General features: G+C 38.3%; 5 protein-coding genes and 1 pseudogene across 10 annotated transcripts; 4 read left to right on the top strand and 2 right to left on the bottom strand.

Annotated features, from left to right (window-relative positions):
- Positions 1-16,927: 16,927 nt before the first annotated feature.
- LOC116646580 (olfactory receptor 10A4) lies at positions 16,928-17,906 on the top strand. The gene has a single exon (XM_032427427.1). It carries the CDS (start codon positions 16,959-16,961, stop codon positions 17,904-17,906), a length of 948 nt encoding a protein of 315 aa, XP_032283318.1. The 5' UTR covers positions 16,928-16,958.
- A 2,257-nt stretch (positions 17,907-20,163) lies between these two features.
- On the bottom strand, positions 20,164-21,203 carry LOC116646529 (olfactory receptor 2D2). Its single transcript, XM_032427354.1, has one exon. It carries the CDS (start codon positions 21,201-21,203, stop codon positions 20,256-20,258), a length of 948 nt encoding a protein of 315 aa, XP_032283245.1. The 3' UTR covers positions 20,164-20,255.
- A 2,134-nt stretch (positions 21,204-23,337) lies between these two features.
- On the top strand, positions 23,338-24,426 carry LOC116646326 (annotated as a pseudogene).
- A 7,399-nt stretch (positions 24,427-31,825) lies between these two features.
- LOC116646240 (olfactory receptor 2D3-like) lies at positions 31,826-58,372 on the top strand. Its single transcript, XM_032426831.1, is given in 4 exon segments — positions 31,826-31,838; positions 49,579-50,359; positions 50,785-50,945; positions 57,813-58,372. Coding segments are annotated over 4 exon segments (1,515 nt in total).
- ZNF215 (zinc finger protein 215) lies at positions 57,988-85,606 on the top strand. Of its 4 annotated transcripts, XM_032427245.1 has the most exons (6): positions 57,988-58,175; positions 66,926-67,502; positions 72,041-72,126; positions 73,708-73,840; positions 74,157-74,252; positions 83,757-85,606. In XM_032427245.1, exons 2-6 carry the CDS (start codon positions 67,103-67,105, stop codon positions 84,695-84,697), a joined length of 1,656 nt encoding a protein of 551 aa, XP_032283136.1. In that variant the 5' UTR covers positions 57,988-58,175; positions 66,926-67,102; the 3' UTR covers positions 84,698-85,606. The 4 variants fall into 4 exon arrangements, with proteins under 4 accessions (XP_032283136.1, XP_032283137.1, XP_032283138.1 ...); XM_032427246.1 differs by lacking the exons at positions 72,041-72,126; positions 73,708-73,840; XM_032427249.1 differs by lacking the exons at positions 57,988-58,175; positions 72,041-72,126 and having other exon boundaries at positions 67,446-67,502.
- A 10,401-nt stretch (positions 85,607-96,007) lies between these two features.
- ZNF214 (zinc finger protein 214) lies at positions 96,008-110,954 on the bottom strand. 3 transcript variants are annotated; one of them, XM_032427328.1, is made up of 5 exons: positions 110,707-110,954; positions 110,259-110,317; positions 109,574-109,661; positions 99,147-99,308; positions 96,008-98,008 (listed from the first exon to the last, which is right to left on the bottom strand). In XM_032427328.1, the coding sequence occupies exons 4-5, from the start codon at positions 99,271-99,273 to the stop codon at positions 96,324-96,326; spliced, it is 1,812 nt and encodes a 603-aa protein (XP_032283219.1). In that variant the 5' UTR covers positions 99,274-99,308; positions 109,574-109,661; positions 110,259-110,317; positions 110,707-110,954; the 3' UTR covers positions 96,008-96,323. The 3 variants fall into 3 exon arrangements, with proteins under 3 accessions (XP_032283219.1, XP_032283220.1, XP_032283217.1); XM_032427329.1 differs by lacking the exon at positions 110,259-110,317; XM_032427326.1 differs by lacking the exons at positions 109,574-109,661; positions 110,259-110,317; positions 110,707-110,954 and having other exon boundaries at positions 99,147-100,321.
- Positions 110,955-122,547: the final 11,593 nt, after the last annotated feature.

Genomic DNA, 122,547 nt, shown 5'->3' with positions numbered 1-122,547 from the left:
AGAGCAAAAAGCTGCTGTCATTATCCTACACTGTTGTGACTCCCATGCTGAACCCCATCATCTATAGCCTGAGAAATAATGAGGTGAAGAATGCTCTTGGCCGGACCTTCCGCAAGGCTTTAGGCCTTAGAAATTGCATCCCATAGACATTAGGAAGAGTAAGTGTACTGAATGGGGAGCAGTCAGTTTCCTATTTGGGATCATCTGCCTCTCTTCCCATCTCTGTTGGGATGAAACCCAGCTGCTGAAGCTCAGTGCAGGGAAAAGAGCGCAGAAGTAGATAAGACCTATTGCTGCCACCTGGAAAACTCCTCTGCTCTTTGTAGGCTTATTTTATTTTTCTTATTGGTATTTGAACAATTCTGTGCCAAGTAATTCCAGATATTCACATTCCTGTGTCCACATTGTGAACAGTAGAAAACTGCTTATAATCCTGATGTGTGAACACATTTAATAACAGGACAAAATCAGTAAAAATCATCATGTCACTTTCTCTTCCTTTTGGCAGATCTGACTCCATTCATCAGATAGAAAACCCTATGACCCCTCCCAATGCATAACTTTCATCACTGTCTTACTTCAGTTCTCATGTCCTTGAAGCAGTTCTCCTAAGCTCACTGGTATGTGTTATGAATATAGGAAAGTGTATTGATAATCCCCATACTTACACCTTTATAACCCCACAATCATTTTATTCCTTACCCTATTTTTCCCAGGAAGAATGAGCTGAGCTTCCATGGGCTGTCTCTCTATCCCATATTCAGGTTCTTAAACCTTGTTGAAGTAATGTTATAAATTTCTATTGTGATTCTGTTTTTTGAAATTTAAATTCAATTAATTAACATATAATGTATTATTAGTTTCAGAGGTAGAGGTCAGTGATTCATCATTCTTATATAATACCCAGTACTCATTACATTACGTGCCCTCCTTAATGTCTTGTGATTCTGTTTTCATCGAAGTTTAAAATGGATCTAGCTAACTGCAACATAGCTCTTCTTTAACCACAATATTACTCATTCTTTTTATAATTTCATAGTATTCGGTCTTCTAGATATACCATGGTTTACTTAATGAATCTTTTACAATTACAAATCATGCTGTAAAAAATAGTTTTATATAAACATTTTCATATTTTTACCAGTATATCTGACAGATGGAAATCTAGAAATTTCTGTGTATCATGTATCAACAAATGTATCATGTTGTTATATATTGGCAAATCTCCCTGGAAACTGATTGTACCATTTTACACTCCCACCAGCAGTTTACAAGGGTTCTTGTTTCCCCACAGCCACATCAATAACATTTGTCATCAAAAATTTGGAATTTTGCTTATATAATAGGTAAAAAATAACTCAAATTTTAATTGGAAGGAAATAAATTTTGAAGAATATGGAAGAAAATTTGAGTAAATTAGAGAAAATGGTGAATTTAATTCAGACTTCTGAATTAATAGTTTAGGTGATTAGCAGCTAGTGATGTTTGATACTCTATTTTCTCTACTTAAAAGATTCTTTCCATCTTTATTTTAGACAGATCCATCTCATCTTTCAAGGTCCCACTGTGATCCCTCAAGCAGCATAAATTATTCTCTCCTACATGCATCTATTCCAATTTTATCAACAGATAAGTTAAATTTTGGATATACTTTGCTATACTTGTTTTTACATGTTTGTCTTCCCCCAGTGTACCTGTAACTCTTTGAAAATGAAAGCAGCACAAGTATTTCTGTTTTATATGACATGGGCATTCCTGAAAAACTTATGTTCTGAAAAACTCTACACTGAAAATACTATGGAAAAATGGGATTAGGGCAGACCACTCAGAATAATGCAACTCTGAAGCCAGAGTTTTAACAGAAACACAGCTGGTATTTGGAGAGACAACACAGACTGCTCAGACATTCAGTTCAGTGATACTGGAGGTTGCCACAGTAGATATTTAACATGCATAGTAACAATAGGATGAAAATGTCAGTGATGATTTATGTAGTAGAAGGGTATTTGGTGCCGAGATAATGCAGATGATGTGATGCTGTGAACCAGTGGGGCAGCCCTTATATAGTCATGAGAGTCAGTGCCACTTTCCAGGAACCAAAAGCTGCACAAAACAAGAGATGCTCCTCTTTGTGAATGGTGCCTCAAGTACAGGCCTACTTCTAAAATTTTCTTTAGAACAGCTAAGAGATGCCAAGGTCTTATGACATTTACTTCAGTGTTGAAGGTTATCACTTTATCTATTCTGGTTTGCTTTGCCCAATACAAACTTTACATTATAATGAAATTATTCTCCAATTTTTCAATAGTGTATGAAAGATGAATAAATAAATGGGTAATCTGGTTGAGAAGTAGTGGTGACTTGGAATAGAGAATGGAATTTATCAGGTATCAGTAGAAATTAATTCTAAATAATTTTTAGAGGAAGAATTGACAGGATTTGATGGTGGATTGCATGTGAGGAAATACAGTGGTCAAGGGAGAGAATTTGCTTCTAGGCCAAGACCAATTCCTGCAGTAGAGTATAGGTGTTCTGAAAGTCTGGAGGAGATCCATAAAAGAAGTATGAAAGAGATTTTTTCCAGAACAGTCAAGCCTTTTCCTTCATATCCCTGTTATGAATCTCCTTTCAACTTTTGGAAACATCTTCCCCAAACTTGCAGTAACTGATCTTGCCTTGGGACCAGTTGCTTTCATTGGGTTATCCCAGAACCAGATATGGAGCCAAGGACTCAAGTGCAAGTGAGTTACTAAGGAGAAACCATTAAATGAGTGGGGGAAATAGAGTATGAATGGAGAAGAAGCTAAGAAAAATATAATTTTGGGTGCAATCCCAGACCCAGCCTAATCCAGCAGGGAATTCCAGAGCATAAATAAAGCTTAGTTTGTTCTGCTTCATGTCATAAGAAGTAGGCTTTTGTACTTCCATTCCAGTCATCCACTGACTACTGGCAGACTGGGGGGTAGGGAAGAGTGAGAATTAAAGCTCCCAGACCCCACTCTCTCCCAGTGCCCTGGGGCATTCTTAAGGGCTCAGGTACAAGCTACTAGAAGTAAAGCTTACAGAAGCTGACAAAGGATGCTCAGAGCTAGTCAAAATAACCGAGGAGGATTGAAGAGAAACTCCAGCAATGTCTACTACAGTCTGCCCTTCCAAAGTGCTCTTCATCATCTGAGTGTTTTGGTCAAGAAAAAACTCCTAAGTCTCTAATCAGAACATTAAAAAATGGTCATTGAAAAAAATAACTACTGAAATGCTAAATCTAGAGCTCAGTTCAACATACAGCAACCTCTCCAAGTTCAACATCTACCCAGCAGTGTGAATTCTGATACATTTATTTTTTCCAAATGAGTAGTTTGAATCAAACACGCAAATCCAAACTCATCTCCCAAGATATGCATTGGTCATCAGAAACAATGGAGTCAAACACATATGTGTGAAATAAATATTTTCTTATTTAATTCATCATTTTCAATGCATCTTTATTTTTCACAATAGACTCAGACCCCCACATCATTATATAGGGCAATGATAGTTCCTTTTACTTCATCTTCCACTTTTACAGAGGCCCCTTTGGGATTGCTGGCACTGAGAAAATAGTTCGTGATGATTAATTTATATTTGAAAGGCTTTTGCCTTAGGTGAAGACATGGCTGAAACTTTGGGATTGCTGCTCATAACTTTATTAAATTGTAATCCAAGTCCCTACTCGAGTTATGTCCAGGGAAATGGGAAATGTTGGTGCTATTTTTGTAGCTACATCATTTTCTCCTAGTTACATATCCATCACAGTTATAATTTCACATTTTTATATGGTTCTTTAATATTTGTCTTCCCATTTAAACTATATGTTCCATGAGGACAAGAACAATGTTTATAAAATTTCCTACTGAAATTTCACTGCCTGGTTCATGTTAGGCATCCAAGAATTATTTGTTGAATGAATGAACAAACATTCAAAGTAGACCTTGTGCATTTGCTCATTGGCCATTGGAGCCTGTAATACAATTTTTCCTCCTCCAAATGCAAGTACTCAGGATTTGAGAAGAGAGAAAGGATGAGAGGAAGAATGGCAGAGAGAAGTCATGTAGCTATTTCCATTCATTCTCACACTACTTTTGGTTGTAATTCCAAGTAAACATGGGAACTAACATGAATTTATGTTATATACTAGACAAGGAGAAAGGTTATCAGGGGGAAGAATAAATAGCTATTCTTTTTTATCCATTGAGTCATCTTTGTTACCACTTTTGTTGGAAATATGGTATACTTCCCTACAGCAAAGTGCAAGATGAACATGCCAGCCTAATTAATTGAAATGGAAAATCTCAGTTCGTATAGGTGAAGTCCGATGAAGAAGGTCAGTGTTTTAAATATGGCTTGTACAAAAATTCAAGCACATATTTGCAGACACTAAGCTAAATACTAAGCAAATAATAATGAAGAAGTCAGATATGGTTACTGCTTTCAGTAAGAAACACACAATAAAATTTCTGTTTCAGAAGCACTATAAGAAATGTTCAGATATGCATTAAAGTCTTTGGATGAAGCCCTAATCAGCTTGGGGAAACTTTATCTCAAAGCATGGACATCATATTACTAACTCAACTTCAATTCTTATTCCAGAAGGATTAGGATTTTAAGACTGTTAGTCAGACTTTCTTCTTTTCATCTTAACCAGGAGTTAATAGCTCCTCAACAAACAGCACCCCCAACCAACTGCTTATGGTTTTCATTAATATTCTCCACTATGGCTTAGACAATGATTAGAGTTCTCCTCACCATGCCTGGAAACTTCTGAATCCAGGTCAGAAACACTCCCAAAGAACCAGCCCAGTGAGAATCAAAGTGAGGGGAGATATAAAAGAATACTGGCATGATAAAAATGAAATCACTGTTTTAAAGAGATGCCTGCACTCCCATGTTCATTGTAGCATTTTCACAATAGCCAAGACATGGGAACAAACTAAGTGTCCTTTTACAGATGAAAGGATAAAGAAAATGTGGCATTTGTATAGATATATACAATGGGATATTAATCAGCCATAACAAAGAAGGAAATCCTGCCATTTGGACAACATGGATGGACCTCAAGGGCATTATGCTAAGTGAAATAAGTCAGACAAAGAAAGAAAAATACTGTATGATCTCACTTATATGTGGAATCTGAAAAAGCCAAACTCAAAGGAAAAGAAAGTAGAATAGTGGTTATCAGGGGTTGGGGTAGGGTGATGTTGGTCAAAGGGTATAAACTCAGCTATAAGATGAATAAGTTGTGGGGATCAAATGTACAGCATAGTGACTATCATTAACATTACTGTATTATATACTCGAAAGTTGCTAAGAGAGTAGATCTTAAATGTTTTCACCACACACATATACAAAAAGGTAATTATGTGAAGTAATGGACATGTTAACTAACTCTATTGTGTTAATCATTTCAATATAAATACATGTATTAAGTCATCACATTATATACCTTAAACTTACACAATGTTATATGTCAATTTGTCTCAATAAAGCTGAGGGGAAAAAAGAACACTGGCATGCTCTTCTAATCTCTCTCTGGTGCAAACCTTGGAGAATAGACAGACCCTTAAGTTTTTTCCCTTTGCTCTTGTAGCCTCATGAGTGCAGGAAAAGTTGGAGTTGCAGCAAAAATCTTCCTCCATTTATGAGATTTTGCAGAATCTTTATGAATTTTTGCACTCCTGGGAATTCCTCAAAATTCACACCTGTCAAAAAGTGAACCTACGACTTGACCTGAGGAAGAGGAAGCATTGGGGGAATCACTCTATTACAGTAAACAGCAGGGACCAAAATAGTCCTGAGACCCAGCCTGGAATCCTCTAGAGTGATTGACACAGGCCCAGATCAGAGCTTCTTTGGAATGACTAATGCTGCACAACTCAGGGCTTCTTTATAGGGACTGACTCAGCCACAGCCCAGGATTTACCTGGGGTGTCTGACACAGCCCTGGACAAAGCTTCTTGGAGAATGTGACATGGCAGAACCCCAGAGCTCACCAGCAATGAGGACTGAGACAAGTACAACCCAAAGCACCTTTGAAATGATTGGCACAGACACAATCCAGGGCTTTTCTGAAATGATTTGCACAGATGACACAGCCATATTTTAGGACTCCCCGAGAGTTGCTCATTTGGATATAGTCTCAGGGTACTCTAGAGCAGCTGAGAGAGACCAGGGGTTCTCTGGAATGTGATACAAATTTCACTCACAGGAGGTAAGTAAAGAGCGAAGTGGACAGAGCACAGACTTGAACTCTTGTAAAGAGGATGATGGCTTATTATCAAGAAAATGTATCTTCTTTGACATATTCCTAGGAAACAAGAAGGAAGATCAGAGGTCTCAGGTAAAAAAAACGTGGAGTTTTACAAGACTCGACAAATTAAGTAATCTGGGAAAAGATGTAAAACACTGATAATATATGTATTGGGCTTTAGAACGGTTGAAGCATTTGCCCATATATTATCTAATTTCACATGGTTAGGGCATCTATAATAATAGTCATTTTACAGTTGGGAAGACTATAATTCAGAAAATGTCATGTCAATAGCTCTGTGTCTCACAGCTAAAAAACAACAACCAGAACTTTAACTCTGAATTTATGACTCTAAAGTCCTTGCTGTTGTAACTATGTGGCCTCAAACTATCATTTATGTGGGAGTTTCACAAGGCTTTTTATTTATTTATTTATTTGTTTGTTTGTTTATGAGAGAGAGAAGGCAGGGTGAGGAGAGGCAGAGGGAGAAACAGTCTTTTTTTTTTTTTTTTTTTAAGATTTTATTTATTTATTTGACAGAGAGAGACACAGTGAGAGAGGGAACACAAGCAGGGGGAGTGGGAGAGGGAGAAGCAGGCTTCCTGCTGAGCAGGGAGATCCATGCGGGGCTCAATCCCAGGACCCCGGGATCATGACCTGAGCTGAAGGCAGACGCTTAACGACTGAGCCACCCAGGCGCCCCGAGGGAGAAACAGTCTTAAGCAGACTCCCTGCTGAGCAGGGAGCCCGAGGCGGGGCTCAATCCCAGGACCCTGAGATCACCACCTGAGCTGAAACCAAGAGTCAGAAGCTCAACCGACTGTGCCACCCAGGCTCCCCAGTTTCACAAAGTTTTCTCAGGTATGTTATCTAGTTCTCTCTTGTTCAAATAGTGCAGGAATCTCCAAGATGTTACCACAGAAAGGAGACACTCTGGATAGAAGTGTAGCTGGCCAGACCACCTCAGCTAAGTTTCTGTATAACTTCCCCCTTCCATAGGGTTCTCTCTCCCTCTGATGGCTGCAAACACAACTACATTTATCCAAGGGTTTGTGCTTGCAAGACCAGTAGTAAAACAGTAGCTGGATTATACTTCATTGATAACATCCTGACAACCACGATTGCATGCATGCAGCCACAGGAAGATCAGTTCTTCAGAATATTGTCCCAGCAACCTCCCCTCCACCATCTCTTCCCTGCTTAGTAGAGGAAAACAGATCAAAATGTAAAAACTGAAGAGAAAGGTGAGAGAAATGGAAGAGAAAGAAAGGAAAAGCTAGATCAAAAGAAGGCAATATAAAGGGATGGTTAGAGACGGATCAAGACAGATGAAGGAAAATATGGAATTACAACTGTGGGAGGGAGGCAAATGCAAAATTTGGAATCATGCGTTCATATTGTTTTGTGCAGCTGTAGGGCCCTAAGAAGAAACATGAAGGGGTTGTTTCAGGGGACAGGAGAAAAGTGAAAGCCAAGCAAGTGGGGTTCTGAGCCCCTGCCCCTGCCTCTGCCCTTATTCATCCTCATTGGACTTAAGTGTGGAGATTCTCTGTAGGATGTGGTTTGAAAGAAAAGGGAAGGTCATCTCTGCTTCCTTAACTGAGACTTTCTTTGATAATATCTGAACTTTTGGCCTGAGAACCTTTTCTGAGAACCTTTCTAGCCTTTTGTTACATGGTAACCAGTGTCTAAGTAGTATCATCTGGTTGTGTGTCATTAGAAAATTCTCAAACAGTACATATAACTGTTTATTTATACCCAACTCATGTCTGAAATGATTTAAAGTCACTGATAGAAAAAAAATAGATCACTTTGCTAAATAACTCAAAAAGTAGAAACTAAAAAATTGATGCCAACTCATTTTGGGATATGGCTTAAGTGATGTGCCCCAGAGTCGTGGCTCTGTCCTAGGAAACATTTTGATTAAATATTTGAGGGGACTGCACATCTGTGGCACAGTGAGTGAGGCAAAGCTGTTATAATAAAGCTTTTAAAATAACTTCTCAGAACATAGCAAAACATTTAAAATAAATATATATTGGAAGACAAAACTGAATGTACCACCTATAACATACACACACACACACACACACATTCAGAACTGTAAGTTCAACTAGAGACGTTATAGCATCATTAAACTGCTCTAAAAGTAATTAAATCTTAGGCTACATTAATTACCAAGCACTTAGAGTTAAGCACTCTGTTAGGTGCAAAAATATGATGATGACTGAATACATTTTCCTCCTGGCATTAACAATTAGATAATATAAATATATGCACACATATGCAATTGTATAGTGCTCTAATAGAGTTTTACACAAAGCATTATAAAAAGGTAGAAGAATAATCCTTTCTTTTTTGAGAGAGAGAGAGTGAGTGTGAGCGGGGTGGGGGGGCGTCATGGGGGAGGCAGAGGGAGAGGAAGAGAGAGAATCCCAAGCAGGCTCCATGCTCAGCATGGGGCCCAAATCAGGACTAGATCTCACAACCCTGAGATCATGACCTGAGCCGAAATCAAGAGTCAGACACTCAACTGACTGAGCCACCCAGGCGCTCCAAGAGTAATCCCTGGATTACGTCAAGGGAGCACAGGGAAACTTCACAAAGAAAATGATGTTTCAGCTGAGACTTGCAAGATGAGAAGAAATTATACATAATTGCAGGAAGAGGTTTCCAAAAGCAGAGAGCCATATGCACAAGTACAAGGAGGAGTGAGAGAACATGATGTATGCACAGAACAGAAAGTACTTTTGTGCAACCAGAGCATCAGCTGTGTAGGGAAACATACAGCTGAAACTGGAAAAATAAAGCAGATACCAGAGAAAAAGGCCTTGTTAAAGGGTTTGTACTTATCCCAGGGACGGTAGGCAGTGATTGAAAGACAATAAGCAGGTGAGTAACTTAATTGGAGTTGCTATCAGATCACACACAAGTCAAGGATGGTTTGAAGAGAACCAGAATCGGGTTCCTGCAATATTACAGGCCAGAGAAAATAAGAGCCAGAATCTATAGGCAATTGTGGTGGGGATGTAGAAGATGACACTGAATTGGTGTTTAGGAGGAAAAATAATCAAGTTTGGGGGATGAATTAAAGGATTTTTGTCCCAATTCCTGGGTCATGCAGCCAAGTGTGTCATTTCCTGAAATGAGGTAGATAAAAGGAGGTGGGGGTAGGGAAAGATGATGAGTGTAATTTAGAACCCTTATCACTCTTTAAATCTGTGTAAGTTGTATGAGGCTGTATCATTGATGTATGTAGTCTAAGTTCCTTCCGAATGGGGCTCACTGTGCCTACATTCTGTCTATACAAATATTTCCATGATCATTTTCCACATTTTGTTCATTGTTCATTCATGTATTCAATAACAACTTATTGGGCCTCTCTCTACCTTGCTAGGAATTGGGATGAAAAGTTGAATAACACAATTTGCACTGTCAAGTAGTGCGCCATCTACAGTATGAAGATGGAGATATAAATTAACTATTATTCTAGTATTAGAACTATGAAAGTAGTATTCCAGCTCTCCAGTGTTGCTAATACCTTTCTGATGTTCTCTAGAAATTGTCTTCCTTTTTGCTCTATTACTACCATCCTATGCCCAAAACTCCTGCTTTCCCTTACCTGTGAGCTCAGACTCATATCTATTCTGAGAGTGGGTGAGTCACCTGGTGGGTAAAGCCATTACTCAGAGTCGGACTGCCCAGGAGGCATGTTCTGATACCAACACTTGCTGGCTGTCTAACCTTGGAAACATTATTCAACTTTTATGTGTCTCTTCAGCTGTAAAGTGGGCCTAATAAAAATCCCCATATCTTCAGTTTGTTGTGAGACTTAACATAATGCATGCAAAACAGAATAGTGTCTGGCACTTATTTGGTGCTCATTAAATGTTAACTCTTATTTGAAAATTGACAAAGTATCAAAGAATTCATTAAAAAAAGCAATGCCAAGGTTGAGTTTTTTTTTTAAATGAATAGGAATCAGCAAAAATTCTAAAATAGCATTTTCTCATTGTTTTTGCTCTTTACCTCCCTCCTTCTTTTACCACCCTGACTAAATGTCCTGCATCTGCTGAGTACTTTACTCAAACATCTGCTCAGGGAAGCCTTCTCTGACACTCCCCACACCCCAAATGCTTATCTCCTTCTCCACTGTTTTATTCTTCTCCACTGTTCTTACCACCACCTAACATATTATACATCCTATTTACATAATTTGCATATAATCTCTTTTCTCTGCTAGAAGGTGAGGGCAGAGGTGGTTTTTTTTTTTTAATTTTCTTATGTTATTCACCATACAGTACTTCATTAGTTTTTGATGTAGTGATCCATGATTCATTACTTGCATATAACACCCAGTGCTCATTGCAATACCTGCCCTCCTTAATACCCATCACTGGGCTAACCCATCCCCCGAGCCCCCTCCCCTCTGAAACTCTCAGTTTGTTTCTCTGAGTCCATAGTCTGTCATGGTTCTTCTCTCCCTCTGATTCCCCCCCTTCAGTTTCCCTTCCTTCTCCTAATGTCCTCCATGCTATTCCTTATGTTCCACAAATAAGTGAAACCATATGATAATTGACTTTCTCTGCTTGACTTATTTCACTTAGCATAATCTCCTCCAGTCCCGTCCATGTTGATGCAAAAGTTGGGTATTCATCCTTTCTAATGGCTGAATAATATTCCATTGTATATATGGACCACATCATCTTTATCCATTCATCTGTTGAAGGGTGTCTCAGCTCTTTCCACAGTTTGGCTATTGCGGACATTGCTGCTATGAACATTGGGGTGCATGTGGCCCTTCTTTTCACTACATCTGTATCTTTGGGGTAAATACCCAAAAGTGCAATTGGTAGGTCATAGGGTAACTCTACTTTTAATTTTTTGAGGAACCTCTACACTGTTTTCCAAAGTGGCTGTACCAACTTGCATTCCCACCAACAGTGTAAGAGGGTTCCCCTTTCTCCACATCCGCTCCAACATTTGTTGTTTCCTGCCTTGTCAATTTTTGCCATTCTAACTGGTGTAAGGTGGTATCTCGATGTGGTTTTGATTTGAATTTCCCTGATGGCTAGTGATGTTGAACATTTTTTCATGTGTCTGTTAGCCATTTGTATATCTTCTTTGGAGAAGTGTCTGTTCATGTCTTCTGCCCATTTTTTGACTTGGTTATTTGTTTTTTGGGTGTTGAGTTTGAGAAGTTCTTTATAGATCTTGGATACCAGCCCTTTATCTGTAATGTCATTTGCAAATATCTTCTCCCATTCCGTGGGTTGCTCTTTGTTTTGTTGACTGTTTCCTTTGCTGTGCAGAAGCTTTTTATCTTGATGAAGTCCCAGAAGTTCATTTTTGCTTTTGTTTCCCTTGCCTTTGGAGGCGTGTCATGAAAGAAGTTGCTGTGGTTGATGTCGAAGAGGTTACTGCCTATGTTCTCCTCTAGGATTTTGAAGGATTCCTGTCTCACATTGTCTTTCATCCATTTTGAATTTATCTTTGTGTATGGTGTAAGGGAATGGCCTAGTTTCATTCTTTTGTATATAGCTGTCCAATTTTCCCAGTACCATTTATTGAAGAGACTGTCTTTTTTCCATTGCATATTTTTTCCTGATTTGTCGAAGATTATTTGACCATAGAGTTGAGGGTCCAAATCTGGGCTCTCTATTCTGTTCCATTGATCTATGTGTCTGTTTTTGTGCCAGTACCATGCTGTCTTAGTGATCACAGCTTTGTAATATGGCTTGAAATCAGACAACGTGATGCTCCCAGCTTTGTTTTTCTTTTTCAACATTTCCTTGGTGATTCGGGGTCTTTCGTGGTTCCATACAAATTTTAGGATCATTTGTTCCAGCACTTTGAAAAATGCCATTGGAATTTTGATCGGGGTGGCGTTGAAGGTATAGATTGCTCTGGGCAACATAGATATTTTAACAATGTTTATTCTTCCAATCCATGAGCATGGAATATTTTTCCATTTCTTTGTGTCTTCTTCAATTTCTTTTATAAGTGTTTTGTAGTTCCTAGAGTATAGATCCTTTACCTCTTTGGTTAGGTTTATTCCTAGGTATCATGGTTTTTGGTGCTATTGTAAATGGAATAGATTCCCTAATTTCTCTTTCTACAGTTACATTGTTAGTGTATAGAAAAGCAACTGGTTTCTGTGTTTTGATTTTGTATCCTGCCACATTACTGAATTGCTTTATGAGTTCTAGTAATTTGGGGGTGGAGTCTTTTGGGTTTTCCACATAAATTATCATGTCACCTGTGAAGAGAGAGAGTTTGACTTCTTCTTTGTCAATTTGAATACCTTTATTTTTTTTTGTTGTCTGATTGCTGTTGCTAGGACTTCAAGTACTATGTTGAACAGTAATGGCGAGAGTGGACATCTTTGTCATGTTCCTGATCTTAAGAGAAAAGCTCTCAGGTTTTCTCCACTGAAAATGATATTCACTGTGGGCTTTTCATAGATGGTTTTTATGATTGAGGAATGTTCCCTCTATCCCTATACTCTGAAGAGTTTTAATCAGGAAAGGATGCTGTATTTTGAAAAGTGCTTTTTTCTGCATCAATTGAAGGGATCATATGGTTCTTGTCTCTTTTATTAATGTGTTTTATCACACTGATTGATTTGCGAATGTTGAACCACCCTTGCATCCCAGGAATAAATCCCACCTGTTCATGATGGATAATCCTTTTAATATATTGTTGAATCCTATCTGCTATGCTCTTGTTGAGAATTTTGGCATCCATTTATTAGGGATATTGATATGTAATTCTCCTTTTTAATGGGGTCTTTGCCTGGTTTTGGGATCAAGGTAATGCTGGCCTCATAGAACGAGTTTGGAAGTTTTCCTTCTGTTTCTATTATTTGAAAGAGCTTCAGGAAAATAGGTATTATTTCTTCTTTAAATGTTTGATAGAATTCACCTGGGAATCCATCAGGCCCTGGACTCCTGTTTTTTGGGAGGTTTTTGATCACTGCTTCAATTTCGTTACTGGCTATTGGTCTATTCAGATTGTCAATTTCTTCCTGTTTCAGTCTTGGTAGTTTACAGGTTTCCTAGAAGGCATCCATTTCTTCCAGGTTGCTTAATTTATTGGCATATAGTTGCTGGATAATAATTTCTTTTTTTTTCTTTTTTGGATAATAATTTCTAATAATTGTTTCTATTTCCTTGGTGTTAGTCATGATCTCTCCCCTCTCATTCATAATTTTATTAATTTGGGTCCTTTCTCTTTTCTTTTGATAAGTCTGGCCAGAGGTTTATTGATCTTATTAATTCTTTCAAAGAACCAGCTTCTAGTTTCATTGATCTGCTCTACTGTTTTCTGGTTTCTATGTCATTGATCTCTGCTCTAATCTTTATTATTTCTCTTCTCCTGTTTATTTTAGGTTTTATTTGTTTTCTTTCTCCAGTTCCCTTAGGTGTAAGGTTAGCTTGTGCATTTGGGATTTTTCTACTTTAGCAGTAAGGTGTAAGGTTAGCTTGTGCATTTGGGATTTTTCTACTTTTTTGAATGAGGCTTAGATGGCTATGTATTTCCCCCTTTGCAGTATCCTATAGGTTTTGGATCGATGTGTTTTCATTCTCATTGGTTTCCATGAATAATTTAAGTTCTTCTTTAATTTCCTTGTTGACCCAAACATTCTTGAGCAGAGTGGTCTTTAGCTTCCAAGTGTTTGAATTCCTTCCAAATTTTTTCTTGTGATTGAGTTCCAGTTTCAAAGCATTATGGTCTGAGAGTATGCAGGGAATCATCTCAGTCTTTTGGTATTGGGTAAGACCTGATTTGTGACCCTGTATGTGGTCTATTCTGGAGAAAGTTCCATGTGCTTTTGAGAAGAATGAGTATTCTGTTGTTCTGAGATGGAATGTTCTGTATATAACTATGAAGTCCATCTGGCCAAGTGTGTCATTTAAAGCTCTTGTTTCTTTGTTGATCTGCTTAGGTGATCTGTCTATTACTGAGAGTGGAGTATTGAGGTCTCCTACTATTAAAGTATTATTATCAATATGTTTCTTTATTTTGGTTCTTTTCTTTTATTTGGTTAACAGTTGGCTTATGTAGCTGACTGCTCCCATGTTGAGGGCATAGATATTTACAATTGTTAGATCTTCTTTTTGGATAGACCCTTTAAGAATGATATAGTGTCCCTCTGTATCTCTTACTATAGTCTTTAGCTTAAAATCTAATTTGTCTGATATGAGAATTGCTACTCCAGCTTTCTTTTGAGATCCGTTGGCATGAAAAATAGTTCTCCATCCCCTCATTTTCAGTCTGGATGTATCTTTAGGTTCAAAATGAGTCTCTTGTAGACGGCATATGGATGGTTCATGTCTTTTTATCCAATCTGCAACCCTGTGCCATTTCACGGGAGCATTTAGGCCGTTCACATTGGGAGTGATTATTGAAAGATATGATTTTATTGTCATCATGTTGCCTGTGAGGTCCTTGTTTCTATAGATTGTCTCTGTAAATTTCTGTTCTATATTACTCTTGGGGTCTTTCTTCCTTTATAGAAGCCCCCTTAATATTTCTTGCAGGGCCGGCTTGGTGGTCACATATTCCTTCAGTTTCTGATGGTCTTGGAAGCTCCTTTTCTCTCCATACTTTCTGAATGACAGTCTTGCTGGATAAAGTATCCTTGGCTGCATGTTCTTCTCATTTAGTACTCTGAATTTGTCTTGCCAGCCCTTTCTGGCTTGCCAAGTCTCTGTGGACAGGTCTGACATTATCTGATGTTCCTCCCTCTGTATGTAAGAAATCTCTTCCCCTTAGCCGCTTTCAGGATTATATCCTTGAATCTAAGATATGTAAGTTGTACTATTATATGTTGGGGCGTTGGTCTGTTCTCATTGATCTTGGGAGGGGTCCTCTAGGGCAGAGATTTTTGTTCATTTTATTTACAGATATATTATCTTCAGTATCTAGAACAGTGCCTGGAACACAGAAGATAATCAATATTAATAAATTACGCTTTTCTTCTAGCGATTGAAAAGTAGGGACTATAGTGAGTTTGAGTTTGGGAAATAGGTTAGACAAGAAGTAGATTTTGAGGGGCGCCTGGGTGGCTCAGTTGGTTAAGCGACTGCCTTCAGCTCAGGTCATGATCCTGGAGTCTCGGGATCGAGTCCCGCTTCGGGCTCCCTGCTCGGCGGGGAGTCTGCTTCTCCCTCTGACCCTCCCCACTCTCATGCTCTCTCTCTCATTCTCTCTCTCTAATAAATAAATAAATAAAATCTTTAAAAAAAAAGTAGATTTTGAAAGCTAGATCTAGCATTATATCATAATAACTATAATGGTTAGCATTTATGGTTAGCATGTGTTAGGTACCAGTCACCATGCAAGTGCTTTAGATATATTCCTTCATGTAAGTTTATAATCATCAGAGTTTCAGGGTCCCAATTTTCAATTTGTATTGATTAAACCTTCTGCTTCTTTCTCACAGGATTTAATATTATTAGTCTATTTTTTGAGTTGGTCTTTATTAACATGTAACACTTGAGCTCATATTTCTTGAAATTCAAGACACAAGGCAAACAACAAAAGCTGATGAAGGGGTTTATATGTAGTACATCTGGATTCTTTCTATGGTCTGACACTATCTTGAGTCTGTGTTCCCTTTTCTGATCATATACAGCCACATCAAGTATATTTAACCCAGGAATCAAAATAAACCACAGTCTCTATATTCCATGTCTCCTTGTGTAAACTGCCATATTCTGAGTTTGGAAATGAAGAAATACTCTAATATATTGAAGATTCCTCCAGTATACTGAAATCATTGTGAGTGTGGGCTGATTGAGATTAGGACACATTCAGGTCTCCTCCTCATGGATCATTGGTAACTGCTGGTTCACTTTCCTTGACTTTTTCTTTCCTACTCTCATTTTGCAGAAAATATACCCTGGATGACCTCACCACCTTTCATTGTGCATTAAGACCCCTCTCTTCAGAAATTCTTGGCCTGGCTTCTTAGGAACTCCAAAGGGAAGCTGTGATTTTGAACTCTGTAGAGCAAAGAAAAATCAAGGACTGTATAGATATATATGGTGTGCCTCAGTTCAGTCTGAAAACAGGTTAGGATTCTTCCAAAATATCGTGAATCTAAAGAACAGACTTATTTTTTTACATTGTGGAAGGTACAGCTTTTTTAAAAAAATTTTATTTTATTATGTTATGTTAGTCACCATACAATACATCATTAGTTTTTGATGTAGTGATCCATGATTCATTGTTTTCTTAAAACACCCAGTGCTCCATGCAGTATGTGTCCTCCTTAATACCCATCACTGGGCTAACCCATCCCCCCACCCCCCTCCCCTCTAAAACCCTCAGTTTCTTTCTTGGAGTCCATAGTCTCTCATGGTTCATCTCTCCCTCCAATTTCCCCCCTTTCATTTTTCCCTTCCTTCTCCTAATGTCCTCCATGCTATTCCTTATGTTCCACAAATAAGTGAAACCATATGATAATTGACTTTCTCTGCTTGACTTATTTCACTTAGCATAATCTCCTCCAGAAGGTACAGATTTTGATTTGAACCACTATAACAAGAGAGGTGGAGAATGAGGCCACAGGAGATTTTCTTTTTAAGGGTATAATAGAGGTCTAAATAACAGATGGAGACTTCTAACTTCTGAAGCATGAATTCTCAATGAAATCCTAGGCAGAAGAATGACGTGGGAAAACTGGACAATTGTCAGTGAGTTCATTCTTGTGAGCTTTTCAACTTTGTCCTCTGAGCTACAAGCTCTATTGTTTCTCCTTTTTTTGACTATTTACCTGGTTGCCCTAATGGGCAATGTTTTCATCATCCTGGTCACTACAGCTGACTCTTCTCTACAAAATCCTATGTACTTCTTCCTCAGGAATTTGTCTTTCCTGGAGATAGGCTTCAACTTGGTCATTGTGCCCAAGATGCTGGGGACTCTGATCATCCAAGACACAACCATCTCCTTCTTTGGCTGTGCCACTCAGATGTATTTCTTCTTCTTCTTTGGGGCTGTTGAGTGCTGCCTCCTGGCCACAATGGCATATGACCGCTATGTGGCCATCTGTGACCCTTTGCGCTACCCAATCATTATGAGCCGCAGGGCCTGTGCCCAGCTAGCAGCTGCCTGCTGGTTCTCAGGGTTTCCAGTGGCCACCGTGCAAACCACATGGATTTTCAGCTTCCCTTTTTGTGGCCCCAACAGAGTGAACCACTTTTTCTGTGACAGCCCACCTGTCATTGCCCTGGTGTGTGCTGATACCTCTCTGTTTGAACTGGAGGCTCTGACAGCCACTGTCTTATTCATTCTCTTCCCTTTCTTGCTGATCCTGGGGTCTTATGTCCGGATCCTCTCCACTGTCTTCAGGATGCCCTCAGCTGAGGGGAAACACAAGGCCTTCTCCACCTGCTCCTCCCAACTCCTGGTTGTCTCCCTCTTCTATAGCACTGCCATCCTCACATACTTCCGACCCCGATCCAGCACCTCTCCTGAGAGCAAGAAACTGCTATCTCTCTCCTACACAGTGGTGACTCCCATGTTGAACCCTATCATCTACAGCTTAAGGAATAGTGAAGTGAAGGCTGCACTGAGGCGAGTCATCCACAGGACCCTGGGCCCTCAGAAACTATGACTGACTGAGATGCAAACCAAAGGGGTAGAATGCAAGGACAAGGGAAAGAAAAAAGAACTGCTCAAATGGGTTTTGGTCCCTACTCATTCTAAGAGCCATGATATACCCCCCAGGATTTTGGACTTCACAAGTATCTGTTTCTGAATGAAAGAACATGAGTGATGAAGGAGAACTTCTGTAGGCCCAGGATTCTGTAGGACTGTGGGACCAACATATCTGAGGATGCTGCTAGTTTACACAGATTGGGAGCTAATGTGAAGGTTGACAATTGTAGTGACAATACTACAATTTGCCATTCTTTACTTGTTTTAACTTTTCTTGAACTTCTTCATCCATTTTTTTTATAATCTCCTGCTTTACATTTTCTATTTGTCCAAAAATTCTCCTGCAACTTTCAAGGATCTTTTTGCTTACAAGATAAACTTATGACAATGGTGATAATAAATAGTAGAGTTTTGTGTCATTCTTTCACTCATTTTTTGGAACTCACAATTTCAATACATTTTTATTCAGCATTCAGCATGTGTCAGACCCTGTTTAGGCCCGGAAGGCACAGTGCTGAAAAAAATAGACAAATTTCTTACCTTGTGGAATTTTATTCTAGTGAGAAAGAAAATAATAAAACAATACTTAAAAACTTCCACTGGCCTATAAAGTACCCATGTACTACTAGGCTAGCAAATGAGGACTTCTTCCTCTGCTACCATAATTGGTCTGTGCCTCATCTGGAGAAAGACTACTCCACACAGACACTGCCTCAATCTCAAATTAGTCACCTTGGATATGAGAATTGTTTGATGGAAAGGGTGTTAGGCATCCCAATTTAAGTGGACAAAATTCTAGGAAACTGCTGTGAATAACCCAAAGATTCGTTGTTAACTAGATTTTTATGTAATCATATTAGGGTTAGATGAAATCAACTGTCTTTCTTAAAGTTGCCTAGCACTCAACCAGCGTAGCAGCCCATCTTTATGATTTTGTCCAGTGAACATAGGCCAACTGTGGATTCTTGAAAAATAGCAAACTTGGGGTGTGGACACCATAGATATGTGTAAATTATTCATAAGAATTTATTGATAATTAACAATAAAAAAGCATTTACTGCATAGGCATGTCCTCTCCACAAACTATAAATAACTCTAACTCTGTGTCCCATGGAGGTACGAGGACCAGTTCAATCTCCCACACAGTGTAGCCTTCACCTTTCATGTAGCAGGGGCTCTAGAAAGTCAGCACATTCTGAATTATCACTATAAGAATTTGCAAATGAAAATGTAGATCCTGGGGTTCTGTTTGATGATAGCAATCACATACCTAAGTAGATTGGCACCATTATACATTTATAATCTCCAATTTTAGCCAAACTTTAATCATTCCTTCACATGTACTTTACTTGTTCTTTTATGGTAGGCAGAATAATGGTCCCCCAAGATGTCCATGTACTAAACCCCAGAACCTATAAACATGTTACTTAACCAGGAAAAGGACTTTGTAGACAGAATTTTCAGATGGGGAGGTTATCCTAGATTTTATTTGGAATACAGTAACAGGATATCAGAAGGTAAGTAGAGAATGAGCTTGAAATATTTATTCCTGTGGCTTTCCCGCCTCCATACACCTAAGTCCACAACCCCTGTCTCATGGCTTTCTATATACAGCAACCCTCTCCAAGTCCAGGTTGTCCTTCAGGCCCAGGGTTGGTACCAGCTTCTTTCTCATTCTTGCTAGCCTTCCAATGTCACTATTTCTTGTTAGTTTCCAAAATCCTGTCTTTACCTTTATCTGAGATATAAAATATCCATGTCCCTAATAAGAGTGTGAGAAGGACAGCAGAACTCATATATGCTCTTCATTGTACCCAGGCTCTTCACATCCACTTCAAACACACATACAGACACGTGTGCCGGCACACATACATCTAGCACCTAGCTCATAGAAAGTGAATAAGTAATGCTTGTTAATGCATTGATTGTGTGATGATGCAAAGAGATTCAGAAATGCCAAAGAAAAAAGAATTGGAGTAGGATCTGGGATAGATTAATAGTAATATATAACATGGTAAAAAAAAAAAAAAAAAAAAGATGGATTTTAGAGGTACCAGTGTTCATAAAGTGTGAATGTATTTTGCAGGATTTCCTAACTCTTAGATGCCAAAAAAACAACAAGAAAAAACCAGACCCTCCTTCTATTGGTCTGTGAATTACTGTCCTTCTTTTACAAAGAAAGTGCTTGATGAAGGAAGGAGGGTAGGTCCACAAGGCCCAAGGATAAGAATCTTACAATATTCCAATCTTGCTAAGGCAACTACTTCGCAAGTCTTATAAGTAGGGAGCCAAGAGGTTCTCACAGTCAGTGGCAGATTTCAAGCCTGCATGGGAAATTCCTTGTGGCTACTTTCTTCAGAGCTCCCTTCACATCCTTGTTCCTCAGGCTATAGATGAGGGGATTAAGCATGGGTGTCACCACAGCATAGAACACAGACACCAGTTTTTCCTGTTCTTTGGAAGACTTTGGTGTCATGTAGGTGACAATTGCTGATCCATAAAAAAGGATGACCACCATGAGGTGGGAGCCACAGGTGGAGAATGCCTTGAGCCTCCCCACAGCTGACTTCATCTTGATCACAGTTACTATGATGTGGCTATAGGACACCAGAATTAGGGAAACAGGTATGAGGAGAATCATGACACCCATGAGGAAAATGGCCGTCTCTGAAGTGCGGGTGTCTGTGGATGCCAGGATCAACAGTGCAGGGGCCTCACAAAAGAAATGAGCAATACTATTGCTGCCTCGGTAGGGTAACCTTAGTGTAAAAGTGGTATCCACCACAGACACCAGAATGCCGCTGGTCCATGATCCTGCAGCCAGCTGGGCACACACCTTCCAAGTCATGATGCTAGGGTAATGCAAGGGGTTGCAGATGGCCACATACCGATCATAGGACATCACAGCCAGAAAGGCACACTGTGTACATCCAAAAATGAGGAAGAGTATAAGCTGAGCTGCACAACGTGTGAATGAAATGAACTTCTTCTTGGATAGCAGGTGGACTAGGGCCTGAGGAACGATGTTGGTAGAAAAACAGAGGTCAGCCAGAGATAAGTTGCAGAGGAAAAAATACATGGGTGTGTGAAGCCGGGAGTCACCCTGAACAAGGCACATAAGAAGCAGATTTGCAAGCACAGTGACCAGGTAGACGCCCAGGAATAAAATGAATAGCAGCTTCTTGGTGTGGGGGTCATCAGAGAGTCCCAGAAGGAGGAATTCCATCACCTGTGTCTGATTTGTTTGTCTCATAGTTTGTCTCTTTTTTTCAATGAGAAGTCACCTCATGCTAAACATAGGTCCATATCAACTGTAAGATTATATAAATCAGATTTGGAGGGCTTTGGAATTGCCCTCAATCACTACCAACCATTCCAAGAATCCCCTTTATGTAGAAGAGGATCATGATGCTTTAGTTGGAACATTTTCAGTGTTGGAAAACTTAATATTTTAAGGATGGGTGCATTCATTTTTAGTGTCATCTGCAAATGTAGAGTAGATCAAAAGAATCATCTTTATTTGGAATATGAAACATCTAATAATAAAAAATATTCAATTAATCTATAAAATATTGGCATTTAATTTCATTTTATTATCAACCAAAACCCTTGAGTCTTATGCTGCTATTGCCACACTCCCCTGTCTTATGATGGTATAGTTGTTGTTTTTTTAATTCTTTGGGGATATGACTGTTGTCATATCCTTCAAAATACAGTCACTAAGATATAAGAAATTTTAAAAAGCCAAAGTACTTTGAAGAACTGACATTTTGTTTGGAGAAAATAACCTGTTTTTGAAAGAGCTGGGAAGCCAAGGAGTAATTGGGTAGTATGTCATCATCTCTTTGGCAACCCCATCCCCAGCTTCGGCTGGAACTCCCAAATATCAATCTTAACCATCAATAAACTTCCAAAATAGGAGACACACCACCACAATATTTCCATCTGATGCCACCAGGTTGACTAGTTTTCTGTGTTCAGACTAAACAGCACTAATCCACCATCTCTAGTCCATCATCTCTCACTGCCTTGCATCATCAGTCTATATCTCCCAGAGATGAAAAACTCCTATGAAAACTATATCTTTTTCATTTTTGTGCCCTTTTATAGACATGGAATAGGGATTTATTTGATCAATTATCATTAATTAAATAAGGTACATAATAATAATTTGATCATATGGTTTAGTAGGCTGGGCTGGTAGACGGGCTTTGCAGCTTCCAGTGTGCTCTGGTTAGGTTCTTTGGCTGGACAGCTGAAGGCTGTATTCAGTGATGAGTGCAGCTACAAATTAGATTTCTTGCCTGAGCACAGTGGGAGAGCAGCTCTAAAGCTGGCTAAGCTCTTTGTTGTCTTTTTTTTTTTATGTTCAGTTAGCCAACCCAATTACAATAGCATCAAAAACAATAAAATATTTAGGAATAAATGTAACTGAAAAAGTGAAAGTTCTCTACTATGAAAACTATAAGATATTGATGAAAGAGATCAAAGACACAAATAAATGGAAAGCTAACTCATGTTCATGATTGGAAGAATTAACACTGTTAATATGTCAATACTAGCAAAAGCTATCTATAGATTCAATGCAATCCTTATCGAGAATGCAATGACATTTTTACAGAAGTAGATAAAACACTCCTAAAATTTATATGGAGCCACAAAAGACCCCAAATAGCCAAAGAAATGCTGAGAAAGAACAAAGCAGGCAGCGTCACACTTCCTGATTTCAAGCTATATTATAAAGCTATAGTCATCAAAACAGTATGGTACTGGCATAAATACAGACAAATAAACCAATGAAACAGAATTGAGAACCTAGAAATAAACCCAAACATATAGGGACAACTAATATTGGACAAGGGAACAAAGAGTGCTCAAGGAAGGAAAGACAGTCTCTTCAATCAATGGTTTTGGGATAATTGGATATTCACATGTGTTAGAATGAAACTAGACTCACAAAAATTAACTTCAAATGAATTAGACTTAAATGTAAGTCCTGAGACAAGGAAACTCCTAGAAGAAAACATAGGAATAAGGCTCCTTGTGATGAGTCTTGATAAGGAATTTTTGGATATGACACCTACAGCATAAGCAACAAACTAAAGAATTAACAAGTGGGACTACATCAAACTAATAAGCTGCTGCACAGCAAAAGAAACTACCAACAAAGTGAAAACCAACCTATGGAATGGGAATAAATATTTGCAAACCATATATCTGACAAGGAGTTAGTATACAGAATATATGAAGAACTTAAAAACTCATTAGTCATTAGGGAAACCACAAGGACACGTATCACTGCATGCCTGTTAGAATGGCCATCATAGCTTTCAGCCCGTGGATGCCGCCGAGTAAGGAACGTTAAAGTCTCCCCTCCCACCGCCGTCATGTCTAAGTCAGAGTCTCCCAAAGAGCTTGAACAGCTGAGGAAGCTCTTCATCAGAGGTTTGAGCTTTGAAACAACCGATGAGAGTCTGAGGAGCCATTTTGAGCACTGGGGAACACTTACGGACTGTGTGGCAATGAGAGGTCCAAACACCAAGCACTCCAGAGGCTTTGGGTTTGTCACGTATGCCACTGTGGAGGAGGTGGATGCAGCCATGAATGCGAGGCCACACAAAGTAGATGGAAGAGCTGTGGAACCAAAGAGGGCTGTCTCAAGAAAAGATTCTCAAAGACCTGGTGCCCACTTAACTGTGAAAAAGATTTTTGTTGGTGGCATTGAAGAAGACACTAAAGAACATCATCTAAGAGATTATTTTGAACAGTATGGGAAAATTGAAGTGATTGAGATCATGACTGACCGAGGCAGTGGCAAAAAGAGAGGTTTTGCTTTTGTAACATTTGATGTTACCATGACTCTGTAGACAAGAAAATATTGTAGAAAAATACCCTACTGTGAATGGCCACAACTGTGAAGTAAGGAAAGTCCTATCTAAGCAAGAGATGGCTAGTGCTTCATCCAGCCAAAGAGGTCGAGGTGGTTCTGGAAACTTTGGTGGTGGTCGTGGAGGTGGTTTTGGTGGGAATGACAACTGGTCGTGGACGGAACTTCAGTGGTCAAAGTGGCTTTGGTGGCAGTCGAGGTGGTGGTGGATATGGTGGCAGTGGGGATGGCTATAACGGATTTGGTAATGATGGAAGCAACTTTGGGGGTGGTGGAAGCTATAATGATTTTGGCAATTACAACAATCAATCCTCAAATTCTGGACCCATGAAAGGAGGAAATTTTGGAGGCAGAAGCTCTGGCCCCTATGGTGGTGGAGGCCAATACTTTGCCAAACCACGAAACCAAGGTGGCTGTGGTGGTTCCAGCAGCAGCCGTAGCTACGGCAGCGGCAGGAGGTTTTAATTATTGCCAGGAAACAAGGCTTAGCAGGAGAGGAGAGCCAGAGAAGTGACAGGGAAGCTACAGGTTACAACAGATTTGTGAACTCGGCCAAGCACAGTGGTAGCAGGGCCTAGCTGCTACAAAGAAGACGTTTAGACAATACTCACGTGTATGGGCAAAAAACTCGAAGACTGTATTTGTGACTAATGGTGTAACAGGTTATTTTAGTTTTTGTTCTGTGGAAAGTGTAAAGCATTCCAACAAAGGGTTTTAATGTAGATTTTTTTTTTTTTTGCACCCATGCTGTTGATTGCTAAATGTAATAGTCTGATCATGACGCTGAATAAATGTGTCTTTAAAAAAAAAAAAAAAAGAATGGCCATCACAGGCCTGGGTGGCTCAGTTGGTTAAGCGTCTGCCTTAGGCTCAGGTTATGATCCCAGGGTACTGGGATCGAGTCCCGCATCAGGCTCCTTGCTTGGTGGGGAGATTGCTTCTCCCTCTGCCTGCCCCCTCCCTGCTTGTGCGTGTGCGCTCTCTCTCTCTGACAAATAAATAAACAAAAATTTTTTTTAAAGAAAAGAATGTCCATCATAAAAAGAGAAAAAACAAATGCTGGCATGGATGTGGAGAAGGGAACCCTTGCACTGTCGGTAGGATTGCAAATTGGTACAGCCACTATGGAAAAGAGTATGAAGGATCCTAGGAAAAATAAATAGAACTACCACATGAGCCAGCAATTCCATCTCTGGGAATATATCCAAAGGAAATGAAAACACTGACTTGAAAAGATATCTGCATCCCCATGTTCACAGCAGCATTATTTACAATAGCCAGAACATGGAAACAACCTAAGTGTCCCTTGATGGATAAATGAATAAAGATATTGTGGTATATATATAAGGGAATATTATTCATCCATGAAAAACTAGGAAATCATACCGCTTGCAGCAACATGGATGGAACTTGAAGGAATTAGGCTAAGTGACATTAAGTCAGACAAAGACAAATACTGTATGATCTCACTTTTATGTGGAATCTAAAAACAAAAACAAACCAAATGATAGAAAAAGAGATCAGACTTGTTACCAGTGGTGGAGGATGGGAGGAGGACAATATGCAGGAAGGTAACCAAAAGGTACAAATTTCCAGTTATAAGATAAATAAGTCCTAGGGATGGAATGGACAACACGGTAACTATAGTTAATACAGCTTTATAGTATACACAAAAGTTGTTAAGGGAGTTCATTCTAAGACTGTCATCACGAGGAGAAATTTTTATTTTTCCTTTTTTTTCTTTTCTTTATTAATTGTATCTATAGGAAAAGATGGATGTTAGTTGAACCTACTGTGGTAATCATGTCACAATTATGGAAATCAGGTCATCATGCTATATTCCTTAAACTTATACAGTGATATATGTCGATTATTTCCCAATAAAACTGGGAGGGTTGGGGTGTGGAGTGTCATTATTCCTAGAGAGATTTGCAAGACTTTGGGAGCAATAATAAAATTTCATGGAACTGTTCAAAAAGTAAGGAGGGAAATTTAAAGTCTGAAGTTTAAGGCACTATGCAAAGTTTAGGCTTTCAACCCTTTATCTGTTTGGTAAAGGTGCCTCAAAATAATGTTTTAAATGCATCACATAGAATGTATAGGATTACCAAGGAAACCATTCATATCAAAGTACGGTTTTTCAAAAAAGTTTTAGAAAGCAAATATGTAATATAATAATACATGTGTTTCTCCATTAACACATTAAATTTCAAAATGTTGTGGCAGGTCTAATAACCACCTTAATTTCTGAATAATGAGCTTAAAGGAGATATAACTGCAATGTGATATAAAAATACCTGTGATTTCTGTTGGTGATAAAGTCATCGATAACTGCTAATAATACTTTGGCTTAGTTACCAACATTCAAACAAGAAAGAAATTTTGAATTCCAGTTAAAAAAGTAGAAATAAAGAAGTAACATTCACATCTTAATTGAGGAACACTCTGAAATTCAAGTGAAGAAGCCCTAAGCTAAAGAAATGCCCAGTTTTCTCAAAAAGACATGATCACATTCTATGTAATCTGATAATGGAGTCTTAGGCATCTGGATAGGTCTGTGACTCAAAGTGATGAAAGGTTCCAATTCATCATTGAAAGAATACATGAATAAATAAAACATTAATGTGAACAATCACATCTCTGCTGGATGATTGTTTATGGTTCCCTTATCAGACCACAGGCCATGTTTCCAGCCATTTTCCTTGCCACATACCTAGGACACACTGTATTTTTATACCCCACTGATTTTTGCTGGGCATAATCCCTTTATTCAGAGGTATACCCACTACTAGAGTGAGCATCACTTTCCTTGAACATTCATCACACTTTGAATATTCAGTCACCTTATTTGTAGATCAAATGTCATTGGCCAAGCACATGGTTGGTACTAGAGATACAGAAAAAAGACCCAGCTCCTGAGGCCAAAGAATCTCAGATAGGGGGGACCAAACTATAGTCACAGTTCATCCTCAGTGTCAGGGTGGTCCCAGAAACATCATAGATCCACAGCAAATAATAGTTTAATGAATGCATGTACTGGGCCAAGTGAGTCTGTATGACCTAACAATTACTTAAATCTAGCTAATAAAGAATTGCTTCTAAAGAAAAATGTAGTCTACTGCATAAATAGCTGACATAAAGTAAATTTTGAGACCACGTGCTATTTTGTTAGGTACCTTCAGAATTACCATCCATCTAGTGGAAGGTGTTACCTGGTTAGTTCTTAGAGTCTCCCCAGGTCCTTTAGACTTTGCTTCTCTCTCCACCACAGTTCACACCCCTCACAGAATAGAAATTAATGCATGTGTCTAATCTCAGGGAAAATTAAATGGTAAGTAAACATTCTCAGTTTTGATGAAAAGAGAGAAAGAGAGAGAACATACAACTAAACACTTCTCACAAAGTTTTATGTGATGCTTATAATCAGTGGTTAACTTAATGGAAAGGCAGCTACAGGATATTGCTGATATCTATACCTTCATCTTGCTAATAACTACAGGTTTTTAAAGATTCCATTTAGTAAAAGTATTATCCAGGAACACCTTCCATTCTAATCCACACATGTTTCCCATTCCCCACCCCCACTCTCTCCCAACACATGCAGACATACAGAAATAAACACATTCACAAATATCTAGAAACTAGATAGATTAGTGTACCTTCAGCATCATGTACTTACTGCCATCATAGTTAAAAACATTACATTGATATTTGTTTCCCTGTGACAATAAGATGTTGAATGGCAGGGACCTCATCTGATGCCTCTTTATTCACAGCAAATAGAATAAGCTGGTACAGACTAAGTGTACAACACATGGTTTTTGAGGTGATTTTACTTGAGCCAAAACACTGGGAGACAGAGAGGTCAGAGTGAGTCAGAGATGAGTGTGACTTGTGATCTGTCAGATGATAGGAGCTCTCACTGACCCTGGTACAACAGTAGAAGGCTACACCCCTGAACTCTCCTGATTTGTTTTTAAAAGCATATTATTCTCTAATGCAAATTTGGAGGAGAAAATATTCCCCCAGGTGACGGTGAATCTGCCCCCCGGGGTCAGGAAGCTTCTGAATGGAAATCATGTGTACTGTCAAACTTTCTCTCCTATTATTCTGCCTTATCCTTAGACTTAACATCGACTTTTAAGTTCATTTCTCTAAAAATGACATATATTATGAATTAAACAAGATGATAGGGTCAGGGAGGCATGCGTTGTCTAATCTGACATTTCTTGTAGGAAGAAGATAGTGAGGGAATCCATAGGAACCAAGAGAAAATACTAAATTTCAGTTCTGATTCTAAGATCTTTTGTGCTCAAGATCACCCATTCCCTACCCTCCATACCCACTTACTGTCTTCCAAGCCCAGCTCAACAGAGGCATAAAATTCCCACTCAAAAGATCAATACTGATTCCATGGAAGTTCTCCTTATGTCTCCTCTAGGTGAAGACCATGGCTCTTCTTTACAGAGAATTTGACCTTGTAGTTGTGGTTTGATTAGGTAAATCCACTATGGAAAAAACCTTGGCTAGATTTATTACAGAAGATTTAGCCCTAAGAATCTGATTGGACAAAATTAGTTGAATTTTAAAAGCCAAATTGGTGAAGAGATTGAAACCAATTCACTCCCAATATACACCAGGTTATTACCTTTGTTCACCTTGTGCCATCTCTTTCCATCTTTCCATTCCTTTAATAGTCTTACCAACATTTTCTCATCTGGTGAAGGAAAAAAAAAAACAAATTAACATGTCAAAGCCAGTAAAAACATCTCAGTGTTGAGGGTAAATCTGTTGCAGGTGTATTGGTTGCAGGAGTGGGCAGAGTGGAGACTGCAAGACTGAGGGTATCTTGTCATAAGTCATCTGAGTCAAAGAGCTCAGTAAAATCTCTGAGGTCAACATCAAGGACAAGGCAGAGAAGGGAATCCCCAACACTCCCTTGTCCTTTTCTTCTATCTAAAAGTCTTCTTGACATCAGGACATACTATGCCACAATAGTTCCATTTAAATGAAGACAACAGAAGGATAGTAGGAGCAGTTTCTGGAGTGGATTTGTAATTATTGCTCCTGAGCACTGATTTACAGTGCTCAGGAGAATTCTGAATCATTAGGGTGGATCTTGAGCTGCGTTTCCTCTCAGAGGTTCCCAAATGGTTATAAGGAGAACAGAAAATAACATGCAGTTAGCACTCACATCCCCATTTATAGGCCCCATTACCAGTTCTTCTTACCTATCTTCTTTTTTGGGAAGTGATGTATTGTTGCAATTAAGTATTTGGTTTCTAGGTTCTAGGTTGCAGCCCAGTTACGTTACATACTCTATGTAGGATTTTTAAGAACTTCATCAATTGTAGAATGGAAATATGATGTGCCCCAGATAATGATATTCTTCAATTATTAACATTTTAACAATATTTTCTTTGTCTTTATTTATACACATAGTTATTTTAATAACTTGATGCTAAGTTGTAGACTAATGCCCAAAATATATAAGGAACTCCTACAAATAAGAAAAGTCAGAAAAATCCAGTTTTTAAAATAGGCAAAGACTAGAACATGTACTTACAACATAGGAAATACAAATGGCTAATAAGCATGTAAAAAGATACACAACATAATTAGCCACCAGAATACATAAATTAAAACCACAGTGAGGGGCACCTTGGTGGCTCAGTTGGTAGGTGTATGACTTTTGATTTCTGCCCGGGTCATCATCTCAGGTTTGTGGGATCAAGCTCCATGTCAGGCTTCATGTTCAGGGTGGAGTCTGCTTGTTCCTCTCCCTGTCTCCTCCCCATGCTCGTTCTCTCTCTTTCATAAATAAATAAAATCTTTAAAAAAATAAAACCACAGTGAAATACCACTAAGCTTCATAGAAATGGATTAAAATGACTGAAGATGTGGAGCATAATTTGGTACAATCAGTTCAAAATGTCCATTTGGAAGCATCTTTGAAAACTAACCTTAAATATATGCCTTCCCTCCTACAATCCGGTCGTTTCACTTCTCTGTGGTATACACCCATTATGGAGATGGGTGTTTATATCCACCACAAGTATGTACAAGCATTTTTATAATGGCCTTACTCATAATAGACAGAAGTGGAAACAATATAAATTTCCACAGATAGTAGAAAGAATAAATTGTGATACAGTCATGCAGTGGGATATTACTAAGTATTTTTAAAAGAATGAACTACTGGGGCGCCTGGGTGGCTCAGTCGTTAAGCGTCTGCCTTCGGCTTGGGTTTACGATCCCAGTGTCCTGGGATCGAGCCCCGCATCGGGCCCCGCTTAGCGGGAAGCCTGCTTCTCCCTCTCCCACTCCGCCTGCTTGTGTTCCTGCTCTCGCTATCTCTCTGTCAAATAAATAAATAAAATCTTAAAAAAATAAATAAATAAAAGAATGAACTACTGTTACATGCAACCACGTACAGAAAGATGTTTAGTATAAGAAGCTGGACACATAAAAATTATATTCTATAAATTTCCATTTCTATGAAGCTGAAGAAGAGGCAAAACTAATCAATATTTTTAGAATTCCAAATAACAGTTACCTTTGAAAGACTGTTGATTTGGAGTTGACTGGGAGCCTTTTGATGGCTGTGAGGGTTCTACATTCTGATCTATATAATAGTTATACAGACATATGCATACATAGACTTTCTTGAGCTATACAAAAGATTGGTGCACATTCTGTATGTAAGTAATACCTCATTTAAAGAGAGGGAGAGGAAAGAGAAAAAAAATGAAGTTAAGCATTTAATTCAAACTACTGGGGACAGGGGTGTGGATTAGCAGAGCAAATCCAAAAGCAGAAACAGGTAAATAATAAAGATAAAAGAAGAAATCAATGAAATAGAAAACAAAATATAAATATGATAAGATTAACAAAATCCCAAAATTTTCTTTGTAATGATTACTAAGATAGCCAAAACTGTATCAAAAATTATTTATTAGAGGGAAAATAGTAAAGTAGGGAACTCCAAGTGGCCCTCCCAACAACAACAACAGCAAAAATACAAAAAAACGTGATAAATACTGTCAGAGAAAACTTTATCTGGATTCTGGAAAATAGAAGTTTATAGCAACCGAATGAATGTTTAATCAGGAAAAAGACAACTGAAACCATTTTTGTTGCTTAACTTACTCTCACCATGAAAGTGAAATGACATCTCACAAAATGGGAGGAAATATGTGCAAATCAAATATCTGAGGAGGGTCTAGTATGCAGAATATATAAAGAACTCATGCAACTCAAAACCAAAAGAGATGAACAACACAATTTAAAAATGGACAAAGGACTTGAAAAGGTCTATCTCCAAGATATACAAATGGCTGACAAGATTATGAAAGGATGCTGCCCATCATTAGCAGGCATTTAGGAATTGCAAATTAAAACCATAGTTAGAGATAGAACCTCTTCCTTTTCTACTGGCAATATTGCCAAGCCACAAAAATTAAAGCCAGGTGGCGCTGGTGGAAAAAAAAAGGACTAAATGTGGAACAGAATTGAGAGCTCATACACTGGGTGTTATATGCAACTGATGAATTATTGAACACTGGCATCAGAAACTAATGATGTACTATATGTTGGGGGCACCTGGGTGGCTCAGTCGTTAAGCATCTGCCTTCGGCTCAGGTCGTGATCCCAGGGTCCTGGGATCGAGCCCCACATCGGGCTCCCTGCTCGCGGGAAGCCTGCTTCTCCCTCTCCCACTCCCCCTGCTTGTGTTCCCTCTCTCGCTGTGTCTCTCTCTGTCAAATAAATAAATAAAATCTTTTTTAAAAAAATGATGTACTATATGTTGGCTAATTGATTTTAAATAAAAAAAGAATTGAGAACTCTTAGATAGACATATGTGAAATTTAATGTACAACAAAGTTAATTCCAAAAATCATATGGAAGAGGGCAAAGAGTGCAGTAAAAAGTATTGGTAAATACTAGCTTACTAGCTAGAGGAAAATAAAACTGGATTTCTACCTAACATGACGCAAGAAGGTAGACTCTAAATGGGCTAAGTAACTAAGAGTTAAAATAGAACAATGACATTGTAGGAGAGAACATAAGAGAACATCTTTTGACCTACAGCAAGGAACCTTCAAAACACAGACTATAATGAAAAACTTGACGAATCTGATTTCCTCAAAATCTGGGATTTGTCTTCAAAGAACATTATGAAAAAAGTTAAGAAGATAGATGAGAAAATGGATGAGATATTTGAGCTATGTAAAACAAATAAGAAATAACTTACTATCAGGAATTCATAATAAATTCTAAAAATCAAGAAGAAAAAGAAGCAACCCCCAATAGAAAAAAAGCAAAGGATATACAATGGAATTCACAAAAATTAACTTCAAAGGGCTACAAGAATAGAAAAAAATACTGAAATTCATTAGTATTGTACAAATTAAAACAACAAAGAGATATCTATTTACCCCTATTAGGCATGCAGAAATTAGAAAGTCAGATACTGTAGAGCGTTGGCAAAAAGTAGAAGAGAGAGGCACTCATTTTCATTTGGGAAAATGTAGAGAGATACAGCCATTCTGGGAAGGAATCTGGTATTACTGGGTCAACTTATGCCTGTGCATATTCTATGATATAACAATTATTGCTAAATATAGAGCCCCCAAATTTCTCACATAGAGAATGGTACAGTCATATGGTATATTCCTGTAATATTTCTGGTTCTGTTATTTGTGTTGACAAGGTGTTGTGTAATGTGGATATCCTTCACTGGAAGATGCGATAAATGAAAATGCAAGAGATATGCACCAAGGATATTGCACAACAGTAGGGAGAAAGATTAGATGAACATGTGGCATTGTAAATGATCTTAAAGACTCAGTCAAGTAAAAAGGTAAACAAAGAGGCATATAACAGTATCATTTATGTAAAATAAAAATATATGCACAAACACAAAATCATTTTTTGAGGACAAACTAAAAACATCACATACGTTAGAATGGTTATGAGGTCAATGGGAATAAGGTATGGGTGTATATTAAGCAAACAATAAAATAAATGCATAAATAAACAAGAGAGGGGCTTTGAGATCACTAATCATACAATATGTCATATACTGAGGAATATAATTAACTCACTTCTTCACACCTGAAAACAAACAAACAAAAAAAAACAGGAGAAATTAAGATTGCATGGTACTGTACAGAAATACAAAGTCAGTGAAGGAACAGACTACAGAGTGTAAAATAGACCAAATTTAGCAAGAGTTTAGTATCTAGATGTTTAAATTCTAGATGTATCAAGATGTAAATGAAGCCATATATGTAAACAAAACTATGAAAATCTTAGAAGAAAAAAATATGATTTTTAAAAAGCATACCCTTTTAACAACAGAGACCTTTCAAATATTAACACAAAATCAAATCATAAGGGAAAAGACTGATTAAATTATAAATGTGTGATATAAAAATCCATAAAGTCAACTGGCAAAGTAGAAAAAGACTTATTTTTAACACAAAATCAAAGAGCCAATTCCTGATAATACTCAAGGGTTCTACACAGCAGTAAAGGAAAACTAGCAAAGGAAATAGTCATGTCACAGAAAAAGGAAATGAAAATGATCAATAAACATATAAAATTATGCTCATCCTTAAGTATAATTAAGATATCATATAATAAATTAACAGTAAGATACCATTTTTTTAACCTAATGGATTAACAAAATTGAAGTTTCACAATACCAAATGTTAGTAAAGGTGTAACTAAATAGGAACTTTTATGCAATTTTGATGACTGTAAATTAATGCAACTTTTTAATAGGGCAATTGACAATATCTATTGACATTTTAAAGGAATGTAACTTTAGACCCTGCAATTAAACCTCAGGAAGTTATGCTTCCAAGTATATTTGACAAGGACACAAAGATACATGTTCAAAGAAGTTCACTATGGCACTATTTTATTGTCTAAAGATTAGAAAAAATCCATATGTCCACAATATGGATATGGTTAAGTAAATTACAGCATATTTATACCATGGAACATAATCATTTCTTTTCAATGAGTTAGATTTATAGGTGCTGTGAAATCAAAACTAAACTGTAAATAATGTGTAAATCAAACCAAAAAACAATAAAACAATAAAATTCAAATTACTACCATTTCCTTAAGGTGATGAATGATGTTTTGGTGAAACTAAATTGCCACTTGAAATATGATTGGGGGATTGACAACTTTAAGCCATTTCCTTGAATCCCACATGGTTATACTACCATCTGATAACCTGATTCTTCCACCTGTTTTCTCTTACACTTTTTGACCTTCAGATGATATCAATGCATCATTTGGATCTAAAATTTACCTTTTAAAAAATGTTTTCATTAGCTTGAGAGTGCTATAGTAGTTCCATTTTCATGTGCCCAAACCAAAGCCTTTTTTTTTTTTTTAAGATTTTTATTTATTTATCTGACAGACTAAGAGAGAGAGAAAGAGAGAGAGAGCACACAAGCCGGGGGAGAAGCAAGCTCCCTGCTGAACAGGGAGCCCAATGTGGGGCTCGATTCCAGGACCCTGGGATCATGACCTGAGCCGAAGGCAGACGCTTAACAGACTGAGCCACCCAGGTGCCCCTCAAAGCCTTAATTTAATAGTTTAAAAGTCTCATTCTATAAGATTGTTCTTTGTGAATTATTCCCACAAAAAAAAGCTTGGACTTTATGTCCAGTAAATTAACAACTTTAATATAAGAGCCCACCCAGAACCCCTGCTATCATGTTGCTATTAAGACCATGCTAACCAAATTCAACTCCACCACTTAAGGTGATCATATGGCACCAAAACAACCATAAACCAAAATGAAAACACAAGGCCTGCAGTGCAGCTGCAGTACTCAGAAAGTTGGCATCCAGACAACCCAATATCGGCTTATTTTCACTTCTATTTAAGTACCATATAAATGAAAACACAAGTTTGATAACTTGTGAACCTCTGAGAATACATCTGCTGAGCTATTTGGAATGACATGGGTGTAAGGTTTGGAAGAGAGGTGTTTGTATGAGTTGGAGACTTTAGTCTGTGACCTCAAATATAACACCGAGTACCCTAGGATGTCTCTCAGAGGATGGAAAGGTAATAAAGTTAAGGGCTTTTAAATCTCCAGGGAATGCTCTGTTTACATACTCTCAGGACCTCACCTTTAAATATATCCTTGAAGGAAAAATGCTCTGTTCCAGAACTGGGACCTAGGAGAATTGGAGTTTGCACCTTGAATGAAGTTAAGGCAGAAAGGCTGGGGGTGGAGTCAGACTCCTAGGGATGACTCTAGTGCAGGCCCTGGGAGGCATTGCTTAGGCACCAACCCACAATGGGTGCTGTCCTTTGAGACTGGATCTGCAGGCTACAGAAATCATTCCCTCCCACACTTGATCCTTGATTCCTTCACCAGTGACCCTGCAGCCCAGAGTCTGCCTCCTCTCTGTCCTCAGGTGAGAGTGGACAAGCTGTTGATGGGTCTCAGTCTGTAGGCATCTTCAGTACCGTTTGGGGGTTGGGAGGTGGGCATGGCATTGGGAAAGGTAAATTTGGTCATTTACTTTCTTACACATCAATGTTTCTCCTTGCTAGACTCCCAGAGACAACAATTTCATTCCCACTCTTCTCCAGAATGCCAGCCCAAAAATCCTATTCCAGACTTTCTTCATCAGGAATGGGGCTCCTTCCAGAGAGATCACAGAGGCTGTGCTTCTTGCTGTTGAAAAGCAACTGCCTGATTTTCCCTTTCCCTCCTGTGTCAGCCCTTCAGGCTTCATTGTTTCTCTCAGCTTGCCTGTGTTCCACCATCTCCCATTAAACAGGCAAGGGGCTGGAAGGAAAACAGGAATCTTGCTTTGAGGAACCCCATCAAGAGCTCCTTGCTCTTGAGTGTTCTCTGGGTCTAGGAGATGTGAAGGAATCAGGACTGCATGGTACACTGTTCTAGGAAGGCCGGCACTGCTGCCTCCAACCCCCTGGTGACTTAGGGCAGACAGCAGAGCGTGGGTCCCGTTACAATCAGTGCTGTCCTTCTAGTCCCGAAGAGGATCCTAGTCCCCACTGCTGGTGCCCTCACACACACACCCCATACTGTGGTATCCTTCACATCAAGTCAGGCATGGTGGGTTCCCAAAACACCCGGCCTTGGTCAGTATCAGTATCCAGTTGGTCAGTACCTACTCTGTGACATCTTATTGTGAAAGATTTGGTGGCTGTGAGGGTACATGTATGAGAATATGAAATACTTCAGTGAGTATATCCGTGGTGTGTGGATGTCTGCTTGTTTATATAAGATATTGTGAGCTGAGAATGTGTAGGTATATGCAGCATGTGGTGTGTGTATATGACAAGGAATAATGCCATGTATGCAATTATGTGTGTGTGAGACAGTCACTAAGAGGAGAGATCTGGAAAGGCCATAGTTACCATGTTATTAGGGCCTCCGAGGATAAAAGATACATTGTCTGTCCCTTTGGTTTGGGGACACAGCCAGGCTTACGGATCTCTTCCTGTCTTTCTTCCTTCTTCTTTTTCTCCACATCTCTAGATTCCTGTCCTCTAAGTTCAGTTTCCGTTCCCTGATTTTTTTTCTAACTTCTTTTCTCCTTATTGTATTTTCCCATTCCGATTTTTTCTTCCTCATTTTTTATCTGAATTAGATAAAGATACATCATTGCTTCATTAATTAGTAAAGTTGACAAAGTTATATGAAATCTTTAGGACATGAAAAAATCCTTATCCCTGGCCTTCTTTGGAATGTAAATGATACTACATTTCATCATATTTAACCTCCTTTTCCACTGATTTTTATTACTCTCCTGTTTGGAGGTCTTCCCAATCCACATATACACGTACATATGTAGATGTGCAAATCCTACCTTTAAGGGATAGAGTGATAGTCATTTTTTAAATATACTGTGCAGGTCTCCCTGGATGCTAAGTTTTTGTCATGTGTTAAGAGTTTATAAATGAGGTAAGGGTATTTAATGGAATCATCTCTAGAGAAAAAGATACACAACAAGCACACACACACACACACACATATCATCTGTATGAGTCATATCCATTCATGTTTTTTCACAACCCTCTTTTGAAACTCAACAGTGAGAGCAACATCGTTCTATGGAAAATATAGATCTACTTACTTTTAATGGCTTAAGGTTACTGCATCTTGATCACAACAGCCATTTAAATGTAGCTGTCAGACATTGTGTGAACTACTTTCCATTAAGTTCTTAATTTAATCTTTATATCCATACTATGAATTTGTGGTTTATATCTATTTCACACTAGGGAACAGAGGCATAAAGGAGCTAAATCAATTGGCCAAGGCCACAGAGCTAAGAAATAGGGGGAAATGATTTAACCTATGTCTGTATGATTCACACATCTCTACTCTTACACTTTTATCTATATAGTATAGATTATATTATATAGGAAAACAATAATTTATTTAACACATAACCTATTGTTAGACTGTGAGTTGTTTTATTCTGGAAACAATCCTATATGTGAATATCCTTTGAATCAGAATTTTATGCATATGCGTAACTATTTCCAGAATGTAAAGTCCTAAAAATAGCACTGTTCAGGAAAAAAGGCAAGTCCATTTTGTAATTTTTTTTCTTATTTTTTTCTTTTTTTTTATTACTATGTTATGTTAATCACCATACATTATATCATTAGTTTTTGATGTAGTGTTCCATGATTCATTGTTTGCATTTTGTAAATTTTTAATATTCAGATTGCCTTCCAGAGAGATTTTATAAATGTTACATGCCTATATTTTTCATATCTGTTTGCCCCACTCTCAAAAAAACAGTGGGTGATTTCAATCTATTTCACCTTTGCTAATCTAATGTGAGAGAAACAATAGCTATTATTTTATTTTCTATTTCTCTGAGGAGGAACATCTTTACCCAGTCAATTTTGGGGCATTTGCATTTCTTCTCTGAATTGCCTATTTAACATCCTGTTTGCACATTTTCATTGGAATTCTTTTTATTCTTTTTAAATCTCTTTGATGTTGTAGTTTCCTATTTGATGTTTATATTTTAAATGTGTATGTTCTTTATTTAACCACTCAGTTTTACATTGTTTTATAATAAAATATCCCCATCTTAAGTTAACAGTTATGGTTTTCATGGCATCCTTAGAAGGTGCTTTCCCACAGAAAGATCACAGAAAGTATTCACTTACAGTTTCTACTAGTAATATTATAACGTCTTTGTGTTTTGTTTTGTGTTACATGAAGTATTTAATCCATCTGGATTTGGGGGGAGCGTAAGAATTGATGTGAGAGTGTTTTGTTTCCAAACCAATAGCCAGGTATACTAACACCATTTTTAAGTAAAATACCTTTCTCTATTAATTTAGATGACACTTGTATCATCCATTTCCTTATATTCTTGAGTTTGATTCTTTATTGTCTACTTTATTGCATTGAGATGTTGGTTTTGGAGCTAATACAATATATATAAATTAATCAATTTAATAGTATATGTTAATATCAGATAGGTTAAATCTCCCACCCTCACCCCCAAAACAGTTCTTTTCATTTTCCTTTTTTCAGATATTTTCCCTGAATATTTTCACATGTATTCTTCTGGATAAACTACAGAATTTTCTTGTTAAATTTCCCATCAGAAATTGCTTATGGATTTTGATTATTATCGCATTTGATTTTTAGAGTGTTTCTGGGGAGTGTGTCTCAAAATATAGTCCATGGAATAATCATATCAAAATCACCAGAATACTTGTTAGAAAGGCATATTTCTTTGTTCAACCACAAATGTACTGAAAATCTCCAGAGCCCAGAAATATTTATTTTTGACAAACTCTCACAGAGAGAATTATTAGGAACATTAATATATGAGAATCAATGGTTTAGGAAGAATTGATATCTTTATAATTTTTTAATTTCCCATCTGGGAATTAGGCATATTTCTCCATTTATTCATGTTGATGTCTGTGTTCCTCACTAGAGTGTAATTTTCCCCTTGCATTGGTTTTGACCATGTTCTATTAAATTCACAACTGAATATTTGGGAGAGGTTGCTGTTACGAACTGTAGCAACATTTAATTAATTCTCTAATTAGTTCTCATTAATATATAAGAAAAGCATATTATATGAAAATGAATTTGTTTGCAGAGTTCTTATTGTTTCTAATCAGTTTTCAGTAGATTTTATTAAGATTTCCAGACAGAAAATAAAATTCATTTACAAATAATGATAAATTTACCATTTGCTTTCCAATATTCTAGTTTCTATTTTTAATTTCTGTTGCGTAACTAACGCTTTGCAAACAGACACCTTTTCTGAACCCAGAATTTAATGTGAATGTTTCTAATATTTCACTATTGAGCATGATGCTACCTTTGATTTTAAATAATACATAATATTATGTAAAAGGAATATTCAAATTCCTCCTAAACTGAAGTATATCTAAGTTCCTGTTTTACTAAAAATGCTCACTAGAAATGAAAGATGAATTTTATCAAATGGCTTTTGCAGCATCTACTGAGATTAAATTTTTATCCTCATTTTGATCTGTTAATATGAAGAAATGCTTTAATAAATTTCCTAATATTGATCCTTCTGAGCATTCATGGAAAAAATTCACTTGATCATGGTGTTTTATTCTTTTGGGATACTGTTGTACCCTATATGCTTTTATTTTTAATTTTAATTCCAATATACTTATCATACAGTGTTATATTAGTTTCAGATGTACAATATAGTGATTCAACAATTCTGTACATTACTCAGTGTTCATCAATGATAAGTGTCCTCTTGAACCCCTTCACCGACTTCCCCCATCCCCCCAACAACCTCCCTCTGGTAACCATCAGTTTGTTCTCTACAGTTAAAAGTCTATTTTTTGGTTTCTCTTTTCTTTGTTTATTTTTTCTTAAATTCCACATAAGAGTAAAATTATATAGTATTTATCTTTCTTTGACTTATTTCACTTAGCATTATAGTCTAGATCCATCCATGTTGTTGCAAATGGCAAGATTTCATTCTTTTTTATGACTGAGTACTATTCCATTGTCTATATACACCACTTCTTATTTCTCCATTCATCTATTGCTGGGCATTTGGACTGCTTCCATAATTTGGCTATTGTAAATAATGCTGCAATAGACATAGGGGTGCATATATCTTTTCAAATTAGTGTTTTTGTATCTTCGGGTAAATACCTTGTAGTGGAATTACTGGATCACATGGCAATTCCATTTTTAACTTTTTGAAGAACCTCCATACTATTTTCCACAGTGGCTGCCCAAGTTTGCATTCCCACCAACAGTGCACAAGGGTTTCTTTGTCCCCATATCCTCACTAACACTTGTTGTTTCTTGTGTTTTTGTTTTAGCCATTCTGACAGGTGTGAGGTGATACCTTATTGTGGGTTTGATTTGTATTTCCCTGACGATGAGTGATGTTGAGCATCTTTTCATGTGTCCATTGGCCATCTGCATGTCTTTTTTGGAGAAATGTCTGTTCATGTCTTCCACCCATTATTTTAATTGGATTATTTGGGTTTACACTGTTGGGTTGTATAAATTCTTCATATATTTAAGTACTTCCCCTTTATTGGATATGTCATTTGCAAATATCTTCTCCCATTCAGTAGGTTGTCTTTTAGTTTTGTTGATTGTTCCATTGATGTGCAGAAGACTTTTCTTTTGTAGTAGTCTCAATAGTTTATTTTGCTTCTGTTTCCCTTGACTCAGGAGACATATCTAGAGAGATGTTCCTATGGTTAATACAGAGAAATTTCTGCCTATGCTCTCTTCTAGGATTTTTATGGTTTCAGGTCTCACACTTAGGTCCTTAACCCATTTTGAGTTTATTTTTGCATATGGTGTAAGAAAGTGGTCTGGTTTCATTCTTTTGCATGTAGCTGTCCAATTTTCCCAACACCATTTGTGAAAAGACTGTCTGTTTCCCATTGCATATGTTTGCCTCCTTTGTTGAAGATTAATCCACCATATAATGATGGGTTTATTTCTTAACTCTCTGTTCTGATCTACACATCTGTGCACCTGTTGTGCCAGTACTATATTGCTTTGATTACTGCAGCTCTGCAGTATATCTGGAACTCTGGGACTGTGGTACCTACGCTTTTTCTTTTTTCTCAGGATTGCTTTGGCTATTCAGGTTCTTTTGTAGTTGGTTCTATACATATTTTAGGATTATTTTAATTAGTCCTGTGAAAAAATGTTGTTGGTGTTTTGATAAGGATTGTGTTAAATCTGTAGATTGCTTTGGGTAGTATGGATATTTTAACAATATTTGCTTTTTCAATCCATGAGCATGAAATATTTTTCCATTTGTGTCATCTTCAATTTCTTTCATCAGTGTTTTATAGTTTTCAGAGTAGAGGTCTTTCACCTCAGTTAAGTTAATTCCTAGGTATCTTATTCTTTTTGGTGCAATTGTAAAGGGATTGTTTTCTTAATTTCTCTTTCTGCTGTTTCAATTATTAATGTATAGAAATGCAACAGATTTCTGTATATTGATTTTGTATCCTGTGACCTTACTGAATGCATCAGTTCTAGCAGTTTCTTGGTGGCATCTTTAGGGTTTTCTATATGTAGTATCATGTCATCTGCAAATAGTGAAAGCACATCCTTACCAATTCAGATGCCTTTTATTTTTGTCTTGTCTGATTGTTGTGGCTAAGACTTCCAGTACTATGGTGAATAAAAGTGGTGTGAGTGGATGTCCTTCTCTTGTTCCTGATCTTAGGGAGAAAGCTGTCAGTTTTTCATCATTGAGTAGATGCTAGCTGTGAGTTTTTCATGGAGGGCACTTATGTTGAGTATATTTCCTCTACACCTACTTTGTGGAGGGTTTTTATCATGAATGGTTGTCGTATTTTGTCAAATGCTTTTTCTGCATCTATTGCAACAATCATATGGGTTTTTTTTCTTTCTCTTGTTGGTGTGATGTATCCTGTATCATGTTGATTGATCACTGTGAAAGATTTTTTTAATGTATTGTTGGATTCAGTTTGCTAGTATTTCATTGAGGATTTGTGCGTCTATGTTCATCAGAAATACTGGCCTATAGTTCTCTTTTTTTTTTTGTAGTGTCCTTATCTTGTTTTGGTATCAGGGTAATGTTGGTCTCATAGAATAAATTTGAAAGCTTTTCTTCCTTTTCTAATTTTTTGGAATAGTTTGAGGAGAATAGGTATTAACTCTTCTTTAAATGTTTGGTAGAATTCACCTGTGAATCCTTCTGGTCCTGGACTTTTGTTTGCTGGGAGTTTTTTGATTACTGATTCAATTTCATTGCTGGTAATCAGTCTGTTCAAATTTTCTATTTAATCCTGATTCAGTTTTGGGAGCTTATATGTTTCTAGGAATTTTTCCATTTCTTCTAGGTTGTCTAAATTGTTGGCATATAATATTCTTTTATAATTGTTTATATTTCTGTGGTGTTGTTTATTATTGCTCCTCTCTCATTTGTGATTTTTTATATTTGGGTCCTTTCTCTTTTCTTTTGATAAGTCTGGCTAGTGGTTTATCAAGTTTATTAATTTTTTCAAAGAACCAGCTCCTGGTTTCATTGATCTATTGTTTTTTTAGTTTCTATATAATTTATTTCCACTCTAAACTTTATTAGTTCCCTTCTTCAGCTGGCTTTAATCTTTGTTTGATGTTCTTTTTCTAGCTCCTTGAGGTGTCAGGTTCAGTTGTTTATTTGATATTTTTCTTGCTTCTTGAGGTAGGCCTATATTGCTATAAACTTCCCTCTTAGAAAAGCTTTTGCTGCATCCCAAAGATTTTTGACCATTGTGTGTTCATTTTCATTTGTCTCCATGTATTTTTTAATTTCCTCTTTAATTGCTATCATCTTTCCTTCTTTCTTTCTTTCTTTCTTTCTTTCTTTCTTTCTTTCTTTCTTTCTTTCTTTCTTTCTTTCTTTCTTTCTTTCTTTCTTTTTCATTTTTTAGAGAAAGAGGGCATGGGCACACATGAGCTGGAGGGGATGGGCAGAGGGAAAGGAAGAGAATCTTAAGCAGGCTCCATGCTCAGCATGGAACCAAACATGGGCCTCAATCTCAACACCCTGAGATCATGACCCGTGCTGAAATCAAGAGTCAGATGCTCAACCAACTGAGCCACCAGGCACCCCAATTGCCTCTTTGATTTCTTGATTGACCCATTCATTCTTCAGTAGCATGTTGTTTAGCCTCCATGGATTTGGGCTCTTTCCAGATATTTTCTTTTGTTTGATTTCTAGCTTCATAGTATTGTGATTGGAAAGATGCATGGTATGACTTCAGTGTTTTTGATTTTGTTAAGATTTATTTTGTGGCTTAATATGTGATCTATTCTGGAGACTGTTTCATCTGCACTTGAAAAGACTGTTTATTCTTCTATTTTAGGATGGATTGTTCTGAATTTATCAGTTAGATCCATCTGGTCCAATGTGTCAATCAAAGCTACTCTTTCCTGTTGATTTTATGTTTGGATGATCTCTTCAATGATCTATCCTTCTTCGTCTCTTGTTAAAGTTTTTGTTTTTAAGTCTATTTTGTCTGATATAAGTACTGCTACGCCAGCTTTCTTTAAACTTCCATTTGCATGGTAAATGTTTTTCTATCTATTCATTTTCAATCTGCATGTGTTTTTAGGTCTGAAATGAGTCTCTTGTAGGCAGCATATAGATGGGTCTTGTTTTTTATCCATTCTATCACCCTGTGTCTTTTGACTGGAGCATTTAGTCCATTTACATTCAAAGTAGATATTGATAATATACTTATTGCCATTTTGTTACTTGTTTGTGGTTATTTTTGTAGTTTTTCTCTGATTCTTCTCTTGCTCTCTTTCATGGTTTGTTGGCTTTCTTTAGTGATATACTCAGATTCCTTTATCTATTCTTTGCATATCTATTACTAGTTTTTGGTTTGTGGTTACCATTCAGATTGTATATAACATCTTCTGCATATAACAGTCTATATTAAATTGATGGTCGCTTAAAGCCTGAACCCATTCTTTACTCCTATCTGCCACCCCACAAGCACACATATATTTTAGGTATATAGTGTCATATTTGACATCCTTTCATTTTGTGATACTTAAGTCTCACTGAAAGTCTTTCCTTTCCACTCAAAGAGTGTCTTTTCATGTTTCTTGCAGGGGTGGTTCAGTGATCATGATCTCTTTTAGGTTTTGTTTGTCTGAGAAACTCTTATCTCTCCTTCTATTCTGAATGATAAACTTGCTGAGTATTCTTGGCTGCAGATTTTTCCCATTCAGCACTTTGAATATATCAGCCAGTCTCTTCTGGCCTGCAGAGTTTCTGTTTATCTGCTGATAGTCTTATGGGGTTTCCCTTGTATGTAACTATCTTCTTTTCTCTTGCTGCTTAAATTTTTTTTCTTTACTACTACTTTTTGTCATTTTAACTACTATGTGTCTTGTGGTGGACCTCCTTCAGTTGATTTTATTGGGGGAATCTCTGTGCCTCCTGGATATGGATTTCTGTTTCTTTCCCCAGCTATGGGAAGTTTTCAGCTATTACTTCTTCAATAGATACTCTGCCCCGTTTTCTCTCTTTTCTCCTTCTGGAATCCCCATAATGCAAATGTTATTAGGCTCAATGGAGTCAGTGAGTTCCCTATGCCTATTCTCTTTTTGCATAATTCTTTTTTCTCTCATTTGCTCAGCTTGATTACTTTCAATTACTCTGTCTTATGAGTCATTAATTCATTCCTCTCCTCCTCTGGCCTGCTATTTATTCCATCAAGTGTATTTTTATAACATTTATTGTGATCTTCATCTCTTATGGATTCTTTTTTATCTCTTTCCTTAGGGTCTCACTGATGTCCTCCACTCTTTTCTCAAATCCAGTGAGTATTTATATGAACATTACTTTATTTTTTTAATTTAATTTAATTTTATTATGTTATGTTAGTCACCACACAATACATCATTAGTTTTTGATGTAGTGTTCCACAATTCATTGTTTTCATATAAAATCCAGTGCTCCATGCAATACATGCCCTCCTTAATACCCATCACCAGGCTAACCCATCCCCCCACCGCCATCCTCTCTAAAACCCTCAGTTTGTTTCTCAGAGTCCATAGCCTCTCGTGGTTCATCTCCCCCTCTGATTCCCTCCCCCTTCATTTTTCCCTTCCTTCTCCTAATGTCCTCCATGCTATTCCTTATGTTCCACAAATAAGTGAAACCATATGATAATTGACTTTCTCTACTTGACTTATTTCACTTAGCATAATCTCCTCCAGTCCTAACCATGTTGACGTAAAAGTTGGGTATTCATCCTTTCTGATGGCTGAGTAATATTCCATTGTATATATGGACCACATCTTCTTTATCCATTATCTGTTGAAGGGCATCTTGGCTCTTTCCACAGTTTGGCTACTGTGGACATTGCCGCTATGAACATTGGAGTACAGGTGCCCCTTCTTTTCACTACATCAGTGTCTTCAGGGTAAATAACCAGTAGTGCAATTCCTGGGTCATAGGGTAGCTCTATTTTTAATTTTTTGAGCAACCTCCACACTGTTTTCCAAAGTGGCTGTACCAACTTTCATTCCCACCAACAGTATAAGAGGGTTCCCCTTTCTCCACATCCTTTCCAACATTTGTTGTTTCCTGCCTTGTTAATTTTTGCCATTCTAACTGGTGTAAGGTGGTATCTCGATGTAGTGTTGAATTTCCCTGATGGCTAGTGATGTTGAACATTTTTTCATGTGTCTGTTAGCCATTTGTATGTCTTCTTTGGAAAAGTGTCTGTTCATGTCTTCTATCCATTTTTTGACTTGGTTATTTGCTTTTTGGGTGTTGAGTTTGAGAAGTTCTTTATAGATCCTGGATATCAGCCCTTTGTCTAGTGTCATTTGCAAACATCTTCTCCCATTCTGTGGGTTGCCTCTTTGTTTTGTTGACTGTTTCCTTTGCTGTGCAGAAGCTTTTTACCTTGATGAAGTCCCAAAAATTCATTTTTGCTTTTGTTTCACTTGCCTTTGGAGATTTATCTTGAAAGAAGTTGCTGTGGTTGATGTTGAAGAGGTTACTGCCTATGTTCTCCTCTAGGATTTTGATGGATTCCTGTCTCACATTGAGGTCTTTCATCCATTTTGAGTTTATCTTTGTGTATGGTGTTAGAGAATGGTCAAGTTTCACTCTTCTGTATATAGCTGTCCAATTTTCCCAGCACCATTTATTGAAGAGACTGTCTTTTTTCCACTGCATATTTTTTCCTGCTTTGTCGAAGATTATTTGATCATAGAGTTGAAGGTCCATATCTGGGTTCTCTATTCTGTTCCATTGGTCTGTATGTCTGTTTTTGTGCCAGTACCATGCTGTCTTGGTGATCACTGCTTTGTAATATGGCTTGAAATGAGGCAACGTGATGCCCCCAACTTTGTTTTTCTTTTTCAACATTTCCTTGGCGATTTGGGGTCTTTTCTGGTTCCATACAAATTTTAGGATTGTTTGTTCCAGCACTTTGAAAAATGCCATTGGAATTTTGATCAGGATGGCATTGAAGGTATAGATTGCTCTGGGCAGCATAGACATTTTAACAATGTTTATTCTTCCAATCCATGAGCATGGAATGTTTTTCCATCTTTTTGTGTCTTCTTCAATTTATTTCATAAGTGTTCTGTAGTTCCTAAAGTATAGATCCTTTACCTCTTTGGTTAGGTTTATTCCGAGGTATCTTAATGGGTTTTGGTGCTATTGTAAATGGAATCGTTTCTCTAATTTCTCTTTCTACAGTTGCATTGTTAGTATATAAGAAAGCAACTGATTTCTGTGTATTGATTTTGTATCTTGCCACATTACTGAATTGCTTTACGAGTTCTAGTAATTTGGGGGTGGAGTCTTTTGGGTTGTCCACATAAAGTATCATGTCATCTGCAAAGAGAGAGAGTTTGACTTCTTCTTTGCCAATTTGAATACCTTTTATTTCTTTTTGTTGTCTGATTGCTGTTGCTAGGATTTCTAGTACTATGTTGAACAATAGTGGCGAGAGTGGGCATCCTTGTCGTGTTCCTGATCTTAAGGGAAAGGCTCTCAGCTTTTCCCCATTGAGGATGATATTAGCTGTGGGTTTTTCATAGATGGATTTTATGAACTTGAGGAATGTTCCCTCTATCCCTACACTCTGAAGAGTTGTAATCAGGAAAGGATGCTGTATTTTGTCAAATGCTTTTTCAGCATCAATTGAGAGGACCATATGGTTCCTCTCTCTTCTCTCATTAATGTGTTCTATCACACTGATTGATTTGCGAATGTTGAACCACCCTTGCATCCCGGGGATAAATCCCACTTGGTCATGGTGGATGATCCTTTTAATGTATTGTTGGATCCTATTAGCTAGGATTTTGTTGAGGATTTTGGAATCCACATTCATCAGGGATATCAGTCTGAAATTCTCCTTTTTGATGGGGTCTTTGCCTGGTTTGGGGATTAAGGTAATGCTGGCCTCATAGAATGAGTCTGGAAGCTTTCCTTCTGTTTCTATTTTTTGAAACAGCTTCAGGAGAATAGGTATTATTTCTTCTTTGAATGGTCGGTAGAATTCCCCAGGGAATCCATCAGGCCCTGGACTCTTGTTCAGGTCTTATGTTAAGTCTTTAATCCATTTTGGGTTTTTGTATATGATGTGAGATAAGGGTCCAATTTCATTGTTCTGCTTGTGGCTATTCAGTTTTTCCAACACCATTTATTGGAGAGACTGTCATTTCCTCATTGTGTATTCTCAGCACCCTTGTCAAAGATCAGTTGACTGTATATGTGTGGGTTTATTTCTCGGTTCTTTATTATATTCCATTTGTCACTATGTCTGTTTTTAACCATTATTATATAACATGATAAACAAATTTCCCTGTGAATATTTTTCTTCAATTTAGACCATTTATTTAGAATAGATTCCTAGAATTGGATTTAGAAATTGGGATAATATTTGGGGGTATTATATGAAATGAGGCCTAGGGACTCAGGAACTCCCAATACTCTTCTAGTCCTAGTCATTCCTCTTCTTAGATTTCTACAAAAGAAACAAGAAATATGAAAAATAAGACCCTGCTTTTTATCAATTGCACTAGTCCCTAATGTCACTCAAGTTCAGAACTCTGATAAGCCTGGGTTGGAGTACTTGGCCTAGTCTAAAGTCTTTCAAAATCTTCAATCTCCCTTACAGCTCAAGTGGGACTTTGCTAAATTTATCAGTCCAGTTCCATGAAGAAGTGAGGAAATTGAACATGCATGACCTTTTAAAGCACAGTAACGCTAGCCGGTAGTAAATATGGACCAAGCAGCATCCTAGAATGTCACAAATCAGATTCTTCCTCATCGGAAAAAAGGATTAGTAAAAACAGAATTTCTCCCACCCCCATATTATTGAGAACTGGGTCAAAGTATATAAGTATTTAAATTTTTAAATATTTTTGACAAAATTATTTTCCAGAAAGATTGGACTAATTTTCTACCCACTTGCATTGTACAAAAATGTCTTTTTTTCTGCACCCTCATTTTACAGTTAATGAATTTTGCCATTTATTAATTGTGTGATTTGGGGAAGGTAGCTGAACTTTTCTGTGCCTCGGTTTTCTCATCTGCAAAGTAAGATTAATAATGTCTACCTTATAATGTTATTGGGACAATATAATTATATAGAACCCTTCATGCCTGTCATGAGTTAAATTTTCAATAAAATACTAGTTACTATTTTGTGATGTGGGTTTTTTAAAAAATATTAACTAATTTCCCAGTGAAAAGTGTATCTCTCATTGTTGTGTTGTACTTATTTAGTTAGAATACTGAGTATTTTTCTTATATTTAAGTGCTATTTTCATTTCTTCTTTGTAAATAATCCTTGGCCCATTATTTCCTAGCCTCAACAATTTTCATAGTGTTTTATACATAATGTTAATTAAATAAAGACATCAACTTCTGTCTGATATCTCTTTCAAATATTTTCCTCAGTTTGTATTTTATCCTTTAATTTAATTCATAATATTATTATTTCACAGAATTCTTTCAATTTATGTTGTAAATTCTACATGTTTTCCTTCATGGTTTCTTAGACAGATTTTGTATCAGTTGATCCAATCCAGGAATCACAGGAATTTTAACTTATTTTTCCTATTTTCTATTGTTTTACTTTCAGTATTTTACTCTTTAATCCAAATAGAATAATACTTAGTGTATTAAATACTAAGGCTTTATTTTTAAAGCAAGAAGAATTTGTTGTTCTTTAAGAGGTCAAATTAAGTTTGACGCCTGAAAGCTGTTTCACATTTTTTAAGCATATGTTATAATTAAATATGTAGTATTTTGAACAGTTAGTGGTATGCATGTTTTATGCGTGGTAACAGTGCTAACAGTATACACAGTCGTTTTGTAATAATATGTGTACAGCCATTTAGTAAAATCCCCAGGAAGTCTAATATCCTCATATCAGAACTAGCTAAGAAGGCTTTAACAATGTCACACTCTATAAATAAGTGGCACTGGGAAGTGGAGATTTGGGAAAAAATGAAGTGGATTTACATTACAACCAACTAATAAGAATTAAAATATTCTATGTAGTATTAATTAGAATGACATGAATAGCAAAAAGCTAGGAATATCCAATTTGGTTTTAAACTGGGCTTTAAATGATACTCTTCTATAGGACTTGATGTCACAAACCCAAAGTTTGTTCTTTTTATTTGTGCAAACAGGTAAAGAGGCATAAATCTCAATAGGAGAGGAAAACCAAACCTTTGTGGCTGAGTTTATTTTCCTTGGCCTTTCCCAGGACTTGCAGACCCAGATCCTGCTATTTATTCCTTTTCTCATCATTTATCTTTTGACTGTGCTTGGAAACCTGCTCATCATCATTCTCATCTCCATGGATTCTCGACTTCACACTCCCATGTACTGTTTTCTTAGAAACCTCTCTTTCGCAGATCTCTGCTTCTCTACTAGCATTGTCCCTCAAGTGTTGGTCCACTTCCTTGTAAAGAGGAAAACTATTTCTTTTTTTGGGTGTATGACACAGATAATTGTCTTCCTTCTGGTTGGGTGTACGGAGTGTGCACTGCTGGTGGTGATGTCCTATGACCGGTATGTGGCTGTCTGCAAGCCCCTGCACTACTCCACCATCATGACCCAAAAGGTGTGTCTCCAGTTGGCCACAGGCTCCTGGGCCAGTGGCGCACTAGTGTCTCTGGTGGACACCACCTTTACTTTTCAACTACCCTATCAAGGACAGAACATTATTAATCACTACTTTTGTGAACCTCCTGCCCTACTGAAGCTGGCTTCAGCAGACACTTACAGCACAGAAATGGCCATCTTTGCAATGGGTGTGGTCATCCTCTTAGCTCCTGTCTGCCTGATCCTTGTCTCGTACTGGAATATTATCTCCACTGTGATCCAGATGCAGTCTGGAGAGGGGAGGCTCAAAGCTTTCTCTACCTGTGGCTCCCATCTCACTGTTGTTGTCCTCTTCTATGGCTCAGCAATATTTGCCTACATGCAGCCAAACTGCAAGACCACAAAAGAACAGGATAAAATGAGGGCGCCTGGGTGGCTCAGTTGGTTAAGCGACTGCCTTCGGCTCGGGTCATGATCCTGGAGTCCCGGGATCGAGTCCCGCATCAGGCTCCCTGCTCAGCGGGAAGCCTGCTTCTCCCTCTTCCACTCCCCCTGCTTGTGTTCCCCCTCTCGTTGGGTCTCTCTCTGTCAAATAAATAAAATCTTAAAAAAAAAATTAAGAGGGGCGCCTGGGTGGCTCAGTGGTTAAGCGACTGCCTTCGGCTCAGGTCATGATCCTGGAGTCCCGGGATCGAGTCCCGCATCGGGCTCCCTGCTCTGCAGGGAGTCTGCTCCTCCCTCTGACCCTCCCCCCTCTCATGTGCTCTCTCTCTCATTCTCTCTCTCTCAAATAAATAAATAAAATCTTAAAAAAAAAAAAAAAAAGAACAGGATAAAATGATATCTGTGTTCTATACAGTGGTGACTCTGATGTTGAACCCCATAATTTATAGCCTGAGAAACAAGGATGTCAAAGGGGCTCTCTGAAAACTAGCTAGGAGAAAGTCCTTTTCTCAGAGGCAGTCATCTCTGGGTCTAACCTTTATTTTATTTTTTTATTTTTAAAGATTTTATTTATGTATTTGAGAGAGAGCCCAAGAGCTGGAGGGGGTAGGGGGAGAGGGAAAGGGACAAGCAGACTCCCCACTGAGTGGTGAGCCCAAGGTGGGGTTCGTTCCCAGGACCCTGAGATCATGACCTGAGCTGAAGTCAGAGGCTAAACCTACTGAGCCACCCAGGAGCCCCTATTTTATTTTATTTTATTATTTATTTATTTATTTTTAGAGGGAGAGTGTGCACCTGCGCATGCAAGCAAGTGGTGGGAGGGGCAGAGAGAGAGACAGAGAGACTCTTAAGCATGCTCCATGCTCAGCCCAGAGCTGATCAGGGCTCAAGCTCAGGACCCTGAGATCTTGACCTGAGCGAAAATCAAAAGACGGATGTTCAACCAACTGAGCCACCAGGCACCCCTCTGAGTCTGACTTTTAGAAATATGGTAACATTCTTAAAAGAGGTACAGGATTTTGGTAGATAATTATGAATTCGTTCAGGAAGCATAAAAGTGAAGGACATTTCTAAAAATCATGAATACTCCACACTAAGCTAGAACACAGAGGAGAAATAAAAGGATAAAAAGTTAGGTTTTCTTTTCTTCTTTTTTTAGAGATTTTATTTTTTATTTGATACGGGGGGGTTGAGGAGAGCACAGCAGGGGGAGCAGCAGGCAGAGAGAGAGGGAGAAGCAGGCTCCCCGCTGAGCAAGAAGCCCGATGTGGGGCTCAATCCCAGGACCCTGGGATCATGACCGGAGCCGAAAGCAGATGCTTAACTGACTGAACCACCCAGGTGCCCCAGGTTTTCTTGATTATGAAACACATCAAGTGCTATTTTGAAGTTTGTAGTTAATTCAGCTAACATGGATATGTTTAAGCATAATCACAACTGAATCTAAGAGGTTTAAACTGGATTATTTTGAAATAACATCTAATATGAGTTGCGTACATGGTTCTAACATCAAAGATATTTCAGGTTTAGACGTTCCAGTCATACAAACCTAGGAATAGGCTCTGATAGAAGCAATCAATAAATCTGGAAGAGTCTTTAAAACTGGGATCATTCATGGCTTGGAGCATTTCAGCTTGTAAAATGGCACCAAAAGCGAAATACTTACTAGTTCATAATGTTCTCTACTGAAAGCTTCAAAAAATTGAGGTTTTTTTTTTTTATCTTATCCCACATTTCATAGAAACATAGACTATCAGGGTAAAAAGGGAATTTAACAGTCCTTTAACTCAAACATAGGTCCAAGGTTTAAACCACTCCACAATACTTCTATTGAATAATTATCCAGCATTGGCCTAAACAAGAATACATAGCTCCCTATTCTCTTGGATCATTCCCTTTCATTTATAAGTTGATCCTTGAACAACATGTGCCAACCCACGTATTGGAAAATCCTCAAACAACTTTTGACTCCCCCAGTATTTAACTTCTAATTGCCTACTGTTCACTGGAAGCCTTCCCAATAACATAAACAGTCGATTAACACATATTTTCTATGTTATATGTATTGTATACTGTATTCTTACAATAAAGTAAGAATTCCCCCAAGCTAGAATTCTCCCAAGCTAGAGAAAAGAAAATGTTCTTAAGAAGATCATAAGAGCGCACCTGGGTGACTCAGTCGGTTAAGCATCTGCCTTCACCTCAGGTCATGATCCTGGGGTCCTGGGGCCAAGCCCCATATCAGGCTCCCTGCTCAGCAGGGAGTCAGTTCTGCTCCTCCCTCTGCTGCTCCCCTGGCTTGTGCTCTCTCTCTCTCACTCTCTCTCTCAAATAAATAAAATCTTTTTTTTTTTAAAAAGAAGAGCATAAGAGAAAATATATTCACAGTACTGTACTGTATCGAAAAAAATACACATATAAGGGGACCCATGCAGTCCAAACCTGCATTGTTCAACTATAGATGGTTCTTAGCTATTACAAAGACCTTCCTTATGGTAAGTCAAAATCAATTATCCTGTATCTTGAACCCACTTCTCTAGTTTTAGTCCTAGAACAATTTTCAGTATTCTATACCAGAACTCATTGAAGTAAGTTTCTGTATTGGCCCAAATTCAATTCTCACAGCCAACCACCTACTTGTTTCTTTAAAGTTCCTTTATCTGACATGCTTTGGCACCCTGTATTCATTCTGGTCATCCTCCTTCGAATGAGCCCACTTTACCCAATGAATATCTCTTCCAAAACCAAACAGAAATTGGGATTTTAAAATTGGAGTTTCCCAATCTGAGGCTGACCCCTCCATAGGCTTAGATGTCTGTAACCACATCTCACTGTGGCTCATTGTGTCTAGAATGGTCGATTCTGGGGACCACTTCAGGTTTCATAAACCCTTAGTCCAAACAATCTGGCCAACAGCCACTTGCCTATTTTACCCGAACATTTACTCAATCACATGTTTAGAGGGGATTCCATGACAACCATTCTATAGTTGCCATGGATACGAGTCCAGGAACCACAGACCTCAGTAGTCAGGAACTACTGACTCTGCAGTAGAAGACCTCCCCAGTGAAGTAAGATCTAGTAGCTAAATTCTTATTTCTTTCATTCATGCACCCATGCATTCATTTTAAATATTTATTTTATTTATTTGAGAGAGAAAGAAAGAGAGAGAGAACACAAGAAGAGGGAGGAGGCAGAGGGAGAGGGAGAAGCAGGCTCCCCACTGAGCAGGGAGCCCAAAGAGGGACTCGATCCCCGGACCCTGGGTTCATGACGTGAGCCGAAGGCAGACCCTTCACCCACTGAGACACTCAGGCGCCCTCCATGCATTCATTATAAAACCATTTATTGAGCTCTTATTTCATTTTATCTTCTCCGACTCTACTTGTATCCAATATGCCCAGAGCAATGACTGACATGTGTGTTTCACACAATGAAATGTGTGTTTCAGTACACATTTTTGCATTTGTTACTACCCTTTTAAAATTACTGGAGCTGCACTACAATAGACAAACTCTAATCTGGGCTGTGAGGATCAGAGAACAATCTCAGACAAACAGCATGCCCTAGTTAAAGTGATATAGACAAGGATAAAACACTAATAGGTGAAGTTGGTGACTTGGCTGCCCATGATCATCTAAATGAGATCTATTTCAGTAACAGGAGGAAAAGTAAGGAAATGTAAACAGAAAATTTGGACACTAATTTAGAGAAGTCTCGCCAAAGGGGAAAAGAAGAAAGAAGTAAGGGATGAGAAAGTGGGATTGTGAGCTTTTTTTTTTTAAATTAGATTCCTAGGTCACTTCTCCCATTTCCTTGAAGACTTTCACCCCTGGATCACTGTCACTTTCCCCAACACACTACTCCTGTTATAGATCTTAGGTATTCTAATTTTTACATAAAATGAAATATTCCAACTACTCTGCATTCTCAGAATTCCTTGATCTTCATTCCTCCACCAATCTCAGCCATCCACACCATAGTCATTTCTTTAATATTCCCATTACCAATGGTTGCCATCCCCACTCCAAATTCTGAAACCACAGGATCCTAAGCAAAATAAAATGGGTACTGTTTCAAGGCAGTAAGTTTTGAGGTGGTTTGTTATACAGCAATGGATAACTGAAATGCTGAGAGAATTATTCTCCCATTCCTTCCATCAAAATAGATGCCTGTAGGGCTTTTTCACACTACTAATAAAAGCTGCTATCTCTCTCAAAAGAAAAGAAAAGAAAACAAAGCAAAAACCCCAAAACATGCTATCTCTCCTGCTATGGAGGGGAGGGAATAAACGGCCAGAAAGCTTCAAAAGAAAAAATTTTGAGCATACACCCAAAATTAATAATGAAAATAATGTATAGATTAGGGTTCTTAGTTGCAAGTAACAGAGGCCGACTATGTGTGATTTAAGCTAAAAGGAAAAATATTGAATGGTAATTCTGGTCCTGCAGCCAGCACCCCAGGCCAAAATCATATAGAATGGGTGTGATGAGAACATCGCTGCCATTCAGCACTAGATGGCAGAATTTACTCTGCCAACACCATCAGCCCAGGACCAGCTGCTGGAGCTGCTGATTCACTGAGGCTGGAATTTGGGTTGGTGCTTGCTTATTCAGCCACTGACAGAAAAGGAAAGAAACTGTGTGCTGACAAACACTACATCAGTCACGTGAACAAGGTTAACAGCAATAGTGATAAGTCACGTTGATAGTATGTACCCTTGAGGTGATGTGTTGGAAATAGCACTTTATCTTTGTGATCTTCCTCCCCTACACCCATAACCTCAGTCTAATCATTAGAAAAAGATCAGACAAATTCTACTATGTGGGCTTCCTATAAAATACATGACAAGTACTCCTTAAAACTGCAACGGTCATCAAAAACAGGTCTGAGAAAGTTTCACAGCCAAGAGGAGCCTAAAGAGACATGACAACTAAATGTAATGTGGCATCCTGGGTGAGATCCCGGATCAGAAAAGAGATAAAAGGGAAAAGAAAAGAAAAGAAAAGAAAAAAAACAAGAAAGGATATCCAAATCATGTATGAATTTTAGTTAATAATAAGGGATCAATGGGGTGCCTGGGTGGCTCATTTGGCTGGACATCTGACTCCTGGTTTTGGCTCAGGTCATGGTCTTGGGATTGTGGGATCCAGCCCCACGTGGGGATCCACGCTGCATGTGGAGTCTGCTTGGCATTTTCTCTCTCTCTCTCCCCCTCAATCCCCCTGTCCCTCCCCCTGCTCACACTCACTCTCTTAAATAAATAAATAAATAAATAAATAAATAAATAAATAAAATTTAAAAAAATAATAAGCCATCTATGTTGATTTTTCTTAATTGTAACAAATACCAAATTATAATGTAAGATGTCAATAATAGGGGAAAGTGTGTATATGAGGACTCAGGGTACTTCTTATTTTCTCTGTAAGTCTAAAACTGATCTACAAAAATAAAGTCTATTTTTTAAAAAGAAAAGAAACAGTCTGCTGTCCTTGCTTTTTCATAGCACTAGCTCTTAATTCAGAGTCTAGACTGGGAGTATCTAATTGACTGAGTCCAAGATACATGCTATACCCTAGCTGCAGTGAAGACAAAGAAAGTGAATTTCAAGTGGATTCAGCTTGTATGAAGGGAGGCAGGCTCTAACTAGTCCAAGACTCCCAGATGACTATAAATATGCAAAGGATACTCAAATGATCAGAAGCCAAAAACTGACAAATGTCCACTACACATGGCCTATGAAACCAAATCACCCCCACTAACGTCTTGACTACCTACACATTCCAGACTGACCAGTATAACTTATAATCTACATAACACAATATTCTGAGCATGTGTACAACACAAAATGTTGAGTAAAGAGATACAGTGGCTTAGCACAGGGAATGCTTCTGTTGGGCATTAAGATAGTCCTCATCTGATTGTGTTACTAATGTATTCCCTGCAGCTAGTACAATATCTGCCACATATTAGATCATCAATAAAAAATTGCTGAATGAATATGTGGTCTAGGAAATGGATTGGCTTAACTCAAGTTTTCTCTGTATTTTTTCTTAAATAAATACAGACAGGTTCTAATTCAGAACATCTGGATGTCATGATGCTACAAGGAAATGGAGTTTGTAGCAAACAATTGCATGCATCTCAAGGATCAAGTCCCAGATAGCTTCAGAGTCCTTTACCTTCACAGTGAAAGTCATACATTGACAGAAATCTTACAAGATTGTTCCATTAAAAAATATCTGGACCTTTAGTGAAGTGACTGCAACCTGAAAATTACCCCATTCAATTAGACAGCAGTCTTAGTGCTTCAGGGGACCTTTGAAGGCACATGGTCAGAAACCTCATATCCATAAGGTAGGAGAGAAAGCCTGGTCATTCTCCTTCCTACTTTGTGTCTTTTCCACTTCCCTGCTCTTCATTGGGTATGGAACATGTTTGAGCCTATGTACTGGCAATACTTACAAGTTAAATTTCTGATTTTGCCTAGCTACTTTAATATGAATTTTATAAAGGTCAACCTCATCACAAACAATTCATAGCACACAGTGTACCCCCAAACTTGGAAAATATCCATCCATAATTCTGCAATAACTTACTAATGGCCCCCTAAATATTGAAGTATTGAGTGAACAGCAGTGGTACAAGTAAGAAGTGAACTGAGCTTGGGGCTTAGCTTTGTCAGATTTAATTTCCAAAAACTGGGGGATGATAATCTCTACCTCATAGTGTTGTGGTGATGAATGAGACGATATTTCTAATTTGCTTAAGACAGTAGTGAACAGAGAGGAAGTTAGCAAAAAATCTTCTAGCTCCCCTTTTGTTTTAACTTGTTCAACTCATGGTCTAGATTTAAAGCTCTGTCCCAGAGAGGCTTTCCCTGATTTACTAGTTTGAGTTCTTCCTCTGGGGCTCAGTCCTGGACCCTCTCCTTTTAGCGTTTTCGCTTTTTCTCTTTCTTTCTGCAATGTCATCCTCACGCATAGCCTCAACTATCATCTACCCAGAATTGACACAAATTTCATACCTCTGCCCGAGACACCTCGAAGCTCCAGACACTTCTATCCATGTCTATTTGATAATGCTTCTTGGACATCACAAAGTATCTCATACTCAACAAGCCAAAACTGAACTCATGGACTTCCGCGAAACTTTTTACCTGGACGCAAAACAGAAGGAATGAATGAGTGACTCAATCAGTGAAAAACATGTTATACACAAATCGGTATCTTTTCGAAATTCTGCCATGTTTTTTGGTTCCACGCAAATGGGGTGGGGGTAGCACGGAGAAGGTGAGGAAGATTTTGGCCAGTTATCCGGGATGGGATAGGGGAAGCTAAGAATGTTTGACAGGCCATTCTCCCTGCACCTCACCCTCACCTCCTCCCTGACCAAGGCCCCCATCCACCCGTTCCTGGCCCTAGTGTTGGTCGCCAGTCTACGGGGTGGGCGGGGTCTGGGGAAGGGGGCGGGACTTGCAGAAGCCCCCATCAAGTCCGCGGACTGGGGCCGCGAGGGCTGCTGGGGGCTCTTTCCAGAGGTGGTGCGCATGCGTGCGCCGGGGGCGCGCGTCGGCTTTTCCGAGACACAGATCTGGCGGCGGCGTTTAAGGACCTGGTGTGGTCACGGCTTCTTAGCTGTGGCGTGATTACCCACGCCGGCTCCCTCCGCCCGCGAGGCCGGCGGCCCCCTCGGCTCCTGGCGGATCTGGCGTCTGGGTGTGACCGAACGGAGCTCCCGCTGGGAGCGGTGCCCGCAGGTATCACTGGGTCAGCGGGCGGTGAGGACGCGAGTGTGCGGAATTGGGAATCCCGCTTGAGCGCGTCGGCTGTTCGCAGTGAGGCGGCTTCCGGCGCGGCGCTCCGCTCCGCAGTCTCTGCGGGACCACCTGGAGCAGGGCACGGGGAGCGGGGGAGGCGTGGGCTGCGCGGGAGAGCACATATACACTGCGTTTAGCGCCGGCCTCTCTTCCATTCTGTAACGGGGGGCAGTCTCCAGGCGCTCGACCTGATGAAAGTGGCTTCACCAGTCTGTTGGGGAATGACTGGTATTGATTCCTCGTGGAAATACCGAGTGTGGCAGGATCGATCAGCTGGAAAAGAAACTGGAGAAAACTTCATTCCAGCTTGCCTTCCTTCCTAGTCGTTCCTAGCCAGTCCTCCAAACATAAAACTTCAAGGCATCTTCCTTATTTTCAGACGCTTCATTTGCAAACTGCTTCTGCGCCCCTTTATCTGCGCTATTCTCCAAAGTCTGTTTTTACCTCAAGCTGTAGCCCTACCTATCAGCTGTTTGGTTTAAACAACCCTCTTTGCCCACAGATACTACCAGCGCACAATTGGCACCTGTTCAGTTTCCTCAGTGCTCTACAGTCCTTTGAACCTGTGTCACCGGGGTGGTTAACGCTCCAGATTCCTGTCACCTGCGCCTTATTGAGCCCTCCCTTCCCGTGGTACTGGCTCACACTCTTAGCTCTTCATCCGGACTGCCACCATCGTTCTGAAAGGCGTCCGTTCAGTACTTTAACCGTTCTTGACTTTGTTAATTCCAGTGTTCATCGCTTACAGACCCCTTAAGCTTCTCGCAGTCACAGCCATACCTTGCACCTTCTATTATCTAAACTGTTCTTTTTTGAAATCTTAAATGCACGCATGTCCTCCTGAACATGTCTGTCCCTGGTTCTGTAATTACTGATACCGAGTAAGGTATTAATTTATATTTTAAGCTATAAAATCCCAGTATATTTTGTTGCTTTTTCTCACTTTGAGTTGGATATTTAATTCATCTCATTTTTCTTTAATTATAGATGTAAGGCTTTGACATTTCTAACAGTGGAACTTAAGCTGTGCTCTGTCGATTTTGATGTGCAATGTTTTTACTGTTTTAAATTGTATTTTGATGCAAAGTTTAAATTTTAAATTAGCTGAGAATTCTTTTTGTTTGTATTAAATTCTAGGTTTCATTCTGAAAGTGTGGTCTGTCCCACTGGTAGATACTTTTTGTTTGAGGAGGTTGTTTTGTAACATAATATATAGTAGCTTTTGTAAACATTTTTGTAAGTGATTGAATAGAAACTACATTCTACCTGGTTTTATATATCACAGTAAGCACGTTTTCATATCTACTATATTATTACTTAATTTTAGTTTACTTTATGTGTTAAGGATTTAGAAAGTTGCGCTAGTCACTCCCATTTCTGGCGTGTCATTGTTGAATTCATCTTTTGTTTTCTGAGGATTTTACAATAAATATATTCCAATTATGTTATTTGTTACATTTAACAAGTCATATTTCATTATAAGTTGTACCTTCAATCATTTAAAGTTTCCTTTTTGTCTACTTTAATGCATTTGTGCTTTTAAATCATTATATCCCTGCATATTGCTTACACTTGTTTATTATGTTTTTAATCATCCTTTTATTTTCAGCTTTCCAGTTCTTTTGTTTTGGATGTCTTTTGAGTGTTTATATAGTGAAATTTTTTATCTAGTACATTTACTATTATAGTGGATATCCTTTTTATTATTTCTACCTTTAATTTTTTAATTTTTGTGCTTCCTTAGCGTTTCATTTTATTTTTAACATTTGCCTTTGAGCTTTTTTTTCCTTCTTTCTCCCTTTATGGTAATTTAAAAAGTATCTGGCATGTAGTTCATTCTTTGGTGGGACTCCATCATGCTTCTGAAGCACTTTGAAACTTTTTTTCCTTTTTTTCTTTTTTAATGGACCGTGCTTTCCTTAAGCTTAGAGTGTTGGATCTCAAAATCTTCCTTCAGCTGATCCACTTTGCCCTGTGTCTGGTGGACATATAAGAGGGGCACTAATGAGCATATAAATGGTGCCAATACATCTCTACAAGATGGCGAGTGGAGAGAAACACAGTTTTTAAGGAACTGTAGAAAGGGCCACAACTTAGAATGTACTGTGAGGTAACCACAATGGAGGTGGAAGCTTCCTCTGAGTATCAGAAGTTCCAACACAGTGTGGGAGTGAGAATCCAGTAGAATAGAGGACTCGAGTGAAGGATTACATGTGAAACCTCTCTTTCCATCATCTCCCCAACTTCCCCACCCGTTTCCCTTCCCACCTATATAAAGAAGCAGTTTAGCTAAAGTGCCTTCCTCCCACAAAAAGTTTTTTCCTAAATAAATTGAATAAACCATCTGAGGAGAACTAAGGCTTTTAATGTGGGTGTTCCTTTCAAAGTAAAACCTTTTCACTCTGTTATGTGGGGAGGGAGGCACAGCCTGAGAGCCAGCTCCCCCCACTCACCCTAAATCAGAGCATGCCAATCTGTGTGTCTCACCCATATACACATGACTCTCAGGAGGATCTCTCCCATTCAGAGTAGATGCCCATTAGAAAACCAATCTACTAATCTACTGATACAGCCGAAGTAGAAATTGGTACGGCTCTCTGGAATAGTCACCCTAATACTTGATTCTTAAGTATGAATAGAAAACTAAGGAACACCAGATGTCTAAGAACCAAGATAAACAGAAGCCCCACAGAATAAAAGGGAATTTAAGAAACAGAAAACTCATATTAGAATTGCCAAAGAAATTTGAAGTAATTGCAACAACCAGACAAGCACAATGCAGTGGAAGAAGAACCATCAGTGAACAAGAAAAAGCTCTTAAATTTAAAATATGACTGGTAGAAATTTTTTTTTAATGAAATCTACAAGGTCAAGTGACAGAAATCTCCCATAACACAAAAAAAAATTTCCAGAAAAATCACCTCTTGGTAGTAAACCTGGGCATAGAAAAGAGGATAGGATAGAAGACTGTTGATTTTCATCATAAAAGTTCTCATGTGCTTTTGATTATTTTTCCTTTTGCCATATGCATGGATCCTTTGATTTGCAAAAAATTTTCCATAATTTTAATTTGTTTTTCACCATAAGATTTTGTTCTCCCTTACCTCAGCATTTTGGGAGAGACTTTTAGATTTGTCTATCATATCACTGGTTCAATGAAGTGTCCCTTTTGTTCTTTACTCCTAATCAAGATTGTCAGTCTCTTAATCCATTTTGATATTTACCTTAATCTCATCCTGTTTTACTAAATGGCTCCCTAATTCTGTTTCATAAATTTACCACGCATCCTTTTGAATCTGAATACATCAGGCAAGTGTCCTTTAATTTTTTAAATAAAATTTTTATTTTACAACAATTTCAGATTTACAGAAAAATTGAGACTATAGTACAAAGAGCTCCCATATACCCCATATCCGTTTCCCCTATTAGTAACAAATTAGTATGTTAATTAGATCTATTAATTAGATCCATTAACTGAAGTCCATTCTTTGATCTTATTTCTTTAAATTTTGCCTAATGCCCTTTTTCTGATTCAGCATCCCACCCAGGATGCCACATTACATTTAGTTGTCATGTCTCCTTAGCCTCCTCTTGGCTGTGACAGTTTCTGAGACTTGTTTTTAATGACCTTTACAATTTTGAGGAGTACTGGTCAGGTATACTATAGGAAGCCCATCTATTAGAATTTGTTAGAATTTTTCTCATGATTAGACTGGGGTTATGGGTTTGGGGAAGGCAAATCACAGAGATAAAGTGCTGTTTCTACCACATCATCTCAAAGGTACATACTGTCAACATGCCCTGTCATTATTGATGTTAACTTTGATCACGTGACTGAGGTGTATTTTTTCAGGTTTCTCCACTATAAATTTATTCTTTTTCCCTCTTCCCATATTTACTCTTTGGAAGGGATTCACTATGTAGAGCCCAAACTCAAGGGATGGAGAGTTATGTGCCACCTCCTGGAGGACTGAGTATCTACACAAATTATTTGGGATTCTTCTGCATGAGAGATTAGTCTAGTCTTCCCCATTTACTTACTGATTGAGTCAGTCATGTATATTAGTATAGTTTATGAGTATTAATTTTATACTTTGGGTTATTTATTGCTCATATTGTTTCAGCTTTGGCCATTGGGAGCTCTTTCACTTGGCTCCTGGGTGCCTTGGACATGCCCCAGTGAATGTGTTTTTGTTTTTGAGCTCTGATCTAGTTTCTAGTACTTCAGGGTGCTCCAAGCTCATCTTGTATATATATATATATTTTTAATTTTATTTATTTGAGAGAGCACAAGTCGGCTAGAGGGGCAGAGGGAGAGGCAGAGGGAGAAGCAGACTCCCTGCCGAGCAGGGAGCCCGGTGCAGGGCTCTATTCCAGGACCCGGAGATCATGACCTGAGCCGAAGGCAGATGCTTAACTGATTGAGCCACCCAGGCACCCCCATATTGTATATTTCTTGCTCCAGTTCTAGAATAAGTCATTTCTCCATGAAGCCCTGGTTCCTTTATTGAAGAATGGTATTAGAAACTGAGATCTGGGAGACCTTTGACCCCCTTTACCCATTTCTTCCACCTACCACTCTTCTCTGGCAACCACCAATTTGTTCTCTGAGCTTGTATTTTTGTTTGTTTGTTTTTAAGATTACACATATAAGAGAGATCATACAGTATTTTTCTTTCTCTGACTTTATTTCCCTTATCATAATTCCCTCAAAGTACATCCATGTTGTTGCAAATGGTAAGATTTTATTCTTTTTATGGCTAAATAGTATTCCTGTGTGTGTGTGTAGATAAATTTCTTTATTCATTCATCTGTTGATGGACATTTAGGTTGTTTTCATATCTTGGCTATTGTAAACCAAGTAAAGTGCTGCAATGAACATGAGGGTGCATATATCTTTCCCAGTTAGTGTTTTCAATTTCTTTGGATAAATACCCAGAAGTGGAGTTGCTGGGTATAGGGTAGTTCTATTTTAATTTTTTAAGGAACCTCCATACTGTTCCAGAATGGTTGCCCCAATCGACACCGCCGTCAGCAGTGCACAAGGGTTCCCTTTTCTCCACATCCTCGGCAACACTTGTTATGTCTTGTCTTTTTCATAATAATCATTCTCACAGGGCGCCTGGGTGGCTCAGTTGTTGGGCATCTGCCTTCGGCTCAGGTCATGGTCCCAGGGTCCTGGGATCGAGCCCTGCATTGGGCTCCCTGTTCAGCGGGAAGCCTGCTTCTCCCTCTCCCACTCGCCCTGCTTGTGTTCCCTCTCTCGCTGTGTCTCTCTCTGTCAAATAAATAAATAAAATCTTTAAAAGAAATAACCATTCTCACAGCTGTGGGTTGATACATCATTGTATTGTTTTGATTTGCATTTGCCTGATGATCAGTGATGTTGAGCATCTTTTTATGTATCTGTTGGCCACCTGTATGTCTTCTTTGGAAAAATGTTCAAATGTCTTCTCTGGAAAAATATTCAAATCTTCTGCCTATTTTTAAATCAGATTGTTTTTTGTTATTAATTTGTATGAGTTCTTTATGTATTTTGGATATTAATCTCTTACCAGATATGATTTGCAAACATATCTGCAAATCAGTCAGTGTGATACACAACATTAAGAAAATGAAAAATAAAATCACATCATTTCAATAGATGCAGAAAAATCATTTGACAGGATTCAACATCCATTTATGATTAAAAAAAAAACTCTCAACAAAATGCATATTGAGTGTGTATTACCTGTCAAGAAGTGGGTGAGTGTTCTTTTAACCCCTGTAATTCAATCAGATAGGTTACAGTTGAGAAAACTCACGGTTTGGTTAAATAATTTGCTTAAGTTCATACATGTAGTAACTAGTACAGCTGGGATTTAACCTCATGTCAGTGTGACTCCAAAGTATGTACTCTTAGTCACTGTGTATTCTCTATAGCAGGATTTCTTTACTTTGGAATTTCTGACACTTTGGGCTGGACAATTCTCCATTACAGAACACTGTCTTGTGCATTGTAGGATGTTTAGCAGGATCCCTGGGCTTCTCTCACTAGATGCCAGTAAGAGCCCCCAGTTGTGACAGCCAAAACTGTCTCCAGACATTGTCAGATTTCCCCTGGTACGAGATTGCTCCTAACCCCTGGCTTAGAGACGTGTAATAAAATGAACCCTGGAAGTTGAATTGCATCCATACTGGGAGAATTGTCAATTGGGTAGAAAGCTGTTTCCAAACTTCCCTGAATGTAATGACTCTTATATTTGGGCAAGCTCTTTGGGGAACAGTGAGTGCTCTGCTCATAGTTGTTAAAAGAGATACTGGCTCTTGTGGGAAGGCTTTTCAGTCAATATGCTTTCTGTACAACCTATGTGAATCTCTTGACTTGGCTATATTGTATGAAGACTCCCACTGAAGAACAGTGCCAGTTACTCACTCTGCTAGCAAGCTGTGTTTTCTGTTCAGTGGCCTTCTGAGCAAACTGGTGCCAAATACGGCCCATGTAGTCTTGTGAGTCTAAATGTTTAGTTGAGCCTATGACCTCCCTGGTGGACATTGCAGACTGGCCCATAGTGAGTCCTAACAAATGAAAACTTCTAATCATTATAATCTGGGAATGTACTAATTTTAATTAAAATAAAATTGACATACAATATTAGTTTCAGGTATACAACATATTGATTCTGCAGTTCTATACAGTACTCACCACGATAAGTGTTGTTACCATGTGTCACCATGTTATTATATTACTACCTATATTTCCTATGCTGTACTTTTCATCTCTGTGACTTATTTTGTAACTGAAGTTTGTACTTCTTAATTCCCTTTATTTTTCATATCTCCCCCCGCCCCCCACCTCCACTCTGGCAACCACCAGTTCTCTATATTTAAGAGTCTTTTTGGTTGGTTTGTTTGTTCATTTGTTTTGGCTTTTAGATTCCACGTGTAAGTGAAATCATATGGTATTTATTTTTCTCGTCTTATTTCACTTAGCATAATACCCTCTAGATCCATCCATGTTGTTGCAAATAGCAAGGTCTCATCCTTTTTTATGGCTGTGTAATATTCCATTATATATGTATACTACTTCTTTATCCATTCATCTTTGGTTGCTTTCATATCTTAACTGTTGTAAATAATTCAGTAAACATAGGGGTACATATATCTTTTCAAATTAGTGTCTTCATTTTCTTTGGCTAAATACCCAGTGGTGAAATTACTGGATCATATTGTATATCTATTTTTAATTTTTTGACAAACCTCTATACTGTTTTCCACAGTGGTTGCACCAATTGACCTTCCCACCAACGGTGCACAAGGTTCCCTTTTCTCCACATTCTTACCACTTGTTATTTCTTGTCTTTTTGATATTAGCCATTTTCTGACAGGTGTGAAATGATAGCTCATTGTGGTTTTGATTTGCATTTCCTGATGATTATTGATGTTGAGCATCTTTTCATATACCTGTTGGCCATTTGTATATCTTCTTTGGGAAAATGTCTATTCAGGTCCTCTGCCCATTTTTTAATCGAATTTGTGTGTGTGTGTGTCAGTGTGTGTATCGAGATGTACAAATTCTTTATATATTTTGAATATCAACCACTTACCAGATACGTCCTTTTCAAATATATTCCCCCATTCAGTAGGTTGCCTTTTTGTTTTGTTGATGGTTTCCTTTACTGTGCAAAAGTTTTTATTTTGATGTAGTCCCAACAGTTTATTTTTGCTTTTGTTTTTCTTGTCTGAGGAGACATACCCATAAATATGTTGCTAAGGTTGATGTCCAAGAGATTACTGCCTGTATTTCTGTTAGGAGTTTGATGGCTTTGGATCTCATATTTAGATTTTTAAATCCATTTTGAGTTTATTTTTGCATATGGTGTAAGAAAGTGGTCCAGTTTCATTCTTTTGCTTATAGCTGTCCAGTTTTCCAGCACCATTTATTGAAAAGACTGTCCTTTCCCCATTGTGTATTCTTGCCTCCCTTGTCATAGATTAATTAACCACATAGGTATGGGTTTTTTCCTGTGCTCTCTACCCATTGATCTATGTGTCTGTTTTTGTGTCATTGAAATGTACTTTTTGATTTATCCCTGACAATGAAATGACTCACATTATTTTTTAAATAATTGTTTCTTAACTTAATTTCTAGTGGTATTTCCAATTTTACTCATTTTATATAATCTTATTGATATTTGGGTGGCTCAGTTGGTTAAGTGTCTGCTTTTGGCTCAGGTCATGATTCCAGGGTCCTGGGATCGAGCCCCACGTTGGGCTCCCTGCTCAGTGGGGAGTCTGCTTCTCCCTCTCCCTCTGCCTGCCACTCCCCCTGCTTGTGCTCTCTCTCTTTCTCTCTGTTAAATAACTAAATAAAATTAAAAAAAAAAAAATAAAGCAAAAATGTGTTGTCACTTGGTACAGGAGAAATCTAATTGCAATTAAATTATGAGGTTTGTTTTAAAAGGACTATTTCATTTATCACTTTTTGTGTGATGTCTGTGTTTTCTGTCTTTTTGATGGGTGGTGAAGGGAAAGAGACAGTATATTTTCTTGTTATAAAAAAGGGAAACAAAAATGGAAGAATAGTCCATAATATTTATCTTATTAGACAATTTTAAGAATATTATTTGTATTATTTTATCTTTTAACACTATGCTAAAACGTGTTCATTAAATATAGGTCATATTGGTGTCTTTTTTTCATTCTCTCAGGTACCTGAACGTTAGCTTTCTGTCTGAAGCTCCTGGAACTTTTCTCTTATTGAGATAGAACTTGGCTGAAATCACATTGCACATATATTGTACACAAGTGCTTAGCCCAAGCCCAAGAATTACTAGAATCCTCTAGTTAGACAAATTCAAACTACAGTGGGAGTTCTGTCCAGGAAGATGCAGCCTCTGAACAAGTTGATGGCTATCTCAAAACCTCAAAACCTGATTCTACATGAACAAAGTGAGGCCCCGAGAGTAGATGTGTCCTGGCAACAGGAATCCATCCCAGTCATGGAAACCTACGACTCTGAGGCCTCTCGTCAAAGATTCAGAAATTTCCAGTATTTGGCAGTGTCTGGGCCTCATGAAGCCCTGTGCCAACTCTGGGAACTCTGTCTTCAGTGGCTGAGACCAGAGGTTCATACAAAGCAGCAGATCCTAGAGCTGTTGGTGCTAGAACAATTTCTGACAATTCTCCCTGAAGACATCAGGACTTGGGTGAATTTACAACATCCAAGGAACAGCAAAGAAGTGGTGACCCTCATAAAGGATGTGATTGAAATACTTAAAGATGAAGGTGAGAATGTAGAAAATTGGCAGTAGAATAATAGTTGACCCTTATGTGGAATCTAAAAAAAAAAAAGGGAAAAATGAGCTCATAGATACAGAGAACAGATTGGTCATTGCCAGAGGTGGGGGGGGGGGGGAGGATGGGCAAAATGGGTGGAGGGTCACAAGGTATAGAAACTTCCAGGTATAAAATAAGTCATGGGGATGTAATGTACAGGGTAGTGACTATAGTTGATAATACTGTATTGCATATTTGAAAGTTGTTAAGACATTAGATCTTAAGAGCTCTCATTACAAGAAAAAACTTTTTGTAAATATATATGGTGACAGATGTTACCTAGACTTATTGTGGCGGTCATTTTGCAATATACATAAATATTGAATCATTACGTTGTACACCTGAAGCTAATACAGTTGACCCTTGAACAACATGGGTTTAAACTGTGTGGGTCCAATTATATATGGGTGTTTTTCAATAAATACAGCACAGTACTGTAAATGTATTTTCTCTTACGATTTTCTTAACACTTTTCTCTAGCTCACTTTATTGTAAGAATACTGTATGTAATATATATATATATAATATGCATTAGACTGCTTATGTTATTGGTATGGCTTCTGGTCAGTGGTAGGCTATTAGTAGTTAAGTTTTGGGGGAGTCTAAAGTTATATGCAGATTTCCAACTGCTCAGGAGGTTGGTGCCCCGACCCCTGTTGTTCAAGGGTCAACTGTATGATGTTATATGTTAATTATACCTCAATTAAAAAGAAAAAGAACCCTAAAAAAAGTAATTGACTCTTCCCATATGAAAAGAAATTATCTTGGGGTGCCTGGGTGACTCATTCGTTAAGCGTCTGCCTTCAGCTGAGGTCGTGATCCCAGGGTCCTGGGATCGAGCCCCACATCAGGCTCCCTGCTCAGCGGGAGGCCTACTTCTCCCTCTCCCACTCCCCCTGCTTGTGTTCCCTCTCTCGCTATGTCTCTGTCAAATAAATAAAATCTTTAAAAAAAAAAAAAGAAAGAAAAAAGAAATTATCTTTTTCTGAAGCTAAGAGGGTGTCAAGGGCCAAAACATGAAGGACTTTACTATTTAAGGAAGCACGGATTTTATTCTGTAGGAAATAGAAATAGAGAATGAGATCTCACAGCATGGGTAGGGAAGTAAAATGATTTGATTTGCATTTTAAAATGTTTTTGGGGCGCCTGGGTGTCTCGGTCATTAAGCGTCTGCGTTCGGCTCAGGTCATGATCCCAGGGTCCTGGGATCCAGCCCCGCATCGGGCTCCCTGCTCAGCAGGAAGCCCGCTTCTCCCTCTCCCACTCCCCCTGCTTGTGTTCCTTCTCTCACTGTGTCTCTCTCTGTCAAATAAATAAAATCTTTAAAAAAAAATAAACTAAAATATCATTTTGATATCAATATAGAGTAGTGGTTGGCAAACTATGGCCCAAAGGCCAAATGTTTTTGGAGATAGTGTTTTTGGAACACAGCCATGCTCACTGATTTACATTTAGTCTACAGTTGCTTTCATGCCATGACCAGAGTTGATTAGTTGTAGCAGAGACTGTATTGCCTACAAAACCCATAATATTTACTATCTGGATCTTCACAGAAAAAGTTTATCAACATCTTGTTTAAAAGATAGACCTGAGGACTCTGAAAACAGGAAAATCAGTTAAGATAGGTGAGGTGTTAAAGGATGAGGGAGTATTGGGAAAATAGGAGTTTGAACCTAAAGGAATTATGGACTGCATATAAGGTGTGAGTGGGATAAGATTTGATGTAAATGTGCATGTTCTGCCATACATGAATGGGCATAAGTAACAGATTTTATGGGAGGGGATTTATATAGTAATTATGTGGCATGTTGAATTTGAGATCTCTATAGGTTTGGAAAGTTACAGGTATGAACAGAAGTAGGAGAAATACATATCCTTAGGGAGCATCAATACTTAAGGGCTATCATAGCTCTAACTACCCATTACAGGAAATACAAAGGATGGAGGAACATGTTAAATTATATCATGGGAATGCCATTAGTAAAATCTAAACTCTGGGAAACTACAAGATAATCCAGTTTCTAAAACAAAATAATTTTATTTTTTTTAAAGATTGTATTTATTTAGAGAGAGCATGCATGCACAAGCAGGGTGAGAGGGAGAGCGAGAGAGAGAGAGGGACAGAGAATCTCCAGCAGACTCTGCACTGAGCACGGAGCCCAGCGTGGGGCTCCATCTCATGACCCTGAGGTCACCACTGAGCTGAAATCAAGGGTTGGACATTTAACCTGCTGAGCCACCCAGGCACCGCCCTAAAACAAACTAATTTTAAGGGAGAAGTGGGGATATGGACGAGGGATTTAGAAATTAAACGTAAAAGATGTATAGCCAATCACATGAATGTGTGAACCTTGTAAGTCATGAGGCAGTTGAGTGGATATTTTACAAGGAATTGTTGACTGGGGAGAGTGATGATATTGTTGCTATATTTAGTCCTTATTTGAAAAAGAAATAAAGGATTAAACAGAAGAAGAAAAGCCAGGTAAGCAGGCTAGAAAAGAATAGGACATCAGAGAACCAAGAAATGTTAGTATCTTGAGCTAAGAAAAGAGAAATCTTCAAGAAGGGAGTGTTCAGCAATGCTGTGACAAAAAGCTTCTCCTATTAAGATGAATATTGAAAGTAATTTACTGAAATTGTTGATTATGAAGTAATTGTTAAGCTTTAGAACAGTTTCAGAGAAGGAGTTGAGGTGGTGCTTATTTGTAGTTAGTTATATTAGTTTTCTATTTTTGTCATAACAAATGACCACAAAGTCAGTGGCTTAAAACAATGTGAATGTGGAGGGGAGGGGCAGAGGGAGAAGGGGAAGCAAACTACTCGCTGAGCAGGGAGCCTGATATGGGACTCTATCCCAGGACCCTGAGATCATGACCTGAGCTGAAGGTAGACAATCGACTGAGCCACCCAGGTGCACACAAGGTCCTCTTGATACAGAAAAAGCATTTGACAAAATCCATTGCCCTTTCATGATAAAAGCACTCAATATACTAGGAATAGAGGGAATTTCTTCTACCTGATAAAGGGCATCTATGAAAAACTTACAGGAAGCATCATACTTAATGGTTAAAGACTGAAAGCTTTACCCTTAGGATAAGGAACAAGACAAGGATGCCCACTCTGGCTACGTCTGTTCAACATTATACTGGAGGTACTAGCCAGTGCAACAAACAAGAAAAAGAAAGAAAAGGCATCCTAATTGGAAAGGAAGAAGTAAAGTTATCTTTACTGTCATATGATCTGTTCTTATGCAGTTGACCCTTGAACAACATGGGTTTAAAATACATGGGTCACTTTTTTTTTTTTTTTTAAGATTTTATTTCTTTGACAGAGAGAGACACAGCGAGAGAGGGAACACAAGCAGGGGGAGTGGGAGAGGGAGAAGCAGGCTTCCCACGGAGCAGGGAGCCCGATGCGGGGCTCGATCCCAGGACCCTGGGATCATGACCTGAGCCGAAGGCAGACGCTTAACGACTGAGCCACCCAGGTGCCCCCATGGGTCACTTTTATGTGAATTTTTTTTTAAGATTTCCTAGCAAAAGCCACAAGGCATTTACTTACAACTGCCCACCCCAGTCTCCACAGGTCCAATGGAAGACGACTAGTTCAGAGTTCGCACCTACTGCCCTTTGAGTACCCCGAGAGGCCTGCAGAGCCCGTCAGCAGCCCTTGGGATCCCTGGGACTGGGTTACCTGTCAACTTTTTTCTTTAAAAATAATTTTAAAAAGACAGCCTGTGTTCATGTATTGGATGACTTAATGTTTTTAAGATGATAATACTCTCTAAAGCGCTCTGCAGGTTCAAATGCAATTCATAGCAAAATTCCAGCTACCTTTTTTTGCAGAAATAGACAAGCTGATCCTAAAATGCATATGAAGTTACAAAGGAGTCCAAATAACCAAAACAGCCTTGATGAAGAACAAACTTTAAGGATGCATATACTTTCAATTTCAAAACTTACTACAAAGCTACAGACTTTAGTTAGGACAGAATTAAAGTTATTTTTTGGAATCTGCTGTAGACACAGATGAAGCCTCAAAATATTATTTTGGCCTTCTTCTCCCTGATCCGATACTTTTCAACTTCTGGTAGGATATCAGAATCATTTTTAGAGCTCTTATTTTATTTTTATTTATTTATTTGAGAGAGAGCATGAGAAGGGGGAGGGTCAGAGGGAGAAGCAGACTCTCGCCCGAGCAGGGAGCTCAATGTGGGACTCGATCCTGGGACTCCAGGATCATGACCTGAGCCGAAGGCAGTCGCTTAAACTGAACCACCCAGGTGCCCATTTTTAGAGTTTTTAAAAACTTTAACATCTGAGCCCCACCTTTGGAGATTCTGATTGCTGGTAGGGCCTGACATCATTATTTTTCCAAAGCTCTAAAGATGATTCCTATGAATAGCATGTTAAAATGACTACTATAATCATTAAATGTTTCTCCAGGGCAAATCTTGTCTCCCTAATGTTTTCCTTCATCTTCCTCAGAGATACCCTGCAAAGATTGTGTCATCCTCCAGAAGGGGAACATCAAGGAGAAAATGGAAACTGACTCACTAACTAGCAATTCTCAGGTGAATTAGGATTCCTACTCTTCACTGAAATGATCTGCTTTTTCTTTTTCAACTTTTGAACTTTTGCTAAATATAGGTCCGTCTAAGGACGTAAGACTGTTACTTCTCCCATAGGACATTGGATCTATTTTATTTTAGTTGATGATACACTCTTTGGAAAATACTTAATCTTTGTATTTATCTGTGCATCTGTTCCCTCAGGGTTGTAGACAATAATCAAAGCCATAGAGATAGAGCCCACCAGAGAATGTTTAAAATTAAAAGTGAAGGGAGCCAAGGGCAGAATCCTGAGTAACGTCACTAAATAGGCAGGAGCAGAAGAAACCCCAAAGGATACTGAAATGAAAGCATCAAAGTGGTAGAGGAAAACCAAGAAGATACCGTGTCACTGAAAGCCAAGGATGAGAGTATTTCAAGGATAAATCCTTTAAAAATTCAGGAAAATTCAGCCTGAATATACCCATTCCCTTAACCATCACAGAGATACTACCATGCATGGGAATAGAAGCCAGGTTGCAGAGGGTTGAGGGAAAAAGGTGAGGAAGGAGGCAAAACTAACGTAGATGATTTACTCAGAGTCATCCGATGTCTTAGAGTTGTCTGGCTCTGCGGTAGAGGGAGGGGAGAGATGTGTATTTCATTGTGACTGAAGGTGCCCATCACGACAAGGTTGGGAATGCTAGAGAGGGAAGTGCAACACATGATGGTGTGAAGGCCCTCATAAGAAACACTTATGTCGTGGGCACCTGGGTGGTTCACTCATTAAGTGGCTGCCTTCGGCTCAGGTCATGATCCCAGAGTCGTGGGATCGAGCCCCGCATCGGGCTCCCTGCTCCGCGGGAAGCCTGCTCTCCCTCTCCCACTCCCCTTGCTTGTGTTCTTGTGTTCCTGCTCTCACTAGCTCTGTCTCTGTCAAATAAATAAATAAAATCTTAAAAAAAAAAACCTATGTCGTGTCTGACCTGCGCTGCTGAGGGGAACCGAAAGGAAAGCCTCTGTGGAGATGCCAGTAGATGCAGACAGGCCCACAGGCAGACAGGCGCAGGTAGTAATAATTGTTACAAAGAGAGAAAGAAACATAACGCAGTAGAGACTGATGAGGGGGTGGCTACTTCGTTTTGGTAGTCAGGAAAGGACTGCCTGACCCGAATGGGAATGAGTTAGCAGGCTGCCTTTCTTAGTTAGAGAAAATGCCCTACGTCTGCTGCTAGCTGTCTTCATTACAAATTCCCCTCAAATCTATCCGAAACTCTTCCTCTTCTGAACTCCTCTTATGTCAGGTACTTTTACTCTGTAGTAATTTTTTGTTCCACAATTATTCCAACTGTCTTTTTTTTTTTTCCTCAACCAAAATAAAAGTTAATTTAGGGTTAGGACTGCACTTGATTTTCCTTTGGCAGCCCTCACAGAGTGCCAAATTGTTAGGCCTCTAGTACAACTTGATTTTCATCACTTAGAACCCCAAACGTTTGTCAGTTTCTTACATATTCTGACGACCTACCCTATTCTTTCCAGGTTCATTTCTGCTCTAGTAATCTTTTTGGGAGTGACCTTTGATTAAAAAGAAATTTAATGTTTTAGGAACCAATAGCATTCAAAGATGTGATTGTGGAATTCAGCGAGGAAGAGTGGGGACAACTGGACCCTGCTGTGAAGACCCTGTACAGGGATGTGATGCTGGAGAACTACAGGAACCTGAATTCATTGCATCAAGGTGGCTTCTGTGTATTTACCTCCTCTGCCTGTCAGTGGTCTCTTCACCTGCTGCTAAAAACTAGAGGACAGCTTCAGCGGTTAAGGGCACTTGGGTTCGGGTTTCCTAATATCCTTTGGGCACGATTGCAGATTTTCCTGCTGTGTATCTGAGTGGAAGTCCTTCTGTTGGAGAGCTAGATGGACGCAGATCCGTGGTGACCGCTGGCCTTATCTTTCAGCAGCTCTTAGAGAACTACGGAGGGATGGAATCTCTTCCCTATAAAAATGGCTGAGGTGTCTGTCTGTTGTTGTTTTTTCATTTTCCCCATGAACAGAACATCTACTTTACAAGCCAGTTGAGATCTCCAAGCTGGAGAGTAAGGAAAGAAGATGGACAGTGGAGCAAGAAATCCCAAGCACATCTGTTTTGGGTAAGAACCAGGCAGATATAAGGCAGCCATAAGAAGCTTCTGTTTGTTAAACACACAGTGTACTGTTAACAGCCTTCGAGTAAGAGTCGGGGAGGCGACGACAAAACCACCGAAGCTTTGAAGGAAAAAAGTCACATTGCCTTTTGTTCACAGATTCTTTTTCTTCAGTGGATAGGCAAAAGAATGTTGCAGGTGAGGAACACAGGCGCTTTTAAAGCTGTGTGGCCCGGAGCCTCCTACCTGCCAGTCTCCTCATCTGTAACATGGAGTTAATAACAGTCGTTCACAGATTCTTTTTCTTCAGTGGATAGGCAAAAGAATGTTGCAGGTGATGGGTGCCTGGGTGGCTCAGTCAGTTGGGCGGCTGCCTTCGGCTCAGGTCATGATCCTGGAGTCCTGGGATCGAGTCCCACATTGGGCTCCCGGCTCAGCAGGGAGCCTACTTCTCCCTCTGACCCTCTCCCCTCTCATGCTGTTTCTCACTCTCTGTCTCTCTCTCAAATAAATAAATAAAATCTTTAAAAAAAAAAAAAAAGAATGTTGCAGGTGAGGAACACAGACGCTTTTAAAGCTGTGTGGCCCAGAGCAGCCTACCTGCCAGTCTCCTGATCTGTAACATGGAGTTAATAACAATACTTACCTCCACGTTCCTGTGAGGCTTAAGTGAGTCATATGGGGAGCACCCTTAGAACAGTGCCTGGCATGTGGTTAGTGCTACGTAAACAAACATTAGCCAACCCAGCATGAAATCATATTCTTTCTTTTAAAGAAAACTTTATACAGAGTGACTTTAGTAATCTTCGTTTTTCCATTTTTCTTTCGTTTACTATAGAACTTCTTGTGCCCTAACTTTCTATCTTCATGTAATCTCTTTATTCTTATTAACATTTTGTTTGTGGGAGATGATCAATTATTGTGTGCTTAATGTAAATTTTAGTACATATAGAAATGTATGAAGAGGAATAGAGCTCACCCCATTGCCTCACTCCCCAGAGCTATGCAGTATTAACATTTTGATTTCTTTTCTTAGACTTTTTTTCTTTGTGATGATGTGTCTCTGTGGCTTATGAAGATTTGTTTTTTTCCAAAATTGGGATCATCAGGGTTATGTCACTTTATATTCTGCTCTTCTCACCTAATATGATACCATAGGCAATTACCTGTGTCACTAAATAGTGTGTGAAAATGTGGTTTCTAATTCACATGTAACATTCCATCATACACATGTATCATAATATATTTAACCATTCCCCCTCAGCTGTTGGACATTCAGGTTGTTGCCAAGTTTTCAGGCATATCTGATAAGTTCTACATAAGATATACCTTGTTAGAAGAGAAACTTTATCATCAAAGGGCATGAGTATATTTAACAGTCTTGTTACATTGTGCTGTATTGTCTACAGAAAGGTTATACCAATCCATACTGTCACTAATAACGTATTATCTATTTATTATTATCAGTCTAGCACCCTATTGTTTACCTGAAATCTTTATTGGTTTGATAGGCAAATTATTCAGTTTCTTCCTTTCTAAGGTAAATTCCCCCACCCCCACCCTTTTCCTTTGGACCCCATTTCTCCCTGCCTTCTTTCACTTACATTTTTACCATTTCTGCCTCATCTTCCCATTAGTTTTTCGACATTTTCAGGTCATTACTGATTTAAAAAATTTTTCTCTCAACATATTACTCTATTTCTCACCTATTTATAGCCAATCTTCTCAAAATATTTTATACTTTTCTCATTTCCTCACCTTCTATTCCTTACCCCATTCCAGTTTAGTTCTTATTCCAGATCTCCTCTGAAACAGTCCTTACTAAGGTTGTAGAAGACTTTCTTGTAGCTAAGTCCAGTGGATATTTTTTCATTCCTTGTCTTACATTACCTGCTCCTCACTCTTAAAACACTCGTACGTTCTTATAGTGCATCCTATTTTCCTCTTCTTTCTGGCCTTTCTCTCTCAGTCTGGTGGAGACTTCTCTTTCTCTAGCTCTAATTTCAGAGTTTCTCGACATGTCTCATTTTGTCTTCTTTTCTTACTCTCTTTTCTTCTCTAGGTTATCACATCCACAACTGCAGCTTCACTTACCACACACGTGTAGGTGACTTACAAATTTGTGTCCCCAGCCCAGGCTTCTTCTCCGAATTGAAAAATTTATAGACACGTGACATTTCTCTTGGATGTTTTAAAGATGACTCCAGCTCTTTAAAACCGAAGTCATAACTTTTTCCTTTCCAGTCTTCCTCCATTGTTCCCTGAGCGAATGGCACTGCCATCCATCCAGTTACACAAGTATAGTGTATTATCCTTGACACAACTTCTCCTTCACCTAAGACTTGGTTTTATCTTTCACAATATCCCTTGAATGATTCCACTTCTTTCCATCTGTAGTGCCACTACCCTAGTCCATGTTCCATCACCGTCTCTCATCTCAACTATCCCTGCAGTCTCTTAATTCATCGTACTGAAAGATCTTGCCATGCCTCTTTGCTCTTTTCCCCAACTCCAGCGTTTGAGCCACACTGCAATCAAAAAGATCAAATTCTGTCACGTACTTGCTTAAATCACTATGCTGACTGCAGTTTTGCTTGCTTCAGAACACACTAGTCCCTACCTGTTTCTCCAACCTCGCCTCACACTGCATCCTCCCCTCACTCTTTGCACCCAAACCACACCGCTCTGCTTCCCGTCAGCAGCAAATATGTATTAGTATCTCCTGGGTCCTGAGCACTCTGATAGGTGTTGGAGGACTGCAGAGAAAAGAGTTCCACAAGACACACATTCCAGATGTCCCTTGAGTGGGGCTTGCCCTCAATCTCAGGGCCTCTGTACATGTGGTTTCCTTACATAAAATGCTCGTTCTTCTATTCTTTGCCTAGTTGATTCCTCATCTTCCTTCTGATCTCAGTTTCACATTTCCTCAGGGAGGTCTGTCTTGATTCGTTTTTTTCTGTTATATACTCCCATACGATCATAATCTTGTCTTTTTAGCATTTATCACAATTATATTTTGCTTGTATCTGTATAAGTCTTTGTCTTCCACATTAGGCTGTATGTTCCTTGAGGGTAGGGACCATGTCTCTTTTCGCCCTACCTTTATATCTCAAGCTTTTGCACGTTTACAGGAACCAAAGGAAAAAACTGGATAGATAAATATTGGATTATGAGAAAGGTAAAAATTATCTTATTTGTTTTGGTCATTTGTGATTCAGTAAATGGTTTTATGTCCTTTATTAAGATTTTAGAGGTTTTTAAGTAAGATCTCATGGAAATTCCCACTATTGATCAATTACAGCAAATGAAATATCGCTGAAGTTTTTTTTATTATTTTGTTTATGGTGCCTGCCATACATATTTTTAAATTTATGTTATCACGTATCTTCCCCCCAGTGCTTTATATCTGTTAGTTCTAGGCATAAGAATTTTTCCATACCCAAAGTAGAAATATATTTCCTGATTTTTTTTTTTTTTTAAGATTTTATTTATTTATTTGACAGAGAGAGACACAGCGAGAGAGAGAACACAAGCAGGGGGAGTGGGAGAGGGGAGAAGCAGGCTTCCCGCCGAGCAGGGAGCCCGATGTGGGGCTCGATCCCAGGACCCTGGGATCATGACCTGAGCCGAAGGCAGACGCTTAACGACTGAGCCACCCAGACGCCCCATATTTCCTGATTTTATTCTGATTTCATCTATTTCCTCATTTAAGTAATACTTCAATCAATCTGGAATTTACCTAGAATTTACCTCGGTAAATGTAGCTTATTTACCAAAACAGTTAATAGACTACAGTGGATTAAAGGTGGCTACAGAATCTTTGTCACTCTCCATCAAGATGTAGCCTTTGTACACCTGAAGCTAATGTAACACTGTGTGTCAACTATACTTCAGTTAGAAAAAAAAAGAGGCAGACTTTGTTTGCCCGCCCTTTGAATCTCAGCGGGCACTAGACTGATCAAGAAAATGGAGCAGAGGTGACACTGCCGGTTCCAGGTGTAGCCTGTGATAGGACCTGGAGCTGCCACTTCTTTCTCTTGGAAGTTAGCAGCCACTACTTCAACTAGCTTGACATTGCTGTTTGTGAGAAGCCCAGCGTGGCCACATGGAATGTACATACTTACACATATGCTCTTTAAAGGCTCATCAGATGGTCAGAGGCACATCTAGATTTAAGTGCTGATGACCCAAGTTTATTATAAACAGTTTAAGGTAAATTTGGATAGAGAATATAAAACCAAATTTTGGACAGCTTAATTAACTAGTCAAAACCTATGAAAAAAGAATCCTGTGGATTTTTAATCTGTAAACACAGATAAGCCATTGGAATGGTTTGAGAAGTTGGGGGAAACTCACATAGGCCAAGGAAAGGCAGAGATGGTTTGGCATGGCTGGTCTCCAGGGGACTTGTGAGCAGACACCCAGGATTGGGATGATAGGCTAAGGTTCAAAGTGTTCATTTTTGTTTCAGTTTAGAGACAGGAACAAAGTCTTGTAGGTAAAGCATAGTTTCTGAGTTTGGGATTAATAGGAATAAGACATTGACTCAAAATCTGTTTAGCGCAAAAGGCGAACAAATCATGGGTGTAAAGATAAACAGTGGTGTTTCCACTAAAATCAATAGATAAGACTGTTCCTATAATTATTTAATGTTGACCTGAAAGACGTCACTAATAAATGAAAAAAAATGAGAAAGTTAACTAGTAGAAGAGAGGAAAAGCTATTATTTGTAAACGGTAACTTTCTACTTAGAAAATCCAAGAAACTCATTGTCAAAACTATTAATATCTGTTAAGAGTTTTGTAAGGTGGCCAGATATAAAATAAAAATATTGGTAGCTTTCCTATATGTTAGAACTAAGTGATTTGAAAATAACAAAATACATGAAAGTGACTTTAAAAATAGGAGTAAAGAAGTTATATGAAAAATGAGTCCTAGAAATATGAGAACATCAGAGATTTGCTTAGAGAAATACATTTAGGAATTTTGCCACTCAGTAAATACTTCTGGAACAACTTCTGTTTCAGTGACCTATTGTTTCTAACAAATTGCCCCAAAACTTACTGACTTGAAACAGCAGTCATTTTATTAACTCACAATTTTGTGAGTTGACTTAGGAGTTCTCAGGATCCATATGATGTTGACTGAGGATACAGTGTTCTGCTGGGATGGAATGGTCAAGGTGGCTCATCACATGGCCGGAAGTTGGTGCTGGCTGTCACTGGGAACGTTGGCCCTGTGGACCAGAGCACCTTCACGTGGCCTCTCCTTGAGGCATGGACTTCTCATAGCATGCCAGCCAGGTTCTGGGAATATCCTGAGAGGAATTCAAAATTTTCAGTCTCCTAAAGGCCAGGCCCAGAAGTGGCATGGTATCACTTCTACCGTATTCTGTTGGCTAAGCAGTCACAGAAGTAGCCCATTTTCAAGAGGAAGAAAAACCCCACTTCTCTATGGGAGGGTGCCAAAGAATGTACATCTATCTCTTTTTATTACTCAAGTATAATTAATATATGGTATTATGTTAGTTTCAGCTGTATAATATAATGATTCAACAATTCTGTACATTATGCCATGCTCATCATAAGTGTCCTCTTAATCCTCTTCTCCTGTTCTCACCTATTCCCCCACTCACCTTCCCTCTGGCAAACACCAGTTTGTCCATTATATTTAAGATTCTTTTTCTTTGTATACACACACACACCCGTATATATATCATATCTTCTTTATCCATTTCTCTATGAATGGACATTTTGGTTGCTTCTGTACTGTAAATAATTCTGCAGTAAACATAAGGTTGCATATATCTTTTTGAATTAGTGCTTTCATTTTCTTTGGCTAAAACCCACTAGTGGAATTACTAGATCATACAGAATTTCTATTTTTAATTTTTTGAGGAACCTCCATACTGTTTTCTACAGTGGCTATACCAGTGTGCATTCCAACCAACAGTGCAGGAGGGTTCCTTTTTCTCCACATCTTTGCCAACACTCTTATTTTTTGTGTTTCTGATTTTAGCCATTCTGACCAGTGTGAGATGATATCTCATTGTGGTTTTGATTTACATTTCTCTGATGATGAGTGATGTTGAACATTGTTTCATGTGTCTGTTGGCCATCTAATGTCTATTTTGAAAAAATGTCTATTCAGGTCCTCTGCACATTTTTTAAATTGGATTGTTGTTTTTTCATGTTGAGTTTTATAAGTTCTTTATATATTTTGGATTCTAACCCTTTATTGTATATATCATTTGCAAATATCTTCTCCCATTCAGTAGGTTGTTTTTATTTTGTTGATAGTTTCCTTAACTGTGCAAAACATTTTTACTTTGGTGTAGTCTCAATAGTTTACTTTTGCTTTTGTTTTCCTTGCCAAAGGAGACATATCTAGAAAAATATTGCTATGGCCAATGTCAGAGAAATTACTGCCTATGTTTTCTGTTAGGAATTTTATGGTTTCAGGTCTCACATTTAGGTCTTTAATCCATTTTGAGTTTATTTTTGTATATAGTGTAAGAAAAGGGTCCAGTGTCATTCTTTTGCATGTAGCTGTCTAGTTTTCCCAACACCATTTGTTGAAGAGACTTTTTCCCATTGTATATTCTTGCCTCCTTTGTCATAGATTGATTGATCATAAAGCTGTGGGTTTATTTCTGGCTCTCTGTTTTGTTCCATTGATCTGTGTGTTTTTTTTTTTTTATGCCAGTACCATTCTGTTTTGATTACTACAGCTTTGCATAGTATGTCTTGATACCTCCAATTTTGTTCTTCTTTTTCAAGATTGGGTTTGGCTATTCAAGGTCTTTCTTGGTTCCATACAAATTTTAGGATTCTTTGTTCTAGTTCTGTGAAAAGTGCTGTTGGTATTTTGATAGGGATTGCATTAAATATGTAAATTGCTTTGAGTAGTATGGAGATTTTAACAATACTGGTTCTCCCAATCCATGAGTGTGGAATATCTTTCCATTTCTTAGTGTCCTCTTCAATTTCTTTCATCAGCGTTTTATAGTTTTCAGAGTACAGGTCTTTGACTCTTGGCTAAATTTATTCCTATGTTTTTTATATTTTTTTCTATTTTTGATTTAAATTCAACTTAACATATACTATATAATTAGTTCCAGAAGTAGAATTTAGTGATTCATCAGTTTCGTACAACACCCGGTGCTCATTACTTCAGGTGCCCTCCTTAATGCCCATCACCCAGTTACCCCATCCCTCCACCCACCTCCCCTACATATTTTATTCTTTTTGGTGCAATTGTAAATGGGGCTGTTAGCTTCCTCCCTCCTCTCCCCTTCCCTCCCCTCCTCTCCCATTGGGATTGTTTTCTTAATTTCTCTTTGTGCTATTTCATTTTAAAGTATAGAAATGCAACAGATTTCTGTATATTTTGTATCCTGCAACTGTACTAAATTAATTTATCAGTTCTGGTAGTTTTTTGGTGGAGTCTTTAGGATTTTTTTTATATAGTATGTCATCTGTAAATAGTGAGAGTTTTACTTCTTATTTACCAATATGAATGCCTCTTACTTCTTTTTCTTGTCTGATTGCTGTTGCTAGAACTTCCAGTACTATGTTGAATGACAGTGGTGAGAGTGGGCATCCTTGTCTTGTTCCTGATCTTAGAGGAAGAGCTCTGTTTTTCCCCCTTTGAGTACAATGTTAGCTGTGGGTTTTTTTATGAATGTGCAGCCATTTTGATCTACTATAGTCTGTCCTCTGGCCACAAATTATTTTTTTTATTTTCCCCCCTCATTAAATACACTTCCTGTCTCCTAAGAGATCTCGTCTCATTATGGCATCAGGCTTGAAGTCCAGGATCTTACCATCTAAATTAAATTAGGTCTAGGTTTGAAGAGGTTTCTCTCTCACTGAAGACCTGTGAATTAAATTACAGGTTATCTGCCCACACACCCAGTATACGCTGGTGAGGCAGAAACAGGGAAACTACAGTCAGTACTCTCATTATATTCCTGCGCTCTGCTCTAGGAGATTGTTTTAATAGTCTAGTTTCCAGTGTGAGTATTATACAGACAGATAATTTCTGCTAGAAATTAGACTAAATCAGGCTGAATTAATAGGTATTTGACAAAGTTGGATGCATCAGTGGGGCTGCTTTGAGGCAAAAGTCATTTCATAAAATAATAGTACCTCAGGGCAGATTAGATACAAGGGATAAAGAGCAATGTTTATTCAAGATCTCTTTGTGGACTCTAGTGTAAATATTAGAAGAACAATGACTCACTGAACAACTGAGGACATTGAGGGAAGTTCTTTCAACATGAAAGATGAAATTCTCAGTCTCATTTGTTGAGTTGGAAGAGAGTAGTAGGATAGCCAAGTGGCATTGTCTTGGAGACAGGTAAAAAAAAAAAAAAATGTGAGGGCGCCTGGGTGGCTCAGTTGGTTGAGCGACTGCCTTCAGCTCAGGTCATGATCCTGGAGTCCTGGGATCGAGTCCCGCATCGGGCTCCCTGCTCAGCAGGGGGTCTGCTTCTCCCTCTGACCCTCCCCCCTCTCGTGCTCTCTGTATCTCATTCTCTCTCTCAAATAAACAAATAAAATCTTAAAAAAAAAATATGTGAGATACAAAGCTGAAGATGTGTTTTGGTTTCCAATAAAGTGTAGAAGTAAAGCATTAGATAAAGCTGAAGTTATGTGCGGAAGGATAATGGGAGTCAGTGAAATTTAGTTATTAAGAAATTGCTAGAATATATAGTATATTGGACGTATTTATACAGAAACTAAGTGAGAAAGGAATCTTGAGAAGGAAAGTAAGACATTAAATGAAACAAACTGAAGACGGGTGAAAACAAGAGAACTGAATCTTACCTGGAACAGGTAAAATTTTGAGTTCTAGGAAATACACAGAAAAATAACATAGCACCGTTTGAATCAGGAGTGATTTTGAGCCCAGGAAAAGGGGTGATTTCTCTGCTACTTCTGATTACAGTTTTTTTTTTCTGCCTTTGTTAAATATGGGGAATAATTGCAGCTTGTATGGAAAATAGAAGCACTGATTGCAAGTTTGTTGTAGCTGGTTAAGATGTGCCTGTAAATGTAGACATGTTTTTAAAGATATGATTAAATTGCTATTTTAGAAGGGTGTATTTATTACTGATGAACAGCGTAGGTTAAAAGAGACAAAGACAAGATGCTAGAGAAAGGAAGGTTAGGTATAACCCACACAGACTAGTTACAAACCAGTAATAATTTGAACTATGATGTGCCACCCTATCCCAGTTCATATGCTGCATATTTTCCTAAGCCCTATGTATTCTCTCTAATATTCCTGAATAGCTCTCATATTTTATGATCTCCTAACGTCCCTTTTAATACTTTTATCCCTTTTATTTCTTCTATAATTCTCATTTTTCTAATCTCACCTCACATTTCCATTCTGTATTTAAGGCCTATAAAATATGCATATTCCCTTATGTGGTTTAGCATCCCTTTCCTAATTAAACAATTTCCCTTTTTCTAGTTCATGGAATTTTTTATTTCTTTTTAGGCAGAGAGGTAATTTCAGAAAACCAAGATTCAGTTCCAAAGCAGAGAACTTCTGGAAAAGAATCACCTCCTGGAGTGATTATGACAAGACTGACCAAAAGCGGATCCCCTTCTTTAGATGCTTGGATGAGCAATGATTGGTTATATAGGAACCAGGAACACTGGGACATAAATTTGCCAGAAGAAGCTTTTGTTCATAAGACAGTCTACACTGAAGTGGGAAACTTTGAAGGTAGTGAGAATAAGAAAAGTTTAGATGTTAAGTCAGTTAATTCAACTTTGGGTATACAACAAGGAATTCCTATGAGAAAAGGGTCCTCAAAATGTGGTAAGTTTAAAACTAACTTCAAATTTAATTTAGACTCCGGTAAGCAATATTCAGAATATAATGAATGCGGGAATGCCTTGAGCCTGAGTATAGATATTCAACACCCAGAAAGTCATACCTTAGTGAATTCCTATGAATGCTATCAATGTGGGAGAGCCTTCAGTCGGAGTTCATCCCTCATTAGACATCAGATCATTCATACAGGAGAGAAACCTTATAAATGTAGTGAATGTGGGAGATTCTTCAACAGACGTACAAACCTTACTAAGCATCAAAAAATTCATACTGAAGCAAAGGTCTGTGAAGGCAATAAATGTAGAAAAGCTTTTAGTGAGACTGAAGACAGTAATAAAAATTCAAGACTTCATTCTGGAGATAATCCCTACGAATGTGTTAATTGTGGAAAATCCTTCAGCCGAAGCTCTTCCCTTATTCGACATCAAATGATTCATACAGGAGAGAAACCATTCAAATGTAAGGAATGTGAGAAAACTTTCAACAGGAGTTCAAACCTTAAAAAACACCAAAAACTTCATACTCAGGAGAAGTCCTGTAAAAGGAAGAAACCCATGATTAACTACATCAATGAATTTATACTAGAGGGAATCCTGTGAATAGAGTAAATGCAAGAAAACATTGGTCAGGGATTCTTCTTTAATTGATATGACAGAATTAATATTGGAGAGAAGTCTGTTATTGGGTAGGAATATGTTCCCAAATGAAGCCACAAAGGTTTGGAGTTAAATGTATCACCATACAAGTCTTTGCCTATCATTATTCTGATATCCATTGACATCATCATTCCTAGTTCATAAATGGGACCTATGGCATCCTTATATTCACATGATTTATTGAAGTAGATATTAGGGAGGAGCCAGACAATACCCTTGCCATTGATATTTAATAAAACTCAAACTTTCAGTCCTTATAAGAAGGTCATGAGAAACCAGGAGCTCACAAGAATATAGGAATACTTCTAAGGACTGAACTTTCTGAATTAATGGCAGAGACCACAGGAATGGCAAATTACTCCATGATAATATCCTTGGCCGTCCTGGTGCTGAGTGGGGACTAGAATTGGAGGAGGGTTATCAATTGCAGTGGGAAGTGGATTCTATATATAGTCGTCAAATCTGCGTTTTTAAAAGTACTCTTTGGGATCTAGGCCTGAGGGACATCCATAGTCTTGGGTCTATCATTTATTCTAAGCATTAAGAGGTCAATAAAGTGTCTTAATACTCTATGCACTAGTTTCCTCTTTCTTCTATAAGTTATTTCTGTAAGTTACCTTTGAGATCCTGAGCCAAGAAATTTATCTTTAATCTGCCCCAAAATATTCATATTGGAAAGATTCCCAATGAATGAGGATGGTGGCTTTTGGTTAAAGCTCATATCTTACTCAAAAACAGAAAAGGTATACTGGAGTGTGAACACTTACGATTAGTTAATGTGCAAAATTATTCTATGTTCATTTGTTCTATGGTTTCAGGTCTTTAATCCATTTTTTATTTAATTTTTGTGTATGGTATAAGAGTGGTCCATTTTCATCCTTTTTTGCATGTGACTGTCCAGTTTTCCCAACACTGTTTATTGAAGAGACTATCCTTTCCCCATTGTATATTCTTGGCTCCTTTGTAACAAATTAATTGACCACATATATATGAGGGTTTATTTCTGGGCACTCTGTTCTCTTCCATTGATCTATGTGTCTGTGTTTATGCCCGTACCATACTGTTTTGGTTACTATAGCTCTGTAATATAGTTTGAAGTCAGGAAGTGTGATACCTCCAGCTTTGTTCTTCTTTCTCAAGATTGCTTTGACTGTTCTGGGTCTTTTGTGGTTCCATACACATTTTAGGATTTTTTTTTTTTTTTTTTTTCTGTGAAAAATGCCATTGGGATTTTGATAGGGGTTGCATTGAATCTGTAGATTCTTTGGGTAATGTGGACATTTTAACAGTATTCTTCTAAGCCGTGAGCATGGAAGATCTTCCTTATTTGTGCCTTCTTGTTAAATTTATCCATAGGTATTTTATTCTTTTTATGCAGTTATAACTGCATACCTATGGATAAATTTAACCAAGGAGATGAAAGATCTGTACATTGAAAACTATCAGACATTGATGAAAGAAACTGAAGAAGGCACAAATGGGAAGATCTTTGCCATTCAGCCTCAGTGCAGGGAATGGCCCAATGTCTAATCTCAAAAACCTGCCCCCTCTCTCTTTGCCCATACGCCATATCCCATGAATTACTAAGGCATTCTGCTAGTTGTTATCTATTATATTTATTAATTTTCATTGTTCTAGAAGTTTAGCTGGGCACATAGCCACCCAACTTTAAATTTCTGTTAGTAAGTCCTGGTCGATGCATGGATGTGAACAGAAGTGATGTATGTCACTTCCAGGTCTTGCCCTTCAAGCAGCTAGGCATCATTCTATTCTCCTGACACCTTTCCCTCTCCCTGCTGGCTGGAGAACCGTGAAAACTGTAGTAACTGCAGTGGACTACAAGTGGGAGCCAGTATGGGCCACCCATCTACCTCCAGATGGTTAGAGAAATAAACTTCAGTCATGTAGAAGCTCCTGGTTTTGTTGTTTTCTTTTGTACCACAGGTTGCCCTATATCCTTAGTTAATATGCTCACCAAATCTTTAGACTCTTCCTTGTATCTCTCTGCATATATCCCTACTGGTACTATATTTATATTCTGGTTACTATCCTCTCTCACACATTACTTCAACTTAGTGTCTCTGCCTTGAAATTCTGTAAAATGTAGGCAGAGGATCTTTTTGAAATACAAATTTTGATTATTGCACACAAATGCTTAAACCTTTCAAATACTCCCTGTGAACTTTTAGGTGAAATCTAAACTCTGAAACGACTTACCTTGGCTTTCATATTCTAATGTTCTCTTGCACCGCACCCTTTGTACTCCATGTGTCAGCCATGCAGCAGCTTCCAGCTTCCCATCCACCGCATGTGCTTAGCTCTAGGGTTTTCCATATATTTCCTGTTCATGGAGACCTCCTCTTCATCTAGCTAATTTTCACTCCTTCAGGTTTAACTAAAGAGATTTCTTTCTCTAGAAAGCCACCTCTGACAACCAAAGACAGAAAATCTTATGTACTGAATTCCACATACTTACACGTTTACAGCACTTACAGGAATTCTATTACAATTATTTATTGGACTGTATCCCCTAACTACTTAGTATGACTTGGGGGGACAATTAGTCTGTAAGAAGTAGCATACTGGCTGGCAAGAAATAGTATTGAATGTGAGTAGGAAATAGACCTGACCACTTATTTTTTACATCTCAGTGTAAAACGATGTAACCAAAGACATCTTTTTTAAAGATACTATTTACTTTGAGAGTGCATGAGCAGGGGTGAGGCACAGAGGCAGAGGGAGAGAGAGAATCCCAAGCTGATTGCACGCACAGCGTGGAAACCTGAGGGACTTATCTCAGGACCCTGAGATCATGACCTGAGCCAAAATCAAGAATCTCATGCTTAACCAACTGAGCCACCCAGGTGCCCCTCTCCAAAGACATTTTTAAATGAATACTAATGATCCCATCACTATAACATCAGTACTTTTTTCAAATTTGTGTATTTTTTTTTTAAGATTTTATTTGAGAGAGAGCAGATGAGAGGGGGTAGGGTCAGAGGGAGAAGCAGACTCCCCACTGAGCAGGGAGCCCGATGTGGGACTCCATCCTGGGACTCCAGGATTATGACCTGAGCTGAAGGCAGTCCCTTAACCAACACAGGTACCCACAAATTTGTGTATTTCTTTGAATAAAAAAATACTTTGTTGTTCACACTGAATTAGGATTGAATTATGATTAGTGGCCCTGACTGGGCTCTGTTTGCTGTCATCTTCATAGATGTGAGTTTTGAATTTAGTAATTTACCAATACCAGTTCTGCTCTATCAATCTTCTCCAAGTACTCCTTGATACCCAAGTTGTTTATTCTTGCCCCCATTAGTTCATTTTGATGTTGTAATGGCTGAAATAGGCTATTAAAAAAGATCCACAGTTGTCATAGACATTAACTATGTACCGGTCTAGCAAGTGAGGAAAATCGTATTAGTTACAGAATTTTCCTTTACATCTTCATTGAGGCAAAATGGTAACATCTCAGTGGGTCTGACTTCTGAATGAAAAGGTGTAAGAGGGGGAGGGGCCGGAGAAGAGTGTAAGGACAGTCCCTTTTGCAGTCTTATGAGATCACTTCTCTAGGAGAGACACTATAAAGTGATCTGAACTCCCACATCCTTAAGGAATTAGATGGATTCCAAACTCCTCCCGTCATTTCCAGAATAAAATCCGCCTGGCTCAGCCCCTAGTGGTTTGAGCTCACTGTAGGCAGTCCAAAGAGCTGCAAGAAGTTCGGTAAGTGCGTCTACAATTCGTAGCTTCACCCTATCAACAAAAACAAGAAATCAAGCCTAAACCTCTGCTTGCCCTGGAAGCGCCTCTAGTGTGAGAGGGCAGGGCAGGCTGGAAGGTGCGAACGGTCAGCCTACCACAGCAATAGTACTCAACTCCATCCCTAAGGGACTCTCAAGCCAAGGTAGCCTTAAGGTTTTATCCCGGCCGGAAGGCACCGCCCCCGTGGGGTCTGGGCGGGACAGGAAAACCGGAAGTGGAACGTCGCGGAGCTTGCGTGGTGGTCTGCGGCTGCGTCCGTCCTCCTGCGCAAGCGCGATGGAGTTCAGCTGGCTGGGTCGGTTTACCACCCCAATCTTCGTGTCCACTCTGCGGTCCTGGAATTGACAAGGTTTCCCAGAAAAACCGGGTAACCGTTCTGACTTTTGGGCTTCTCTTCTCTTGCACTTGTTATTGGAAGTGTACCGAGACCTCTAGTCCCCAGTGCCATAAAAGCCGTTGCCATATGGTGTCTGAAGACCTAATGGTTTCCGGCCGGCTGGGCCTCTCCACTTGGTGTGTTCGGGCCAATCGCGAACCTTTTTGAGCCACGATTTTTCTTGACTATAGCGTGCGCTTACTAGGACCTTTCTTGAAGTGACTGTGAAATTAAAATGACATTAAACTGTTAAGATTTCGCAGAGTGTGCTGTGAAAATTAATATTTTATTATGTGGTATGCACTATTTTAGAGTTCATTAGGGGGACTTTAAGACTCTTGTTAATTCAACCTCTATAATTTACAGCTAAGGGTACTTAAACTCAGAGAAGTCAAATGATTGTCCCAATACCATGCCATCGATAAAAGTCAGACCCTAGGTTAAACTTAGTCCTTCAGATCTTTAAGCAACAGTGCTTTTCACTGTTCACCAGGAACTTTTTCAAAAAAAATGTTAGTTAGACTTCATTTGACAATTAACGGTAATGTTTAGTGAAAGACACCTGTACAAGTGACTCAGAGCGGTCCGTATTATAAGTTCTAGAACCTGCGAAGATGAACAAAAACACGCTAGTGTTACTTTACCTTTTGGAGTGGATCGCATAAGCCTAATACAATACTCAATAGGTATTAAGATCTAATTAATTTGGTAGGCATTTCTGGCAGATTTGCCTGACTCTTGATAGTTGGCCTGATGACAGTCTGCATTACTCCTGGTTCACACTGACCCAATGATTAATTTGACATTAGGTGGAAATATACCTTCTTTTCATAGTAACTGATGTGAGCTCAGGCAACCTAGCTCTTAACCATCAGGCTATACTTATTCCTAAGACTACATATTTTGCTCAGTCTGCTTGAAATACCTAACTGCCTCCCCCCCAGGTTATTTCAGTTTATTCGGACTAAGATTGGAATCACACCCTAACTCCTACCCAAGGCTGGGCTGGACTAGTCCTATGGCACAATTTGAACTTCATATTATCCATATAAAAAAAACCCTACATCTGTAGGAGTAGCTCAAACTCCAAAATGAAATCATTAATCTAGACAGAATAATTTCACTCTTCCTAAAACCCTCTTTGCTTAACTACAAGTTTTTTCAAGCAATTCCTCCTGTCTGTAAACTATTTTGGTCTCCTTTTTACATATTAAAATGCTATCCAAAGCCCAGTTTTAGAACTACCTTCTGATATATTCATCATACTCAAAAATCTATCCAAAATTTGATTATTTCTCTCACCTCCCCAGTTAATACTAGGTTAACACCTTATCTCTTGTAGGTCTTACTGCAATACCTCCTAAGTGGAATCCTTGCTTTGCCTCTAGCCCCTACCTTTGGTCAATTCTTCACAGCCTTCAGAGTGACCCTGTTAAAATTTAAAGTTAAATCATGTCCCTCTCTTCAGTGGCTTTTCAGGCTATCTTTAACCTTATTTTTTTATTTAAGTTCAGTTAATTAACATAGTGTATTATTAGTTTCAGAGGTATAGTTCACTTAACCTCATTTTTTAGTATGTTTTCCAAATTTACGCTGGTGAGCACACAAGGGAAAAATAAAACGAACAATTAAAAAAGGAAACTATCTCCTACTGTCAAAACTCAATAACACCACCTAGTGGTGTACTAAATGGTCTTGTGGCCTCCATTCTTGCTCATTCTCTTCCCCTCACTCTACAACATACCCAATCTCCACACTGTTGTTAAAATCATCTTTCCAAAACGAGAGTATCGCACCCTCCTTTAAGATTCTTTAATATTTCTTCATGACTGACAAATTTTTTAACTTGACGCAGGGAGTCCTTCATGGTCGGGCCATCCTCTAACCTCTCCTTCCAATCTCACACTTCTGCACCATCAGTGTCAGGCTACTTGTAGCCAGTCGTCTACATCATTTATTTTCATGATTTCATTTCTTTGCACAAATTACACTTCTGTGACCTATATTTCAATCCAATAATTGAATGTAGAAAATTATAAAAGTTGACAAAAATAATCGGAAACTTCATACACGGTGACATGGCAGTTAAATTCATGATATAAAAATGAAAAGTCTGAATCCCTGATAATATAGAGAGAATTAAGCATTATGGTACGGTAACACAATGGAATATCATGTAACCATTAGCATTTTAAATAAGTTGTATGTAAAAATGTGATTTTATTTATGAAAATAAAACACCAATAAAAATATGAAAAATACAGGAAAGTATGAAGAACATAAATATAGCCACAATCCATCCTATCAAATAGATCCACTAATAACATTTTTTTTGTGTATATATATATATATATATATATATATATATATGCATATAATCTCCAACTTTTCCCTGTGGGAATATCTATATAAATATATATATATTATAAATAGAATCTTACCCATATACAGTTCTGTATCTTGTTTTCAATAGTTTTCAATTGACACCATAAGTATATTATTACAATATTCTTGGAAAATATAAGTTTGAATGACTGCATAACATTACACATATAGGACCTTTCCCCTATTTGGGGGGGGGGGAGTGCAGCATAAAAAATACTGCAATAAATATCTTGAACATTTATTTATCTTTGTGTGTTCTAATGTAGTTCAGAAGGCTTAAACCTGCCACTTTCTGGGGAAATCTCTTGGAACATGAGCCCTCAAGGGCCATGTTATATGCCTTATTATCCTATCCCTGGGCATGTCTGAAGGGACCAGAGTGAACATCTGATACAAAGCTAGCCAATCCAGAGGCTTCCCAGTAGCCTGTGGTTTAGCCTGGCCTCAAAGGCTTGTGTAGAGGTAGTAATGAAAATTGAGCCAATCATCTTCCCCCACTCAGAAATGTGAATAGAGACCCAGAAGGAAGTTACAAATCAGTGGTAGGCAATAGAATTTAAAAACATATATTCATGGATGTGGTGGCAATTCTAGACCTGCAGAGTAAGTAAACAGGAGGTCAATATGTAGAGAGGAGAGGCTACTGAAAGAGAAACAAGTTTTTCAGAGAGTGGCTTTGTCTAATGGCTTTCTAGAGCAAGTTCCCATATGAAAGCTTCTGTCCTTGGATTTTTTCTGGGAGATTTTAAAACATGAATGTTATATAGCTCTATTTTTGAATTAGATAACTTAAGTGGGTCTTTGTTCTTTGGAAATAGAATCGCTCTAATAATGTGTAAGCTATTTCCAAAAAATATATGCCTAGACATGAAATCACTGTCGGAAAGAATATCAACAATTTTAAGGCTTTATGATTAATTAGCCAAATAGCTTTCCAGAGTCTATCAATATATACTTATTGTAAGTAGTGTATAAGTATCGATCACTCTGTACTCTCACTGAAAATAGCTATTATAAGTAATAGAAGTGGTATTTTATTGCTTTAATCTGGTGATGTCCTTTGCCAATTTTTAGTAGATGTCCATCTTCCTTATTAATTTATAAAAGTTCTTAACTGTCATAATCATATTTTCCCTATTGTCTGATTTCCATGTTTCTCACCTACAGTTTAGAAAATTTTATGTGGCCAAATTCTTAGGTATTTTTTCTGAGTTCTTCCTTTTTATCTAATTCTCAAAAAATGCATATGTGTATGTGTGTTTTCAACCATATAAAAACCCACTTTGGTGAATTTTAAATATTTATGTTAAAGCAGCACAACCCTCTTTAGAAAGAAATCTTATGCTAATCTTGAATATGAATCAGATAAAAATGGGGTTAAATTTGTAGTTCATTTCTGACACACCAGCCTTCATGAAACCACATGGAGATTCATGGAAGTCTGCCTGAAAACCTGTGCTTTAAATAGATATTAGAACAATATATATACGATGTATGTCATGAAAGCCCAATTTTGTTTTTCACCAGAGTTGTCATTTTCTTAGCACCATTTACTGAATAATCCTTTTCCTATTCATAGATCTTTTTAATATGTAAAGTATATATGCATATATACTAAATATGTTATTACATATGTTATCCATATGCTGGTCTGTTTCTAAGTGATTTACTGACTGAGCATTTTGAACACTTTTTTCAAATGTACAAGTTCTCCATTAATTTCAGTGTATCATTTACTTTTTATTTTAGGGCAATCTCATTGATCTTATAAATTATCTTTGCTCTTCTCCAATGTCTGTTTTTCTTAAAAGACTTCAGATTTTTTTAAAATTTCAAATCTCATTGGAGTTTTGATGAAATTTGAAATCTATAGATTAACTTAGGAACATTTCCTCTAAAAAAAATTATAAGACTTCTCTATGCAAGTCCTCTTTTATTTTCCTCATTTTTTCATTATTTTCATCTATATTTTTACTTGTTCTTTTTTAGAAAAGAAATTTAAGTGTTATTATAAACCATACTTTTTTCTACCCATTATATTTTCTGATTATAGCAAGAATTTAGGAAACTACTGGTTTTTGTGGGTAAACCTTTAGTTCATTTTTATTAACTTTTAAAAACATATTGTAGGCACTCCCTTATGTTTGTATAATAAACCTTCACCTATTTTTTTGCCTATTCTTTTATATCAATAAAATTAATCAGTAAATTAATATTGAGCAATCAATCAATTAATAAGTTACTGATTAATATCATTTTGCTTTAATTTTTTTGTCTTTTGCTAATAGGGACTAAATAGTCTTTGTTTTTATTTTCTCCTGTTTTGAAAGGCATATGTGCTTTAGTTCTATTAGTTGCCAATTTCTAACTTTGTAAAAAATATATATATTTTTTATACCTTTATTTCTTCAATTGTTAAAGAAGATGTAGAGTCCCTATTTAGGATCAGAAATGTAGCACATTTTCCTTTGCTGTTCTTACCCCCATAGGGTTGCCGGATTTCCAAATAAAAACACAGGATGCCTAATTAAATTGAATTTCATATAAGCAAATAATTTCTTAGTGTAAGTCCCATTCAATATTTGGGATATACTTATACTAAAAAATTATTCATTGTAGATCTGAAATTTAAACCCATGTATTTTGTCTGACAGTCATAGTCTCCCTCTCAGGCATTTATATATAATCTGCTTTTATACTCAGCATTTGTATATTAAATATTTTTTTTGCACAGCTATTTAAAATTTTGGACATTTTGTAAACAAATTAACAGTTATTCTGTTTAACTGATGTTAGTGCTCATTACCAGTTTTAGGCCATAATTTCCACATTCTTGAGCTCTCTTTAAGAAAGGAACATGTAAAAAAAAAAAAAAGGAACGTGATGAGCACTGGGTGTTATATGCAACCAATGAATCATTGAACACTACATCAAAAACTAGTGATGTACTATATGGTGGCTAACTGAACATAAAAAAAAAAGGAACATGTATGATGTTTCCTGTTTTCTTATCTAATCTGTTACCTGCACAATTTAGACAATGACAATTTAGTTGATTAAAAAAAAATACCATAGGTGATAATGGGATTTTAATCTCACAATTCTGAAGGTGTCGTTCCACCGTCTTTTGACATTTACTTTTGAAGTTCTTTATCCATTCTCTTATCACTGGCTTTGTAGATAACCAGAATTTTTCTTTCTGCATGCTTTCAATTGTTCTTTTCCCTAAGCTGTTTCTAAGCATGGTTTTTATATTGGTTTTGCCTAAAATCTAGTGAGCATATATACGTTTAGTTCAGGTAAAATGTCTTAATTTCTTTGATCATTGATTCTATTCCACATTCTTTTATGTTCCTTAGAAACACCTTTAATTCCTACATTGGATCTCCATTCTTTGCACTTCCTATCTGTATTTTCATTGTTTCCATCTCATTATCCTTTTTGTATACATTGAAGATCAAGTTTATTCATTACAGTATTTGATATTCTGCTTCTGTTGCCTTTCACTTTGATCCATTTTAAATTTCCCTGTAGTCCTTTTTCGTTATTTTTATTTTAGAGGCTCTTCTCTACTTAAGGATTTCTGCTTTAGTTTCACTGATTTCAGGTTTTCTGTCATGCTACTCAAGACACCAGTTTTTTGAAAATTTCTTCAGGAGACTGAAATAACTAATTTTCAGGGCTATTGGGTTTTAATTCTTCATGGTGGTGTTCTTTCTTTGGTACTGCAATTCCCTGTTATTTCCCTGAACAAGTCCACTTAATTTAGTTTCTCTTGGGCAGTGATGTCTAAACATATTTATATTATCAATAGTTAGGACTTGTGTATTCCTGACTCTACTCCATTTTACAATGGCCAAATTCTCTCTTCTTCCATAATTAGGTTATTCAGTTTTGCACATAGATCTGAGTTTAGTTCTATTTCTCTATTACCTCTCTGTTCTGAGAATAAATCAGTCTACTGCTTAAATCTCCAATTCTGAACAGATGGAATATCTTTAGTTTCCTGAAGATCCACTTCTATTAGCTTTTGCTGACATCTTTCACACCCTATTTAGAGACATTAAATATTGGACTTCTTGTTATGTGGTGTCTGAAGCTATGAATCAATGTGGAATCCTGGGGAGGGGGTTGTGAGAGTGCACCGTGGTAACCTCAAAGTGCAGCACCCCTGCAAAAGATGGTTCCTTGGTTCCTGACTTTTCTGGTTGACAGAGATAACATCCCTGAGACATCCTATCTCAGATAAAGGGTCATGCAGTGCTTTCCTATCTTATGTCATAAGCAATCGAATTGTCCTTCCCTATAGTTGATTCTTCCACATTTGAGCAATAGGTTATCTACCAGTTTGAGTTTCAAGTTTTGTGTTTTTCCTGTGGCTTCCTAGGGACTTTACAGAGGAGTCAGAGTGCTATTTCATAGCTAGCTAGCCAATTTCCATTTAAAACAAAATGTTAAGTAAGTGTTTTGAAGTCAGTGAAAATAGAGTTGAATATACAGTAAGATTTCATACACATGAAAATGCACAAAAAAAGGCTAGAATAAAACAGGATCAAGGGGCGCCTGGGTGGCTCAGTCGTTAAGCGTCTGCCTTCGGCTCAGGTCATGATCCCAGGGTCCTGGGATCGAGCCCCGCATCGGGCTCCCTGCTCCGCGGGAAGCCTGCTTCTCCCTCTCCCACTCCCCCTGCTTGTGTTCCCCTCTCTCGCTGTGTCTCTCTCTGTCAAATAAATAAATAAAATCTTTAAAAAAAAAAAAAAAAAACAGGATCAAGAGTTTTCTCCTTGAATCTTTCAGATATTTTATAATGGATATGTATGATATAATAGAAAAAGTAAATACACTTTCATTTTAAATATATAGGCATCCTCCTAAGGATTTCTTCTTGAAGCAAATGATTCTTAGTGGGGGTTGAGGGAAACTATAAATGTTGCTTGGGATTATTTGGGTAATTTATAGAATTTTCTTCCCAGCAGTATTTATTGGGCTTAATGTTAAGCTTTAATTAAAGCGGTTACCTAAATGTAATTATAAGGTTTCTCATGTGTGATTATTGTGAAGATGTGAATTCTGATCAAATCCCTTATAATACTCATGGCACTTATGAGGTTTCTCTCCTGTGTGGACTCTTTGATGAATTCGAAGAGCTGAGCTATGACTGAAACCCTTGCCACACTTCGTGCATTGGTAAGGCTTCTCTCCTGTGTGGACTCTCTGATGAATGTGAAGATTAGAGCTGTGACTAAATCCCTTTCCACAATCATCACATTTATAGGGTTTTTCTCCTGTGTGGACTCTCTGATGAATGAGAAGATGTGAACGCTGACTGAATCCCTTACCACACTGTTCACATTTATAGGGTTTTTCTCCAGTATGTACTCTTTGATGAGTATGAAGCTTCGAACTCTTGCTGAAGCCCTTCCCACATTCATGACAAGTATAGGGTTTCTCCCCAGTATGGACCCTCTGATGAATACGAAGATCAGAGCTGTGACTAAAGTCCTTCCCACAGTCGTCACATTTATAAGGCTTCTCTCCTGTATGTACTCTTTGATGAATTTGGAGATTTGAGCGCTGGGTAAAGCCCTTACCACAGTCATCACATTTATAGGACTTCTCTCCCGTGTGGACTAACTGATGAATTCGAAGATTTGAGCTCTGACTGAAGCCCTTGCCACACTCATCACATTTATATGGTTTCTCTCCTGTGTGGACTCTCTGATGAACATGAAGTACTGAACTCCGACTAAAACTCTTACCACACTGATCGCACTTAAAAGGCTTCTCTCCTATGTGAAGTCTCTGGTGAATGTGAAGTAATGAATTTCTACTGAGGTCCTTATTACATTCAAATTTATAGAGTTTCTCTTCTGTATGCACTCTTTGATGATTGTGAAGACTAGAGATCTGACTGAAGCTCTTACCACACACGTGGCATATATAAGAAACCTCCCCTGTGCAGACTCTCTGATGAAAGTGAACACCTAAGCTTTGACTGAAGTTACCATCAACTTCATCACATCCATACAGCTTCTTACCTATGTGAATTCTTGTATGTCTGTATAGGTCTGATTTCTGAGAGAAGCATGCTGTGCTAATAGAGCATTGATAGAACTTTTCTCCACGTTGATTTCTCTTGTGGAGAACACACTGTGAGTTCCAATAATAAATTTCTTTACATTTATTACATCCACAGTATTCCTCTTCCATAGAGTTTTTCAGTAGGTCATGTTGACATAGGTCCCCAGTGTACTCCGGAAGGGCTTCTACTGTTGGGACGTAAGAATGTTGAACTATAAGCTTCTGTTCTTTTTCCACAGAGAGATTTTTCCTAGATATGCCAAGATGGCATCTGCTTCCTTGAAAACCATGTGAATCATTCACATTGATTTCTCTAGCATAGTCTCGAGGGGTATGTTTTGTTTCGGAGGACTGCCAAGGTATAAACTTTGTATATTTTAAGTTTCTGGGACTTTTACCTTCAAAAGTCATTTCATAGTTCCCATACCCTGGTACTTGGGTGGAGAGTATTAACCATTCTGGATGGTGGGAAAGATCTTGTTGCTTTAGGTCTTTGGAATCTATTCCTTGGACAGTTTCCACATAGTTTCTATTCTCATATATCTGAGCGCTGGCATTCTTCCAGGCTTGCCAGCAGGGAAGATTTTCATGTTCTAAATATCTGAATCTTTCTTCTTGGGGTTTGTAGCTCTCTTTCCAGTTTCCTGGAATAAGAAGAATAAGCAGATAATCCATTGGTGAGATAAAGGTGGTTTTAAAAAATTTCCAAGTATCTCAAGTATCAACTTCCAGAATTATAGGAATATATGTGTGGGTGGGAGTGGGAAAGGATTATGACTTAGGCTGCTCCATATCTGGTCAGAAATTCATGTGTTTGTTCATTCATACATGTATTCATTCATTCATTCACTTATTCAGTCATTCCATAGATATATCTTGAGCATCTACTACTTACCAAGTACTGTTAGAAATAAACAAGTAAGGCTGAATGCTTCATGGAAATCATCTTAAAAACTGAGATTTAATTAGGTTACTCTAGTTGGGGCATTATTATAAGAAATAAAATATTGTTTCTATTTTTCTGTTCTAGCAGAGTGTGATAGATTGTGTGAAAAAATGGCTGCATGAACTCTGTACCTTTGGGGGTTCCCCTTCCATGCTGACTTTAGCTTGGCTAACAGTTTGCTTTGTTTAATGGGACAGTAGCAAAAGTGATACAAGCAGAGACTTGAAAGAGCTTGCATACTGAGGCTTGCCCTCTCTCTCACTAGTTATGAAAATCCTGTGACCACCACCATGTAAACAAGCCTGAGCTAGCCTGCTTGAAGAGGGACATGTGGTCAACACATTCCCATTATCCCCACTGATATCAACCAACTGCCAGACATGTAAGTCAGACTGTCCAGTCTCGTCTTAGACCATCGAGCCCCAGTCAGATCACTCTATGATAGGAGATCCATCTAACCAATTAGAATCATGAAAAATAATGTTTAAGTCACTAAGTTTGTGGTAGTTTGTTATATAGCAAAAGCTAACTTGTATAAATAGTATGAAGAGAGAACAAATTTAGGACCACACAAAATTGATTATGTGTGGAGATCTGTATTTTAAGTGTAATCCAGAAAATAAATAAGAATAAAAATCACAAATACCTATTAATTACATAGCCTAGGTGTCTTGGGAGAGGTCTTGCTCTATCTTCTGTCATCTGATTTATGACCCATTTCTGAGGGTCGTATTTCTTCTATCTCAATACAATACCTAGATAAAGAACCAAAATACTCAACAAAACTGGTCCCAGAAGAAACTAATTCTATTACCTAAGAGCTCGGATAACTTTACCTACTGACATGACATTTGTGTAGTTCTCCCACATGACCTCTCTGTAGAGCTTTTTTTGAGAAGAATCCAGGAATTTCCACTCCTCCCAAGTAAAAATAACAGTCACATCTTCAAATGTTACTGCCATCTGGTCAAAGATCAGGTTTTCCAGGAAGAAGAGATCTAAGGGAGAAGATGGACAAAGAAACAGCCATTCAGCAGGTAACATAAGTGACAAACGAAATTAAAAAAAGGAAGAACTTCAATAATGAAGAAAAACAAGAAAGGTTAAGAGTAGACATAATCACAGGGATGGCTAAATAATGTATGCAGTCACTGAGGCCCATCACAGTCATCAGAAACATTTATATAGCATCTGTCTGCTAACCACTGGGCTAAGGACTTCACATATATTTCAAGTAGTCCTCACAGCCACCCTCTCTTGTAGATACTATTATTATCCCAGTTTTAAAAATTAGTAAGTAATGGTTGAAAAAGATTAAGTCAATTGATCCCCCAACCCTTTTTATTCTGGAAATGTTCATCCTCCTGCTCCAATCTGGGCTGGCTATTCTTTAGTGCTCCATTTTCAAGATCATATACTTCTTCCCCTTTTGTGATTTACTCCATTAATTGGGAGGTATACACCCAAATGAGTTCAGTCAAGCTTATAAATGTTAATTCCATGGCCACTGAAAAAAAGCAAAGGTGAGAAACAGGCAAGGTTTTCTTCAGGACACACATTTGGTTTAAAGGAGAATCTCCAAGCATGGTTACAGTGTATGCTTGAAGTCCTTATCATCACTCACAAGTGGCTGGGTATCAAATTCTAGAGTGAAAAGAATTTTTCTCAGAATTGCTTCACTGTTCATATGCCTTCACTGTTGTTTCTAAGACCTTTTTTTTTTTTTTTTAACTCTAATTCCTTTGCAAGCAACTTTTTCTTCGCTCTCTGGAAATATCTTAGGATCCTCTTTTGACTGGCCCTCAGCCTCCAGTGGTGTGGATGCATCCTCAGCTTCCTTGAAGTTCACAGGGCTTATCAAATCCTTCTGGTGCTTATTCCCCTGTGGAGCATTCCAGGATGTAATGTTTTTAGCCCTTGCGGCTCTTACCACTGTTTCTCCTGTTGCTTTCCAAGTTTTGGGTTTGTTTTTTGTTTTACTTATTTATTTATTTGTTGAGAGAATGAGTGTACATGCGGGGGTTGGTGGGGTTGCAGAGGAAGGAGAGAAAATCCCAAGCAGACTCTGGGCTGAGTGTGGAGCCTGAGGTAAGGCTCGAACCCACCACCCCGAGATCACGACCTAAGCTGAAATCAAGAGCCAGACGCCCAACTGACTGAGGCACCCAGGTAACCCTTCCAAGTTTTTGTAGAAATTCCTCATTTGCTGATGGCTCTTTACTTCATCATTGCAGGTTCATACAGTTTTTAGTTTCTTATTATCATGAAGTTTTAGAAAGAAGAGATAAATATATGTATTCAAACTGCCTAAAAATACTTTTAGTGGAGAGAACAGCTCATAAATTGGTTATGTGACAAATTCTTTTAATTTCTTTGATGACATTCTCAATTCTAAAGTTCAATTAAAAATGTTTAGTAAATACTATGAATAAAGGAAAAAGATACTTTTCATGGAGGAAAACTAGAATATCATCACTATCAAATCACTATAATCATAGCAGTTAAATATTATCAAGAAGTTATGTGAAAAGGGCTGTTATCTCATTATCACAACAATCCTAAAAGGTAGAATTATCAACACTAAAGGAATAAGGAAACCAACATTTAACAAGATTAAGTAACTTGTACAAGGTCATGCAGTTACAAAATAGTGGCATACCTACTAAGTCAAAGTCAGAGGAGTCAAAAACAACTTGGTAAAGGGTTGTAAATAATTTCCATGTACGTCCTTATTGTGTTAACAAAAGGACAATGGGAAGATGTACTGATATTCAAGGATTCAAAATACACCACCCAGGTACTGCTTTCCAAATAAACTACATGAAAATCCATGCCTAAACAATGAAGTACTAACCACAAATAAGAACTCAAGAATGAGAAAATTCAATGCTATTTTTAAATGTTTATAAAATAAATGTTAAAAACTTAAAATATATGTCTTTTAACACATACAAATGAAAATATAAATAAAATAAGAAAAGAAAAATGGGATGCTTAGAAGCCCAGACTGCAGGACTAAAAACTGGAGTCAGAACAGAACAGAAATGAACTCACTGGTTCCTTATTTTGTAAGAAGTACAGAAAAAAAAAAAAACTCAGCCTGTTATTGGCTTTGTTATTTTTTTAAATATTTAAGAATTTCTTTAAAAAATTATACTAGAGGGACACCTGGGTGGCACAGTCAGTTAAGAGGCCAACTCTTGATTTCAGCTCAGGTCATGACCCCTGGGTCCTAGGATCGAGCCCCACCTCAGGCTACATGCTCAGCGGGGAGTCTGCTTGAGGATTCTCTCTCTCTCTCTCTCCCTCTACCCCTCCCCTTGCTCATGCGTTCTCTCTCTCTAAAATAAATAAATAAATCTTAAAAATATATACTAGAGATTTGGTCTAGTTGCTCTTACTGAAAATAAATTCATAAAATTTTTAAATAATTCTGAAGTAATATAAGTAAAAACTGAAAGCCTACCCTCCACAAATAACTTGGAGACATTGGAAAGCTTCACTAGGGCTTAGTGAAGGATAGTTTTTACTGGGTCCTTTCTGATTTTTTTTCAGGCATACCCACAAACATACATACCCCACTGACATTTTTTTCTTAACAAAGACATCATAACTCTGGTTTGCATTTTTCACATAATATATAATGTACAACTTCACATTTCAGTACATACAGGTCTATCTTATTTGTGGTGGTTTTAAAATATGTCCACAAATTATTTGATTCCCTTCCCTTCAAGAGGTGTAGCCAGTTCCCCACCCTTTGAGCGTGGGCTAGACTGAAGGACTCACTTCTGATGAATATTATATAAAAAACAGAAGGGGAAGAAGTAATGGTGTGCAGCTTTCAAGACTAGTTCTTAAAGGTACTGCAGCTTCCTCTCTGCCCTTTTTCTTAGCTCACTCACTCTTGGAGAAGCTGCCTTCCACGTGGGGAGAACACTTAGGAGTCCTGTGAAGAGGCCATGTGGCAAGGAACTGAGGCCTTCTGTCCTCAGTGAGAAATAAGGCATCCTGCCAACAGCCACATGAGTGAAAACCATCTTAGCAGAGGATCCTCTGGCCCTAGTGAAGCTTTCCAATGTCTGCAGTCCTGCTGACAGCTTGACTGCAGCCTCATGGGAGACCCTGAGCCAGAACCACACAGCTATGCTGCTCCCAGCTTCCTGATCCTTAGAAATTGAGTGACATAATAAATGTGTGTTATTTTAAACTGCTAAGTGTAATTTACTATGCAATAAATACTATTGTTCTAGCAAACATTCTATTAGCGGTTACTATTACAATCAAATTGTTTTAGAAAATAGAAAGTGAAAATTGCTAGCTTATTATGTGGCTAGTGTAATCTTGACTCCAAGACCAGATAAAGATAATACAAAACAGTTAGATTAGAATCCCATTTGTAAATTTTATAAATCTATAAAAATCCTAAATATTAGCTAATTGAATTCAGAAATATATTAAAAATATGCATCATGATCAAGCATGGTTTATTATAGGAAGGAAGGACAGTTCATATGACAAAATCTATCAACATAATTTACTATATTAATAGACTACAGAAGAAAACCATAATTAACTGATGAAGAGACATCATGTGATAAAGTTTATAATGTTCAACACCTTTATATGGTCTTTAAAAACTTTTAGCAAAGTAGGAATTAAAAACCCTCTCAATTGGTAAAGGTTACATATTAGGAACCTATATCACACATTAAGCTGAATGGACAAACTTTGTATATGTTTCTTTTATTATGGTAAACAAGGTAAGAGTGACTACCATCACCATTGCTTTCAACATAGTACCAAAGATCTGACAAATACTGTAAGAAAATGAAACAACAGGCATAAAGATTAGAAGTAAAAACAAAAAATGTTAACTATTTGCATATATTATGGCAGTCTACCTAGAAAAACCAAGAGTACACAGATAAACCATAAACTAATCAGAGCTCAGCAAAATTACCAGATACAATAAAGCATAACTGTATCAGCAATCAATTGCTAGAAAATAGAGGACACCATTCACAAAAAGCAAAACAAAAAAACAAAAAACCCCACTAAACCAAGAATATAAAGAACTCTTTGAAGATAACGTTTAAATTAGAATAAGCAGGAAGAAGAAGACCTAAATAAAAGGAGAAGCATACTTCCATGTTCTTGGATGGGTTGAATTAAATTCAATACACCCCCAAATTCCAACTGGATTTTTTTGAGGAACACAATATACTTTTTCCCCTAAAATTTACAGGGAAAGAAAAAAAGGGTATAGTATAGACACTTAAGTAAACCAAGCAGGAAGACTTGCCCTACCAAATAGTGACATACTGCCAAACTACAACAGTAAAATCAGAACTGACAAATAGACCAGTAGAATAGCACAGAAGATTCAGACTGTGCTTGTTTATATATGACACATTAATAATAAAGATGGCATTAAAAATAAAAGGAAAGAATGGATTGTTTACTACATGGTGTTGTGAAAACTGAGTAACTATGAGAAAAAATAAAAGTGGATTCCAACTTAGTATCATATACAATGTGGACACTAGATGGATTAAACACTTAAAGTGGGGGGCACCTGGGTGGCTGCCTTCGGCTCAGGTCATGATCCCAGGGTCCTCGGATCGAGCCCCATGTCGGGCTCCTTGCTCAGTGGGGAGCCCGCTTCTCCCTCTCCCTCTGCTGCTTCCCCTGCTTGTGCTGTCTCCCAAATAAATTTTTTTTTTTTAAAGGGAAAACTATAGAGTAAGCAAAAGAAAATGGTGGAGTTGAAAAACATTTACCATTCTGAAATGAATCCAAGAGCCAGTTCTTTGGAAGAAAAATATTAATAAAATAGATAAATTACCAGCTAGCTAACCAAAGGGGGAAAAAGGAGTGAGCATAAATAGAAAAAAAGTTAGAATTGACATTGGGGAAATGGCAACAGATAAAAATTTAACTGAATGTTAGATGGGCACTTTCCACAGCTCTTTAAAAATAAATCTTAATAGGACATATATTTTTTCCTAGAAAACCATTCAATATGTCATAAAGAGAAAATACCTGAACAGGTCAGTTTTATGAAAGAAATTGCTCAAGTTATCAAAGAACTATGACCTTCAAAAAATAACCAACCCGAAAGTTTTCTTACATAAATTCTTTCAAATTTTCAAGGAACAAATTTGGAGTTATTAAATTGTTCCAAACATATAGAAAAACTAGCAAAAATTTTAAAACATTCAGGAAAACACTGAGATAATAAAAGTCAGAAACTATAGATCTATACTATATTATTAATGAATATTGATATAAACTTCAAGAATAAATAAAGGAAAACATAAGGCCAATAAAATCCAGCAACACCTATTATTTATAACATACTGCTACAGAACTAATTACTCCAAAATGTGGTGGCTTCACACAACAATAATTATTATCTTTCATAATTTCTCTGGGTCAGAAATTCAGGAATGGCCTGGCTGGGCAGTTCTAGCTCAGATCCCTCATGAGATTGTTGAGTAGTGGCTTGAATGGGCTGGAGGATTCACTTCCAGAGTGGCTCACACACATGGCTGGCAGGCTGGTTGTGACTGTTGATGGAAGGTCTGTTTCTTTGCACTTGGTTATGTGGCCTGGGCTACCTCTCAACATGGAGGCAAGCAAAAGCTGCATCCTTTCTATGACTTAGCTCTCGAAGTCACATAGCATCACTTCCACTATACTCTACTGGTTGAGGTGATCACAAGCCCCAGCCAGATTTGAGAAGCGGGGACACAGATCCTACTTTTTGGTGGGAAGAGTAAGTCACATTGTAAAACAAGCATGAAGAGTCAGATATGTTATAGGTGTGGCCACCTTTGGAAAATGCAAATGCAATCTGCTATAATACCAAAGCACATTATAGCATGATGGAGTGGTAGTTTATTCCAAAAGGTAAAGAAAGGTCCAAATGAAAAAATCTATTAACTCTAACTGTCATAATAATGTCAAATAAGAAAAGTGATATATTTTAATCAGTGCCAAAAAGGTACTTCTTAAAATGCAACATGGGTCCTTCATTTAAAACTACAAACAAAGCAAGTTAGCAAAACAAAAATGAAGACATGCAAATATATCTCATATCCAAAAGTAAAACATTAAAAGCATTCCCATTAAGACTGGAAACTCAACCTTTAAAGATACTGCAAATTCATTATTTTTAAACCACTAATGAAAGCACTTGACAATACAAGCAGACAATTATAAAGGATATGGTTGTACATAGGAAACCCAAGAAACTCAACTGAAAATCATTAGTAATTATAAGGAAAGTCAATGTCCCAGAAATTTTAATACTAGGTTTGTACCCTAGAGAAACTTACACATACATACCAGAAGATATGTACAACATTTTCAGTATAACTGCTGTAATAGCAAAAAACTACAAGCAATACAAAAGGCCCAACAACAGTAGGATGGATAAGTAAGTTGTCATTCTGTGAAACAGTACACAGCAGTGAAAAAAGCTACAGCTACATAAATCAACATGGACGCACTGTAAAAATTAACATTATACTAAAGAAACCAATCATAGAAGAATATATACAGTGATTCCATTTAAGGAACAATAAACACAACATTTAAGATAGCAGTTGCCTCTTTAGGAAAAGGAGAGAATGAAATTGTGGGGTCACTAGGGGGGCTTTTAAAAATATTGATAGTCTAGGCCATTGATAGTCTATATAAAACATAATATTTTAGTATATTCTTTTGCATGCATGTAATGCATCACAATACAAGTTCAAATTAGTTAACCATGTAAAATACAATTATATAATTTAGAAAGTTCAGACATATAATCATTAAAAGGTATTTTAACCGACTGAGCCACCCAGGCACCCCTTTTAAAAGATGTTTTTAAAATGACATTTATGGGGGTGCCTGGGTGGCTCAGTCAGAGTTAAATGGCTTCCTTCGGCTCAGGTCATGATCTCAGGATCCGGGGATAGAGCCCTGCATCAGGATCCCTGCTCAGCGGTGAGTCTGCTTTTCCCTCTGCCCCCACCCATTGCTCGCTCTCTCTCTCAAATAAATAAAAATAAATAAATTTTTTAAAATGACATTTACAATAGCAATTAAAAAATATAAATCCCAGGGTGCCTGGGTGGCTCAGATAGTTGAGCGTCTGCCTTCAGCTTAGGTCATGATCTCCAGGTCCTGGGATGGAGCCCAGGACCATGTTGGGTTCCCAGCTCAGCAGGGACTCTGTTTCTCCCTCTCCCTCTGCCTCTCCCCCTCCTTGTACTCTCTCTGTCTCTCTCTCAAATAAATATATATAAAAATTCCTACAAGCTTAACAAAAATACTTAGAACCTAGATAAATGTAGCTTTTGAATTTAGAAGACACTCTTCAATCTTAGGTAGGAGAAATAAACATAATTTTGTTATCACTAAACTTATCTACATTTTCAATGATACAATAGGTTTGGGGGAGGGTCTGAGAAACTGATTTTCAAGTACTTTTGTGAGGAAAAGGAAAAGTGTTAAAAAGAAATAATGAGAGGAGACTAACCCGATGGTATATTAAAACTCTGTAACTCTTAATTATAACACCATGAGTTTGACACAGGAATAGAGGAGATCAATAGAAAAGAATAGAAATCTGGAAATGGACCTAAATATAGCAGTAAATTCTAAATATGGTAAAGGTAATATCAAATTTGTGTGGATAAGATGGCTTATATAATTAATGATGCTGGATCATCTGACTAGCCTTTGGCCAAAAAAAAAAAAAAAAAAAGGCTAGATTTCCTGCCTCAATTCTTCTGTCTTAGTGACTAGAGTTGTATCAGATATGCATTATATTTTAAACAATAGCTAACATAATAGTGACCATTGTTAGTGATTCTGTTTGTCAGGCACTGTGCTGGTTTTTACATGTTTACATCTTAACCCTAGTAAGTTCTATTTCCCCACTTGAGAGTTGAGAAACTGGTTAAGTAATGCAATCTATTTCACATAACTCAGAAGTGGTAGAGGCATGAAACAATCTTAGATAATGGGTCCAGAGCCTGTATTTTGACCAATAAGCAATACTAAAAAAACATACTGAAAAGTTAATATATTCAATATCTAAAATTTATTATAAGAAACTTTTACTTCTTTTCTAAAATGAGCCATCTTCCTTTTCTTTATCCCTAAATGTGGAAAAAGAAAGGCTAAATTCCTCTGCATTGCCCATTAAGCATACTACATATAAAGGAACAAAATTAAATACACTTGGATAGCAGTATAAGAATTGAGAGATGGGTCCATGAAACAGGACAACCCCTAAAGTGGTCTGTGTGTACATTTGTATATGTGTATGTGTATGTAAAAAATTTAGTAATTTGGCATATAAAAAGGTAGCACCACAATCAATGGAAAAAGTAAATGTTACTGGAAAAAAATAACTAAGTGGGAGGAAAAATGTTTAAGTTCTGTCATTTCTCACACCAAAATAAACACCTGACAGGTTTCAGAGTTAAACTTTTAAAATACCTGAAACTATAAAAAACAGTTGAGAAAAACAAAAGTAATTATGTATTATATTTGGGGGTGAAGAAGAGCTCTCAAAGCATAATACTACATAAATAAAAAGAAATAAGATTTCACTTTATACAAATGTGAAACTCCTATAAACAAAGAAGTCCTTAAAAGCAAAAGGCAAACAACTGGAGAAATAGAGCCTTTAACAAATGGTTTATATCTTTTACATACAAAGAATATCTTTTATCAAATACAAACAAAAAATTTAGTAGGAAAAAAAGTAATGCATGTCAAGAGGCATACATTACTTATGTCAAAGAAGGAATGCAAATGACCAGTAAATGTATGCAAAAAATGGTCAACCTTACTAAAGATTAAAGGGATGCAATTCAAGGCAAAATCTTAATACTCAAAGCTGGTAAAGGTTCAGAAAGATAATATCTTTCCTCAAATGGTTATAAAAGTTAATTCATGTAGTATTTCTAAAAAAGGAACTTAAGTTTTTCAAAAGTCTAAAACATGTTTATATTCCTTTACTCTGTTATCCTATTTCTCAGAGCATATCTTGAGGTTATAAAGAGATACACTAAATAAATTATGTATAAGAATATTTAATAGAAAAATTTTATGACAGCAAAATATTGAGAATTACTTAAGTTTTTCCCCAAAAAAGATTTAAATAAAGTACATATAGCTGGAAGGGAACATATATACCTAGAATAAAGCCCATATATCTGGAATGGAATGATACATACTTGGAATGGAATATTATACAGTCATTAAAACTCAGGCTACCAAAAAATATTTGGAAAAAATGTTAATTATATTTATATATAATATATATTTAACAATGAAAAAATTATACATATAACAGCTATCCATACATCCAACAAATATTCAATGAGGGCTTACTACATGCTAGGCATAGTTCTATGTACTGGAAATGTTCTCTGCCCTCATGGAACATATTTATCGTGTTCAAATTTTTTTATATATACTAATCTCTCTACATACATGTATGTTAGATTACCTATGTGTCTATAGTTGTATGTATGTGTACATATATGTATATATACATATTAGTGTCTGTACAGATTGAGTGTGTATGTATGTATATCAAATATTAGATAAAAGACTATAAGTAAATAGATCCAAATGTCAGTAATGGCTGCCTCTGTTGAAGTGCAGAGGACTGAGTGGTGCACAATAATAAGTAACCAATTAAATATGAATAGCCTTCCACAATGTGGCCTCACCTCATATATGCATACTTAAACACTCTCCAGTTACTAGCTCAGTTTTCTTATTTTCCCCTCAATTTCTGCCTAAGACTAAATGATCATCTTCCTGTCTAGAATAATATCTTCCTGTTCATGATGATTTTTCAAACCTGAGCTTCTGTTTCTGTCTTTTAAGTGCCACTCATTCTGACACTGTTTAATGTATGATAACTTGAGACATTATTATTAACCTCATATGGCTTATCTCCCCAATGTTAAGAAAAGACATTCTTATATATTTCCTTATCTCAGAGCATCAAGAACATTATACAACAGACCTGGATGATGGCTGAATAAATGAGTAAATGTTGGAAAGAGACACTGAATGGGAGGCAGGGAAATGCTACATAGGAGGCTTGGACGCTTCTCAGTCAAGTGAGGAACATTTTCTATTCTATCTGGTCCATCCATCCCCATTGCCGCTTCCTCTTACTCCCACCACCTGTGGAGAATTCAGGGGCATTTTATAAATGAGAAAAGACAATCCTACTCACCTGGGATCAGTCTTGAGGAAAATAGTGAACATTCCTTCCTTGTTTATGCTCCTCTTTTGGGGAAGGGTGGAGTTTTGAGGAGTCTGAGCTGAGGGAGAAGAAAGGAGGAATGAAAGATTGGGCATGCCTTGCAATTCCCAAACTCACTACAATCCCCATATACTAACTGGGTGTGACCCCCCCAAACCTCTTAGAAAGAGGCCAGAAAGAACCCAAGAACACTTCTGTTCCGTTTCAAGGGCCAGATAGGAGAGTTGTGAGAATTGGCACCCAAGACTTTATTTCTGAACCTTTAAAAACTTCAAAGGTACAGTTCTAGTTTGGGCATGAAAACAGAATTTGATCTCACAGTCCCTCCAGGGATGCAGATGCTCTCTATGTAATTTAACCTGAGTCTCAAAGCTTTCTTAATTATTAACAAGAATAATAAAATAGAAATGCGACACTTAGTTTCTTTCTAAAAGTATTTTTCTTGTTCAATCAATAAACTAGAAAGATAATTCCATTGCTCTCCTGTACTTATTACAACAGAAATACTGGATTTACTATCAGAGTACCTAGAATCTTAAAGGATCCCAGATCTAGCGTTCCCAGGACCTGATCAGTCTCAGGTCTATTACTAACCACTTGTAGAACTTTGAAAATGACCAAACTTCTAGACCTCCTAGGGCCTCACTTTCCTCACCTGTAAAATGGGGACATGAGCCTTTGCTATCCCGGTCCTGCCTTGGTGATCACAGGTCCCTGGGGAAAATGATAAACAGTTAAGAGCCCTCTATCTCTAGCGGGGGGGGGGGGGGGGGGGCGACGACGATTCATGGACGTTTCGAGAGCAGCACACGTTTGGACTCCCCCAATGCGCCACGCGCTGCCCGAGTGTTTTTGGATTCAGACACCCAAACGGTTCTCAAGGAGTGGGATCTGCCCGTCAAGGCCACGGATCTGCGCGGCCTCCACTCCCGCAGCGAAGACGCGCGCGGCCTCCGTTCCACGTCCAGACCCCCGACCCGAGCTCCACCCCAACACTTTCCAACCCCGAGCACCCCGGCTCCAGGGTCCAAGCTGCCTCTGTCCTCCTCTCCCCTTCCCCATATTCGGTTCTAACTTGAGGAGGACGGCTGTGAAGGACCCACCTACACCGGTGTCTTCGAGATTTCTAAGCCGGAGCCGCTTCTCGGCTCCTCACCCTCCCTTTTCTGCCACTCTTTCTTCAGCCACAGCTCTCCCCGCCCTTGTCCGCTTCTGGCTCGGTGCTCCCGAGAGTCCGCGTCACTTATGGAGCCTCTGAGGGGGACGGGACCGGCCAAAATAGTCCGTCTACACAAACAATAGCCGCAGCCCCGCTGGACCGAAATGGAAGCCCCAGGCCTCGGAGTAGACACTCGGAACGTTTCCATGGAGACGGGAGGGGCGGGGCGGGAAAGGAGAGCGCTTGAGAACGTGGCTCCTGATTGGCCAGAAGGGGTGCGCAGGCCGGCTCTCAGCCACCCGTGTTCGTGGGCAGAAGACCTGTGCTCTTTGTGCTCTGAACAGAGGCTGGGGTCCAGTCACCCCCAATGCTAAAGAAATAGGAGTGTTCTAGGAGCTTTTAGGGCCCCTGAGAAGGGGGCGGGCCTGGAGATTCTGGGCCATGAGCGGCTGACCTCGAAGAATTCTGGGACTCTCAGAACCCGCAAGTGGGGAACCCCCCAATAGGAATCTGGGGAAACCAACTGCTGTCACTTCGCCTTTGGGGGCGAGGGAGGGTTGCACCTGCTGTCCCGCGCCCTCGGCGGAATAGACACCCCACTAGCTCTGGCCCTAGCATTGTCTCTAAACTCGAGGTTGGAGTCGCGCAGCCGCGAAGAGGACCTTTCAAATTCCAGGTTGCTGTTGCCCGGGACCCGCTTGGCTCCTGCTGACACGGTGGCGGGTCGCGCTTTCCTCCTTCCTCTTTTCTTGCCAAGTCCTGGACTTTTCTGCAGACTCCAGGCAGAGAGGAGAAAGACAAGGTGGGACCGAGGCGGAGCCATGGGAAAGAGCTCCAGAAAGAGATCTGACTACTTGCTCTTCTATTATCTTGTTCAATGTTCCCTTAGGAAAATGTTTTCATTTCCTTAAATCACTTCTCCTCAAACTTAGGCTGGATCAGTAGTATTCAACTATTAGGTAAGGAACGCTTTCTAGGGTAGTCTTTAAAAGCAAGGGACTCCTTGGATTCTATTCTGACAATACCACCCACTCATGATGTGATCTTGGCTGAATGACAATCTCTTTGTGTCATCTTTAAAATAGGCACAATAGGGGCGCCTGGGTGGCTCAGTCGTTAAGCGTCTGCCTTTGGTCATGATCCTGGGGTCCTGGGATCGAGCCCCACATTGGGCTCCCTTTTCATCAGGAAGCCTGCTTCTCCCTCTCCCACTCCCCCTGCTTGTGTTCCCTCTCTCGCTGTGTCTCTCTCTGTCAAATAAATAAAATAAAAAATCTTTGAAAAAAGTAGGCACAATAATAGTAACTATTTTACAGACTTGTTGTTAGAATTAACTGAGTTAATGTCCTCAAAATGCTTAAACCGGTCCCTGGCACATAGGAAGTTATATATGTTAACTATGTTTGCAGTTTAGCAGAAGTAGGTGGTCCAGGGCGTACCCCTCTGGCCTCCACCAGGAAATGAACACCTGAATTTCTAGGACTCCCAAGATCACATTTTGAAAATCATTGTATGGACCCTTCCCTGGCTTACACATTCAGAGTCTATATGGCACAGTGTTTAAAGGTTGGGGTTTTGCTGTCTAATAGAACTGACTTTAAAACCCCTTGTGTTACCCATTAAGTGATTTTGGGCAAGTTATTTAATCTTCTGCTCCCAGTTTTCTCATCTGTAAGATGAAGATTTTAATATGGTTAAATAGTTCTAGTTAAGATCCTGAATGCACACATTTTACAGAGAGGGCATGAGCAGGAGGGGCAAAGGGAGAGAGAATCTTAAGCAGACTCTGCACTGAGCGCAGAGCCTGATGTGGGGCTTGAGGTGGGACTCTACATGGGGCTCGATCTCACAACCCTGAGATCACAACCCTGAGATCATGACCTGAGCCAAGCCAAGAGTCAGACACTTAACCCACTGTACCACCCAGATGCCCCTATAGTCTCATTTTTTAAATGTGCTTTGAGACTAAACTTGCGTATCAGAGGATCTCAGAGGTGTGACTGGGTCTCCTGGATTTTGAGCTTTTTTGAACTTATTTTGAGAGGGAAGTGAAACCAGAGTTTTGTTTCAAACAACTGGAATCCTTAAGACCTTTCATTCCAGACACATGTCTTCTCCATTGGGCTTCTTCATATAAAAGAAAGTGAATGGGTCTCCCATTTCATAAGGTCATTCACAGAAAAGAGCAAGCTCTCTACTAAAGTTAGATGTGGATCATGAAGGAGATTTGTAATGAGCTCTTCTATTCCCTATTCTGGTGTCTGCTTCTCCTAAACCAGAGAACTGGGACTTATGGAGAGAAACTGTGAGTTCAGAGCACTGGTTTAGAAACCTGATGTTGGATCTCTCTCTGTCCCCTTCTTTATGGGCTAGATAAGAATGTGGAGAACAACATCAGAGCCTAGGTGTGCGGACTTGAAAGTGGGGTTTCTTGAAAAGAGCCTAGACCTTAGGTCTGTGGACCCCTTAGGAGATCTGTATAAATTTACTGGGGTTCTTTGAAGAAGGCCAAGAAGAAGCTGAAGCTGACTGTCTCCTGTGCTGAGTCTGAGAGATTATAAGTAGACTAGAAAGCAAGAGGGTTTGGGGGCGCCTGAGTGGCTCAGTTGGTTAAGCAACTGCCTTCGGCTCAGGTCATGATCCTGGAGTCCTGGGATCAAGTCCCACATCTGTCTCCCTGCTCAGCGGGGAGTCTGCTTCTCCCTCTGACCCAACCCCATCTCATGCACTCATTCTCTCTCAAATAAATAAATAAAATCTTAAAAAAAAAAAAAAAGAAAGCAAGAGGGTTTTATCCAGGTGCCTCAGTAGGAAAACTGCAGGATTCATGCTTCTTACTCAACAGCTAGCTGCAGTAAAGGCTTCCTTGCCTCTTTGTCTTCCCCTATCTATGGGACTATTACCACTTAAAATAATCCATTAACCAGACTTGAACCTCAATGAAATGACAAAACAAAACAAATATGCAATACACATATATGTATGTTTGTATATATGTATATACTTTTAAAAATAGAAATTTAAATTTAAAAATATGTAAATCTGTATCTACCTATATCTTCCTAATTCATCAATTTAGCAAGTGAATTGAAATGGTCACTTTTGAGACCCAAGAAGTAGCCTAGATAACTTAAAGAAATACCCCAAAGCATAGAGGAAAAGAGATAGGAATCATAAAGAAAAAAAAAAAAGATAATAGGTTTAAAGGATAGATCTCTGAGACCTAATATGCAGACACAGAAGTTCCAGAAGGAAAAAAGGAGTGGATAGAAGTGAAAAAATAAATAACAAAATAATGGAAAAATTTTCTGGGCTGAAAAAAATTTTAAAGGCTTGAGTCTGTAGATCTAAAGAACTCACTACATTCCAGTCTGGATTAATTAGTAAAGATTTACACTAGGCATATACAGATATCATTCCTACATGCTAAGAAAAAAAAACTCATAAGCTTTCAGGCAGAAAGGGCAAGTTATCTAAAAAGAAAAATAACATTAGACTTCTCATTTGTAATGTTGGAAACTAGAAAACAGAGGCTATTGACTGGTAAAATAAAGGGGCTGCAATCCATCAGCCAAAATATACTCACCTGTCTTCATGAAATAAATATGTCAGGATTTGCAAGAATTCAGAGTCTGTATCATCCAGGTCTCTTCCATCTGAAGAAACAGTTCAAGAAAGGACTCTAGGGGCACCTGGGTGGCTCAGTCGTTAAGCGTCTGCCTTCGGCTCAGGTCATGGTCCCAGGGTCCTGGGATCGAGCCCCACATCGGGCTCCCTGCTCAGCGGGAAGCCTGCTTCTCTCTCTCCCACTCCCCCTGATTGTGTTCCCTCTCTCGCTGTGTCTCTGTCAAATAAATAAATAAAATCTTAAAAAAAAAAAAAAAGAAAGGACTCTAAACAAATAACAAATAAACTAAAGATGGAGATAAGTCAGAAAAATTATGGGAAAGGAAACAGAGAAATCCATGATGTAAAATAATGAACCCAAAGTAACATAAAGAATGCAATAAATTTTCAGTCCACGTGCTAAAGGTGAATGGACTGAATTTTCTTATATAAAGGCAGAGACAGACTGGGTCAAGCAAAGAAAATCCAGACATATGCTGTTCACAAGAAACACCTGTGAGGTTGGTCGATAAGCTGCCAAGCAAACAAAAAACAGAAATTGCAGAAAACTAATCGAAAGTTCAGAATCAGAGATGGATTTTATACATTGAAAAAAGGCACAATTTATGAGGAAGTATAATAGTATCCAGCCTGCTAAATACATAGGGCAAAAACTTATAAATCTGAGAACTTGTTAAATACAGTTCTGTGGGAAAATTCAATACATTTGTGTCAAGGTTACATCTAGGGGACAAAATATAAAGTCCTACAGAAATTGAATAGTATAAAAATCTTGATTTAAGAGTTATATAGAAACTTATATCCCTAGAAGACAGAACATATTTTTGTGTCCATAGGAAATTAACAAAAATGAATTATGAGCTTTGCCATCCTCATCCACATATGATGAATGTGCTCTTAATTGCCTTTATTATTTTCCCACCTTCTTAGTTTAGTTTTATGAAGAATAGTGTCTCTCCAGCTGCAAGGGCATGAAGAGACATCTTAAAATTTTTTTCTAAGATGCCTCTTGCTAGTACTTGTTAAATAAGTAGACTTGCATTTTCCATTTTATTATTGAGAGTTTTAAGACAAAGAAGGCCTGAAAAATTAAATTTTAACAAAATAGAGAAACAACAAAACCGAATTTTCTTTAACGATAATGCAATAAAGGGCAAGTGATGCTCTTCCTCACAAAGGTTGCTCTCTATGGTAGGGCAAAAAAGATGGCACTAAGATGTATAATACTTAAGCGTTTTTGTAAAATTAAATATGCCAGGTATATGTAAATTAAATGAAAAGGGGGGAGTCTAATTCACTTTATTAAGGCACAGTTTGGGATCCTCAGCTTCTAAAACTGTTACTCTGTCTCCTCAATTTATTTTTCATGGAATGAATATGTTCTATTTCATGGTTTTATAAGCATGCTAGAAACGGCTTTGGAACCCAAACCTATAACACTCATATTTTCTTTTAAGATGTATGTACTTGTGAACTTCGGATGTTCTATTCCAGCTAGAAAGGGCCTAGAAGACTGCCAGGCCCGAAGTAGGTGCTCAGTAATTATATGGTTTACTGGATGGATGAGTAAAGGGATGCAGCTTATTGGGAGTCAGCCTGTCTGGGAAAGGTCCTCCGCCGCCACAGTCCAGCTCCCAGACCCCCACTTTCGCGCGTGTTCCCGGTTATCGGGAAAGCAAGAAGGCTGTGCGCCCACAGGTGTGCCGAGCGCAGAGCGCTGAGCGCAGGGCGAGCCTGAGGCCCGACGCCCCCGACCCCCCAGCCAATAGGAAGAGCGGCTCCCGGGCCGGCCCGGAGGGTCCCTCGGCGCACGCTTCTGCCGCTGCTCTCTGCGCATTCGCTGGGCGCGCAGCCGAGAGAGCTTGGGAAAGGCCAGAGAGTGAGCTCCCGTTTCGCATCAAGCAGCAGGTACTTGTTGAGGCGTTTCTTTCACCTTTTCCCTTCCTTCTTTGGCTCGTGGATTTCAGCGCTGGGATTTAACTTTCGCCCCCGACGCCCTCTGTGACCCGCGGTATGGAATGACCCTCCTCTTCTCTGGGGGTGTTTTGTTCGCTCTAAAATAGGTTAGGTCCGGTGAAAGTCTTCCCAGCGCCCACAGTCTTCTGGAAGGCAAGGAACGGAACGGAGACCCCGACCAGAGGTCCAGGAGGAGAAGCTGTCAGGCGTCTGGGTGGAGAACGCGGCGGGCATGCTGGGGCTGGCGGTCACGTGCGCACGTGGGTAAAGAGACCACTTCGGGTGGGGACCTCGTGTGGCCTTTAACCCCCGTGCAGTACCTGCTTCTTAACTGTCCTGAGGGCAGGTGGTATGATTATCCTCACTTTCGCCAAACCTCAATTCGGGCACGCCTCTCACCTCCCTACCCGGGAAACAGGTGTGTAGCCTTCAATCTGAGAATATTCCCTCCACCTGGGCTCCGCCGTTTTTCCTCCACTGTGTGCCTTCTCTCAGCCCCTCTTCCTACCGAAGACGAAACAACCAAAAACTTTATAGACCCTGTGCTCCACGCTACCAGTTTCTCTCTTCCTAACTAGCAAAGTTCGAGAAAGAATAGTGCATGCTTGCTTCCTTCACTTCTACCTATAGTAGTGGGGCTTTAAATAACTCCCACCCCTGTCCCTCAGCAGTGACCTAAAAGTGCCCCCTTTAAAGTGGTTGCCAGTGAGCTCCCACCCGCCAAATTCAGGTACAGTCAACAGGCTTTCCAAGAGAGCAGCTATTAACATTTATGCTAACAATATCTGCTCCATTCCATTGTCATCACCATATTGTATTGTTTTTTACAGCTGAATTTTTGCAATTGTGAAGTGATATCATCTGGTTTGTATTAGTTTTGATCTCTCCTTCAGCTTGAACATTTTCTGAAATACTTGTTAGCCATTTACCTCTTTCCCCCCTGTATGAATATAGGCTATTAGCAATAGTCTGCTTTTAGTGCTTTTCTAATCTATTTGTATTATGTCTTTCTGGTAATGGGATCCTTTTTAAAACTATATTTTAGTGTGAACTGTAATTCATATAGAAGACAGCATTAAACATAAATGTGCGGCTTAGTGAGGGATTACCAAGTGATCATTCATGTAAACCAATAAAAGTCAAGTAAAAGAATATTGCCAGTGCCCACGCACCCCAGGGGCATTTCCCTGATCATGAACACCTCCCTCCCTGCAGAGGTGGTGTTAAATCAACTTGTGTACGTAGTTACCTCCTTACCCCTAGCCCATTTAAAAAGTATGGCTTTATCACCTATACATGCATCCATGAACAGTATAATTTAGCTTTCTTTTTTTCAGTTTTGATCTCTTTATAAAGTTTATTAAGTAATCTCTACACCCAACGTGGGGCTCAAACTCATGAGATCAGGAGTTGCATGCTCTTCCAACTGAGCCAGCCAGGTGCCTCTAATTTTGATCTTTTTATAAATGGAATTGTATGGTACATAATCTTTTTGGGTTTGGCTTCTTTCACTGATTATATTTGTGAGATTCATCCTAGCAGGTAGCTGCATATCCTATATTTTCATTGCTGTATAGGATTATATTGTATGAATTTACCACAATTTACTTACTGGTTCTACTATAGGTGGGCTCTTGGGTCTTTTCTAGTACTTGGGAATTACAAATAATGCTGCTGTGGCTATTCTTATATGTCTCTTAGTATTTGTGCACCTACATTTCTGTTGGGTGTATTCTGAGGGCTGTAATTGTTAGGCTGTAAGGGATGTGTAACTCCAATTTAAAAATACTATTTTAGGGGTGCCTGGGTGGCTCAGTCGTTAAGCGTCTGCCTTCGGCTCAGGTCATGATCCCAGGGTCCTGGGATCGAGCCCCGCATCGGGCTCCCTACTCAGCAGAAAGCCTGCTTCTCCCTCTCCCGCTCCTCGAGCTTGTGTTCCCTCTCTCGCTATGTCTCTCTCTGTCAAATAAATAATCTTTAAAAAATAAAAATATTATTTTATTTTAAAATAGTTTTAGATTTGCAGAAAGAGTTTTTATATACTCCTTACCCAATTTCTCCTATTTTAACATCTTGTGTTACTATGGTAGATTTGAAACCACTAAGGCAATTAAGACTATCAACTAAGTCACGCTTATTTCACATTACATTAGCGTTTCCTAGTTCTTTTTCTTTTTCTGTTCTTGGATCTTTTCCAGCATACTTATTACATTTGGTCATCTTGTGTCCTCTGGTCTGTGACAGTTTCTCAGTCCTCCCACCCCCTCCTGCCTTTTTTTTAAAGATTTTATTTAAATTCAAGTTAACATATAGTTTTGTTTTTATTTAGTAGTGTTAGTTTCAGGGGGAGAATTTAGTGATTCATCAGTTGCATATAACACCCAGTGCTCATTACATCACTGCCCTCCTTAATGTCCATCACCAAGTTACCCCATCCCCCACCCACTTCCCCCTCCAGCAACCCTCAGTTTGTTCCCTATAGTTAAGTTTGCCTCCCTCTCTGTATTTCTTATTTTATTTTTCTTTCCCTCCCTATGTTCATCTGTTTTGTTTCTTAAGTTCCACATGAGTGAAATCATATGGTATCTGTCTTTCTCCAACTAACTGACTTCACTTAGCACAATACCCTCTGGTTCCTCTAGTTCCATCCACATCCTTGCAAATGGCAAGATTTCATTGTTTTTGATGGCTGAATAATATTCTATTGTATATATGCACCACATCTTCTTTATCCCTTCATCCATCAATGGACATCTGAGCTCTTTGCATATTTTGGCTGTTGTGAACATTGCTTTTATAAACATTGGGGGTCATGTACCCCTTTGAATCAATCCTTTGGATAAATACCTAGTAGTGCAATTGCTGGGTCAGAGGGTAGTTCTATTTTTAATTTTTTAAATAACCTTCATACTATTTTCCAGAGGGGCTGCACCAGTTTGCATTCCCACCAAGAGTGTAGGAGGGTTCCCCTTTCTCTGCATCCTCACCAACATCTGTTGTTTCCTGAGTTGTTAATTTTAACCATCCTGACAGGTGTGTCATTGTATCTCATTGTGGTTTTGATTTGTATTTCCCTGATGATGAGTGATGTTGAGCATTTTTTTGTGTGTTGGACATTTTTAAAAAATATTTATTTTTAGAGGGCGTGCACACGAGTGAGCAGGGGGAGGGGCAGAGGGAGAGGGAAAGGATGAGAGAATCTGACAGGCTCTCTGCTGAGGGTGGAGCCCAACGGGGTGCTCAATCTCAGGACCCTGAGATTATGACCTGAGCCAAAATTGAGAGTCTGACGCTTAACTGATGGAGCCACCCAGCCACCCCTCTGTTAGCCTTTTGTATGTCTTATTTGGAGAAATGTGTGTTCGTGTCTTCTGCCCATTTCTTTTTTTTTTTTTTTAAAGATTTTATTTATTTATTTTGACAGAGAGAGAGGGAACACAAGCAGGGGGGAATGGAGGAGGGAGAAGCAGGCTTCCTGCTGAGCGGAGAGCCCGATGCGGGGCTTGATCCCAGTACCCTGGGATCATGACCTGAGCCGAAGGCAGACGCTTAATGACTGAGCCACCCAGGCGCCCCTCTGCCCATTTCTTTACTGGATTCTTCTGTTTTTTCTGGGTGTTGAGTTTGATAAATTCTTTTTTTAAATTTTTTTTAGATTTTATTTATTTTGAGAGAGAGAATGAGAGAGAAAGAGTACATGAAAGGGGGGAGGGTCAGAGGGAGCCTGATGCGGGACTGGATCCTGGAACTCCAGGATCATGACCTGAGCCGAAGGCAGTCGCTTAACCAACTGAGCCACCCAGGCGCCCGAGTTTGATAAATTCTTTATAGATTTTGGATACTAGCCCTTTATCTGATATGTCATTTGCAAATATCTTCTCCCATTCTGTCAGTTGTCTTTTAGTTTTGTTATTTCCTTTGCTGTGCAGAAGCTTTTTATCTTGATGAAGTCCCGGTAGTTCATTTTTGCCTTTGGAAACATGTCTAGCCAGAAGTTGCCATGGCTAAGGTCATAGAGGTTGCTACCTGTGTTCTCTTCTAGGATTTTGATGGATTCTTGTCTCACATTTAGGTCTTTCATCCATTTTGAGTTTATTTTTGAGTATGGTGTAAGTGTCTAATCTGTGTAAGTGGTCTAATTTCATTCTTCTGCATGTGACTGTCCAATTTTCCCGACACCATTTGTTGAAGAGACTGTCTTTTCTCCATTGGATATTCTTTCCTGCTTTGTCGAAGATTAGTTGACCATAGAGTTGAGGGTCCATTTCTGGGTTCTCTGTTCTGTTCCATTGATCTATGTGTTTTTGTGCCAGTACCATACTGTCTTGATGATGACAGCTTTGTAATAGAGCTTGAAGTCCGGAATTGTGATGCCACCAGCTTTGTTTTTTTTTCAACATTACTTTGGCGATTCGGGGTCCTTTCTGATTCCATACAAATTTTAGGGTTGTTTGTTTCAGCTCTGTGAAAAATGCTGGTGATATTTTGATGGGGATTGCATTGAATATGTAGATTGCTTTGGGTAGTATAGATATTTTAACAATATTTGTTCTTCCAATCCATGAGCATGGAATGCTTTTGCATTTCTTTGTGTCTTCCTCAATTTCTTCCATAAGTGTTATATAGTTTTCAGAGTACAGATCCTTTACCTCTTTGGTTAGGTTGATTCCTAGGTATCTTATGGTTTTTGGTGCAAATGTAAATGGGATTGATTCCTTGATTTCTCTTTCTGCTGCCTCTTGCCTTTTTTTTTTTTAGATGACCCTGACAGTTTTGAGAAGTACCGGTCAGGTATTTTGTAGCACATCATTTTGGGTTTGTCTTGATGTTTTCCTCATGTATAGACTGGGATTTAGGTTTTGGGGGAGAAATAGGACAGTGGTGACATATCATTCTCATCACATAGTTATCAGTGGTACATACTATTAACAATGACCTATGACTGATAACCTTGATCGCCAGGCTGAGACCATGTTTATCAGGTTTCCCCACTTAGCAAATTGCTAAGTACAGTCCACACTCATGTGTAGGAGTGGAATAGGGTTAAGATTTACTTCCTGGAGGAGGGAATATCTATGTAACATATTTGGAATTCTTCCATAAGAGAGATTGGTCTTTTTCCCCCCATTATTCATTACCCCCCATTTATTAATTGGTCTTTTCCCCCCCATTTATTTATTCATTCAGTCATTTATATCTGTATGTACTCTTGGATATTTGCTTTCTGCTTTGGGTTATAATAAAATAGTATGTTAAATAAACTCAAAATGGATGAAAGACCTAAAACAAGAATCCATCAAAATCCTAGAAGAGAACACAGGTAGCAACCTCTATGACCTTAGCCAGTGGGAGCTCTTTCCAGTTGGCTATGTCTTTTTGACCTACCGCATCCTTTTTCCTTTCTGGTACTAAAGCTCTAGGCTCATCTTGTATATTCCCAGCCCTAGAATCTGCAATTTCTCCAAGAAGCCCTGATTCCTCTTATTGGAGAACAGTATTAAAACCAAGATCTGAGTCTGGGTACATATCTACAATTTTAGTAGTTAATGTCAACAGTTCTGAAGTGGTTTTTACTGATTTATACTCCAACTATATTTGCCAAATTTCCTATAAAATTTTTTGCTACTTTTTTATTCTTATGGACAAGAGGCTGTAATTTCAACATAGTTAACTGTATCGTCTAATAGTCATCCAGATTTTCAGTCATTTCCCTTATTGTGCCCAAGCTGGTAAATCCTTCCTCTCCTAAGGTGTAATGAATATTCTCTGCTATTTTCCCCCCCTCTGGTTTGAAGTATTATTAATGGCTTACTGATTTACTCTGAGCTTTATTCTGTAAGGATACTAATTTTTTCTGAATGGTTTACCAGTTGTCCTAATAATCTGCACTGAAATGCTTCCCTTTTCAATTACAATATTCCTTCTGTTATACATAAAATCTTATCAGATTGTCTTTTCCTGAGTTATCTACTCTGCTGCTTTGATTTGTTTGTTATGGTAGCATCATAGAGAAGGATTGATTGAGTTACATATTCAGCAATAGAGGGTAAGGCTTTGGAAGTGGTTTCAACCTGGGGCAGTTTGCTGCCCTGGGGACATCTGGCAATGTCTGAAGATACTTTGTCACAACTGTGGGAGACTGAAAATTCTAATGGTATCTAGTGGGTAGAGGCCAGCAATGCTGCTACACATCATATAGTGC

The sequence above is a fragment of the Phoca vitulina genome, unplaced genomic scaffold (assembly GCF_004348235.1).
Source record: "Phoca vitulina isolate PV1807 unplaced genomic scaffold, GSC_HSeal_1.0 scaffold36, whole genome shotgun sequence".
In the NCBI taxonomy this organism is placed as follows: Eukaryota; Metazoa; Chordata; class Mammalia; order Carnivora; family Phocidae; genus Phoca; species Phoca vitulina.
This window is presented reverse-complemented; position numbering and strand designations above follow the sequence as displayed.

Coding starts and splice junctions, on each gene's coding strand:
- ZNF214 (XM_032427326.1), bottom strand. CDS start 99,354: ATGTTACCTGCTGAATGGCTGTTTCTTTGTCCATCTTCTCCCTTAGAT. Junction 98,009..99,146: donor CACAAATGTCATGTCAGTAG/GTAAAGTTATCC, acceptor TTCTTATTCCAG/GAAACTGGAAAGAGAGCTAC.
- LOC116646580 (XM_032427427.1), top strand. CDS start 16,959: ATGACGTGGGAAAACTGGACAATTGTCAGTGAGTTCATTCTTGTGAGC.
- LOC116646529 (XM_032427354.1), bottom strand. CDS start 21,203: ATGAGACAAACAAATCAGACACAGGTGATGGAATTCCTCCTTCTGGGA.
- ZNF215 (XM_032427245.1), top strand. CDS start 67,103: ATGCAGCCTCTGAACAAGTTGATGGCTATCTCAAAACCTCAAAACCTG. Junction 67,503..72,040: donor TGAAATACTTAAAGATGAAG/GTGAGAATGTAG, acceptor CATCTTCCTCAG/AGATACCCTGCAAAGATTGT. Junction 74,253..83,756: donor CCCAAGCACATCTGTTTTGG/GTAAGAACCAGG, acceptor ATTTCTTTTTAG/GCAGAGAGGTAATTTCAGAA.